The 139,039-nt window shown below is 40.2% G+C and overlaps 3 protein-coding genes across 12 annotated transcripts; all 3 read left to right on the forward strand.

Moving 5' to 3' along the window:
• Positions 1–15,213: 15,213 nt before the first annotated feature.
• Positions 15,214–37,975, forward strand: gng2 (guanine nucleotide binding protein (G protein), gamma 2). Of its 8 annotated transcripts, none has more exons than XM_051648813.1 (4): positions 15,214–15,379; positions 25,300–25,404; positions 31,952–32,064; positions 35,176–37,975. In XM_051648813.1, the coding sequence occupies exons 3-4, from the start codon at positions 31,978–31,980 to the stop codon at positions 35,302–35,304; spliced, it is 216 nt and encodes a 71-aa protein (XP_051504773.1). In that variant the 5' UTR covers positions 15,214–15,379; positions 25,300–25,404; positions 31,952–31,977; the 3' UTR covers positions 35,305–37,975. The 8 variants fall into 8 exon arrangements, with proteins under 8 accessions (XP_051504773.1, XP_051504777.1, XP_051504772.1 ...); XM_051648817.1 differs by having other exon boundaries at positions 25,300–25,378; XM_051648812.1 differs by lacking the exon at positions 15,214–15,379 and adding an exon at positions 15,494–15,628.
• Positions 37,976–44,796: 6,821 nt separating this feature from the next.
• LOC127412445 (gamma-aminobutyric acid receptor subunit alpha-2-like) lies at positions 44,797–63,077 on the forward strand. 3 transcript variants are annotated; one of them, XM_051648802.1, is made up of 10 exons: positions 44,797–45,082; positions 45,477–45,563; positions 46,141–46,256; positions 48,854–48,921; positions 52,761–52,981; positions 53,094–53,176; positions 57,473–57,616; positions 57,718–57,870; positions 58,908–59,110; positions 60,276–63,077. In XM_051648802.1, the coding sequence occupies exons 2-10, from the start codon at positions 45,493–45,495 to the stop codon at positions 60,570–60,572; spliced, it is 1,356 nt and encodes a 451-aa protein (XP_051504762.1). In that variant the 5' UTR covers positions 44,797–45,082; positions 45,477–45,492; the 3' UTR covers positions 60,573–63,077. The 3 variants fall into 3 exon arrangements, with proteins under 3 accessions (XP_051504762.1, XP_051504763.1, XP_051504764.1); XM_051648803.1 differs by having other exon boundaries at positions 45,077–45,082; positions 45,480–45,563; XM_051648804.1 differs by lacking the exons at positions 44,797–45,082; positions 45,477–45,563; positions 46,141–46,256 and adding an exon at positions 46,509–46,642.
• A 9,637-nt stretch (positions 63,078–72,714) lies between these two features.
• On the forward strand, positions 72,715–102,875 carry LOC127412444 (gamma-aminobutyric acid receptor subunit gamma-1-like). Its single transcript, XM_051648799.1, has 9 exons — positions 72,715–72,970; positions 75,796–75,960; positions 84,270–84,333; positions 84,490–84,710; positions 85,697–85,779; positions 86,207–86,344; positions 86,950–87,102; positions 98,862–99,061; positions 100,648–102,875. Exons 1-9 carry the CDS (start codon positions 72,900–72,902, stop codon positions 100,921–100,923), a joined length of 1,371 nt encoding a protein of 456 aa, XP_051504759.1. The 5' UTR covers positions 72,715–72,899; the 3' UTR covers positions 100,924–102,875.
• Positions 102,876–139,039: the final 36,164 nt, after the last annotated feature.

The raw sequence follows: 139,039 nt of genomic DNA on the forward strand, positions 1-139,039 counted from the left end.
TTTTATAATAATAGAATGTATATGTTTTTTGTATAACCAAGTTACATTACACTAGTGAATGGAGCTTTTTGCATTATCATGAACATTGTCTAGCATTCATTTAATGTATTATTGTAGTTCCCTATCTGTCACTCACTCGACGTTGTGTCGATGTAGTGACACTAGGGGTCACACTTGGGAGCCCCAATCACCTCTGCTTTTTTGAAAAAAGGCCAATGAGAATTGGAGAGTGGAATTTGCATGCCACTCACCCGGACACACGGGTATAAAAGGAGCTGGTATGCAACCACTCATTCAGATTTTCTCTTCGGAGCCGAGCGGTTATATTCATTGAGCTGAATTCATCCGCCGAGTTCATTCACCTCTCTCTGCTGGATCTTACGGCGCATTTCAGCAGCTTCTCCCCCTCTGCATCTGTGGTTTGCAGAGAACACCCTTGGGCACTTCAGCAGAACATTTAAAAGAGTATATTCTAAAAGAATATATTTTCTTTCTGAAAGAGCAGCACACACGGAATGTCTTTTTAAAGATACGTCTTTTTAAAGATGCCTTTCCGTTTGTGTGTTATTCCTGGTTGCGTTCGTTATCTCTCTGCTTCCGACGGCCACAATCGCTGTCTTACGTGTCTGGGCACTGCCCATGCAGAGACATCGTTCGTGGATGAGTCATGTCCTCATTGCGAGAACATGACCATGGCAACGTTGCGGTTGTGGCTCGTAAGAAAAGCAAGCCATTCCAGTGGCTCCACGCACCGGTCCTTCTACCTACAGGTTTGAGGCCGCATCGGTTAACACTGGGGGTGATTTGGGGACATCAATGGGACCACCTCCACTGAGCGCCACCACCTGGCGTGGGCGCCTGAGCCTTCCGTCCAGGGCCTGTAGGTTTACGTCGTCCCTGACGGCTAGAGCCTACGGTGCGGCTGGACAAGCCGCCTCCGCCCTGCACGCCATGGCTCTCCTGCAAGTACACCAAGCCAAGGTGCTAAAAGAAATGCACGAGGGTAGTTCTGACCCAGGATTGATGCAGGAACTGCGCTTGGCGACCGATCTCGCTCTCCGTGCGACGAATCTCGGGCAGGCGATGTCCATCCTTGTGGTCCAGGAGCGCCACCTTTGGCTCAACTTGGTCGAGATGGGAGAAGTGGACAAGGCATGGTTCCTTGACGCCCCCATTTCCCAGGTTGGCCTGTTTGGCGATGCTGTCGAGGACTTTGCCCAGTAGTTCTCAGTGGTGAAGAAGCAGACGGAGGTTTTACAACATATCCTGCCCCGGCGCGGCTTAAGACCACCCACTCTGTCTGCTCATCGCAAACAGCGTCCTCCTGCAGCAACAACACTGGCTCCGCCGCAGCCCGCCCCCTTGGCCCGGCTCCGGCGTGGAGCCCTCCGCAGGAAGCAGACGCCACCCGTCTTGTGGCTGGCCGCTAAGAACCTGAGGAAGGCTTCGAAGTGCCCCCGAGACAGGTGACCCAGGGGCGAGGAGATCCACTTCTCTGGGGCTGGTCGACAGACCGCTCCATCCCCTGGTGGAGGGCCAGGAGGAGAATCTTTTGTCGCCGCATGCCCTGGAGGCTGTGGCACCCAAAAGCCTGACAAAAGAATGGTTCCCTTGTCTCCTGGGTCACATATCCAGTGCGCACAGCCGTCGTCACGTCCACCATCCCATTTTGGCAGATTTGGCGCCCCAGCGGCGGACCCCCCACCCCTGTGCCCCCAGCTGTGGCACAAACACGCCCACACGGGATTGGTTCTAGTGGACTACGGGGACGAGATTCCTCCTCCCCCCTCCTTGACCAATCTTATGGTGGGCAGCAGGAGCCAGGTAAGTGCTTCGATGTCCCTGGACTCAGCACGGCCACGGGGCTCGAGTCCCCTCGACGTGACACCTCGAGCTCCGCCCCACTGCTCCGCCCCACCCGCCGGTACGTCCGACATGATCATTCCCTTGGTCCCCCTCACCCGGAGTTTGGGCGCGTGGCTCGCGCTTTCCAACCTGTCGCGATGGCTGACCCGGACCGTCCGACTCGGCTACACGATTCAGTTCGCCAGGTGCCCGCCCAGGTTCACCTTGGTGAAGGGGCGAGAATGGCGCTACCTTGCGTGCGGAGAACAACGGTTCCACTGAAACACTTTCATAGGCTCCTGGGGCATATGGCATCCTCAGCGGCGGCCACACCGCTCGGGTTGATGCATATAAGACCGCTTCAACACTGGCTTCGGACTCGAGTCCCGAGATGGGCATGGCGCTGCGGGACACATTGCGTGACCATCACGCCAGTCTGTCGCTGCCTCTTCAGCCCTTGAACCGACCTGGCATTTCTACGGGCAGGGGTTCCCCTAGAGCAGGTCTCCAGGCGCGTTGTGGTTACAACAGACGCCTCCAAGATGGGCTGGGGCGCCGTATACAATGGGCACACAGCCGCCGGCTCTTGGACTGGCCCGTGGCTGTGTTGGCACCTCAACTGCCTAGAGTTGTTGGCAGTACTGCTCGCCTTGTGGAGGTTTTGGCCGTTGATCCAGGGCAAGCACGTGTTGGTCTGGACGGACAACACAGCGACTGTAGCTTACATCAACTCCCATTGCATGTCACAACTCGCCCGCCATCTCCTCCTCTGGAGTCAGCAGCAACGAGCCACTCACATCCTGGGCGACCTCAACACCGCAGCGGACGTGCTGTCACATCAGGTTACCCTCAGGGGAGAGTGGAGACTCCACCCTCAGGTGGTCCAGCTGATTTGGAGTCGATTTGGTCAAGCACAGGTAGACTTGTTTGCTTCCTGGGAATCCTCACACTGCCCGATTTGGTATGCCCTGACCGAGGCACCTCTCGGTATAGATGCATTGGCACACAGCTGGCCCCCTGGATTACGCAAGTATGCATTTCCCCCAGTGAGCCTACTTGCACAGACCCTGTGCAAGGTCAGGCAGGATGGGGAGCAAGTCATCCTAGTAGCACCCTACTGGCCCACCCAGACATGGTTCTCAGATCTCAAGCTCCTCACGACAGCCCCCCCAACCCCCCTGGCGAATTTCCCTGAGGAAGGACCTTCTTTCTCAGGGACGGGGCACCATCTGGCACCCGCGACCAGACCTCTGGAATCTCCACGTCTGGCCCAAGGATGGGACACGGAGGACTTAAGTGGCCTACTGCCCACGATGGTAGACATGATCACTCAGGCTAGGGCTCCCTCTATGAGGCGCCTGTATGCCTTGAAGTGGTGTCTGTTTGCTAAGTGGTGTTAATCCCAACGCGAAGACCCGCAGAGATGCACAGTCAGATCGGTGCTTTCCTTCCTGCAGGAGAGGTTGAAGGGGCGGCTGTCCCCCTCCACCTTGAAGGTGTATGTAGCTGCTATTTTGGCTCATCACGATGCGGTAGATGGTAAGTACTTGGGGAAGCACAACTTGATCATCAGGTTCCTGAGAGGCACTAGGAGGTTGAACCCCTCTAGACCGAACCTCGTTCCCCCGTGGGACCTCTCTGTAGTCCTTCAGGGTCTACGGGGAGCTCCCTTTGAGCCCTTGGAATCAGCTGAGCTTAAGGCACTCTCTTTGAAGACTGCCCTCCTGACTGCGCTCACTTCCATCAAGAGGGTAGGGGACCTGCAAGCGTTCTCTGTCAGCGAATCGTGCCTGGAGTTCGGTCTGGGTTACTCTCACGTGATCCTGAGACCCCGACCGGGCTATGTGCCCAAGGTTCCCATGACCCCTTTTAGGGATCAGGTGGTGAACCTGCAAGTGCTGCCCCAGGAGGAGGCAGACCCAGCCTTCACATTGCTGTGTCCGGTGTGAGCTTTGCGCATCTATTTGGATTGTACGCAGAGCTTTAGAAGCTCCGAGCAGCTCTTTGTCTGCTTTGGTGGACAGCGGAAAGGAAGCGCTGTCTCCAAACAGAGGATCGCCCACTGGGTCATTGACGCCATCACAATGGCATATCAGGCTTAGGACGTGCCACCCCCTGCGGGGTTACGAGCCCACTCTACCAGGAGTGTGGCGGCCTCCTGGGACCCTAGCCAGTGGCACCTCTTTGGCAGACATCTGCAGAGCAACAGGCTGGGCAACACCCAACACCTTTGCGAGGTTCTATAATCTCCGGGTTGAGCCGGTCTCATCCCGAGTAGTGGCAGGCACGAGCAGGTAAGTTCCGGGACAACTGGCCGGGTGTACCGCTTGTGCATAGCGCCTTTCCCCTCCCTTGAAGGGAAGACGTGTGCTCTTGACTCCCAGTAGTTTTCACAGACTGTGTTCCCTGGATGACTTTCCTCCTGGCAGTTGAGTTTGCTGAGAAACTCGCTGCCGGCTCAGTAAGTGCGCTAATGAGGCCCTGTACTGAGGTAGGTGCTCCGCATTTGCTGGTTCCCCCGAAGGCAACCCCATGGGATATTTTCCGCAAAATCATTTCCCTGTCGGTAAACTGCATCTTCCTTGGGCAGGGGCCCCTCTGCCCGTGGTCGCCATGCTTTGTAGAAACTCCTCCCCTTTTGGGTAGGACCTACCATGGGACCTCTCCACATGACATACTTCCGACAAGGCTCGGTAAAGACCATGTGACATATTTCCACTCAAAATACTCCTCCCTTTCTCTGGGCGGGGTGTGGTCTCCGTGGAGTCTTCCCTTTGGGAGGGACACCCCCCAACGCAGACACTTATGGCTCCCAGTCAGTTAACAAATTCCACTCTTTTTGGGGAGAAAAGAGAGGGAAAAGAGGCCTCGGCTGGGCTAGCCTGTCCCTATAGTTGGGCAGTCGACTTGTTCCTGATGGACTGTTCGACGCTCATAAGAGCGCTGGGGGAGGTTACGTGATGGCCTGATGCGCTGGCTACGAGGCACACAGCAGTCTGCCCATCACACACCGCCAGTTCACACAACACAGTTCAGCTAGTTGTGGCGTTTTATATAGGGACCCCTAGTGTCACTACATTGACACAACTTTGAGTGAGTGACAGATAGGGAATGTCCTGGTTACTTTCGTAACCTCCGTTCCCTGATGGAGGGAACGAGACATTATGTCCCTCTTGCCACAATGCTGAACTACCCGCTGAAATGGCCGGGACCTGGTCTTGGCTCCTCAGCACAAAACCTGAATGAGTGGTTGCATACCAGCTCCTTTTATACCCATATGTCCGGGGGAGTAGCATGCAAATTCCACTCGCCAATTCTCATTGGCCTTTTTTCAAAAAAGCAGAGGTGTTTGGGGCTCCCAAGAGTGACCCCTAGTGTCACTACATCAACACAACGTCTCGTTCCCTCCATCAGGGAACGGAGGTTACGAAAGTAACCTTGCTGAATAATTACAGATTAACATTGACATTAACCTGACTTTTAGTATAAAAAAAGATCGTTGAAATTATTTGAAAGTTACGAAGCAAGGTAGCTTGCAATTCGTCAGCATTAGCAGGCAAAATCAAGTTAGCTAAAATTACACAGATCAATCCTTTTGGCACTATATTTCACATGCTTTGCAGTTATGAAAGCTTACCTGTCCAATAACAAGAACGCCAAATCTGATTTTTGATCCCCAAAACCGGTTTTATCCCCAAAGCCAATAGAAGGTCCCTCCAGGAATCAAATGCCCTGCTGATGTTCACTCTAGTTTTTGCTCGACCATGATCATGTTCCCGCTTAGCCAGACGGGATTCAGTAGATACATTTTTTAAATTATTTTTTTTGGCTTACTCTGAGTTTGTGTAGGAGTCGGTGTTGTGCTGGGAGCTGGACGTTTGCTGGATTCCATCTCTAAGATAACGTGACCTAGTGTTGCAGACTGTCTGTTGACGCTGTTGAATAGCGGAAGAGAAGCTACTGTCTGAGGCAAGGCTCTCGGGAGTATAAATGTCACATCCTTTGGATTTTCCCGGCAAAAGCGACCCACTTCCTTCACATGAAAATCAGTTTACAGGCTTTAATAGGCAACCTAGGAAGTCCAGGAAGGGCTCATGTTTTAAGTTGTGTTACAAGCCGTTCACACAGTGGCAAAAAAAGGTGAATATTACATTAAAAATATTACATATTGCACCTTTAATGTTTGACAGTTAAAACATTGCCTACCTTAAAAACAAGTGAAATTTGATCAGTGGTTAAACATGTTCAGACAGTTTCATCGTACCTGAATGAAAGGCTCCTTTCCAGAATAAAATGAAATATGCATAAAATCACAGTATTACAGTTCTTGTATAGTGACAGGACAGAATGTCTTGGAGAAGCTAGAGAAGAGAGGACACTGGCGGCCGTTTATTCAAGCTGCTGTGCTCATGATGCTGTGCCCTGCGGTCTTCCGTCATGCTGCACACAACGCGTTTTATTTTATAAACAGATTAGCGCTTATAACTTGCCAATTTCTTCTTCCCAAAAAACTTCCCAAAAATTCTGAAATATTATGTATTTTTTTGTACTTTGTAATTGTGGTGAAAAATAACTGTAGCAAAGTTGAATACTTCATTTTTAAACAACTCAAGTAAAAGTTTAATTAATAAATAAATTACATTTAATAAATTATTTATTTATACTTAAATAAAGTAGAAGAAGGGAGTCACGTGATGCCATGCGAGGAGTGGATGTGCAAATGACAAGCTCTGCGCACTTTGCTAGTTTTTAATAATTTTTATGTCATAAACCGGTGAGGTTCGATACATCCTGCTACATATCAGTTCTTTGAAGTCAACATGGCAAAGAATTCAAAATCCTCTGGCTCTGGAGATATTAAAAGACACTTACGTGCTCAAGCTGAAACCTCTGACAGGCCCGCAGGCCAGGGACTCGGTTTGGATGGTGCGGCTGGGGAAATTCAACGCCAAATTCTCTGAGTTGGTTACAAGAATCAGGGATGTCGAGAGATGGATCGATTATCTGGAGTCATCTGAGAGGGAATTAGCTGCTAATCCACTAGCGAACAAAGTAGTTTTGCAACGCGTTTTGGAAAAACTGGAGGATTTGGCGAATTGTTGGAATTCCTGAACATGAAGAAGGCAGATGAGTGGATTGTCTGTCTTCACATAGAATGTGAATGGGATGGGGCACCCCATAAAAAGAAGGAAGGTTATTTCTTTTCTTAAAGTAAGAAATATGATATTGTGTTTCTTCAAGAAACACATCTTTCCCCGCAGGAAGCTGAAAATTTGGTAAGATTTGGGGTGGGCATGTTTTCTTTAGTGCTGGCTCAAGTAAGAGCAGGGGAGTCATTACATTGATAAATAAACATCTACAATTCAAATGTCTCAAACAGATTAAAGATAAATTAGGAAGAGTCATTATTGTTTTAGCAGAAATTCAGGGGCAAATGTTGATTTTGGCTAATATTTATGCACCTAACGCTGATGATCAGGGCTGATGATTTTTTATAGATCTTGAAGGGATGTTGCAAGCCTATGGCACCCCTCACATTATAATATTGGGAGGAGACTTTAATCTATTGATGGACTTAGTTCTTGATCATAGTGAAGCAAAAGTGTGCAAGCCCCCTAGAGTAACATTGACGCTTCACAGGATGTGTAAAAATCTTGGTTTTACAGATATTTGGAGACTTTTGAACCCATCTGGTAGGGACTATAATTTTTTTTCATCAGTCCATAAGATTTATTCTAGAACAGATTTTTTTTATTTTTTTATATCTAAGTCCCTCATTTCATCTGTTGATTGCTCAATTGGAAACATCTTAGTCTCAGATCATGCCCTGGTGAGTTTAGAGGTGTTGCCACATACGGAGAAATATAAATCATTTAGTTGGCGCTTTAATGTATCCTTTTTGCAAAATCCTGATTTCCAACAAATGTTAAAGGCTGAAATCAATGTTTTTATGAAGACCAACTGGTCCTCAGTATCCTCTATGGGCATGACTTGGGAGGCACTTAAGGCAGTTCTTAGGGGTCGGATCATACAGTATGCCTCATTCATCAAAAAATCCAAAGCACGAGAACTTGTGGAGTTGGAAGGGAATATTAAAAGTGCCGATGCAGAGCTGAAGCGCCAAATGTCATCTGATGGCCTCAGAGAATTGACCCGATTGAAATACAGATATAATACTATTTTGTTGCAGAAGGTGGAGTTTTGGCTATTCAGGGCAAGACACTCATACTTTGAGTCAGGAGACAATGCAGGGAAGCATTTGGCTAGATATATAAAGCAGAGAGAGTCTTTTTCTACCATTCCCTCAGTGAAATCTGCTGGTGGTAAGGTATTTACCTCAGCAATTGATATTAATAATGCTTTTAAAGAATTCTATCTTTATCTCTATAGTTCCACATCTTCACCTACTGATGAGGATATTATACATTTTGTGGAACCATTAGAAATCCCTAAACTGATGGTGGAGCAAAAACATTCTCTTGATTCTGAGATAACCTTGGAGGAGCTTAGTGAGGTAATTAAGGCTTTGCCTACAGGCAAGGTGTAAGGGACTCGACATGGAGGTGAAGGTAGAATCCATATGCAAGAAGTTTATTATAATCAGCAAACAAATCCAAGACACTAGGCAGAGACATAATTGTTGAAGCAGGCAAAGTAGTCCTTACACAGGTAATCAGTCCAACCAGGCAAACAGAGCAAAACAGTAATCCAATAACGGTAATCCAGTGAAACAGGCACAATGGTCATAACAAGTAGGCAAATAAACAGGAAATGAAAATAACGCTTGGTAAGGCAGTGAAACTGGCAATACTTTGCAAAGTCACAATGGAAGAGCATGGGTATTTATATGGTTCAAACAGGAAGTAACCATAGAAGAAACGGTACAGTGTTAGTATTCGGGAGAGGGCTCCCTCTGGTGGTCGGCTGAAGGGATACCAGCCTCATTCGTTACACAAGGCTTCGGTGCCAGATGGCTTTGCTGCCGAGTTTTTTAGATCTTATGCTACAGAACTGGCTCCACTTTGGTTAGAAGTTTATACAGAATCATTAAAGAATGGAAAGCTTCCACCAACCATGACACAAGCCCAGATCAGTCTGATTCTTAAAAAAGACAAAGATCCAAGCGAAAGTCAAAGTCAAAAATTTGGCTAACCGATTAAGCAAAGTAATGACATCTCTTATACATACAGATTAGGTGGGGTTTATTAGGGGCCACAGCTCTTCTGACAACATTAGGTGTCTCATCAATATTATGTGGTCAGTAGCAAATGATCAGACTCTGGTCACTGCCATCTCACTTGATGCTAAAAAGGTGTTTTATATGGTAGAATGGGATTATCTTTTTAAGATTTTGGAAATATACGGGTTCGGGAATACATTTATTGGATGGATTAAGTTACTTTATAGACATTCGGTAGCAGTGGTACAAACAAATGGATTAATTTCAGATTATTTTAATCTGGATAGGGGCACCTGGAAGGATTGCCCTCTTTCCCCATTATTGTTCTGTCTTGCCCTGGAACCATTAGCAGCCGCGATAAGAAAGGAGGATGATTTTCCAGGGGTGGTGATGGGAGGTGTGGCGCATAAGCTTTTGCTTTACACAGATTATATTTTATTATTTGCCTCCGACCCCACTAGATCTATGCCTTGCCTCCACAGAACTATTAATTCCTTTTCTAAATTCTCAGGATACAGAGTCAATTGGTCTAAATCCAAAGCTTTGGCTCTGACAGCGTACTGCCCAGTAACGGCTTTCCAGCCAGGTGCCTTCCAGTGGCCCAAACAGGGCATTAAGTATTTGGGCATTTTATTCCCTGCAAATGTGTCTGATTTAGTCAGAGTTAATATTGATCCCTTAATAAAAAGGTTTTCAAACGATGTGGGCAGGTGGGCTTCATTACATTTATCTATGATTGGGAAGGTTAATGTTATTAAAATGAATTGTATTCCAAAAGTTAACTACCTGTTACAGTATCTCCCTGTAGATGTCAACCTCTCTTATTTCAAGCAATTTGATAGCATAGCGAAGTCCTTCATTTGGAATGGTAAGCGTCACAGATTACATTTCATTAAATTACATAGGGTGATTGACAAAGGTGGGCTAGGCCTACCCAAGATTTTGTTTTATTATTATGCGTTCTGTCTCAGACATTTGGCTCATTGGTCGCTTCCACCTGAGAGAGCCCCTCCCTGGTTTTGTATTGAACAGGAAGTTCTTGCCCCTGTTTCACCAATGCAAAGCCTTTCTATCAAACTAATCTAAATAAAATAAAAGTTAAGTTACACCCCGTTATCTCGCATTTGCACTCAGTATGGACAAAAGTGTCCAGAGTGTTTAATTCAAACATTTATTTAAATATTGCCTCGAGCATATGGCTGAACCCTAAATCTTTTATTAATAATCCCCTTTCTGCTGGTCAGACTGGATTGTCAGGGGGGTTACTACACTCGGTGACCTATATGAGAGTGGATTATTGAGATCTTTTGAAAATTTGGTTCAACATTTTGGGATTCCCAGATCTAAATTCTATAGGTATTTACAGCTGCGCCACCTGCTCTGCACTGTTTTTGGGAGTAGCACACACCCCCTTAAAGTGGCAGATACTCTAGGAGAGGTGATTAATGCTTTTGGAAAAGGTCATGAGGCATCAGTGTATTACTCCTTGCTAATTCAGAGTCTGGGGGATGGAGCTTTAACTTCTATCAAACTTAGTATTGGAGGAGGGAGTGTGGGCTAGGATTCTAAAAAACATCAAGTCTGCATCTAGAGATGCAAGGGTGCACCTTATGCAATTTAAGATTTTACATAGATTTTATTGGACCCCCTCTAAATTGTATAGGCTTGGTCTTAAAGACACACCCACCTACTGGTGATGCCAATCAGAAGATGAAGACACAACCCATGTTTTTTGGGGGTGTGGTAAGATCCAAGAATTTTGGTTGAAGGTGCAGAGTTTTGTGTGTGATGTGCTCAGCACTCAAATTTCATTCTGCCCCAGACTCTGTATTTTGGGAGATGGGGCGGTCATAAATTTGGAGGATAAGTACACAAAAAATTGGGTTTTGACCAGTGTGATGATTGGTAGGCAGGTTATTTTAAGGGGATGGAAGTCAGATGGAGTGCCCTCGTTCCCAGAGCGGTGTGCGGAGATGGGGAGGGTGGCTGCTTTCGAGGAGGGGTTGAGCAGGAGGATGGGAGTTGGGAATTTTTTTGATAGAAAATGGGGCAACTATTTAGTGTTTTTGGGGGACTCTCGAGGAGGGGCAGTGGAGAGAGTAGTTTAGTTTTAATTATACTTGATTATTGTATTTTATTTTTTTATATTTTTCTGACCACAGGGGTGTTCGTGGTGGGTCAGGGTGGGGTGGGTAATTGGGAGGGGGAGGGGATATAGTGGGGGTTTAATGTTAAATGTGATTGATTCATTATATATAGTTGTGTTTTTTTCTTTGTGTTAAAAATAATAAAAATGTTAATTGAAAAAAAAGTAGAACAATTATTTGATTATTTGTAATTCGTTACTTTCCACCTCTGATAATAGGTAAGCATAATGCATTATTACATGTTTGCAAATAACCTAGACCCTCATAGAAGTACATCACCAGTCACAATATAGGTGTAAAATGTATCACATAGAAACCATTTTTGATCTTTAACTGTAGTCTTTTGTGGCTGTTTCATTCCAAAGGAGAAATTACATCCTACCAACTAGCAATACATGTGCAACCTCTAATCCTTCTTACTTTTGGTAAGTCAGACTGAATGCAGAAAAGGGACTGGCAGCATGGTTCCACACTTCTTTTAGAACACATTCTGATGTGAATTCTGTTTCTGTGTTCCTCTTAATGGACATTTAAAGGGATAGTTCATCCAAAAATGAAAATCATGTTGTTCCAAACCTGTATGAATTTCTGTCTTCCGTGAAACACAAAACGAGATGTTACATAGAATGTAAGCATCAGCCACAATGTTCATTTTCATTGTATGGAAAAAATATGCAATGAAAACAAATGGTGACTGAGGCTCACATTTTGTCGAACTTCTTTTGTTCAACAGAAGAAAGGAATCCATACCTTAAACTACAGGAGGGAGAATAAATGATGACAGAATTTTCTAGGCAAGCACCAACACTAATACATTTTTTATTTTTTTTATCAAGAGAATGTCTGTATGAGCATTCAGGATGTCACATATGTGATCAGCATTATATTGATGGTTTTGTTTGCAGAAGCAGTGTTTGTGGGTTGCTTTCAAAAACTGATCTACATCTTTCACATACAATACACTCTCTCATGGTACAGCTAACTGTCCCACTGTGGGTAGAGTGCAATAATCAACATAAACATTTCAGGAGCAAGAAAATTCTGTTCCATTTCTTTAAACCCCTGCCTGTGCTGTCTTTTCTTCATCTGTCTGCCTATTCCTCCTTTATTCCTTGCAGCTACCCAACTGTACTGAAAACCATTCATCCACTGCCACTGTTGGCAAGGCAACAAAAGAGGGAAATCCATTTCACCAGGCTCTTCGTCACACTCCTTTTCCTCTCTCTCTGTCTCTCTCTCTCTCTCTCTCTCTCTCTCTCTCTCTCTCTCTCTCTCTCTCTCTATGTATATATATCTCCTCCACTCCCTACCATTTCTTCCTTTATCTCTCTTTACCATCTCGTTATTCTCTTTCTTCCTGTCTTAATTTTAATAACTGTCAAAGGATAGAAAGACAACAGAGGACACTGTTGATAAAAATAACACTATGCTATATTATAATGGTATCAAGCTATTACAATGCTATCTGTTGTAATAACTACAGAGTGATTTATTTGTGAAATGTTATAAAGGGTTAATTCACCTAAAAATGAAAATTTTGCTGTAATTTATTCACCATCATGTTGTTCCAAACCCATATGACTTTCTTTCTCCCGTGGAACACAAAAGGAGATAGCCTGAGTCACCATTCACTTTCATTGTATGGAAAAAAGACGCACTGAAAGTGAATGGTGACTAAAGTTGTCAGTCTTTAATATTCTGCCAAACATCTCCATTTGTGTTCCACCGAAGAAAGAAAGTCATATGGGTTTGGAATAACATGAGAGTGAATAAATGATGACAGTACTTTCATTTTTGGGTGAACTATCCCTTTAAGAGTTTAAGTCTGGAGTATGATATTAAACTGGATTTATGAAAGATTGAGGCTCATTTTAGTGAAGAATCCTAAAGCCAGACCATTGCACTGAACTGAACTGAATGCAAAGCCAAGAGTGTCAAGTTGTTTTTTAAATCTAAATTTCTATTTAGCCAATACAAAATTCTGAGCAAGTGATCATGTTGATAACAGCCTTTGTTAAGCATCAAAACAAATCATCTGTACGAATTATTGTTTAATGTCTTTGTGCAGGTTGCGTGTGAAGAGATCAGGGTGATAGTCCATTCACTGACAACCTCATGGTAATCCCGTGGGGCAGTGGAGCAGGCCAGCAGCAACTGGAGACCAGATGGCCTTAAATTAGAACTGAAATCGTACTCACACAAACACAAATATACATATTCATTCTCTCTGTCTCTAACTCATCACAAACTCCAAATAATTGTTTGTTATTATACTGATCAGTCTTTTGCGGTGATGTTGATGGATATGTGTATTAATGTAATTATGTTTTAGTGAGTGATCAGAATCATGGTATTATTCTGATAGCAGATATAATGAATCTCTGCTATCAGCTCACTGATAAATTAATTCCATTATATTCTTCCAAAGCTGGCCAAACAAATGCTCTATCTCTCCACTTCTAGTAGCATAATTCTTTCTTTTTTTTTTCCTAATTATACTCATCCATCTATCCATTCACTAGTTATTCATCCTTTTTTATTTTTATTTATTTTATTTATGTATTTATTTTTTTGCACAATGTATGGCTTAATTAGTCTGAGAACACTTGCTTCTATTTTATTATATTAATTATTATTATATACTATAATACAATTTATTATATTATATTATATTTATATGATATTATACAGTATTATATTATTGTAACATACAAAAAATAAAGTTCTTTATTTTTTCTAATAATGTTAAATTTATGTTCACATGTCTTTTTGTTATAAGGGGTTAAGGGGAGGGGTAGTGAACAAAAAAAAAAAAAAAAAGACAAATGGGAAGAGTATGCAGATTATTTGCCCTTGGGCTGGACTGATGTTTTTGATTTTATTTAAGAAACTGTTTTATTCCCACTAATTTAGTCTGTTATAATTGTGAGTATTGTGTGTTGTTGTTGATGAATAAACGTCATAACTGGCTACTTCGTCTTTTCATTTGGAATGGGAAATATTATATTATATTATATTATATATTAGAATTATAATTTATTATAAAATGCTTCTATTTTACATTCTTTCAATTCAATTTACATTTTTATTATTTTTATGACATTTTATATTATATTATATTATATTATCAGCATAACAATTTTAATAATGACATGAATTTCAGAATTTCTTAGTACTTGGTATGTCTCCCTTTTTCTTGAATGTTCCATAGAAAATCTTGTGCATGATGAAAGCAAAGAAATCTGACATTTTGTACCAAGTTAGTGCATTTGATTAGTGACTTAGAAATGCAGAATCCTACATATTTCTTAATCATTTTACTTCACTATCACTCTTTGTTTAATATTTTTCAAAATTCTAGAACGTCCTACTTAATTCCACTTTTAAATAATAGTTTAAAAGAAAACAATCACTGAATTTCAATGTATTCAATTACTTTTGGACCTCACTGCATATTTACACACACGCTGGCACAGGGGTCAAAGTGGCATTTTGTCTTTAACAAACACTAATTAAACAGTAGTGTTTGTAATAGATTCTTGTCCTTTACACGTATGCATGCATGTTGTGCAGAGTAATGCTGACACAGGGATCCTTATTTGACAAACTAAGCCATGCCATTCTCAAGGGACTCATGCATGAGACAGTGTAACAGTCTTTACTTTGACAAAATAGAACAGGAATATGATTTCTGCAACAGTTTCACACACATCTGTTATCCTACCTAACACCTTACCACCTTAACCTCCACAGTAACTGTGTATGTGTGTATTTGAGGTTGCCAGTTGGAATTCCTTTTTTAATCTTCTGTGGTTTTAATATTGCAAGTCCGAAGATTAAGCTTTTGATTACAGGAGCTCAGATCAAGCTGTGTGTGTATGTGTGTGTGTGTGTGTGTGTGTGTGTGTGTACAATGACTCTGAAAGGGAGGGTTTCTGTTTCTCTCTTTCTTTAGAGATACATGCTTTGGGGGAGGGGCAGTTGTGGATATTTATCAGTGTTCCTTGTCAGCTTTGAGCAAGAACCTCAGTGCAGATCTGACTGAGTTGCACAAGCACACAGAGAAACAAACTGAGTGGACAGCAGAAATTATATGCTTTGCACACATCACCAGCAGAGCACGTACAGTATAATCAAAGCCAAAGACTACAGGTGCCTGGGAGAAAGAGACACCTTGATAGAAATGGTCTGACTGTGGAGGCAGAAGGTAAATAAGCTTGCATTTGTCATTTTAAACAAAATCTGTGTAAGTGCTTGGGAGAGAGAGAGGAAGTGGGTTTCGGCTGGCTTCCTGAGCAATTCCACTTGTTGATGGGCGGAGCAAGAGGAAGGCTGTCAGCTGGGGTGGAGTAGCAGGCAATGTGTGTGGGTACCAGAGTCTCAGATCAAGGAGTGCATGTGTGCTACTATTTCATACTGCTCTTGTGCCATTGAAGATTTTACATTCACAGAGAAGGTAAGCAGCAAATCTTCCCATCAGCTATTTGGAGGACATAAAGACTAGAATGAGGAATGTGTGACAGGGCAATGCAGAAGATGTTTCAGGGGGGCCAACAAACCTGTTATAGCTATCCACATATAATAATCTTTATTTTTTTATAAAAACAGGACTTTACCTGTTATACCCTTAGTATATAGATGCATGTTTACGGTACTTGTTTTTACTTAAGTGTACATCTGCACTAGATTATTGTAAGACGTGTGCAGTGCTTTTCACAATGTGTTGATGTGTGTGTTTGTTCTGTCTGACTAGTCTTGCATGGATGCAAGCTTCTTCCAGCAGCATTGCATATGTGTCAGTGTAGATCAGCGTTCTGGGTTGGAATATGTTTGCTTGTGAATTACCAGAGGATGTGTTTGTTAACACATAGTGGAGAAAAGCAGGATGCATATTTTACACACTCGCAGAAAAATGCAGAAATGCCTTTTGTGGTCAGGTATACTTACGTCTGTGCCTGAGGAGGAGTGAGCATCTGTTTTGGGTAAATGCTGCCAGAGATGGGGGGATGAAAGTGGAGGAGAGCATGGGGGAGGGGACAGAGAAGATGCTGGAGAAAGAAAGAGAGAATATTTGAGAGGAATCCCCCAGGAGTCCCCAGTGTTTTCTGATGAATCTAATGCTCATTCTTGCATAAGATCCCATTCAATAGTACAGCGCCCTGATCTCTGTCAATGTCTGTCAAATTTGTATGTTCATGTAGACATGGATGTTATTATAAGCTCTTCGGACATATGTGTATGTGTAATTTCAAGAATAATAATAACTAAATATGGATAGTACAGTATTTTTGTTCTAAGGGAAAGAAAGGGGGTGGGTGGAGAGGCCCTTAAATAGAAGTGAACAATATAAGAGCAACCCCTGCATACATCATACAGTTCACTGTTCAGAGTGGGTGGATATGGTGCTGTCTGGAGTGTGTATGTGTGTGTTTTTGTGTGGCTGTGTTCATAAGTATAAACAACTGTGAGAGACAAAGGTCTTTGTTAAAAGCTGAACTAAATTTCTTCCATTTATTATTTTTCCACTCTTTCCTGAGGAACTTAGCCAGCTTCTTTCATCCTTTCACTCCATTTCAATGTGATTGAGTGTGTGGAGAGAGAGAGAGAGAGAGAGAGAGAGAGAGAGAGAGAGAGAGAGAGAGAGAGAGAGTATTCCCATGAAGGAGAAAATGACTTCATGCTCTGTTTGTAGACTCAGCCACTCTGACTAATACTCACACCAGGCATCTTTTCTCCTTCTTATTTCAGACTACAGCTAAAAGCGGTTTGATGTCATGTTTTTAACATGAATATGTATGTGCCTGAGTCCCAGAAGTTATCTAAATCTGACAAAATCTACTTTTGGGGACATCCATAAAGGTAGAAATAATTTAGAAAGAAAGTAAATAATGTTTTTTTTGTTTTTGTTTTTTAATTCTAAAAATACAAAAACTTTTCTTTGGGGGTTTGGTTAAGGATTAGTGTGTAGTTTGATTGAGAATGCAACACAAAATTCTAAGCACTGTATTAAAGGAATATTCCGGGTTCAATACAAGTTAAACTCAAATTGGCCCCATTCACTTCCATTGTTAGTGCCTCACTGCAACTTTTTTTTTTTTAAGAAAAAGAGGGATGAGTCGAAATACATTTTTGTAGTAAACAACATTATGCCACAAATGCTAATGATTTAGCTTAACTTGTATTGAACTCGGAATATTCCTTTAAATTCTTATGTCCCTCATTCTGTTTCAGGCTTTGCCTTAAAATTGAACAAATCAGGTTCACAGACCTTTATAAGGCCACTTATATATCTTGGATGATATTGGAAATGTTGAAGCTGTGATCAAAATGACATAACGAAAGAAAAGCTTTGTATGTATTTAAAAAAGGTATACTGAGAAGTGCAAGTGTATTTGTGAGTGTGTATCTAAATACACTGCAATATATACGTGAAAGTAGAAAATATATTCAGCCCTGGATGTTTGGAATATTGTTAACTCTCCAGGATCCTTGGGTGTTGCTCTTGGCTGAGTGGCAGAAAGTGTCATGGTTACTTGTGTAACCTCCGTTCCCTGATGGAGGGAATGAGACGTTGTGTCGATGTAGTGACACTAGGGGTCACACTTGGGAGCCCAAGAGACCTCTGGTCTTTGATAAAAGGCCAATGAAAATTGGCGACTGGCATTTGCATGCCACTCCCCCGGACATATGGGTATAAAAGGAGCTGGTATGCAACCACTCATTCAGATTTTATGCTGAGGAGCCGAGACAAGGTCCGGCCATTTCAGCGGGTAGTTCAGCGTTGTGGCAGGAGGGACACAACTTCTCGTTCCCTCCATCAGGGAACGGAGGTTACACAAGTAACCATGACATTCCCTATCTGTCACTCACTCGACGTTGTGTCGATGTAGTGACACTAGGGGTCCCTATACGAAATGCCACAACTGGCTGAACTGTGTTATGTGAACTGGCGGTGTGTGGTGGGCAGACCACTGTGTGCCTCATAGCCAGCACACCAGGTCGACACGTAACCTCCCCCAACATAGTTATGAGTGTCGAACGGCCCTTTGGGGACAAGTCAACTACCCAAAAGATGGAGACAGGCTAACCCAGTCGTGGCCTCTTTTCCCCTTCTTTTTTTCCACTCCCTAAAAAAGAAGTGGGATTATCCAACTGGGCCGCCAGGTCTAGTCGGGGGGTGTCCCTCCTAAGGGGAAGCCACCGTGGAGACCACACCTCTCCCAAAGGTGGGGGGGGGGTATTTAATTGGAAAAATACATCACATGGTCTTTCCGACCATGTGGAGAGTCTTCAAGGTAGATCCTACCCAACGGGGGAGGAGTTACTACAAACATGGAGACTGGGGCAGAGGGGCTCTGCCCAAGGAAGATGCAGTTTGTCAACAGGGAAACAAATTAGCAGAAGATATATATCGCATGGGGTTAGCCTTAGAGGGAACCGCCACATGCGGAGCACCTACCCCAGAACAGGACTATTAGTTAGCACATGTACTGGACTGGCAGCGAGTCTCTCCAAAAACTCGACTGCCACAGGGCTTGGAGGAAGTCAACCAGGTAACAAAGTTTGTGAACACTACTGGGAATTAATGGCGCACGTCTTCAGCTCAAAAGGAGGTGGAAGGCGCTATGTGCAAGCGATACACCCGGCTGGCTATCCCGGGCTTATCCGCTTGTATTGCATGCCACTACCTAGGACGAAACCGGTTCCACCCGGAGGTTGTAGAACCTTGCAAAGGTGTTGGGTGTTACCCAGCCTGCTGCTCTGCAAATGTCTGTTAGAGAGGCACCCCTGGCCAGGGCCCAGGAGGCCACTACACCCCTGGTAGAATGGGCTCACAGCCCTACCGGGGGCGGCATGTCCTGGGCATGATATGCCATAGTTATGGCGTCAATGAGCCAGTGGGCGATCCTCTGCTTAGAGACAGCGCTTCCTTTCCGCTGTGCACCAAAGCAGACAAAAAGATGCTCAGAGATCCTAAAGCTCTGCGTGCGATCCAAATAGATGAGTAAAGCACGCACCAGACACAGCAACGACAGGGCTGGGTCTGCCTTCTCCTGGGGCAGCGCTTGCAGGTTCACCACCTGGTCCCTAAAAGGGGTTGTGGGAACCTTGGGCACATAGCCCGGTCTCAGGATCACATGAGAATAGCCTGGACCGAATTCCAGGCACGTTTCACTGACAGAGAACGCTTGCAGGTCTCCTACCCTCTTGATGGAAGTGAGCGCAGTCAAGAGGGCAGTCTTCAAGGAGAGTGCCTTAAGCTCGGCTGACTGCAAAGACTCAAAGGGGGCTCTCTGTAGACCCTGAAGGACTACAGAGAGGTCCCATGAGGGAACGAGGCGCAGTCTGGGGGGTTTCAGCCTCCTGGCGCCTCTTAGGAACCTGATGATCAGGTCGTGCTTCCCTAAGGACTTACCGTCGACTGCATCATGGTGTGCTGCTATGACAGCAACGTACACCTTCAAGGTGGAAGGAGACAGCCTCCCTTCCAACCTCTCCTGCAGGAAGGAAAGCACTGATCCAACTGCGCACCTCTGGGGGAAGAACACCACTTAGTGAACAGACACCACTTAAAGGCATACAGGCGCCTCGTTCCTGCCACCGCAGGAAGGTAGGCGTCCCGTCCAGGGGCCAGACATGGAGATTACAGAGGTCTGGTCGCGGGTGCCAGATGGTGCCCCGTCCCTGAGAAAGAAGGAGGGTCTGTCACGAGGAGCGTGAGGTCCGAGAACCACGTCTGGGTGGGTCAGTAGGGTGCTACCAGGACGACCTGCTCCTCGTCCTCCCTGACCTTGCACAGGGTCTGTGCAAGTAGGCTCACTGGGGGAAACGCATATTTGCGCATGCCAGGGGGCCAGCTGTGTGCCAGAGCGTTTATGCCGAGAGGGGCCTCAGTCAGGGCGTACCAAAGTGGGCAGTGGGGAGGATTCTTGGGAGGTGAACAGATGCACCTGTGCCTGTCCAAATCGACTCCAAATCAGCTGGACCACCTGAGGGTGGAGTCTCCACTCTCCCCTGAGGGTAACATGTCGTGACAGTGCATCCGCTGTAGTGTTGAGGTTGCCCGGGATGTGAGTGGCTCGCAGTGACTTGAAGTGCTGCTGACTCCAGAGGACCCGTGGAGACTGTCACATCGGGGGTGGATTTGTGCCACAGCTGGGTGCTCAGGGGCAGGAGACCGCCGCTGAAGCGCCAAACCTGCCAAATAGAGTGGTGGATGGTGGTCGTGATGATGGCTGTGCACACTGGGTATGTGACCCAGGGAACATGGAAACCGCTCTTGCTGAACTCTTGAGTACTGCAGCCACTTTGGCATGCAGCGCAATTAAATACAAAGGTAGCAAAAAGATGGAGAGGTCTGCTTACCAGCTCCAGAGCAGCGGGTTTCGTCGTCTCTGGGTCACCCGTCTCAAGGGCGCTTTGAAGCCTTTCACGGGTTCTTGGCGGCCGCCAGACGGGTGGCGTCTGCTTCCTGTGGTGGGCTCCACGCCGGGGCCGGGCCGAAGGGGCGGGCTGCGGCGGAGCCGGTGCAGTCACCGCAGGGGGATACCCTTGGCGACGAGCAGATGGGGTGCGGGATCTTGATCCTTTTTCTTCTTTTGGCACATCAGCACGTTATTATTGGGATCCGGACACTGCAGCGGTTATGAATTAAATTTATTCTAGAGAAAGAACCAGACAGACATTCGCGCAGTCCCGCTGGGCATGGGTGATGCTTGGGCTGGGTTTCCTGAAGCTCTAAGTTGAACATTAGTAGCACTTAAATTGTACTTACTACAGCACGTTTTCCAAAAGCATTGTTTTCTAAGTAGCACAGGGACATTTAATAAATTATATTAATATATTTTGATCATTGGAAAGCCATTGTACACAGTTTCAGAGGATAAAAAAGTGTTGAATAAATCGCATTGAAATCAATAGGCAGTCTCTGCAGTCTGTGCATGCAATGTGATAGCAGTAAATTAGGTCTAAAGATAGATATAAATTTACATGACACATAATAATGTGTAACATTTTATTGGGCATCGTTGATAAGCATAATTGTAATGGCAACAGAAAGATATGTTCTTATTGAACAAATTTGCTTAGAAAACAGATTAAAAGAACAGGATTAAAATGACAGACATCAGTAGGCTGAACTACAGACACAAAGACACGTGCTTGAAGAAACACACTTTATTATATTTTGAAGAACAGACGACAGAAAAGCCGTCAATGTGCGTCTCTGATGTGCTGTTTGTTCAGAGGAGTGCAGCGGGATCGTGTCTCCTGGAACACACGTAAATTGGCAGGCTCACTTTATATTGGCCTAGCAAATGTGTATACAACCTAAACAAGTTCATCTTGAACCTAAAATGTATTTATATTTTAATTATCCTTATCATAATTATGTTTACATTTATAATTGTCTTTCGGATCTAAATTTGTATTTGACGGATACTTGCGTGATGGCAAAAGGAATGGTGCTTTTATTTTTTTGACCACTTCATTATTCTTAGCTTTTTAGTTTCGTTTGAAGTGTAATTTGAATTTAGAAATTTAGAAATATCTTTGTTTTAAGTTTTTCTTGATTCAAAACATACATTTAATTTTTAAAGCAAAACCAATAAAGCAAAGGGGGTTGACGATGTAATCGGATATGGCTACATGGCTATATTTTTTTTCGAAAAATATCATGAATATATTTCTTTCATTTCGCCCAGACCTACTGTGCACTTGTAGCCTGACTGCCATTATGCAGCATGCAATTTTTGACTGCCATGTAAACAGACTAGAACTATTTAAATCATCCATTGGAGGGAGGAAGAAGAGGAGGAGGAATAGGGAGAATGAATCACTCATTGCACACTCTCACCCTCCTTTGTTAACCATATTTTAATGATTAATTTTTGGCCTATTTAAGTTTTAAACTGCAGAGTCACATTACTCACATATAAAACGTAAGCAATAACATAAGCAAACATAATCTGTTCAATAAGAACATATCTTTCTATTGCCATTACAATTATGCTTATCAAAGAAGCCCAACAAAACGTTATACATTATTATGTGTCATGTAAATTTAGATCTATCTTTAGACCAAATTTACAGCTATCATGTGGCAAGCACAGACCGCGGAGACTGCCTATTGATTTCAATGCGATTTTTTCAGCACTTTTTTATCCTCTGAAATTGTGTACAATGGCTTTCCAATGATCAAAATATATTAATATAATTTATTAAATGTCCCTTTGTATCTGATAAACTGTGAAAGATGTGAGAACAATACGTGTAGTTGCGCTTAATGGGTTTAAGAGTGGTTCATAGCTCTAGTTAATTTACGAGTGTTTTTACATGCTACTTAGACAACGATGCTTTTAGGAAACATGCAGTAGTAAGTACAATTTAAGTGCTATTAATGTTCAACTTAGAGCTTCGGGAAACCCAGCCCAAGCATCACCCATGCCCAGCGGGACTGCGCGAACGTCTGTCTGGTTCTTTCTCCAGAATATATTGAATTCATAACCACTGCAGTGACCAGATCCCAATAATTACTTTGTGCTGATGTGCCAAAAGAAGAAAAAAAATCCTAACTAAAGTATGACTGAACTAAATCATCTACATCCATTTCTTGCATTGATGAAGCTGCTGGCTCAGCATTCTATCATTGTGATAATGACATGCCGTTTCTGGTCATTTTGGCTTCATTCTCTAAATATTCTGACTTTATTATCATTTTGACTTTATTCTTGAAATATTACTAATCTCGTAATGCTACGACTTTATTCTCGAAATTTTGACTTTATTCTCGAAATATTACGACTTTAATCTCGTAATGCTATGACTTTATTCTAATTTTTTTTTTTACTTTAATCTCGTAATTTTGACTTTATTCTCAAAATATTATGACTTTATTCTTGAAATCTTAGATTTTTTAATATTTTTTTACGTGGCACCAAAACGCCGTCATACTTTTGAATGGCTGTCAATGGAAAAACAATATTTTTTGCCATTATAGTGTGTAGTTCCAGCATGTACCAGCAGGGGCTAATGGGAATCACTTACCAGCCAATACTTGACCCTCTGGTTGTAACAAACCTCAGTACTCAAGGGGGCGATAGAGCTATCTTCAATTGACTTTGTCATTAAATTGGATGTGTTATCTATTCAGGTAAGTTGCTGTAAATTATTGACTTACTCATCAAGATTCTTTCAAACTGTTGCTCCGCCATGACTGTAGTTGACATAAAACCAAAAACTGATGGTAGAAGCAGACAGTTTATGCTAATGCCCACTAAAGTGCCCCTTGCTAAAAATGCAAAGTGCCTATATTGAGTTATGAATTGGGATCTGACATATTTAGGAACCTAACAACACATAAATTCAAGCTTGTTTAGCCAGTAGCATCAGCATTCATGTATTTGTGTATGTTTCGGGCAAGAGACTTATTTTGAAATGTAACAGCCGAACCATTAAGTATGCTTTCTCGTGCATTTACACTGCTGGAAACGCACTCCAAACCACTGAAACTACGTGTATGTTAGAGTATGTTTTGTTAGAAACAAAACAGAGCTTTTCTATACAGTGTTGCAGCAAGACGTTGACTCAGTTCCTACCAACTTGTGTTGTTAACAACCTAATGTTGTTGAAATGTTTTGGTTTTGGTGTGCACTGAGAAAGAAGAGATGCAGAGAGATTAAATGTCGCTGGAATGTTCTGTGTGGAAGTGATTCACAAAAGTGGAATTCACTGCTGCTACAGAGTTGCTCTAGCAGAGTAATTGGCCCATTTATCACACTGACAGAGATAGGCAGAGGAAGAGAAAGAGGGTGGGGCGGAAATACAGATAGACGGATAAATAGATAAATAAAGTTCTCTGTACTCTGTTCCAAACGTCTAGTGTAATGGACAAATTTGTATTAGAAATATCAAATAAAAATATGTTATTATAAGATAATATTGTTATGAAATGGGAAAAAGAAGTGGCAAATATTTGGTTTTTCATATAGTAATTTCGAGTGAAAACTTCATGTTTAATATACACTAGATATTTGAACTTAATGAATAACATTTGATCCTACGCTGTCCATATTGCACATATTACATGTTAAAGAAAAAGCTTGCACACAATTTCCATAGAAACAATCTTCCAGGATATTTATAGAGGCCAAAAAAGTGCAAAAAGTGCCAAAAGTGCTCAGTGCAAGAACAAAACGTTTTGTTCTTGCACTGAGCACTTTTGGCGCTTTTTTGGCCTCTTAATAAATATCCTGGAAGATTGTTTCTATGGAAATTGTGTGCAAGCCTTTTCTTTATAATTGATTTTTTGAGCTTATGCACCAAAGCAACGAGGATAAATAAACTTTTCAGTGTTTGGCACGGATGATTCAACTGTTTTTTGCCTACACATATTACATGTTAAAATAATTTCAATATCACTAACAATAACAATGTGTGAGCTGCTCCTGGGACTTATTACTTGCTTGTGTAATTACACTATAATGTAAATGTAGACAGTATATAACATAAACAAATGACTTATTAGGGTATTCAAATTCTGTTATTAATAGTTATTTTATGAATAGAGCTAATTAACCTGTTACACTGAGGTAATGATTAAAAAATGGGTTTGAAGTAAAAAAATATGATTTAATATGTTTAAATAAACCTGAATACTTTAGGTTACGCCAACAAAACTCACTTTAATGGTTTTATCAGTTAGACATACAGTTTTTTTTACAGTCAATGCTCTCAAAACAATTCACACAGTCAACTAAACAGACAATGCTTTTTTTTACTGTATGAACTATAGATTCTATTCCCTAACCCTAAAACTAACCCTCACAAAAACGTTCTGCATTTTTAAATTTTCAAAAAAAAACATCATTTAGTATTTTTGTTTTATGTGATTTGAATTATGGGGACACTAGAAATGTCCTCATTAAACACATTTATAGCATAATACTCTTGTAATTACCAGTTTGTAACCTAAAAAAGACCTCATAAACCACCCAAACGCACACACACACACACACACACACACACACACACACACACACACACACTCAAACTCTTTCAAAACGCCTAGAGCTGCAACTGGGATATAGAACATATGAACTCTAACTACATGGCTTCCTTTCCCAACAGAGCCTGAAGACATAGGGGAGGTGAACTCACTTTCTAAACAGACCAACGAAGCAAGCAGAGGACAAGAGTCAAACATACGGTGAGAACAAGAAAGAGAAATACTCGGTAGGTTAATGTAAAAGTAGTTTTTTTTTATCCACACAGAAAAACACACTCATACGTACACAGCAAGTAGGAATAGGGAGATGCACTACATGGCCAAAAGTATGCGGACACCCAAACACCACACCCATATGTGCTGGTTGAACCTTTAATATCAAAACCATAGGCATTAATATGGTGTCATCCCTCCCATTGCTGCTAAAGCAGCTTCCACTCCTCTGGGAAGGCATTTGACAAGATGTTAGATCATAGTTGTGGGGATTTACTCTCATTCAGACACAAGAGCATCAGGCAATGATGTCGGGCGAGGGGTCTGGCTTACAGTCTGTGTTCCAATTCATCCCAAAAGTGTTCAGTGGGGTTCAGGTCTGGGCTCTGTGCAGGAATATCAAATTCTGTTACACCTAACTCAGTTAAACATTTCTTTATGGACTTCGCTTTGTACATAGGAGCATTGTCATGCTGGAAGAGAAAAAGTAGTACTAAATTCTACTAGGAAGTTTGTCTAAGGAGATTGCATGGCTGAATGCTTGATTTTATGCATCTGTTAGTAATGGGTGTAACTGCAATAGCAAAACCTGTTAATTAGAATAAGGATATTGTAAGCCACTTTGTGCTGTTCCCTTTGTTTACTTGGCTCATCTGCACTGCTTAATAGTCTACTAGTGAGTGTACTACTTTAATCAGAAATACTCACTGCTTTTAGCATATCAGACACATGCGCTGATAAAGAGTTTGTTAGTGGGAGTGTGTGTGTGTGCGTGTGTTCAAACCACTGTTGGGTTTATAAGAATGTTCACACCATATTTCAAGTTTCACAGTACTGTTTTTTTTTAAAGTAAGGTCAATGACACCTATTTACACAGTTCTCCTTTGATAAAATGCATCTTTTGTTCCATTAAGAGGAACTCTTTCCACTCAGAGGAACTCTATTTTACACCTTGATTATTCTTGTTGTGTTACATCAAACTCCCCCTGCCATTTTCCTGCTGGCCTTCCTGCCCCTGTAGAAATGTGGCAGAGTTGGGTAAATGGCACACATATGGCCCTCTCTCTGGGGCTACAGATTAAATGAGAGCACCCCCTGTCGTTCTTCAAATATATACACACCCCTTTATAAACTCCTAACAGATCAGTCATCCAATGGATAAATCAATACAGATATTGATGGGCATTTTGTTAAGCTCAAGAGAGTGTTTGAAGTAACAAATGTTTAACCTTTATATTCTGTTTGGTGTCTGAGTGACACCAAGGACATTGCTTGAACAGATTGATGCTTCATGACTTTTCCTAATCTTATAAAAGCAGATAATAAACAAAATATCAACTTGATAACACGCTTGATACAGCCATCATTAAAAATGAAAAAGCTACATTACTTCTGTTTAGGGTCTCAGAGACCCAAGATATAAAACTTGAATATATGCAATTAATTTTCATGTTACCATCCTTTGACTAGTGCACAGCAGAACACTCCTATTTGAGAGTACACTCGGTACACAGAGTGCAATAGTTGGGTTACGGAAGTAAAAATACTTATATATTTGTATACTGTATCTGAATGATTTGGAATACACTGTTCTTATAATAAACAAATTTAAATCAATATTTTTTTTTTTATTGATTTATTTTGATTATGTCATTCACAATGCTTAATTGTAATACGTTCCCTAATTAGAAATGCAAAAAGTACATTAAAACAGGGGTTTTCAAATATGAAAATCACCTTGCGAAGAACCCCCTCCTAAAATATATAAATGTTGCTACATATTTTTGTGTAAAGTCTAGAGAAAAATTTAGAAAACTTTTAAGTGTGATATAAAGACAATTTAAATAATTAGCTTTTATATTATTATTGCACTAAAGCCAAAATAAATGATTACTATATTATTTGTAGGGGTGCATTGATATATCAGCCAATTACAGACCAAATTAAATAAAATGGCTTTAAGCATCAATATAAACAGCCATTCTCAACCATCAGTTTTTCATATTGCCATTTTCACAAACGAATTACAAACGTTTATGATCACAGCTTATGATCGTTCATGAAAACGGCGATATGAAAAAACAATGGTTTATTTATAATTAATTATGCAAATGTATTGCGTTGTATTTTTACATTTATAATAATTATTCCTGTTTGTAATTGAAAAAAATACCTACAAAAATAAATGAAATCTGAAAAAGTAAAGCATGTGGGATATAATAATTCATAATATGTATTTCTAATGTTCTATCATAATATGTCAAATGTGAGTTCTATTGTTTAGAACTGCAAAAACAGAAATGCAAAATAACATAACACACACATAAATCGTCATGTTATATATTTTTTGTATTTATCTTTCATTGTGGTTCTCTTAAAATTTTGCCCAGTCAGGTGGTAAACAGATAAATCCATATTAAATGGAAACTAGTTAAAGTTAGAACAATAAAATAGCTTTTGTACCTCTTTGTACATTTTTAAAGCATAATTCTTAAGCAAAACAGTGATCTGATGATAAAATAAGGTGAATAAGCGGCAAATTATCGGTATCAGTCCAAAATTTTTGTTAAAATCGGTTATCGTATCGGCCAAAATGTTCATAATGGTGCATTCCTAATTATCTGGAAAATAGTTAGTCTATTTAGTTGTTCTTTGTGTATCTTTTTTCTACACAATAATTGGTTCATGTTAATATGTTTTTTCTTCCCTTTTTTTTTTTTTTTTTTACATTTATGAACACTTGAATTTGAAAGAAAAATACAACTTTAATTTTGAAATTACTAACATTATTTTTACACATACCTCAATGGGCTCTCTGGGACTCAAACATAAAAACCATAAAGTCAATCTCAACAGAACATGATGGCATATTAAAAACAGTGTAGATTGGCTGACTGCATTGCTGTGATAAGTTCAGGCCCACCGAATGCACAAAAGACATCCAGAAAGCAGAAGCTCAATGGAATAAACCTGCTGTAAAACAGCTGTAAGTTCACCCTTGATAGGTTAGTTAGAGCATTGCACATTGTGCAATACAATGAATTTGGCTGGTGAGAGTGTTAACGTAAAGGGTTAACTGGCAATAGATGTATGTAGCACATCACGTTCTACATGTATTCTGTATGTCAGCACTCAGCAGGCTTAAAGTTACTGGCACTTTTCACTTTTCCTATCAGTGGCACTTTTCCTTTGCCTCCTGTCTCTTAATCCCCCCTGTCTCTGAACCCCTATATGGTAAAGATTGAAGCTCTCTAATGACAAACAGGGACTGCAATCTAAAATGGCTTTAAAACATAGACTCTATGCTGGATTTGTGTTGATGTTCCTTGTCTGGTTATAAATATCTCTTCAGGCCTGATTTACTGAGGTAGGCCATGTGCTGAAGCTGTCCCCTCTATGAACTCTTCAGATGTATGGGGTTCACAGTTTAAAGTTGCCTTTGGTTAGCTACATGCTTGATTTTAAGAGTGGAACATTTCAATGCTGTCAAATCACTCTGTATCTCAGTTGCCTAGCAACTGAGGTTCATTGCAAAGATGCCTGCTGCTCACTAGCTTTAATGAAACAGTCTTTAGAAGCTAAAATTGAAGAAGCCGTTCCTTTTCAGAAAACTGTCTTTACTAGTTCAGTAAAGTCTGGATTACAAATACATTTTACCCCAAATAATGGATTCTGTTTTCTATAGATATATAGAATAATGTGCAGAATAAACAGCTTTTTGACAGGTAGCAGAATTTTTTTACCCAATATTGAACATAAGAGTCTAATTTTATTTCAAAACCGTATGACTTCCTTCCATGAATTCCATTTTATTCCACATAAGGAGATAAGGCAGAAATACAGCCTCTGTCACCAATTTACTTTCATTGTACGAAAAGAAGAGGCAAGACTTAGTTGTAAGAGATGAATGCAAAATGTAGAACATATAGCGTAAATAATACAAATGTATATTGTTTAAATTTGAGGATATGGAGTTTCTGCTCTTTTTCAGTGTCCAAGGGGCCAGCAGACTGGGTTGGGCCCATTAACTAGAATGATTTACCAAGAATGAGGTCACTGTGAAAGCTGACAGTCTAGCGCCCCCTGCTTTTTACTCTCAGCAGTAGGCCTTTATATTTAACCTCGGTGCAGGGGGGCCGGTTAAGATTAAAAACTCCAATACACCACAGACCTTTGAGCTCACAGTCATGACAGGTGTGCCACAGTGTGCTATCAATACCCATATGGCAGAGCCTCATGAAAAATAAATAAGGACACATGAACACACACAAACCATTGTTTTTTCATTGATTTCTATTGCTTTTAGACTGAGCTAATGATATTTTCTATTCCTCTAACACTACTCTAAACATTTTTAGATGTTCAATAAGACATTATTTAGTATTGTTATCAAGCTTTTTTCCTTGTAGAGACTGTTGGCTTCAAGTTTTACTATGCTTGTTGGGACATTTAATTCCCTCAATATAGGTGAAACCTGACCCCTAAACACATACACTGATATATAATGTGCTTGTATTTTACAACAAAAATTGTCAGGTAGACAAGTCACTGTCATTTTCACTAAAGCTCACAGTTACCTAGAGACACTTTCTGCCACATATCCACTTCAGATAATAGCTATTTTAATTCTGTAGCTTAGAGACAGTTAGAAAGGATGTAAGGTGCAGTAAGCCCAGCATTGCTGATTGCCTGCATTTTTTTGTGTTATGGGTGCTGGTCTTCAGCATGGGATGCTAGTATGTTGGTGTCCTCATCAAGCTTGCTCAACAGCAGCGCTTCATTAGTCAGCCAGATTTATCAGAAACACCATGTTGGTCAACCAGTTAAGTTTAGCATCCCTGGTGAAATTTCAAATATATTTGCTTTTTCAGTAGTACATTGCAAATATATTAACAAAGAATTGTACCATCTTTAAATATATAAAAAGTATATTAACATCATGCTTTTATCTATTTTCACAATAAAACATTTAACACACTTTAAAATAATTGTAATGTAGTATATTTTCAAAAAAATATATTTTAGAAAAACATACTTAAAGTGAAATTTCTATGTAATTTTTAAAGTGTACTTATTTGAACTTTATTTTTAAATATATTTTAGGTCTATTTTAAACTGTATGCTCAAAATTATCATTGTAACAATGCACTGAAAGCATATTTTAAAAATGCATTATTTAATATCCTGAAGATGTAGTATATTTTAAGTTAAATTTGAGTGTAATATTTAGGTTTACTTATTCATGCTTGGAATTCACTTCATTATTTGGACATTTCTTTCAGAAAGTGTTAAAATGTATGACTAATGCGTTGAAAGCCCATTAGTATTTGGAATTAGCCAAAAGTATAACAGAGCATATCACAAAAATAATATATTCATGGTATATTGGAAGAGGTATTAGGGAGGCCAGCAGGGGGTGCTCACCCTGTGGTCTGTGTGGGTCCTAATGCCACTATACTGTAAAAAGGCACCATCTTTCGGATGAGATGTTAAACTGAGGTCCTGACTCTCTGTGGTCATTCAAAATCCCAGGGCACATCTCGTAAAGAGTAGGGGTGAACCCCGGTGTCCTGGCCAAATTCCCCCCAATGGCCCCTATCTATTATGGCCTCCTAATAATCCCCATCCCTGAATTGGCTACATCACTCTACTCTCTTCTCCACCAACAGCTGGTGTGTGGTGGGTGTTCTGGCACACTATGGCTGCCGTCGCATCATCCAGGTGGATGCTGCACACTGGTGGTGGTTGAGGAGATTCCCCCTATACTATGTAAAGCACTTTGAGTGCCTAGAAAAGCGCTATATAAATGTAAGGAATTATTATTATTATTATATTGCTAGTATGTTTGGAAGACACTCATAATAAATTTGTAATGTACTTATAACACAATTAAGGTACACTTAATTTTCACTAATCAAGCATGTAATTAGTCCCTACACAGGCATATACTTTAAGTGTACTAAGTATACTTGAAGTTGTTCCACTTTAGTACACAAAAGTACACTAAATACACTTTAAATTGTGCTTTACTACAATTAAATTACAACTAAAATATACTTAGTAAAAAATTTACTAAAATTATTTAGTTGTTCCAAAATAGCAAACTTCAAGTTAACTAATCATTAACACACTTGAAGTATACTGATCATTAGTCTGTCTGCAAGTACACTGAAGTATGCCAAAATTTAATATGCTTAGCAATTTTATTTTTCACCAGGGATGGCTGTGCTGGTTCACCAGCCAGACCAGAAAATTCATGGAAATTCATGTTGGACTAAGCTGGTATTGACAGCACGGCTGCCTGACAATAAATGCAACACAACAAGTGAAGCAACAATAAATATTCAAAACCATATCATTTATCTGTCACAGTGATGCCATAACACAATAACACAGCTCAAAGCAAGTTAGTGAAAATGAAAGTAAAAGCACACTGAACAGACAACTCCTTATAGAACAGCCAATATCCCTGGTATTATGTCATCTTTAAATATATGCCAAATTCAGACGCAGACCTTGCTGAATTTGTCTAAATCCATGTGTATCTCATGTGTATTCCAGTGCAACAGGCCTGAATCGGCAGCCTCATGGCCACCAACAACACTGCTAGCATTGCTCAGACTCGCAAACTGGTGGAGCAGCTCAAGATGGAGGCCAATATTGACAGGATAAAGGTGAGAAGATTAAACATATCATCAAACTAAACTGCATGTCATTAAATCAAATGTTTATTTTCTTTGAAGCTATCTATATGCTAGCAGTGGCGTATCCAGGACATTTTTACTGGGGTGGCCAAGATTGGGCACAGACCTAGTGTGGGGTGGCGATACCGGGAGAACCTTTATGAATGGCACATGATCAAAATGTGTAAATATCGCATTGCTTTGCTTCAACATCTACACATGTAGAATAAATTAGTTCTTAAACTCGTTAGCATTCACTGAATTGTTTGTATTCAATATCAGACTGTTGTTTTGACATTTGACAGTTTTCTATTCCTGTTCTGTTTCAACCAATTACCGTTTCTGGGAATCTCTGGTTATTTTAACATAACATCCATTTTTAAATCAGTAATTGTGTAGGAAAAGTCAGTTACACATATTTAAGAGCTATTCTCATTGTAGAGAATTAATCTGCGTATAACATCAGGTATACTGTATATTCATAAAAAGATACAAGTACAGGTGATAACTGATTGAGGCGCAATTCAATCAATCATTCAATCAATTATTCATTCATTTATTAGCTATAACTGCACTGTCCAGCAGAAATATTGTTAAATTGGGTACAAATCAGTGTGTGAAATTGGTTACGAGGGCTATAATAGGTGTCTGTCTGGAAACCCCAAAATTGCAGATTGAGCTCTGAATACAGTAAAAAACAAAACTCTATTTACAGTGTCTACTCAGGTTTATTTTCCACATGTTCTGATAGCTTCAGTTACTTTGAATATTACCAAATAAAATAGTTAGTCAAATCATTTGCGGCATTTAAGTGCAAATTGCCCTGCCTCTGTATATTTAAAATGTCAAATAAGGTATAAAAACTTTGAAGCTTTTATTGGTCTGACTGACCAATAATACACATAAAGAGCTCATAAATAACTCATATAAAGATTTAAAGTACAGTCACAGCACAAACCCTTCCCTTTCACACACAGGTTAGCCATATATATAACTTTAGCTATTGAACATATACATCTGTAAAACGCTTTACACACCTCAGTCATTAAATCAGAAAACATGGCATTTCATATTTCATGTCAATATAAAGATAACATGCTGAATGTGGTGTAGGGTCTAGCTTACTCTTTAACTTAGCTACTGTAACAATGAAAAAATGTTTTCACATTCACATGGAAATTCAGGATAAATTAAACGTTAGATTAGATGAACATACCTCTCAAATAACAGCTTTCTTTTTGACCACAAATCGACGTCGTCAACTCATTGGAAGTTGGAGGTAGACGCTAGCTCGTGTCAGCTTCGTGCTTCTGACTGACCATTATGCTCCAGACCTGGCGCCCACTGCCCGCGACCTGCGGCACCTGCCTGGCCACCCGCGGCCTGCCCCTGCCCTCACTGATCAAAGATCAGCTCACACAGCTTCAGTTCCACCACTACTATAATGGTCAGAAATATAAAACTGACCCTGGGTCAGTGTGGCTCTAAATCAACAAATGACCTGAGATGTCATCTTTGATTAACAGGTGTTTCTATTGGTTCTTCGTTCTTGTGTTGATGAACATGATGAACTACCAATCAGTTCTGGGGTGGCCACAGGGTGGCCAATGAGATTTCAAGGGTGGCCCAGGCCACCACAGGCCACCCCCTATAATCGCCACTGTATGCTAGTGTACGCCTAAGTGTTGACTAAATTAAAGGGATAGTTCACCAAAAAAAAAGAAAATTATCTTATCATTTGGCTTCCCAGATGACTTTCTTTCTTCTGCAGAATACAAATGGAGATTTTTAGAAGAATATTCAGCTGTGTAGGTCCGTACAATGCAAGTGAATTGTGACAAAAACTTTGAAGCTTTAAAAAGCACATAAAGGCAACAGAAAAGTAATCCATAACACTCCAGTGGTTAAATCCATGTCTTCTGAAGCGATCCAATCAGTTTTTGGTGAGAACAGACCAAAATGTAACTAAGTTTTCACTATAAATCTTGATATTGGTGATCATGATTTCAAGCTCAATTACACTTCAAGCGCTAGGAAGTGTAATCGTGCTTGAAATCATGATCGTGCCTAGAGACTGCAATGACAAGATGTATTGTGAAAAGGAGTTATATTTTCGTCTGTTCTCACCCAAAACCGATTGAATCACTTCTGAAGACATTGATTTAACCACTGGAGTCTTATGGATTACTTTTATGCTGCCTTTATGTGATTTTTGGAGCTTCAAGGTTTTGGCACATTTCACTTGCATTGTATGGACCTTGAGATATTATTCCAAAACTCTTCATTTGTGTTCTGCAGAAGAGAGAATGTCATACACATCTGAGATGGCATGAGGGTAAGTAAATGATGAGAGAATTTTCATCTTTCTGTAAACTATTCCTTTAACAGTAACACTTTACAGTAAGGTTCTGTTTGTTAACATAAGTAAATGCATTAGGTATCATGAACTAACAATGAAAATATTTTATTACAGCATTTATTAATCTTATTCAATGTTACTTTATGAAAATACAATTGTTCATTGTTAGTTCACTAATGTTAATGTATACAACTTTGAATTTAAAACATTAACCAAGATGAATATATTCTGAAAAACAAATGGCTCATTGTTTGTTCTTGTTAAATAATGTAGCTAACAAATATTAACAAATACAATCTTATTGTAAAGTGTTACCAAAGTAACCTTTAAGCAGATATACATGAACTAATTTAAAATGTACAATCTTTCTCTTCAGGAAAAACTGTTGAAAGATATTGATAAATCATCTTTCCCCATTCAGGGTTTCATCCAATCAACTGCTCTCTATAATGTGAATGTCCCTCTTCCTAATACCACCTGCAGCTGACTAGCACATAGCAAGACATGGTTCATTGCTGTGATGTAAAATTAAGACTATTGGCTATTTAAAAAAGTCCTAAAAGTGCCCTTCTATATGTCCTGCCTGAATAGAAATCTGTGTTCGTCAAGCAATTTCATGAGGTCTTTAAACAATTAATCTGACAAGTTGGTTTGGAGTAAAAATACAGTAAGAGTTGTGCGTAAGTGTGCATTTACACATGACTGTGTATGTAACTACATGTGCTTACATACACCAACCTCAGGTCTCCAAAGCAGCAGCAGATCTGACATCATACTGTGAAGCCCACGCTAAAGAGGACCCCCTGCTGTCCCCTGTGCCTGCATCTGAGAACCCCTTCAGGGAGAAGAAGTTTTTCTGTGCCATCCTGTAACCAACGCTGCCCAGTCATGGACTCACCTGCTCCCTCTGGGATACTCTTATGGACATAAAACATGTTGATCTTTTACAAGGGCTAGAGATGTGCAGTGGAGAACCCTTAAATTCTCCTGCCGTTCTAGGAGCCCTGATTAAGCCACTGACTCCACCCAGTGGCCTTGAGATCCAAAGCTAAACATGGTAGCGTGTTGAAATTGAGGAGGGAGTGCAGCAAAAAACAAGTGACTGTCATTATAGCAGATCAGCCAGGATGTGTTGTGAAAATATTAAAGTATTCAAAGGTTTCCGTGGTCTCATGAAGTGTTTTTTTTTTTTTTTTGTTATTGAATAGTAGTGGGCTGTGATTGTAAATCGGATCACTCCCATGGATTAGTACATAAATTGTGTTATTTTCTTTTTAATGATCTTTTTCTTTCAGAATGAATTGATATAGGCCTACCATTTTGGTAGATTTCTGTAGCCATGTGTGGGTACAGCAAAAACTGTTGTTGTATATTTTATTTTTTATTATTTAAATAATGATAGTTGAGTGAACATTTATAATGAATTAATTCACGCTTGGACAAATATTCTTAAAACAAAATAATGATTTAGATGCTGATAAAATTATTTGACTGTACAGCAAACAAATTTTCTTTGTTTTGTTTTTGGTTTTAAGCATAGTTTTTACTCTTTGTACAAAAATGTTAGCAAGTTCCACTGTTGTGCTATATGTTTTGAATATTTGTGGTGATATCAATAATAACTGCATGAAGCCTGACAAAGTGCTCTCTATTTTCTTTAAGACTGACAGATTACCACAAATCATATAACAAATAAAAACAACACTCTTCTACTGAGACCAAAAACTCCAACAACAGCTGTTATCCCCTAATCCCAATGTCTTCCATCAAATCACAGGTCACTCTCTGCATAGCTTGGTTACTGAACCATAGAATCAGTAGTCTTCTTTAACTCTTTCAGCAAGGTGCTGGGCATTACTTGCATGATCACAGTCAAAGACATGCCTTCTCTGGTGAGAAGCCTGCAAAATGAGGAGGGGCTCCATATGGGACGGGGCTACTCCATGTGTCGCTCCGCCCATAATTTACTCTCATTGACTAAGTCATCTTTCCTAGACATACATGATAGGAAATGTGGTCATAGTTTAAGATTTAATCCTACGTTTAAAGTGAGGAGCAAATCAGGATTTATAAAGGCAGAAACTGACGTGAAAATGTGATTACACATAAACTTAAAAGCATGCCGTGCAACTTTATAACTCCATACCATGAGTACCTGTTTTTTGTGCTCATACGTCAGTGGTCATATTTACAGTAGATTATGTATGCCTTATTTTCCGCTGTAATGGAATATGTATTGCCATTTCTGTGCGTGTCTGTTAGAAAATCATTTTTAGATAGACGGGATAACAGTGAGTTGGTATGAACAGTATGTATAGCACACATTTTAGGAGCGAGGAGGAGAAAGAATCGTTTACAACCCTTAAAAAGAAATGCATATGAATCAGTATATACAGATGGGAGAAATTACTGCAACAATCTCATACTTTGGAATGGAATAAAAATCAGCCTCTTCTCTGCTATTGCTGATGACATAAATGTAAATGTATGATTTGACTAAATTAAAATGCAGCGTAACTGAGCTGGCAGAAGAGAGTAACAGGAAATAAATGTGCATGTCTATACAGAAAATTATACAGTAGGCTTCACTTCATAGAGCATGTAAACCTCTTTTTGCAGTTAAGGTTTAACGAGAATACAGACCTTAGTTGAACAACAGCATGTGCGTTTTTATTAGTTGAAGAATTTTTTTTTTAATGACACAGCGTCTAAAAATGCAGCGCTCCCGTGAGAGATGCTAAAAACAGTGAAACGTGACGCAGTTTTCAAAAGACATCCATCTTGCGAATGTGTTCAAGGAATATGATTGAAAAACAGCGCGAGTGGACGAAAATACACGTTCAGTTTGAACAGCCCCTTGTTCACATGACACAGCACTAGCTGAAGTTTCTCAAAGTTAGTTTTGTTTCAGTTGATTATAAGTTTCCACTGTATTCAGCGCTGTTTGCTCTCTGTTTTCGTAAATATCCTGATACTGTTTTACTGAGTGAGAAACCGCTCCAGATGATTCAGTAAGAGAGCTCGGAACGAATTGTACTGAATCACGAATCGATTCAGACCATTTTGCAAGCCCGTTTGGCCAATTCACTGAAAAGAACCGACTCAAAAGAATTATTCATTCGCAATCTTGGCATTGTTATTTCTTCTAAACAGCCAACAGAAATACGGGACACATTTCATGATTTGTGAAATATTCTGAGAGTAAATATTTCTCAGTCGGAGCGCTCATGGTACACACAGTGCGTACGGCCGTACAGCTGCAGGCGCCACTGTCCTCAACAACAACACATCAACACCTGGTTCACCTTTAATCACTTCTGTAGCCCCGCCCAGTAGAGGTGAGCATTGAGATGGCAAGTAAAGAGAGCAGGTCAGTAAAGACCAGAGAGCCAATCATAACAGTGAGTGTTTACAGTCAAGTCTTAAAGGAGAAACAGCACCAAAACTGAGCGTTTCTGACAGAAGTTTGAATGAGGGTGGAAAATGATCATGTTTTACAAATTTAAAACTGTTTTTGTGCTAAAAACTTTACTATAAGTGAACCTTAAGGAACATTTTAAAATAATAAAAAAAGGAGGTCATGACCTCTTTAAAGCAAACTTGGTCAATGAATGAATCTTTTATTGATTATTAAAATGAATTACTGATGATGAGCTACTGAATACAAGTGGCAGAAACTGGGAAACATTACTCACTTTTTTTAGAACTGCAAATCGCACATTAAGCACATTCCTTATAAATGAATGAATGAATAAATGAATGAATGAATGGCAGTAGTTTTAATTGTATTCTATCTCACAACATTTGAGAATTATATTTATATTTAGGATCATTATATGTCAGGGGTATTCAATTAAAGTTCCAAGAGGTCCGATCTCTACATTTCCTTCCCAGCAAAGGTCTGGAAAATAATATGTAGCTTAGCCTACATGGTGTCAGTAGTTACAGTATATGGCTAGGAAAATATGTATCTTTTTTAAAATAGTTTTTATAAGTTGCCACGTTGTCGGCAGCAATGGTACTTCTTAAAAAACAAAAACAAAAAAAAACAAAAAAATAATATATATATATATATATATATATTGAGGACATCGGGGGCCCAGAGACAGCCAAATGTAGTGTGGCCTGAGAGATCTTTTCTACCAAAAGATTAAACTATTTCATCAAGACTTCATCAGTCGAGGGCACTTGAATATGAAGATGAAAATATAAAAAAAAATTAAAACACATGAGGGCTTTTGACAGATAAAAAACACTGTATGAGGGTTCAGGGATATCCCCTGAGAGAACATTTATAAAAATGTAAGTCTGAAAGGACAATTTTTATATTTTCCTTAAAGTGAGAATCTACTAACAACAAACAAACAATTTACATAACAACAGTGAAGCATTAAAATACTGTTTGCATAATAAGTATAAATAGGCTTTCCTTGCCATCCATGATGACATCTAATTTTCACAAAATTAGAACAAAAATCTGTTTGTTTATTATGAAAGACTCGTAACATGCTGATTAATAAAGCTAAATTTAGACGGGGGGAAAACGTTATAAAGGCGCCACATTAACGTTAATGTTAATGTTTTTGATGTTAAAATAACCAAACCTCCAGCTCGTACAGTAAATTAGGCTTTATGCGGCGCCTCGTGTCTATAGAGGGGAGAGAGGCAACGCGCGCGGAGCGGGAATAAAGCGCGTTCAGCTCTACGCGAAATATTTCTCTCTAACGTTGAACACGCGCGTATACACAATCACATGCGTATACAGGAATAGACATGCAGGTCAAGTGAATTAGACACTCTAAAATTGCCTTTAAGTGAGTGAGTGAGTGAGTGAGTGAGTATCTGTGTGTGTTAGTCCTGTGATGGACTGGCCACCTGTCCAGGGTGTTTCCCCGCTCTCGGCCCGTGACAGCTGGGATAGGCTCCAGCACTACCCGTGACCGTGCAAAGGATAAGCACCATAGAAAATGAATGGGTGGAATTGATGATGTTTTGTGTGGATAATGTTGCAATGCTCTTTCTTGCCAATAGAAGGAGCCCTGGTTCCATAACTGAGATATGGCAAAATCGCAAAGTTTAATTCGAAGCACCATATAGCCTATAGCTATATATGAATGAATATCCATTGAATACATCAGGGAATGGCAAATAACATTAAACATGCCATATTTGACCAGATTTCAATTAATGTATTTAATTTCGATTAAAAAATCTTTAAAGTAGCAATGTTGATTTCAGAAAAAATTGATGCGCTTCAAATTAAGGGATAGTTTGCTTAAAACAAAACAAAAAAAGAAAAGAAAATTCTGTTATCATTTACTCACCCTCAAGTTGTTTAAAATTATAATATTAAAATGCATCACTATTTATTAACTTGCATATAGTCAATCACACAGTCAAATACAATGACGTGGTGAATGACCCTCACAAGCAAGATGCCACAAGCTTATACCTCAGATTAAGAAAATAACAATCTCAATACGTCAGCATCCTGCAAATGTGTCTCACTGTGCGTGATGCATTGCCATGGAGACTGGTTTGACGACAGTCTGCTAATGCATGAATCACTGTAACACATGGAGTCTTAGATGACTTTCTCACTTCCATTCTACGCAAATAATAGGATCAAATGTGCAGATGATTGTCTCTCCATGTGTGACAAAATGACACTTATTGAAGTGTTCTTCATACTGTTTACACAGACACACAGGGATATTTGTTCTCTGGATTTTTCTAGAACCTCTGTATTACTTTTCAATAATCAGTAAATTAATATGAATCTTTAGATGTATATTTAATTACATAAAATTACATCAATCTTAACATCTATCATTTGTTTGGTAATCTAAATTCCATTCCACTGTAATAGCAGGCCAGTGGCAGTGTAGTGATTTAAGATCTAGATTGTTCACCCAAATAGTAGCATATATAAAGTCTGGAAGTGGTAATCCATATATGAAAGAGTAATTGAATAATTGACATTATCTCACTGTGCTCTTAAACATCCAACTTAACCCCAGACTGCCCCCGGGTAACCTACTTATTTAAAACAAGAAACTTTACCTATTTAATGAATGTCCTGTGACTTTGTGTAGTATATCTAAATCAAACTCCCCTTTAGAGCAACCTTAATTGATAAAAATAATTGATTAATTCTTTGATGTCTAATCTATTTCAGCAGAAGGACTTTTTCTTCAAGACACCTGATGGCGCTGGAAACTCACTTACAATATCTTAAGTTTAGCCTATGGAAATAAAGAGACAAAGAGAAATAAAGAAACCCCTTAAACTCTTGTGCATTTTTGGGCTGCTGCCTGCAATTTTTCCACACTCAAATTTACAAGCTCACAATTCACACATACTGTGGACTAATTGCTACATTGTTCTGATTTTTTCTAATTGTTTACAGTATTATGATGAACAGAAATAAAAATAAAAAGTGTTGTCCTAAATTTGTAAGCATGTAATTCTGGTTCTGTTCACTCTATAGCTCTTTAAAAAGTTTTGTTTTATTCCACTAGATGGCAGCAACTACTAGGATAAATAAATCACTTTCCTTCACAAAGTGCTGGTCTGAAATATAGGTGGTGCTCTAATGCATTTTAGCCCTCACAGGTATGCTTGTCCATGGACATTCAGTCTGATTTTCAGTTTATGCACCACCCTCATTATTTCATTGAATATCTTGGCCTCTGAGTGGCCTAAAAGCTCAATCTAGGTGTCATAACATATTTTTGCGATGATTTGTTTAGCATGCTTACATGTTGGACTGCATATTTTATTCTGGACATCTAAGATAAAACATTGGATTATTCACCCAAGGTAAAAACAGATATAGTTTTTAGCTATTTGGGGCTTACAGCAGCAGTGATTGGCGCATAAAGAGATGCTTGTATTTGATGTCTTACAGAACTCATATTTCACTTTGTGATACTTTTGAAAATCTTTCAAACTGTGAATAGGTTTGTCCTCCATTGCGGACAGCAAGCCAAACCAGTTTAACCATTTACCATTACCTCAAGATTATATGAACACTCAAACTCATGAAAGTGCTATTTGAAAGACTTTTATATTCACATTAATATTTCTACTAAATGACATCTAGTTGGCGCTTATTTGCGACACACATTTTCAGTCCTTATTTTGTTATTTGATATAACATAAATTAAAAATGTATGGTATTTATTTTGCGATATATAGTTTAAGGGGTTTTAAATAACCAAAAAAACCATAAATGTGCTACGCAATTTTGCCTTTTTAACTGTTGGTATGAATTTATTTGCATTTACATAATTGTTTGACATCTTGCACATATAGGCCTTTGTAAAAGCAACAAATGAATATGTTCAATCTCATCATAGAATTTAAATATATGGTATGTATACATGAAAATAAAATCATTGATTTTTGGTCTTGATAGATTAAAAGGTACTAGATTGATGTTTGTTACAATAGACTTTCTATTCTTTGGTGTAAGATTTCCTGTTGAACCACCACTGGATTTGCAAAAATTGTTCAGTGACCTAAACTCACTCCATTGGTTTAGCTAATATTACAGTGTCGGGCTGACCGGGCCACTTACCTGTACATTGCACCTGCAGTGCTCCTCTGGATTTCTGGCCATCAGTGTTATATAGTATGTCAGAAAATGTCAGCAAAAATAGGTTTGAAATGTTCCCTCCTGTAGGATTGAAATAAAACAGTTCAATATGAAAGCATAGTATTTGGGGTAAAAAGCCCCCATAAAATACATTGTTTTTCTTTAAGTGGGGTGAATAGATTTGTTATGAAAAATGTTCAAAGTGGGCTTACACTGACTGATCCAATCACTATGGAGATAAATTTGTTTGTAGAATAGTTGAGATGTTACGAAATGCCAAATGTGTTTGAAATTACTGAAAATGTTTAACCTTTAAGCTCGGATGGGAATCTCATTCTTAAAATCATGCCTGCATGCTATGCAAACCTTTAGTCACTGTTGTGTTTGCATGTGTAATTCGTTGATATGTACAATTATTCTGTTTTATTTGTATGGAGAGGCTTTGGACAAATGGAGATGTTTTTGGACACTTTTATAAATTATTTTTGTAATGCTATAACTTTTGATTGCTTTGTCGTATCAACACAAAATTTCAGATACAGTTGACATGATTGGGAACAAAACAAAAGCATCTTTTCTGAGCCACTTTATTTACACCCAGAGATATATAATGTCAAATATTTTTTTGTGATTTTTTCAGCAGTTTCTTAGGTGGAGAGTCTCAGAATGTATCATAGTCTATATAGTTAAAACATTTGAAAAATGTTCTTCAAAATGATACCAAACACTTGACCCTCCTTGTTTTTTTGTTTTGTTGTTTTTTTTAGTTATAAGCCTTTCATTTTGGTTATGCCACTGAAACAGGAAATCTTTAAAAACACCTTCAGAGTTTAAATGGTTAACCCTTTTCTGAAGTGGTTATTTTGAATAAGTGTTATCTTAATTTGTTATTCAAAAATTGCATCTTTCTGTCTCAAAAGTATTTACATACTGGGGGCCAAGTGAGGTAAAAGTCTCCCTCACCACCTTTTTAAAAGAATGAGTTTTAATCAAAACAACTTTCATTATTATTATTATTATTATTACTATTTTTTTTATTTATTATTATTATTATTATTTATTTTTTTTTACACAAATTATGATGCCTAGATCAAGAAATATATTTGTCCAGTCTTGATACACTTTGTGACCATAAAAAAGCAAATTTTGTTAAGGTGTGCCTTTAACCCCATTATAGCACCCTATACAAAGCATTTCAGTGTTTGCACTTCCAGCAAGTTTACTTATCTGCGTTCAATTATGTCTCAATGTCATGATCCTTGTTTGTTGATGTCAGGCCCATTTTACGTCAGGAATTCTACAGTTTGGAAAAACAGGGGAATGTATGCACCAGGCTTTCCATTGTGACTTTGGACTATTTAAAGAGCAATGAGTTTTGATTTGTGCAGTTCAAATACCTGACATGAGAAAATAAATAAAAACAGAGAAAATATATTGTTATTATCAATAAGGGTACCTTTATGTTTTCTGAGATAAGCATTTCACTCATATTTTGTCATAATAAATCCATAGGCTAAAAACGTTATGGTTATGTAGAGCCTACACCAGACCTGGGCAACTTACGGCCCCCTGGCTAGATCCGGCCCTCCACATGGTTTAATGTGGCCCGTGGCTCATTTATCATAAAAGCGTTTTTTTTTTTTTTAATTGGATATTTCAGTTATCTTGCATTGGGACCTAAGGTGCCTCCACAAGCATTTAACATGCTCAGGGTTGCCAGATAAGAGATGCAACACCCCCAATTTGAGATTTATACTTGCGCAAATTGGAAGTATTCCGCCTAATGTTATACTTATATTATTAATATAAACTTAGTGCAGTATAATCTCTAGTGCAATATTCTGCTCAAGGAAAAGTGTTATACAGACACTCTGTGTCCATTCTTCAGGATGGTTGTGATGTTTGGTGCTACTAAGTTTGCAGGTAAATCTTCTCAGTGATGAAATTAAATATAAAAGTAGATCTCGGCATCACTGACATGCGAGCAAAAGCAAGCGAAAGACGAATATGTATATGTATTTTTTATTTGTGCAATTTAGAAATGTTGCAGTCCCCTCGCACCTGTATGTTATTCTAACTCTTGCAGTAATCATTTATCATAGTCATGCAGCCTGTTTTATTCAGTTGTGTGCTGAATGGAAAGTCAAACCATTGACGAGACTCGCATCATGACCCTTTTAGCATGTAAACAGGTAATGTTTTGAGAATAAAATAAGTGGGCCTAAACATGCCCGCTTTGCGACAAACATTAAAAGTTATATTATTATTATTATTTATTATTATTATTATATTATTGAAACAAACCCCTGATATAGGGAGTGTTAAATTGAATAATAAATTAACAGGGAAGTAAAGATGGTAAAATAAGTAATTTATAATAAGCTCAGCCTTAATTCAGTTTTTTAATGCCTGATAGAATAGTATCTACCTTTGTTGAGCAATACAATACTTTAGGCAATTGCAGAATAGTCCCATTAGTCACACACTTCAGAAAATTGTGTACACAAATATTTCTGGCCTTAAAAGATACAAAAACAAAATCAATGCGGAACATTGTATCTCAAAAGGAATACAATGTGGCCCCCTATGCACTACTTAAAGCCCAATGTGACCCCTTTACCAAAATAGTTGGCCACCCCTGGCCTACACCATATGATGTTCGTGCGCTCTCCAGGGGGCACGAGTGTGAAGCTATGCTCGCTCTAGGACCCGGTGTCCCTTCTTGCGTCTTTTGGCTACTTGATGCTCTCCGGGTTCACGCTTATGTGCATTTCATACAAGCCGCTACAACCCTCAGATAAGCTGCACATGATACAGACGGATTGCGTGTCTTGTCGACCAGAACGCCTGTGAATCATGTCCCAGTAAATCATTACACTTATAAGTGAACTCTCACAGTGCCAGTCCATATGCATTTGCGCGCAACCTGGGAGTTTCCCTGAATAATACGGATGATACACCGCTGGAGGCGCGAGCTTCAGGGGCACAACTTTTCTTACTTCTTTGTATCAAAGTAGCTGCGCTTTGGACGACAATTTCAAACGACTAAGGTAAATATAGCTTTTTATTTTATGTTGGAAAGGACTGGTCGATTTCCTGAAGCAGTAAATATGGGCGGACGCTCCAACCATCCAAGGCTACTCGAAGAGTCCGTTCCAATTTCATACTTTATTCTCATACTTTATTTATTTAAGTTAAAACAACTAAGTACTATAAGTCTGGTTGTTATACCTGAAACATTTCCACACTTAAAAACTTTTGACACCAAACGGCTCTCGTAGTCTTGCGCATCTGACACTAGTGCGCGCGCTGGAGATCTGCGTGCGCGCTTTAATGTTCCTTGGATTTACAAACGCTGAACGCTCACTATCAGAAATAAAAGTCACTGTCTTGACTTATCCCCATATAGTTCTTGACTTATTCAGACTGAAATTACTTCTCTAGCAGGAAATACACAACAATGAATCAGCGATGGGGCCATTCGCATGGATTCCTAATCTACCTTTCTCTGCTGGCCCTTTGGCGTGGACGGTAAGCACAAATACACGAAAATATAGCAGTGTGCTGATTTGTTTTACGGTCACAAAATTACTAATGACTAAAAATAAATCTAGTTACATACACATGCATCAAATAATGCATAAAGACCTAGAGGGAAAGGGGTATGGTTTCTAAATTGACCATATGGAGGCAGGTTTCCTGAGATAAAAGTCTCAGGTGTTTTGGTTCTGCTAGCATCTCAGCCTGTCCATATTTGTGATTTTGCCAGATGGTCGTCCCTTCATAACTTCCTTGGACAAAGTGTGTAGAGCACTATGCGGATGAGTGCTTGAGAGCGTTCTCTCACATTCTCTGTAGTGGTCAACCAATATGTGTATTTCAATGGCAGAACAGAACAAAACTGAATTTGTTTATCATCCATTGACAAGGCTGTCTGTAAATTTTGGAACAGACACAAGGCACAGCTATTACTTCTTCCAAATACTGTATACCAGATATCGGCAGATTAACCGGCCTGGCTGATATGGTCTATAATCAATAATATGCATGTATGTATGGTGTAAACACAACTAACAGACCTTTTTGATACCAAATGTATCTTGTGTAGTTCTGAAGCAGAGGTGTCAGGTTCAGATGCCTTTAAAAACAACATCACCCTCTTCACACGGATTTTGGACAGACTACTTGATGGCTATGACAACAGGCTGAGACCTGGTCTCGGAGGTAAGGGCACGGAGTTGCAACTTGTATAAATATTAATGGGAGAAATTGGAACACTCAGTATGGCAGATGTAGAAAAGAAAGTCCTGAATTAACAACTTTTAGATACATACATCACCTGTCAGTCAGGTCGAGAACGTTCTTTGAGCATAATCTTGACCATTCTGTAGATTTCAGACTTTTTCCATTCAAGTAGATAGGAGCTTTACGTTTATGCCACTTGTATCCATAGAAAATAGCTTACTCGGGAGTGTTCCCATGATGAGGGCTGATTGGACTGACTTGCCATGAAAGAGACTTTGGTTGACCCCAGTTTTATATTCAGCTGTGTGATGATTGGGGAATGAGTGTCATTTCCGAGAGTCATTTTAGCAACCTAATTTCCTGAAGTAGGTATTACACTTATATACTCTTAACAATGTGCTAATGTGCAATGTTACGGTCATAGTGTAATTTCTGTTTAGGATTTTCATACATACTGTACAGTCTCATGTTTGCATGTATTTTCAATCTGACCTCATTTAATTATAATGAGTTGTTAATATGATCTGAGAAGTTAAAGTTATGCCTGAGACCACTAAATGAAGGCGAGGAAAACAATACCAGGAATCTGAGCCACACTTAACAATCAACAAATCCTGCCTGTATAGTCTGTCAGTGTTAATATATATTTATGTGCCATTGTGTGTACGCTCTGAGTCTGGTAACATGAAAGACAGAATGGATCATGCAAAATGTACCATTAGGCAAATAGGTTTTGGGAGTGTTTCCTTTTTTATCCTTACATTTACAGAGACACAAGAACACATTTATAGACCATGCCACAGGAGTCAGTGGACAGACGGTTGAGCTAAGAGCTTAGATGAAGTGTTGCCATGGTAGTACCGTTAATGGCAAGTTAAAGGAATAGTTCACCCAAAATGGAAAATTTGTCATCACTTGTACTCAACCATGTGTCATTCTAACCCTGTATTATTTTCTTTATTTTGTGACACATAAAAGGAAATCTTAGGCAGTTTCTGAGCTTCTGTTTTCCATACTAGGAATCTGAAATGTGATTTATACTACCAAGCTCCAAAAGGACGAAAATATCACTGTAAAAGTAATCCATACAATTTGTGTGCTATATTCCAAGTCTCCTGAAACTATATGATAGCTTTGTGTAAGGAGGAGTCTGAAATTGAAGACGTTGTTCACTGATAATCTTACACCAGAAGCTTAGATAGCCCTGGGCTCATTTTTCTCTAGCCCCGAATTCTTTCTCCCTCATCACTGTACTGTACATTTATATTTTTCCAGTGGTTGCTAAGTTGTTTTCCTCCCCTGCTTTAGTATGAGCAGAAAGTTGCCGGCGTGCGGACTCAGCGGCTGTGTTCGCTATAGCATACAACCATACTACTCTTACTGTTTCTGCAATTTATAGATATGGCCAAACTAGTAAGAGCAGTAAGCTAGTATGCTATTCCAAACAGCGAAAGTGAAACTGCTGTGTGCATCCATCGCTCTCGTGTATTTGATTGAGAGACGGAAATTTGGGGTGTATTGGAAAAATGAGGTGATCTGAAATGTATATCCTACATTTTTGAGTTAAAAAACACACACCACACAATTCGTCTGATGAGAAAAAGGATAAAGAAGCAGTAAAAACCTTTACAGGGTTTGGGCAGCTGCAGCCCATGCCCGAAGGGTCATCTGACCCAGACAGACTGTTTGTGCTTGGGCAGGTTAATGTATGTCTTCTGTTAAAGCAGCTGTTTTAACACACAATATTAGCTGTTAATATCAATATTTCTCTAAACATTTGGTCAGTTCCAAATGTTTAGATATATAACTCTTAAAACAAAAAATTATATACCTGTTTGTGCTGGAGGAATTGCAATTTTTCATGAGCCAGGACATTTTATTAAGACACGATTCTATGAACTTCGCAAACTTTGCCAAATCTGGCAATCTGTTTTTTTCTTATGAGCACATGCTTTGGCATATTTACAACCTGCTATCTTCTAAACTAAGCTAAAAACACCAGACAAATCAATAATAAGCTACTGTATAAAGCTGTTATTATAAAGTGTTTTATATTATATTGCTATTACATCAAAGGTGGCCTTATGTATCCACAGAGGTCTGGGCAAAGCCCCGAATATCCACTTACCCTAGAAATGCCCCTGTCTTCTACTCGGCCGTAGATCTAAAATCTCATTTGCGGTCATGATTTGTAAGCTTGACGAGTCACAATCGGTCACGTGGCACGTGTTGTTTGGTGTCAATGACATCAAACTTCGTGCGATGCATTCAAAAGTGCCATTTTTGAATTAGTCTTCAGAAGACTAAAAGGGCACAAGTCATGTGGACTACTTTAATGATACTTTTATGGTGCTGTTTTGCCCTTTTTGTAGCTTGGCAGCATGAATCACCACCCACTTTCATTACGCGGAAAAAGAGCAACTTGGACATGAAAGAAAATAATGTTGGGTCGGGATGACATTAGAGTAAGATGACAAAATGTTCAGTTTTGGGTGAACTGTTCCTCTAATATCAACTGAGTCACATTTCTGGTTGATTACATTGTAAATTTGGAGTTTCCATTTGCTGTGTGACAGACCGGGTGACAGAAGTGAGGACCGATATCTATGTGACCAGTTTTGGGCCAGTTTCAGATACAGACATGGTAAGACCTCTCACATCTCACAAAACATCTACTGAAATTTAATGAAAGATTTATCACATATTTATCATATTCAGATCCTCTTCTCTTTCTCTATTCATACCCCACCAACTCTCTCTCTCAGAGCTTGTTTTTCATCTGTTGTCTATTCATAGCATTTGGTACCTGGTGCTGGCTAAAAGCTTTTCGTGGTACTCTTCTGCTCCCAACTTCACACACTCTGCTCTTAAATATTTAGAATAAAGAAAATATGTCCAAATGGAAGAAAAAGGATTTTAAATTCATTATTTGTTTATTGAATTTTACTGCTCTGTGAGTGTTTTTAACCCCACTGAACACTCTCACAGATTCTGGAATAGGAATGTATGTGCTCTTGACTTGGTAAGAGGATGATAACCATAGTATATCTATTTTTTTCTTTTTCTTTTTTCTGTCATGTATTTTTTTCCCCCTCTGGCTGCTCATGGGATGGTTTACCTGAGTACTTTGCTTGAATCTTTGCCTCAGTTCTCCATTCATTACTATAGTACTTCTCTTCAATCCCCTGTTGGATAATGTGTTAGATTAGAGAGAATTGTACTGTATGTTACAGTATTACTACAGTTCGTTTTTGTAATTATTTAGAAAATAATGCACTTGTCTTCTTTGTAATTCCTCTGTGGATTTATGGAGTACGTATGGTATGTAAGACTTTCAGATTATGTAAAAGCTGTGTATCCTTCCAACAGTTTTATTTTTGCCTGGTCGATTATTGGCTCTTAGATGCCACAGTATATAGGGATGCATACAGTATGTAGGCTATATATAGAAATGATGGCCTATATTCATTAAAGATTTCATGCAGTGGCCAATAACCATTAGGATTGTTGATATAATAAAGTTTTACTATAATGCTGAAAAGGCTAAATAAATAAATAAAAATAAATAAATAAACAAATAAAAAGTAAAAAGCAAGCAAAGAAACAAAAGCCCTAAAACATACTAAATACATCCGAACATTGTAATGGACAGTATGATGAATGGATTGACATCTGGTATAGAAATACAGTAGTGTACTGTTTGAATTGGAAGAAAAGTGAATTTTTTATGAGCTATATATCAAACAATGGTGATAATTAAACAATTACTAATATTACTGTAATAAAGCTTAGGTACAGATGGGTCGAAAAGTCTGAGACTACATTGAAAATGTGGGATTTCTGCTTTTATTTAAACCTGTAAATAAAAATGTAAAACAAAGAAAAGCTATTGCATAAAATGTTGAAGAAATATTTAAGATTTATGGTAACACTTTACAATAAGGTTCCATTTGTTAACAAAAGTTAACAACATTAGTTAACATGAACTAACAATGAATAACACTTTTACAGCATTTATTAATCTTAGTTCATGTTAATTTCAACATATACTAATACATTTTTTAAATCAAATGTTTTAGTTAATGCACTATGAACTAACATGAACTAACAATGAACAATTATATTTTTATTAACTAACATTAACAAAGATTTATAAATGCGGTCAAATATATATAGTTAATTGTTTGTTCATGATACCTAGTGCATTAACTAATGTGGTCGAATGAAACCTTATTGTAAAGTATTACCAGAAATATTTTAAGATGCATGAAAACTAGATAAGCAAATTTGTGACACTGACCATGTTAACTCCTTTGTACAAAATGTCAGATTTCTTTGCTTCATTTAAAAGGCACTAGATGCTCTTTGGAATATTCTCAAATCATGCTGGAATAACATAAATCATCAGATTTTGCACAAACTTGAGGAGTCCATGCCAGTTCGAGTGCATGTTGACATTAAAGTAAATGGGGGACATAACAAATACTTATTCTGAAATTTGAATTTTCAAATTTTCACTTAAATTGTTGTGCTGATCATAATTTGTCATTAAAGTGTTTGTATTCAATTATAAAAGAATACAAAATAGAAGCATTTTCACTATGGTTTCAGAATGTTGGACCCCAGTGTAGCCTATATTGCACACCGCTAGTATTATATCTAGTGTTTGTGTCACATAAATCTTGTGTGGGCAACAGTCTGACAGAGCACTGCTTAAGTGTCTTTTTTATTGGCCTGATCAGTCTGTAGTATTCCAGCTCATCACTAGTGCTACACAGTTCCACACTCCTAGGAACATTACATTGACTTTAAATAGACATACACACTGAAGGAACACATAAACGTTATTTTTTTTATCAATCATACTGTGCCATGGATATGATATGACAATATGGAAAGTGACTAGTATTGTCTATTTGCTGGGGGGGGGGGGGGTTCTCTGGGACTCCTGCATTATGAAGGGTAATGTTGCAAGATTTTGGCAAGAATATCAAACATCCAGAACAAGCTTTCCCCAAAGTTTGCATCAGATGTAGGATGTAGATGTTATTACTGTGCTGGAATTAACTTAGTATGGAACCGTAATAGGTTTTTTGCTCCAATAGGATTGTGGCATTGTGAAAGCTTATCGAGAGAGGAAAAGAATGGGAAGGGAGTGATGCATTACAGATGTGTGCTGTGAGTGCTGGGAAGCCCTGGCACTTCAGTGACAGCATATACTGTCACAGAGTATTATCGTTTGTGTATGAGTGTGGGAGTATAAGTATAATCTCTTACGTGCATTATATTGAGTTTTCCTGTCTCTCTGCTGCCATGGAAACTGAATGCCCATCTTCACCTCAGGGGTCGGTCTGGGGCAGCATAGTGCACGAGGGATTCTGAGATATGCAGTGATGTGAAGTGGTTCTGACACTTTGCTACTTTCTAGTCCTATAGAAAGAAAGATTACCCAAACACACACAATTACCCAGAGACAAAAAGATATAGAATGAACTGAAAAATTATTTGCAGATGGAGCTTCTTTTGTCTTTTACATACTTTTTATATATATATTTTTTTTAGATATTTAGATATTGGTGCATTTTTTTTATTTAGTCTATTTAAACATGCGCTGGACGGACGTCTTTTACCGTTATGCCATGTCTGGCTGTTTTTTCAGCGTCTCGTGCCATGAGTGCTGTATTTTTAGAGTCCATGTCAAGTAAATGTTACAGTTTTTTATGTTAGTCAATATGAAAGTCGTTTTAGACTTATACTGACGCCTAACAGTGTGGATGCCATAGTCATGATTACTTTATTTTGTGGTTACTGAGATAAAGCAAGTAGTATTTCAGCAACAATTTCTCATGTAAGATGTTTTTGACATTAAAGGGATAGTTCACCCAAAAATGTATACATTCTCTCATCATTTACCCACCCTTATGCCATCCCAGATGTGTATGACTTTCTTTCTTCTGCTGTACACAAATTAAGATTTTTAGAAGAATATCTGAGCTCTGTAGGTCCTTACAATGCAAATGAATGGTGGCCAGAACTTTGAAGCCCCAAAAAGCACAAAAAGGCAGAGTAAAAGAAATCCATTAGACTCCAGTGGTTGATAAGAGAACTTTTATTTTTGGGTTAACTAACCCTTTATTAATTTTTTTTTTTAAAGTCTGTTCATGTGATCTTAAATGGCAACCCCCATGAGGCAGCCCAGCTCATTGTAAATTAAAGCAGTTTTTATTATGTAACTGATATAACTGGAGTCCACATCTCAAGTGTACATGATTTTAAGCCTATTTTAAGTACTATTCATTTCTTTAGAAGTTAAACTGTATATTAATGAGGTAAAAAAAGAAGTTCAGCTTTTAAAAACTCATCTTGAGACCCTTGTGTTCTGTTCCATTCTGCTGCGCTGCATCTAGCTGTTTTTGAGCATAAGAACACGCCAATGTGCACAGACCCTTAGCTTCAAAAGTCCCCATCCCTCTCTGTCCTCAGGAATACACAGTGGATGTGTTTTTCCGCCAACGCTGGACAGACGAGCGGCTGAAGTTTCATGGGCCGATGAATATTCTGCGTCTCAACAACCTGATGGCCAGTAAAATCTGGACGCCAGACACTTTTTTTCATAACGGCAAGAAATCTGTGGCTCATAACATGACCATGCCTAACAAACTGCTACGCATCATGGAGAATGGCACTCTACTATACACTATGAGGTGCACATACATTACTACATGTATGAATGTAAACCTTTCACATTTGCATAACAACACAGAATTGTGACTCTTTTTAATGTGTTTGTGTATGTGTGCGCATTTGTCACAACAGATTGACAGTGCAAGCTGAATGTCCAATGCATCTTGAGGACTTTCCAATGGATTTCCATTCCTGTCCACTTAAATTTGGCAGCTGTAAGTGAAAATGCAAAAAATATATTTTGTTATCATGGTGCACTGAGGGACAAGCTAGAGTGTTGTAATCACACAGGGTTCAAAATTAACCTTTTTTCCACACATGCCAATGGTGAGTGAATTGAGAAAATTTACCATCCATAAATATTTCTTACTATCCAGAAAACTGTATACAGCATCATTTTAATTACAAAAAATATATTGCTTATGAGATTATTGAACTGTTTTACCCCTTGCATATTAGTTGCAAACAGTGCAAGATGAGCCATCCTCTCGGTTAAACGACCGCTGTCTCAGAAATGTGGAAAAGACACCGTAGTTTTGTTCATTTTGGTGGCTTAATGTGAGGAGTATTATTAACATATTTTCGGCAACATGGACTTCTGGAGAAAGAAAAACATTTGGCATCCGAAGTGAATGTCCAGGGTTGGGGAGTAACGGAATACATGTAACTGGATTACATATTTAAAATACAAAATATAAGTAACGGCATTCCACTACAGTTACAATTTAAATAATTGGTAATTACAATACAGTTACATTCAAAAGTATTTTGATTACTGAAGTGATTACTTTGCATTTTATTGTCATTTGTTTCATTTAATATTTAGTCCTTTCAGATGGAAAACATTTAAACATATAAATGATGCGATCCAAAGTGCATTTGAACAGCGGTGAAACACTTTCATACGAGCAGACAGAGAAGTACGTTTGAAGTAAGTTTGGAGCAGAAGAAATAGAAATAAACCTTGTGTAAATTGTCAGCTTTATTGCTATTTCTAGCCATTTTACATGCACGATCATATTTTTTTATCAAGAAAATTCACGTTAGATCATAATTTCTTTTTTTCTAGTAAGACCCTTGATATTAGGGATAAAATTTTATTCTTAATGATAATTTTTGTATTGTTTTCCTGTAAACATATCTAAAAATCCTTTCAATTCAATTTGATTTATTTTGTTTTAGAAACAACACTGCATAAGATATTTAGGTTTTTCAGAGAATGTATTTTTAACATGTGTATTTTGTCTTACTGTACTGGCAGAGTTTTTATAGTCAAAACAAGTGAAAAAATCTACCAGTGCTGAAGAAGTAATCCAAAGTATTTATAATACGTTACTGACCTTGAGTAATCTAATGGAATACGTTACAAATTACATTTTACAGCATGTTTTCTGTAATCTGTAGTGGAATACATTTCAAAAGTAACCCTCACAACCCTGTGAATGTCTAACGGTAAATTTCCACTTAAGTGACAGATGTTTTCTTTGGTAGACGGTTCGATTTGAAATCCCTTATATATATATTCCTCATAAATTCCTTATTTACGGTCACATTCACCCTTGTATTTGAAAATCACAGAAAATCCGTCAGGTGAAATTCCTGATCGTACAGATTCCCACTGAGATTACTTTATTTTGCCAGCAGGATTTAGCCATGCAAGGGTAAATGTGCACTGAGCCTTTAAAGAATTTGTTCACCCCAAAATGAAACTTCTGTCATTATTTCCTCACAGTCATGTCGTTTCAAACCTATATGACTTTCTTTCTTCTCCAGAACACAAAAAGAATTTTAAAGTATGTCTAGATCTCAAATTTAATAACAAAGGCAGCTGGTAGTGACTCACTTGAACCTCCTGAGACCTGAGCGTGACTGCTGTGTGCATTTTACATTTCCCTTATTGAATTGTTACAAGAAGCACCTAATAAACATACAGACAATAATAATAATCAAAAAAATTCTAGATCAAATAGTTTTCCTAAAATAGATGTCCACATATATGGACAGTGGGACTAAGTTGTGACATTTTAAATAATACCAAGCTATAGAAAGTCAGATTTATTTGATCAAATTGTTTATTATGTTTCCAGGAGTATTGTTTATTCATGTTTTTAAGATGTAACAGACATCACAGCTGATTTTCTGTAAAACTGCTTTTGAACTAATGTATTGGGAAAAGAACAAATCAAATACTATACAAATAAAAATCATGTTCAAATAACATTTTGCATAAAACATTCAGAATCTATGTACTGATTATCATTGTCTCATGTCTGCCAAACCTGTTGAGTGGTCCAAACATCATCTGCAGCCTGAAACTGAACTTTTGATAGGAAGTATGTATTGAATGCACTTGGCTTCATAGGAAAGCTATGGGGATGCTCCCTTGCTCCCTATGTAGTGAATGACTTAACCTCCAGTGTGCTGTCTGTCTGCTCTGGTCTCAGAACAGTTCGAAATGCACCTTATTTTCATCCTAACTCCATATAAAGCCTCTGAAAGCAAAACTTTTCAGCTTTTGGATGAACCCATTGATTCTCAATGTAAAAATACACAGTAAATATATGATTTCTAAGGGAAAATAGCGCTAAAGTACATTGTGTTTTGCAGCATGGCGTTTCTCGATTAATTGCTCAGATTTAAAAAAATGGCATATCGGATGAAAATAGAGACACTAATCTTTTGACTCAAAAATGTTTAAATGTAAAAACTTAAACAAGTTTCTTACCAGATGTAGTTTTGTTGGTGTTTCTCCCAAAGACAAACTCTGCTGTGATCGGTGCCATGTTTTTTTGTCTCATGGCTCCGTACGTCGAAAGTTTAACCCTTTACTGACAGCACAGATTCTTCTGAACTGAGATCAGTCGGTATAAATTAAATTAAATTATGCATTGCGTATAGCGAAGCCAAAATACAATGTCCACGCATACACTATATTGCCAAAAGTATTCGCTCACCCATCCAAATAATTGAATTCAGGTGTTCCAATCACTTCCATGGCCACAGGTGTATAAAATGAAGCACCTAGGCATGCAGACTGCTTCTACAAACATTTGTGAAAGAATGGGCCACTCTCAGGAGCTCAGTGAATTCCAGCGTGGTACTGTGATAGGATGCCACCTGTGCAACAAGTCCAGTCATGAAATTTCCTCGCTACTAAATATTCCACAGTCAACTGTCAGTGGTATTATAACAAAGTGGAAGCGATTGGGAATGACAGCAACTCAGCCACGAAGTGGTAGGCCACGTAAAATGACAGAGCGGGGTCAGCGGATGCTGAGGCGCATAGTGAGCAGAGGTCGCCAACTTTCTGCAGAGTCAATCGCTACAGACCTCCAAAGTTCATGTGGCCTTCAGATTAGCTCAAGAACAGTGCGTAGAGAGCTTCATGGAATTGGTTTCCATTGCCAAGCAGCTGCATCCAAGCCATACATCACCAAGTGCAATGCAAAGCGTTGGATGCAGTGGTGTAAAGCACGCCGCCACTGGACTCTAGAGCAGTGGAGAAGCATTCTCTGGAGTGACGAATCACGCTTCTCCATCTGGCAATCTGATGGACGAGTCTGGGTTTGGCGGTTGCCAGGAGAACGGTACTTGTCTGACTGCATTGTGCCAACTGTGAAGTTTGGTGGAGGGGGGATTATGGTGTGGGGTTGTTTTTCAGGAGCTGGGCTTGGCCCCTTAGTTCCAGTGAAAGGAACTCTGAATGCTTCAGCATACCAAGGGATTTTGGACAATTCCATGCTCCCAACTTTGTGGGAACAGTTTGGGGATGGCCCCTTCCTGTTCCAACATGACTGCTCACCAGTGCACAAAGCAAGGTCCATAAAGACATGGATGAGCGAGTTTGGTGTGGAAGAACTTGACTGGCCTGCACAGAGTCCTGACCTCAACCCGATAGAGCACCTTTGGGATGGATTAGAGCGAAGACTGCGAGCCAGGCCTTCTCGTCCAACATCAGTGTCTGACATCACAAATGCGCTTCTGGAAGAATGGTCAAAAATTCCCATAAACACACTCCTAAATCTTGTGGAAAGCCTTCCCAGAAGAGTTGAAGCTGTTATAGCTGCAAAGGGTGGGCTGACATCATATTAAACCCTATGGATTAAGAATGGGATGTCACTTAAGTTCATATGTGTCTAAAAGCAGATGAGCGAATACTTTTGGCAATATAGTGTATGTACGTGGGGTTGCACGAGGTTGAAGCTTAAAAAAGAAGCATCCAAAAGTGTCATAAAAGTAGTCCACTCGACTCGTTTGTTATATTCCAAGTCTTCTGAAGGCATATAATCAATTTGTGTGATGAACAGAATGAAAATGTAATTCATAATTGATCAACTCCCATATACAGCGTGAAATCAATATGGCGACTACTTTGATAACATCAAACGTCATTGGTCCTTGCATGTCTTGTGACCACATGTCATGACGTCATGTCGCAAGAACGTCATTAACACGAACAAATATGTATCTGTTCTTCAGTTTTTAATTTAATTCGTTTCTTCTGTGTGTAGATGCTTACACTTTGAACGAGGTGACATATGTTTGGACACGTAATGCCACCTTATCAGTGGAAGTAGCTCCAGACGGATCTAGACTAAACCAGTATGACCTAATGGGTCAGACGGTTGGCAAGGAAACCATCAAGTCCAACACTGGTTAGTTGACAACATGTTTTGCAAGATATTCTCAAACAATCACGAAACAGGATCCATCTGGTCTCCTTCTGGTCTCTCTCTCCTTCTCTCCCGCTGTGTAGGTGAATATACAGTGATGACTGCCCATTTCCATCTGAAGAGGAAGATTGGATACTTTGTGATTCAGACATACCTGCCCTGCATCATGACAGTCATCCTGTCCCAGGTGTCTTTTTGGCTAAATCGAGAATCCGTCCCTGCACGCACAGTTTTTGGTGGGTGAGCATGTGTTTGTGTCTCCCATATCTCTCTTATGGAGAACATAATGTAATGTAATGTTTTTGTGTATCAGAAACATAATGTGGAAAGTTTTCTAATTCAGTGCATTGCTCAAATGGCACATATTTATTTGTTGGCTGTGTACGTATTTTCACGCAAAATGAATTTAGCATGCTGATTTTGTTGTTCTGATTGAATTATTGATGCAGTCATGGGAAGAGCTCATGTTTGGTTTGTCATTTTTTATTTTCTCTCCAGCAGTTTCAATTTCCTTCCAAGCTCAAGAGACGAACTGTAAAATAGCTGCAAGCACAGACAAACAGCAGAGCACTATTTTTTTGGCACATTTAAATTAAACACACAGACTCCTAGACTGTTGTTGCACAACATGTCCATGATTTTTTTTTTATCAACATCAAGATTTTTGGTTTACATTTTAATATGAATGTACAAGGCAATATATGTATTTTAGGTGCTGTGACTGGTTACCATTTTGCTTGGGTTTTCACCCTTTTAATCACCTTTATAAATGGTCATGCAGTGTGAAAATACTCCATATAGTCTCTAAATTAATTTGAGGTCATGAAAACTGCATATTAATTATAAAAAATAACTATGGTTTTAGCATCTATTTAATAGTTAGTGTAGAATCTGCTTTGTTGATATCTGGCCCGAATAAGACATGCTTCTGAAATCCAGTGGTTGAAAATGGGGACAAGAGGGTGACTCAGGGCATATGACTGACTGACTGACTGCTGAAATGAACTTAATTTCATTAGCCGAGGGCATTTGGGATCACACGTGTACATCTGTGCTGTCAACATGATGTCCTTGCAAATGTGAACTGAATTAATGTTAATTTATGTTCATTTTTTTTCTCTTGCCTTACACATGTCCTTTTGGTAATGGGTCTCTACAAATGAGGCAAACAGCATAAATGCTAGTAATTATTTGCAGCGAGGCACGCTGCAATTCTAATGCGGTAACTGTAAATACAGCAGTCTCTGAGCTTTGTTTTTTTATACTGCCCTAGGTGTGACTACAGTCCTAACGATGACCACTCTGAGCATCAGTGCTCGCAACTCTTTACCAAAAGTGGCCTATGCCACAGCCATGGACTGGTTCATTGCTGTGTGCTACGCATTTGTTTTCTCTGCTCTTATCGAGTTTGCCACAGTAAACTACTTCACCAAGCGTGGCTGGGCCTGGGATGGCAAGAGCATTGTCAATGATAAGGTAACAATGACTACACAGACTAGTCTTTGATTGTGGAGTTGGGCACATTTGGTGGCTTTGATCATTTTCATTGGGAAGATGTATGTTATTTAGATGAGTAAACTTAAGGGCTGTTCACACTAGACACGTTCATAATTAAAAAGAGCTAGATGGAATGCAACAGAATTGAACTGAACGCAGGGGTTTTGAGATGCGTTTTTAAAAGTAATAACTATTTACTTGACATGGCTTCTTAAAAATGCAAAACAATTGGCTCAAGAAGCTGAAAGAATAAATAAATAAATAGATACAATGAAACAGCCATATAACAGTCATATAGACATATAACCAGTATGGCCTCATTAGTATTCATAGAAATTTGTACATAGACTGAAATATACAATATCAATGTATTCACAGTATCAGCACAAGCGCTTTTATGTACAGTAATGTACAGCTTTAGAGATACTTATTATACTTATTTTTGTATGGCTGAATTTAATTATCATTGAAGATAAACAAGTATGAAATATACTGTCAGTGTTATGTTACAAAGTACAGGGTCGATTTTACAGTGTTAATATTAACCTGTTTCACTCATTTGATGCTGTGTGTGTGTGTGTGTACTGTCACAATTGTTCCCCAAAGGATTCATAAAACTTTTGTACATCTCAAGTTGTTCAAACATAAAAGTGTTTACATTTAGATGCTGTCAATATGTCGTCACTGTATACTTTGGTGTCTATGAAAACGCACGAAAGTGTACTTGACATATGATTATCTACAAATACTTGAGATGAGATCATGTTAATCTAACTCATTTACAAAGACAAACAATTGAAAAACTGTGCAAAACATAATAATGTGTCTTGTGAGAATGCCCTTGGGATGCTGCTGGCAGAAAACCTCTACAATTAGTTCAAACAGTTAATTTCCCCCAAGACCTCCAGGCTATTTTATGTGAACCAACTTGTAGACATAAAGTGTATCCAAACAAATTAATACACAGATGGATTCATAATAGATCAAAGTACCAGAAACTGGCACTTACATTATGTGTTTTGGTGCAGTCTTGTGTCTACATTTTTGTCATTTTTGTATCTTAATGACTCCCAACCTTTAGCTTGATATCATCGATTGAACAGTGTCATGTATCAATGTATTAACTAACTTTTTCTGACTACAGAATAAGGAGACATCTGTTCTGAAAAAGAATAATGCTTATGCAGTTGCTGTGGCAAACTATGCACCGCACATGGCTAAGGACTCAGCTCTGCCCACTGTCTCTAAGAGTGCCATACCAGAGGCCAGTAAACCTCAACCGATGGCTAAAGAGGCAAAGAAGACCTTCAACAGTGTCAGCAAAATTGACCGTATGTCGCGCATCATCTTTCCAGTTCTTTTTGGCAGTTTTAACTTGGTTTACTGGGCCACATATCTCAACAGAGAACCTGTTATTAAGAATATGGTCCCCTCCCAATGACCTACTAGCTATTGAAGATACAACACAATCATTCAGTATATGCAACAGCAGTAGGCCTATATATTTGTAACAAACACATGGTGTATCTCAAATACAACTTTTGTATAAATTCTTTACTCTTTATAGCCTCCTTTAATCTTTTCACTGCCAGGAAAATTTAAAGAGAGATAATCCAGGTGTTTTATCATAAATTAATGGTACAAAAATAACTTATTTTCACAAATTACTAAGTTGTTCTTGAATGTTGTTGAATGTTGAATGTTGTTATCTGTTATCAAGTCAGCTTGCTTACATGTGATATGTCAAGAAAGCTAATAGGTCTTTTGACATGTAATCGTGTAGCCAATCAACTTGCGTGTTCTCTGTTTGCATTACATTAAATATGCTCAGTTTGCAAGTGAGCTGGTTTCACTGCAGGTCGCTGCAAGAGTTTTCTCTGAAAATGGTATTTGCTCAGGTGGTTGCTGGGCCTTTTTTCCAACAGCTTGCACGGTAAGGTCTGCTTTTGACCATGACACATAGAAGCGTGTCTTTATCAAGCTGTAGCAAAATCAGGCACTGACACACATCACTATCTTAGGTCATTAGTTTAAAAATATCCACACATAGCTAGGCTATGTCACTAGTTAAATAAGCTCTGTGCTTTCCTGGTCCAGATACACATTAAGAATCAGGTCACTAGCCGTTTAAGCCATTTGGCCAAGCAGGCCCAGGCACACATAGAGTTTTAGTTCATTACTGTAATGCGATTCGGCCAAGCAGTCCAAGGCACACCTAACAAGCATGCACTCTGTGCACATGGCTCTTTGGAGTAGCAGCAGTACACAAGTCTTGGTGGAAGATCTGCTTGTCTGGGGGATTGTGTTTTGTATTTTGTGTTATGTGTTTGGGCAGCTTCCCTTCTTTGTTGGGGGATTGTATTTATGTCTAATTGTGCTTGATGCAGCATGTCTTGTGTTTTTCTAATTGTGCAGCAGCAGCATGTCCACATGCTTAACTCAGTATATCTGTGTATGTTCCAGCAGTAGCAAGTCTCCGTACTTGCCCTGCAGCAGCAGCAGTGCAGCAGATCTTGTCTGCCAAGACCAATATCCTATCAATATGTCTTAAGCCCTATTCGGACAGCAACAGAGTGTTTTTCTCCCACCTCCCACAAGAAAATTCCAGGCTGAATTACCTACTGTTTTTTGACAAACACCAAGGACGTGTGGTAATTTAATTACTGTCCGAATTCACATCTCCAAGTTTATAATCCAAAAGTCGTTTTGGAAATCCTTTTTAACCACTGCTAAGTGCCGTACAGTTGCGCTGTGTGCTAACAACTCTGGTGGTAATGTACAGTTGTGAACAATGGAAGACTGTGTAACAGAAATGTTTGAAGAAATTCACAATAATAAATTTACATTGCCGCTCCACCACAGTGAGTGGGAACTCTGACATGCCTTTCACCATGCCGCTTCCCATACTTTATGGTTGTGAATAGTTTTGTTGAATTGTTTCTGAAATTTTCAGCATTTCTTCACGTGTCCAGTGTTGCTTCCTCATCGCCATGTTGAACATGTGACTCAGACATGTGACTGACCGTGTGAGAAGCTAATATCCGGGTTAGTATGATGACAAAACTTGCTCATCCCCTGTGATTTAATTGTCATCCAAATGCATGAGTTTTTATCACGGGGAGCCATGCAAATGTACTTTTACAGACGTCAACCTGAGAAACAATTGCCGTCCAAATAGGGCTACACCCACATTAACAAGCTATATTTTCTGAGAGTTGTCATAACTGAAATTACTTCAGGCATGAAACTCTGAACTGCACAAGCTGATTGTTTCTTTGAACTTGTTATCTGTTAGCCTATCAGCTCGCTCACATGTGACATGTCAAGCCAATTGGCTTACAATGTTAAGCTGATAGGTCCTTTTACGTGTAATTGAGTAGCCAATCAATTTGCATTCTCTCTCTTTGCCAAACATTTAAATTTGCTCAGTTTGCATGTAAAAAGCAAAAGCAAAGCCAGTTTTATTGCAGCGCACTGCAAGAGTTTTCTCTGAAACCCTCTACCTCCCCAGCTCCATGTCTATTTCTGCTACATGGAGATTGTATTTATGTCTAATTGTGCAGCAGCATGTCATACATGCTTGATGCAGCATGTCTTGTTTTTTTTCTAATTGTGCAGTAGCAGCATCCTTATGCCACATATGCCACATGCTTAACTCAGTATGTTCGTGTATGTTCTGGCAGTAGCAATTCTTCATACTTACTCTACAGTAGCAGTGTAGCAGATCTAGTCCACCAAGACCAATATCCTATCAATATGCCATACACACATTAACGTGCTAAATCTTTCCTAATGTTGTCATAACTGAACCTTATTTTTGTATGTTGTTGTGCAATTTTTGAGTATATATCTGATTTTTGTATTTTATGTTTTGCATTTTCATACAGACCTCATATATATGGTTTGTACTTATAAATATACAGGTGCATCTCAATAAATTAGAATGTCGTGGAAAAGTTCATTTATTTCAGTAATTCAACTCAAATTGTGAAACTTGTGTATTAAATAAATTCAATGCACACAGACTGAAGTAGTTTAAGTCTTTGGTTCTTTTAATTGTGATGATTTTGGCTCACATTTAACAAAAACCCACCAATTCACTATCTCAAAAAATTAGAATACATCATAAGACCAATAAAAAAAACATTTTTAGTGAATTGTTGGCCTTCTGGAAAGTATGTTCATTTACTGTATATGTACTCAATACTTGGTAGGGGCTCCTTTTGCTTTAATTACTGCCTCAATTCGGCGTGGGATGGAGGTGATCAGTTTGTGGCACTGCTGAGGTGGTATGGAAGCCCAGGTTTCTTTGACAGTGGCCTTCAGCTCATCTGCATTTTTTGGTCTCTTGTTTCTCATTTTCCTCTTGACAATACCCCATAGATTGTCTATGGGGTTCAGGTCTGGTGAGTTTGCTGGCCAGTCAAGCACACCAACACCATGGTCATTTAACCAACTTTTGGTGCTTTTGGCAGTGTGGGCAGGTGCCAAATCCTGCTGGAAAATGAAATCAGCATCTTTAAAAAGCTGGTCAGCAGAAGGAAGCCTGAAGTGCTCCAGAATTTCTTGGTAAACGGGTGCAGTGACTTTGGTTTTCAAAAAACATAATGGACCAACACCAGCAGATGACATTGCACCCCAAATCATCACAGACTGTGGAAACTTAACACTGGACTTCAAGCAACTTGGGCTATGAGCTTCTCCACCCTTCCTCCAGACTCTAGGACCTTGGTTTCCAAATGAAATACAAAACTTGCTCTCATCTGAAAAGAGGACTTGGGAACACTGGGCAACAGTCCAGTTCTTCTTCTCCTTAGCCCAGGTAAGACGCCTCTGACGTTGTCTGTGGTTCAGGAGTGGCTTAACAAGAGGAATACGACAACTGTAGCCAAATTCCTTGACATGTCTGTGTGTGGTGGCTCTTGATGCCTTGACCCCAGCCTCAGTCCATTCCTTGTGAAGTTCACCCAAATTCTTGAATCGATTTTGCTTGACAATCCTCATAAGGCTGCGGTTCTCTCGGTTGGTTGTGCATCTTTTTCTTCAACACTTTTTCCTTCCACTCAACTTTCTGTTAACATGCTTGGATACAGCACTCTATGAACAGCCAGCTTCTTTGGCAATGAATGTTTGTGGCTTACCCTCCTTGTGAAGGGTGTCAATGATTGTCTTCTGGACAACTGTCAGATCAGCAGTCTTCCCCATGATTGTGTAGCCTAGTGAACCAAACTGAGAGACCATTTTGAAGGCTCAGGAAACCTTTGCAGGTGTTTTGAGTTGATTAGCTGATTGGCATGTCACCATATTCTAATTTTTTGAGATAGTGAATTGGTGGGTTTTTGTTAAATGTGTGCCAAAATCATCACAATTAAAAGAACCAAAGACTTAAACTACTTCAGTCTGTGTGCACTGAATTTATTTAATACACGAGTTTCACAATTTGAGTTGAATTACTGAAATAAATGAACTTTTCCATGACATTCTAATTTATTGAGATGCACCTGTATTTGTGTATTATATATTTATAGTACATCAACCACCAACTAAACAAAGCAAAGCTGAGTGTGTAAATGTCAATATTTTGTTATGAAGTAAGCTTACAGTAATGGTGTATCGGAGACTTCTACTTTACCTTTATCTAGTGTTAAAAATAAAACATATGTATACATTAAGTATTCAACATATATGCTTTGTTGTTTTGTCATAACTGCACTACAATATCTGTGAGACAGATCACTGCACCTTTATATTGACTGATGTAGCATTTTAAAGTCAATTAAATATGGCACTTTATTTTTTGCATTATATTTGTTTGTATATTAGCTTTTAATGGACATGAACATCACTGTAATCACCTGTGCATTTCAATTCTGAGATATTCTTATTATAAGCTGTAAGCAAAGCATCTTTAATAAAATTGCACACCCACATATTGTTTGAAGCTAAATGATTCAATAGTTTTGTTTGAAGCATCGAAATGCATTGTCCTGAACAAGATATTGTTATTATTCTTAGTGGATACTTTGATCAGTGAACACAGTCTCAAGTGAAATTTACACTGTATTAGGCCACTTCTGTTTCTCTGGTCTATATTGAGAGGGAATTGCTGCTAGAACTTTCAAAATATTTTGGGCACTTTTGCTTGTCTGTAGTTGAAATGAACATGGATATACTGAAATTATGGCGTTTGCACTGTTTATAGGTGTGAGAGTAATATGCTGGTCTTACATGTGATGTAAATGAAGCTTTTAAGGCCCATGCCATATTACTCATTGGCTGACGATACTCAAATTTGCTTTGTTGCAACAGTGACATAATGTTGTTTATATGGTATAATTCAGTATATTATGTAAATTACATCTTCATGATTAATGCAGAAAATGGTTGTAGCAGGCTTTGCAATATGACATATGCCTAATGATGCCGGACAAATTGATCTTAATGGAAACCAGAATTTCAGTTAATTTACTATATGTTCAATATATCATGTGACAAACCATTGCAGAGCTTTCATTACTAACATCAACAATCTTGAAAAGTGTAAATGCTTGAGTGAACCACTGTGGGCTCAGTCTCTAGCAGCTTTTCAATTTACCATACTGTCCTTAGTAGTCTGCCTGGGCAAAAAGGACAGCTCCCCTGTTGACTGAAACAAAGTCAACATGGCTCAGTTACTCTCCTTTCTTGTGGGCGATTGTGCAAATGTCCCCTTCTTTTTTCATATTGTGACTCAAAACTGTCAGTCTTTGTTTCTCTGTTTCTCAGCTTCTCTCTCTCTATCTCTCTCTCTCTCTCTCTCTACACACACACACACACACACATACACGCACACACAATTTTATTTTATAATGGGGGACTTTCCAATGACTTCTATTATTTTTATGATACTATGATATGAATAAATATTATGACGTTATCGCAAACCCACAACAGGGTGGTCAGGTACCTGATGCCTGAAGGGTATATTCTGCGATAATGACCGACTGACTGTACATTATCTTGCTTATTACATGGCTACCTGCCAAATAAATAAATGCATATGAAATATTGCTTTGCATTGAAATTATGTTATTATGTGAGAAGGATGAGACTGCAGAGTCTTCGGAAACACTGGATTCCATTTCAGGTTTGCTTTGGTGTTCAGATTAACCTGCTAGTGTAAAAATTACCTCCCCGGCTGCTTGTTATCTAACTGCTCCTTATTCTGAAAAATACTCCTGCATGATTGTATCTGAAAAGTCAATCATAACACAAAATACTGTCATTTGTTGACACCTACTGGTGTACAGCCACAGGGATGAATCACAAAACCCACCTATAGCTCTCTACACTGCTCACATTGCTTAGTTTTGAACGGCACGAACACAAGCCGAGTGATACAAACACAATATTGTAAACTACTGCAGTGTATACTTCTGTAGAGGTGAATGGGAGACCACATCAAATATTATTTTTGTGTTCCCATTTGCTCCAATTGCAAAAGAAAAACATTCACTATTAAGTTTCCATGATTTTCCACAAGAGGAAAAAAAATAGAGAGCAGTGGATTAATTATAATTTTCTTTATTTATCACGTTATACATGTGCACATGTACAGTGAAATTCTTCTTTTTCACATAACCCAGCTAGGCCAGGGTCAGCCATGATACAGTGCCCCTGGAGCAGATAGGGTCAAGGGCCTTGCTCAAGGGCCCAACAGTGGCAACTTGGCAGTGCTGGGGCTTGAACCCCTGACCTTCTGATCAGTAACCCAAAGCCTTAACCACTGAGCTACCCCAGATTACAGCTCTCAGAAGAGAGAATAATGCCAAATATACTGTAACTCCCTCAGCAGCTGAATTAGAATCCTTGTTGCAGCTGTGGTAACTCTTTCCAGAGTAATATAAATATGTTATAAATTTATACTAAATATTCAATAATTTTATATATATATATATATATATATATATATATATATATATATATATATATATATATATATATTGTGAAAAGGCCCAGCAGAGGTTGTACTTCCTTTACCAGCTGAGGAATCTCAACCTGCCACAGGTGCTGCTGATACAGTTTTACTCAACAGTCATTGAGTCTGTCCTCTACACTTCTATAACTGTCTGGTTTGGTTCAGCTATGAAATCGCATATCAGAAGACTACAAAAGATATTTTGGACTGCTGAGAGGATTATTGGTTGCCCCCTGCCCACCCTTCAAGAACTGTACTCTTCTAGATTAAAGAAAATGGCTGGAAAAAACTCTGGACCCCACTCACCCAGCCCACTACCTATTTGAATGGTTGCCTTCTGGCCGGCGCTACAGAGCACTGAGCACCAGAACCGTCAGGCACAAGAACAGTTTGTTCCCTCAGGCTAGCCATCTCATGAACAGTTAAAACTGCCCAGTGAGCAATAATTATGTGCAAAACTATCATTAAAGCATATATATAATTTGCTAGATATATGTTGCTAAATAAGGCAGAAACTATCATTACAGTCTGTGAAAAAGGTCCATGCGTCCCACTGCTGTATATACACCGATCAGCCACAACATTAAAACCACCTGCCTAATATCATGTAGGTCCCCCTCGTGCTGCCAAAACAGCTCTGACCCGTCGAAGCATGGACTCCACAAGACATCTGAAAGTGTCCTGTGGTATCTGGCCTGTAAGTCCTGTAAGTTGTGAGGTGGGGCCTCCATGGATCGGACATGTTGGACCAGCACATCCCATAGATGCTCAATCGGATTAAGATCTGGGAAATTTGGATACCAAATCAACACCTTGAACTCTTTGTCATGTACCTCAAACCATTCCTGAACAATTTTTGCAGTGTGGCATGGCGCATTATCCTGTTATAGGAGGCCACTGCCATCAGGGAATACCGTTGCCATGAAGGGGTGTACATGGTCTGCAACAATCTTTAGGTAGGTGGTACATGTCAAAGTAACATCCACATGAATGCCAGGACCCAAGATTTCCTAGCAGAACATTGCCTAGAGCATCACACTGCCTCAGCTGGCCTGCCTTCTTTCCATAGTGCATCCTGCTGCCATCTCTTCCCTGGGTGAACAATGCACACACACCCAGCTGTCCACATGATCTAAAAGAAAATGTGATTCATCAGACCAGGCCACCTTCCTCCATTGCTCCATGGTCCAGTTCTGACGTTCACGTGTCCATTGTAGGCACTTTTGGCAGTGGACAGGTGTCAGCATGGGCACTCTGATGGTCTGCGGCTACGCAGCCACATACGCAGCAAGCTGCGGTGCATTGTGTGTTCTGGCACCTTTTTATCATGGCCAGCATTAAGTTTTTCAGCAATTTGTACTACAGTAGCTCTTCTGTGGGATTGGACCAGACGGGCTAGCCTTCACTTCCCTATGCGCATCAGTGAGCCTTGGGCGCCCATGACCCTGGCACCAGTTCACTGGTTGTCCTTCCTTGGACCACTTTTGGTAGGTACTAACCAGTGCATATCAGGAACTCCCCACAAGACCTGCCGTTTTGGAGATGCTCTGACCCAGTCATCTAGCCATTACAATTTGTTGCTCAGATCCTTATACTTGCCCATTTTTCCGTCTTCCAACACATGAAATTCAAGAACTGACTGTTCACTTGCTGCCTAATATATCCCACCCCTTGACAGGTGCCATTGTAATGAGATAGTAAATGTTATTCACTTCACCTGTCAGTGGTTTTAATGTTGTGGCTGATCAGTGTAAGTACTCTTGGAGTGCCTCTCGTCCAATCAGATTTGGAGGACCAGAACTACAGTAGCTGTTATACATTATATTATTTCATTATATTCTATATCCCACATCCTTTAACTTAAACCTGGCAGAAAACTTTTTGCATTTTTATATTTTGATTAAGACATTATTTGATATGTTTATTACTGCTGGGCCCCACATTATAGGTGGTTTCAGGTTTTACTACCCTTGTGGGGACATTTGGTCCCCTCAGTGTCAGCAAAACCTGACCCACATGCACACACCAACACACAAGCAACATTCAGACACAAGAGCACTTAACTAAATGCAGTCTAAATGTTCAGACTCTGTGGGGGCTGAGGAATGGCACTGGCTCTTGTTGGCGAAGTGACGTGGCTCTATTCGATATCCATTGAAAAGTTCACTGTGTGCTGGGTACTGCTTTTTTATTTCCCACTCTTAAAAGCCTGCATCTCTGGTCAAATTCAGCTTCCACTACCTCTGCATTCTGTCTGAGAGCTTTTGTATGACATACTCTCCTTTGGCTAACCAGCAGAATTTGAGATTAGCAAAACTGAATGGGGGAAAGGAAGTCACTTTGCATTTATCTGAAATCTCCCTTTAATAACATAACAGCAGCACTCACAGCTCATCTCTTTTGGTTTTGGAAGCATTATCTGCCTGTATTAGATACTGCTATCATTGCCCACAGAATTTGCTGTCTTATTTCAGAGAGAAATACTGTACTCTTTTAACCTCCCCACCCTCCTCTGCACTTCTAGAAAGGCATATCTTTGGGTACAAACAAGCATCTGTCAGAACAGATGTGTTCACTTGTGCACACTGTCACACACACAACCACGTGCAAAGAGTTTTTTGACCACACACACTCACATCCACACACACAGACCTGACCAGAGGGGAGACTCAAATCTAAGCTGGATTTCATTTATTGGCCCCTCTTAAGGTGGAACTGATGCTGATCCCCTGTCAGGTGGCATTAACAAAGCGCTCTGCCTTGAGGGACATCTATGAGGATGTCATGAGGGTTTGTCAGATGTGAAAGATCATAGAGGCAAAGAATCCAACCAAGTGTGTGTTTTGTTGTGTCTGGGAACAGGCTGAAGCCATTTGAAGCCTCGAACCCAATGGCAAGTTTACAACAGATCCCTGAGCTAACAGTCTGTGGACAAAACCAAATAAAAGATCATTAAATATATACAAAGCAAAATAAATGATTGATTAATTTGCTTGAACAAATAAAGGGGACCAATATGGCATTCCCTGTTCCTCTGAAACCCAAGTATATGTGAATATCTCTCATATATGTGTGCAGAATTACAGCTACAAATTATAACTGTTTGTTCTATGTTAAAGTATTTCAGAATCAGAAAAAGTCTTAGAAGAATTGACATGTTTCATGTGACAATCAAACAAGGAGTAAGAACAAACAACTTGGTAAAAATTAATGCTCAACAACAGCAATTCAATAAGAAAATAGTACAGCAAGATACTTTGCTGTAGCACAAGTTATTATGACACCACAATTAAAGATACAGTTATATAATCTGTCAACAGCTTTATTATCTGTAATCATTTGTCTTGCAGCAACTATAAATGTGTTCCAAAAGCCCAAACACCACATCAGTCATGTGATGAATTAGCATCATTTTAATGTGGCTACCCTATGTTTTGTTAACATGCGGCCCCTCGGAATTCTTTCTTCTTAATAGCCACTATAAATTCAATAAAATGACTTGAACAATATTGGAAAAAAAAAATCTCTCCTTTACAATACTACGAGAGAGTAATACAGAAAAGGTTGCCAGTAGGAACAGTGGAGAAAATCATAGATTTCTGTTTTGCTTTTTCAGACATCTATCTGTGTCTGTGTTTATGCATACATGTTTATGTTTGAAGATTTTTTTTTCATCAGAAGGCAGATGAAAAAATAAATAAAAGGTTACTAGATGAAAGATGGGGTTGGGATTCCTCCACAGTGAAACCAGACAAGCATGAATAAGGATTTGGTTGAGTTGCCTGGCAACTGTAGGGATATGCACTAGGCTTTGATGCTTAATGTGTGTGACAAAACTTGACTGTTAGTCCTCTGTGTTTATGTTGGATGTGTATGCTTGTGTGTGTATAATATATAGTGTTTCAGGGTCTTTTTGTATGTTATTATGGCAAGTAAATATTGTTTATAATTATATTAAAAAATAATATACTGAAAACATTATAAACCAATAAGTTATATTTATATGTTATTTTATATTTCAATAGTTAGTAAACTATGGATTCTCATTAGATTATTGCATTTGTGTGTCTAGCTATATTTTGGGAACAATTTTGTACCCAGAAATGAGCTAAATCAAACAAAACCTCCCTTTGGAGACAATTTGGGATGTCCACATTTGGAAAAACTATCCATGCATAAATAAATGATAATGATTTTTAAAATTCTAGTAGTGCAAAACGTTTTCTGTTAGTTTTAGGGTGTGGATCAGGGTTAGTTTATGGTAATTATAGTAAGCTTTATATAAAAACAATACATGTCCCTCATTTAAATAGCCGAGCAAACATGTGTGTGTGTGTGTGTGTGTGTGTGTGTGTGTGTGTGTGTGTGTTTGTGTGTACAGGTTTTGCTATACTTGTGAGGACCAAGTATTGAGAATCAACCTGTTCTGTGAGGACATTTCTGGTTGTGAGGACCTTTTGGGTGGTCCTCACAAGGGAAATGGCATATTAAATGATGTTTTTTTGAAAATGTAAAGATGCAAAAAGGTTTCTGTGAGGGTAGGTTTAGGGTTAGGGTTAGGGGATATAATCTATAGTTTGTACAGTATAAAACTCATTATGTCTATGGAGTGTCCTCACAAGTATAGCAAAACCAACATATGTGTGTGTGTGTGTGTGTGTGTGTGTTTGTCCATCTGAGAACATCTTTCTGCATGTCTCAGGTTCACATCATTTTCTTTTAGAATATTAATGGCTGACATAATTATCAGATTTTATTCATTCCTTTCTTTTGTGTCAGAGCATCAGAGCACACCTGAATAAAAAGTAGGCTACTTCAGCATGAAGACAAGCACAAACATCACAGTGCATACAATTCACCCTAAATATTTTAAACATTTTGTAAATGAAAATAGCAATACATTTTGTGTGAATATACTGTAAATAAATGGAGTTAAAATACAAAAAAAACAAAACATAAATAAATAAATAAACATAAATCTAAGCTGGTTAACTCCATTGTAGCCTAACTACCAAACATTAAGCAAATTACTATAAAATGCGAAAAGAAAGAAATTAATGTGATGTTCTGAAAATCTTTTGAATAACATTTGTTATGGTTTTATGGTTCAGAGCACAAGTGAATATGGTGAAGAGAAGAGGAAATTGGCTACATGGCGCTCTCCATGGTGCTGAAAACCCTCCAGCGCTGAAGCTGAAAAAACAGCCAGTGAGCTTCTGTGTATCAGGATGACAATAACTTTTACAGATCAATAATCCATGACCTACTCTATGTGCCATGAAGGGTTTAAAAGGGTGTGACAATTGCTGTGTATTGTCTTTTAATCTAACGTGTATTTGTACACTGGGCCATATATTTGAAGTATGGTCACATTTTACACATCTGGAGGCAACGCCTCTGAAAATGTCGCATAATTTTCTGTCCCCTTCTTAATCCCCAACAACTGCAAAACTTCGAAAAGGACTTCGAAAAGGAGTAAATTCTCAGGGTGTAGAGCAGTCAGCTCTTTTCCTAGAGGCAGTTTCTAAGAACATCGAGTCCGTCTCACTCAGCAGAACGCTCGATGAACGCAGCAAAGCAGCGGTGTCGCAATCAGCGAAATCCCGCATTCACCATTCACATCCACTCCGCGCGGCGCCTATAGGCTCAACCTCTGCATTTGTCTAATACACCAGCTGACGGTTTCAAAACACCGTAAATCTTTTTCGTTTCATGTGGGATCGGTTGAACGCTACAAAGGTTTAATCGTCTTACTGAAGCTCTCTCATTCATTTCGAAAAACGTTTGGTTCGTGTCGACTGTGTTCGCACGATGGTTGTGCTGCATCGTCGCCGGAGAGAAGAGGCGATGTTTTGGCTATTGCCCAGTCTGCTCGGAGTCTGGTAAGTTTTCGCTTTAGAGAGAGAGAGAGAAAAAAAGATGTGCAATCGATATGTCTAAAATAGCCCACACGGTTGGACAGTCCATGTCGCGAAAGATCGGCGTGCTTCTGTGTTAACGCGAAGTGCAAAAGGTTTTCTGTTGTTTCACGTTTTTCTTTTATCATTCACCCAAGGATTTCCAGCAATAGCTGGGATGCTATTAATGCTATTATATGTGCATGATAAGTGTATTTATTTGTACACATTAATACACTGTAAGTGACAGTTTTGCTTCGAGCATTCGATAGTGTTTTGTCATCTTTTTAGCGCGGACGCGCAATGTCAGTCTCCAAACAACCTTGAGAATACTTTAGTCAGCATTAGCAACACTCTACCACTATCTGATTTTGCATCACCAGATTTTCTAATGAAATTGCATGTTACGATATGCATAAGTTGTAGCGCACGCTTTACTTGGCACGCGCTACTTTGGTTACCTTCAGTTGATTTTTGGCAGCGTTTTCAAGGCGCGCTCACACATAGTTGTTTATGGGTTTTCGGGAATGTGTAAACGCTTCATAGAATAAAGGCTTGCACTGTTTTATTCGTCCAATTCCCTTGTGCGAAAAAAAGGGATTGGCAACCATTTCCAAAAGTGTCTCCTCTTAAATTTCGGCCAACAGAACGATAAATTATATTTATGAGGCCTTATTTGTCTTTTAACTTTATATTTGTCATGATTTTAAGAAACTGTCACATAGCCGCACAGAGATAAAGGTCATTCAAAGGCTACTAATTGCGTCCATATACGAATACAGCATTTGAGGAAAAAAAATTGCCTGACATTTCCATTGACAGCCTGCTTTTAAACTGCAGCACTCTGCTTACAGGGATCAACATACCACCTCCACATTCACCCACCCATCTGGGTCTCCTCCACAGGGATGCTTCCCATTGATTTATTTGATTCTTTCATGATTTGCATATGTATGGGAATGCCTACCTTGTTTCGATTTTTTGTTTATAGATAAAACTTCCTCTCTACATCTCAAGCAATATATGTAATCAGTTGATTTATTTATAAATGATAGATTTATAAATTATACGTCACTACACTGACTGAACAACAGTAATAATGCTGTAGTTGGCAGTATCTACCATTTTATCTGTTTTCAATCAAAGACTACAGTAGGCTAATAGGCATTCAATTTTGAACCTTGTTTTTGCAGATTTATTTATTTATTTATTTTTAATCTTAATGGAATTCTTTAAATGGAATTCCTGCCTTTTGGCCACACTGTAAAATCGAATTAGTTGACCTTACTTTTTTGTATGCTTTTTTGTATACAGTTTGTATGCTTTTTTTTAATTTTATTTATTTATTTTTTTATTAAGTAAACATACTTATTTGGCTCGAGTAAATGTAACCTAATTTTTTTAAGTGACGTTAATTAGTTACATGGAAACTCACCTCATCTGTGATTAAAATATTATTGTTTTTATTTAATTATTTCAATTGAAATATAGCACATCTTATACAGTATAAGGGAAATTATATCTCGGTTAGCCACATGGCACATTGGATTCTCCTCAGTACTTCTTAGTGCACATAAATCTGCACTTTTGTAAAGCTGAGTAGAGAAGAATGACTTAAATTTAACAGGCTCCAAGTTCACCAGTGGTAACACTAATCACCCTAATGGTGACTTCACAAAAATAATAACTATCAACCAGCTTTAACAAAACAACAACAACAGTCATAAGAATTAAAACTATATACATTTTTAAATAAAAATTACTATTTTTCTACATAAGTTCCCTTGTTTTAAACAAACATACATAATTTATTCAAGCACAAGGGCTTATGTGTATTCCACACAGCTGCAATTTTGTACTTGATAAATTTAAGTTAGTTGTACTCAAAGCCAAAGTTTAAAGAACGTATATATTTAAATTATGATTCCAAAATGTGACATTTCAAGTACTGTTTAATTAAGACCACTTAAATGTTTTTATTTTGACAACTTTAGAGTTTAGAGAGTAAAAGTAATGTAATTTAAACTAGTAAGAATACTAAAAAATTAAGCTTAAGAGTAATCTATTTTTTCTTTACAATTTGAGATAACTATTAGTATTTACAGTGTTAGCTTTTATGATCTCCCAACCTTGTCCCAGATATCAAGCATATTCAAGTCGCTATGATGTGCAAAGTTAACAACCTTCATTTCTCTTTATAGAAAAAGTCTTAAGTCGTGACATCAGAGAAGAATTAGTTACAGACAATTTAGGTCCATTGGAATGGCTCATACGAGGCGAGAATCTGTATCCTCTCAGTTATGAATGATAACTAATATGTATGGTCCAACAGATAATGCTTTAGAACAGCTTTAACCAAATACTTCAAGAAGGAGAGGCAGCTGTGGGTGATCATTTAAATCCCTCACCTTCAACTGTTCCCTCCCTCTCCTGCCAGAACACATCTTCATTAATCACTGCGTTCTTTTATTAGAACCTCCTCTTTGTATCTCCAGTCGATCTCCAGTGCAGCAAGACCCTTCTGTCTTGCTGTCACAGAGGCCCCTTTACATTTACAGTTACTGATGACTTAATTTATCTTTTCTTTCTTTGAAACTCATCATAAAAATTTATCTTTCTCCCTCTGTCTGTCATACAGTGTTCAGCTCATTTAACCAGTCACTCTCACTTTATATTTTAAGATACTACTAGTGTAAACTGACTTCTCTGTGCACTCTTTAACTGTTCTCTCTCCTAATATTTCTCAGTTATTAAGCTCATTGCTTTCTAATACTTCTGTTTCTCTGTTTGTTTCTGTTTTTTTATGCCAGCATGGCATTTGGCCCTAGCAAGGCTGAGGAGGAAGATTATGAGGATGTTCCCATCAATAAAACTTGGGTTTTATCACCAAAGGTCTACGAGAGCGACGTCACCCTTATCCTAAATAAATTACTGCAGGGTTATGACAACAAACTGAGACCAGATATTGGAGGCAAGTCATCGGTCTATGCACCCTCAAGCACACAGATGCAGCCTGTAGGGGATATCAGGACTAGTTGGCACACTTTTTTATTCCAGTGAATATTTCTCAGGCTAAGCTTATTTTTGGAAGTCATTTATTCTATAGGCACATTCAATAAAGTCTTGGCTACAAAAAAGCTTTGAAAAAGTTCACAGTTGTTACCAAGAAAATAAAGATACAGCTCACTGAACACACATTGATCTTTTATGACAACATGCCCCAAAGGCAGGGTTGTGTGGTGTCATTTGACACAAAGGAACCTGCTATTAAACAGCCTATTTAAGGCTTTTCTGCAAAATGCAAACAGTAAAACAATTATGAAAACCAAAGCAATTCATGAAAGAGCAAACAGCACTGGGTAGTAATGGACAACATGTAATCTGGATTATGTAATAAGATTACAAAAAGATAGTACCTGTAATCAGATTACATAGCATTTATAAATGTGCATTATCAGATTAAAGTTACTTTAATGGATTACATGATTACATACACTGGCGGCCAAAAGTTTGGAATAATGTACAGATTTTGCTGTTTTGGAAGGAAATTGGTACTTTAATTCACCAAAGTGGCATTCAACTGATCACAAAGTATAGTCAGGACATTACTGATGTAAAAAAAAGTCATTTTTGATCAAATCTAGACAGGCCCCATTTCCAGCAGCCATCACTCCAACACCTTATCCTTGAGTAATCATGCTAAATTGCTAATTTGGTACTAGAAAATCACTTGCCATTATATCAAACACAGTTGAAAGCTATTTGGTTCATTAAATGAAGCTTAACATTGTCTTTGTGTTTGTTTTTGAGTTGCTACAGTATGCAATAGACTGGCATGTCTTAAAGTCAATATTAGGTCAAAAATGGCAAAAAAGAAACAGCTTTCTCTAGAAACTCGTCAGTCAATCAATGTTTTGAGGAATGAAGGCTATACAATGCTTGAAATTGCCAAAAAAAACTGAAGATTTCATACAAAGATGTACACTACAGTCTTCAAAGACAAAGAACAACTGGCTCTAACAAGGACAGAAAGAGATGTGGAAGGCCAGATGTACAACTAAACAAGAGGATAAGTACATCAGAGTCTCTAGTTTGAGAAATAGACACCTCACATGTCCTCAGCTGACAGCTTTGTTGAATTCTACCCGCTCAACACCAGTTTCATGTACAACAGTAAAGAGAAGACTCAGGGGTGCAGGCCTTGTGGGAAGAATCGCAAAGAAAAAGCCACTTTTGAAACAGAAAAACAAAAAGAAAAGGTTAGATTTGGCAAAGAAACAGACATTAGACAGCAGATAATTGGAAAAGAGTGTTGTGGATCTTAACCCCATTGAGATTTTGTGTGATCAGCTAGACTATAAGGTGCGTGAGAAGTGCCCGACAAGACAAACACATCTATGGCAAGTGCTACAGGTAGCGTGGGGTGAAATGTCACCTGAGTATCTGGACAAACTGGCAGCTAGAATGCCAAGGATCTGCAAAGCTGTCATTGCTGCACGTGGAGGATTTTTTGATGAGAACTCATTTTTTTCAAATTGAAATAGTTATTTTTCCCATTATTAATGTCCTGACTATACATTGTGATAAGTTGAATGCTACTTTGGTGAATAAAAGTACCGATTTCTTTCCATAAGAGCAAATTCTGAACATTATTCCAAACTTTTGGCCACCAGTGTATATATTTCATTAACTATCAGTCTTGATTTAAAAACCCCCACTTAAGATGGATTTATGGACTCAAATACCAAATGATAAGAAATTCAAAAGTAATCAGCTGTGTAATTTGTAATCAGTGCCAGATTACATTTCAGAAGGTATCTACCTAAAAATGTGTACAAAAATATCAAACCACTGTATTTTCCAACATATATTGTAATTAATAAATTGTATGAATTTATAACATTTGAAACATATGTGACAACTTGCCCCAATAAGAATGCGACAACCTGCCCTGACCTGATATTTATATATAAAAAAAGATACACTTGTCCTGAGAACATAGTTCTTTTGTTTAAAATACTTATCTGAGAGTAACTGCAAAACATTAATAATGGAATCATTATGAAGCCATGTAAAGATGAAGAAAAAACTATGAAAATAAAACAGTTCTGAATTATCCTGTAATCATAATTTTTATGTAACCATCAGCAGTATTATTTTTAAACAAAGAGGTGTTAAACAAACCTCTACACCAAAACTGTTCAGGTCACTTTATTCACAGTGCATCAGTGTTCTGGAAGCAATGCAGCTCAGCACAGTTCAGTTATTTAAGAGGATATATCTCAGTGGTGTTCAGGGACAATAGACCCAAATCACTATTGATCTGTGTAAGTATAAGACAAACTAAGTTAATCATTGTGCAGATCAAGTGATGAGGGATTGTAAGGTAGAATAACAGATTTGTGCTACCTATCATGTCTTTGGGACTGGATTCCTAGTGATATTTTGGAAACACAGCAGGGGCGAGAACAGAAGCAGCTTTGAGTAATTTGTTAGAATGTTATGCTGAATGTAACAGAATATCTACTTTTTTACATAAAGCATGCAGAATACTGCTGCACTGTGTATTATATACATTTAAATAAATAAATATGTTTTTGTACAGTTTTGATATTGAAACTGTGAATGTATACTTATGATTATTAGTGGTGCTTGTTAAGGCAAGCATAATTATTTAGGATTAAAGATTAAAGATTTTAACAAACCCTAATCCTAAGTATAACATTTCAGCGTGTAATGTGTCCCATATCGTTTGTGCTATAGACATGAATTATATACTCAAATCATGTGGCTTGTTGAGATGAGGTGTATTATTACTTTTCTAAACAAACAGACCTAAGATTTTCTCCTGGCAGACGATAAAATGGGTGAAAAAGCCTTGTAGAGTTCCATTAAAGGAGCCATAAAAAGGGACCAGGGTAGGGTTACACCAGTGTGGACTCATTTAAGTTGGGAAATAAAGTTCAAACCAAAGGTTAAAAGCAAGACTTAGTAGGTCATAAACTCTCTGTAAAGTAGTGCATAGTTGCATAATATGACATTTACCTTTATGGATTCATTAAGCCGACTTTCATTTTTTACACAGACGTCTTGAAAAATTGTGCATTTCCATTCCATTCTTATTATTGTTGATGTTCAGAAGTTTTTTGTCTCACGTAAATGTCAGAGGTAATAAATTACATTTCCATCAAAATACGATACATAAAAAACAAGTAATAAATAAACATAATAAACAGCAATATATAGTAGTACAATAAATGAATAATGTGTTAATACAATAAATAGTAATATTCAGGAACTGTATCTAAAATTAATAAAGGGCAATAAATGGGGGCCTGGGTAGCTCAGCAAGTAAAGATGCTGACTACCACACCTGGAGTTGCAAGTTCAAATCCAGGGCGTACCGAGTGACTCCAGTCAGGCTTCCTAATCAACCAAATTGGCCTGGTTGCTAGGGTGGGTAGAGTCACATTGGGTTAACCTCCTCATGATCGCTATAATGTGGTTCTTGCTCTCGGTGGGGTGCGTGGTGAGTTGTGCGTGGATGCCACATAGAATAGCATGAGCCTCCACACGCGCTAGGTCTCCACAGTAACATGCTCAACAAGCCAAGTGATAAGATGCACAGACTGATGGTCTCAGACATGGAGGCACCTGAGATTCATCCTCCACCACCCGGACTGAGGCCAGTCACCACACCACCACAAGGACTTAGAGCGCATTGGGAAATGGGCATTCCAAATTGGGGAGAAAAGGGGAGAAAATCCCAAAAAATAAAATAAAAATAAAGGCCAATAAATAAATAGTAATACAACAGACCAGAAAATTTGACATTTATTAAATGTAATATCTTATATATTTTATATGTGTTGAAACTTTGCATGCAGTGGCACCTGGTGACACAGATCGGTTTTTATTTTTTCCCCATTATGTTCTCTCTGGTAAATGTAAACGAATGTGAATGTCGACATCTCACAAATTTCTTTTTTTTTATCCCCTTTTCTCCCAATTTGGAATGCCCAATTCCCACTACTTAGTAGGTCCTCATGGTGGCGCAGTTACTCACCTCAATCTGGGTGGTGGAGGACAAGGCTCAGTTGCATCCACTTCTGAGACCGTCAATCCACGCATCTCATCACGTGGCTCGCTGTGCATGACGCCACGGAGAGTCACAGCACGTGGAGGCTCATGCTACTCTCTACGAGCCACATACAATTTTACCATGCACCCCATTGAGAGTGAGAACCCCTAATCGTGACCACGAGGTGGTTACACCATGTGACTCTACTCTCCCTAGCAACTGGGCCAATTTGGTTGCTTAGGAGACCTGGCTGGAGTCACTCAGCACACCCTGAATTCGAACTCATGACTCCTGGGGTGGTAGTCTGCGTCATTACTTGCTGAGCTACCCACGCCCCATCTCACAAATGTCTTAAATGTGATAAGTGCAGTCTCTGTACTGTGATGGGGCCTAAATCCTGACTGAAATTGTTCATATATACCATTTCTCTGTAGAAATGAACATAGTTGGGAGGACACTACCTTTTCTAGTATTTTTGACATAAATGGTAGATTTGAAATCAGTCTGTAATTAGCCAAATCTCCAAGATCAAGCTGTGGCTTCTTAATAAGCGGTATGATAACTGCCATTTGAAAGTTTCTTGGGACATGTCCTAAGGATAGCGAGGAGTTAATAATATTATTACAGGGAATACCTCTTTTAAGAGCTTAGTTGGTATTGGATCTAACATGCATGTTGTGGCTTTTTTTGGGGAATTTGGGGATGCCCAATTCCCAATGCGCTCTAAGTCCTTGTGGTGGCATAGTGACTCGCCTCAATCTGGGTGGCGGAGGATGAATCTTAGTTGCCTCCACATCTAAGACCATCAATCCGCGCATCTTATCACGTGGCTTGTTGAGCGCATTACCGCGGGGACGTAGCGCGTGTGGAGGCCCACGCTATTCTCTGCGGCATCCACGCACAATTCACCAATCACCCCACCGAGCGAGAACCACACATTATAGCGACCACGAGGAGGTTACCCCATGTGACTCTACCCTCCCTAGCAACCGTGCCAATTTGGTTGCTTAGGAGACCTGGCTGGAGTCACTCAGAACACCCTGGATTCGAACTCGCAATTCCAGGGGTGGTAGTCAGCGTCAATACTCGTTGAGCTACCCAGACCCCCACATGTTGTGGCTTTTGATTTTTGGATAAGTTTTGTTTGCTCTTCATGAATTATGACAGCGGAGGATTGAAGTTGCTCATAAGGAAAATTATGAGACACTGTTTTCTGAGGTGCTGTGACAGTTGATTGCATAATTCCAATTTTATTTCTGATTATTTCAATTTTATCAGTAAAGAAAAACATGAAGTCATTACTATTGTGCTGCGACAGAATATCTGGTTCAGTCGATGTTTAATTCCTAACCAATTTAGCCACAGTACTGAATAAACAGCTAGGATTGTTGTGGTTATTTTCTATGAGTTTGTTGAGTTTATTTTCTAGTGCCTGTCTGTAGCTACTGACACTATCCTTCCATGCACTGCAAAATACTGTACCTCTAATTTTGTATTCTTCCACTTTTTCTGAGCTGCTCTCTTGAGAGCATGAATGTGATCATTGTACCTTGGTGCTGGGCTTTTTTATAGAATTTTCTATAATCGAAGGGGGGCTAGAGAAGACTGTATTTATAATTTATTTTATATTTATATTTTCTGTTATTACATCAAGTTCTTCTAGACTTTTTGGCTTACTGAGTATGTGAGACAATTCTGGAAGATTATAAGTAAAGCTATCTTTAGTGGTAGAAAGAAAAGTTCTACCTGAATGATAGCGTGGTGTAGATTGAATGACATTAGCTGATCGCAGCAAACAAGAGATGAGGTAATTATCTGAGATGTCATCGCTCTGCTGTAGAATTTCTTTAGTATCAACATCAACTCCATATGACAGAATTAAATCTAGCATATGATTATGGTGATGAGCTGGTGCTGTTACATTTTGTTTGACTCCAAGAGAATTGCGAATATCGATAAATGCTAATTCCAATGTGTCATATTCATTATCTATGTGAATGTTGAAGTCACCAAAAATTAAAGCTCTATCTACATTAACTACTAGATCTGATTTAAAATTAGCAAATTCACTAAGGAAATCTGAGTATGGCCTGGGAGATCTATATACTGTAGCAAGTGCAGAAGATGACAGAAATTTTTTATTTATATCTTACAGTGTCACATTAAGCATTATTAGTTCAAAAGACTTCAACTTATATCCTGTCCTCTGAGTAACACCAAAAACATCACTGTAAATTGTAGCACCACCTCCACCCTTCAGGCGAGGCTCATGTTTATAACAATAACCTGAGGGAGTAGTTTCATTTAAACTAATATATTCATCCGGTTTAAGCCAAGTTTCAGTCAAACAGAGCGCATCCAAACTATGATCAGTAATAATTTAATTTACAATTAATGTTTTGGTAGAAAGAGATCTAATGTTTAGTAGCCCTACGTTTAGCTTCACATTTCTTTTTTTAAAGATTGACCTTTTTTCTAAATGATTTAATGAGGGGTTTGTGTTTGGTAGTTCTGGGAACAGACACAGTCTCTATATAATATCTAGGTTATACAGTTTCTATGTGCTGTAGTTTATGTGACCTGTGTTACGTTTCAAGGCAGCTAGCAGATGTTTGGATTAACCAGTTTGTTTGCTTCCTGACCTGGGCCCCAATTAGTCAAATACTATCACTATTAAGTCTATGAGCCAAATTACTAGAGAGGAGAGCAGCACCTTCCCTGGAGGGATGGAGTCCATCTTTAGCAGATCAGGTCTACTCCCAAAAATCTTCCAACTGTCTATAAATCCTATGCTATTCTCCGGACACCACTCAGATATCCAGCCGTTCAGTGACACTAATCTACTATAAACCTCACCACCACCAAGAGCAGGGATGGGGTCAGTGTATATTACAGTGTCTGATATCATTTTTGCAAGTTCACACACCTCTTTAATATTATCTTTAGTGATCTCCAACTGGCGAAGCCGGATATCGTTAGTGCCGACATGAATAACAATTATACAAAATCTATGTTTAGCATTAGCCAGCACTTGTAAATTTGATCTGATGTCAGACGCTCTAGCCCCGGAAATGCATTTAACGATGGTGGCTGGAGCCTCTATTTCCATGTTCCTTACAATAGAATCACCAATTATTAAGGCTCTTTCAACATGATTCTCAGTGGGTGCATCACTGAGTGGGGAGAATTGATTGGAAACCCTAACAGGAATGGGAGAGTGGTGTCGCTTTGCTGAGTGAGTATGCCACCGAGACGTCACTCAGACGCCCTGCTGCGGGGGCTCTACAGCCAGAACCAAAGTGTGTGTGTTGCTCGCTGTACTAACCACATCCGAAACAGTATCTACCGGCTTCTCTTTCTCACTGACCTCCACTAGCATTCGGATGCATGTCTCTAACTTATTAACCTTCTCCGTCAGCCTGACTAATTCCTTACATTTAACACCTGTAAATGCCTCACTGCTGACGGAAGAAGCTATAGTAAACACGTAGCATGCAATGCAGGAAGAAATAACATGAGCAGATGCCATAACTTACCACAATTGTTTGTTGTTGTTATGGTTGTTCTTGAGTGGCGAGGGTTTGAAATCGATGTTGTTCCTGATCAGTAGATGTTTGAGATTGATGCAATAATCCATGTAAAACACAGTGGAGAAAACAAATGCATGCAGTCGAGACACAAGATGTAAACAAGCGGGGAAAAAAGAGAAAAAACGGGTGCGGGCATTAAAATACATGGGGCTGAAACAGTAGAAAAGCGTAAAAACCCAAAGCACTCGGTAAATTGGCAAAGGATAAAATGATGATCATATAAGAATAAGCAATGCTAAGCAGGCTAGCAAGCTACAAACACTCGTGCAGCGTACCGGCAGCCCTAACGATTGAAGATAGTGATGCCAAACATGAACTCATTGATGTCATTCTGTCAGGCTTATACATGAGCTTACGTTTAACATAATGTTAATGGTCAAACGTTCAAATATTTAGTAGTGCGCAAACTGTAACTGTACCCATTTATACTATAACTAGTCCAAGTTGCACGTTATGCATGGCTGGTGCAACCGGGCTACTCAATGACAATCCAAGTCTCATAAAAATTTGGCAGTGGGCTCTTTTGATTTGGGACATTAAACATGCACCTAACAACCTCCTAAAAACACCCTAGCATCTGAAACTGAAATCTTGTATATTATATTCTAGTGAGACCCACTGTGATCGAGACGGCGGTGTATGTGAACAGCATTGGCCCAGTAGATCCCATCAATATGGTGAGCTGGAACATCAAATATTTTCTTATGTTCAGAGCTATTAATACAATATAACCACTGTCACAACTGACACACACATAATTGCACACTTATAAAAGCAACTGTAAGGCTGTTTGAATAGACCTGTAATTTTTTGGTGATTTGTATTATGTTTAGGAGTACACCATAGACATCTTCTTTGCTCAGACATGGTATGACAGCAGACTTAAATTCAACAGCTCCATGAAGGTCCTCATGCTCAACAGCAACATGGTTGGAAAAATCTGGATCCCTGACACATTTTTCCGCAACTCGCGTAAATCTGACGCCCACTGGATCACAACACCCAATCGGCTTCTACGCCTTTGGAGCAATGGAAGAGTCATGTACACTCTAAGGTGCGTCCATGGTTAACATTGAGAGGGAGCGTGAGTGAACGTTGTTTGTGCAGCTAAAATATGTATCCTTGTATTCCTGTCCCTGTCCCATTGTTGTTGTACAAAATTACACCCGCTGTGTGTTGCAGCACTTGTTTAAGCCATTACATCTGATTCACATTTATTTATGTCAGACACAATCAAAGTTCATCCCAAAATTTCAATTCTGTAATGTAAATGCATCATTTGTCATGTTCTTCCAATTTCATATGACTTCCTTTTTTCCATGGAACAAAAATGAGATATTTTGCAGAATGTCCAAGCTGCTCTTTTCCATACAATGAAAGTGAATCGGTAAATTACTGTAATCTAATTACCTTTACATTTTAAATTCTAGTAATCAGATTATAGTTATTGACTTTCAATTAAGTTAATTACTTTTATGTACATTACTTGGGTAACACTGTTTGTGTTTCTGTGACAGTTGAAGGGAGTGTGCCCCCAAATAAGTCATTGAAAGTGAGATACTTGTAGTTCTGAGTGTATGACTTGTGTGCGACAATGATCAAGGTTGATCTATAGACTTTATTTTGAATTCTGTTAGCAATTTTGTTTTCTGTTCTCACTAGGAATCCAAGTGTTTATTAAGCAACTTAAAAGTAAAGTGATTAGTAATGTGATTACATTTCAATAAAGTAATCAGTAAAGTAATATAGTTACAATTTCATAGCGGTAATTAGTAATTTTTAGTGGATTACTTTTTGAGTACTTTACCAAACACTTTTCCAGACAAGAAAGAAAGTCATACTGGTTTGGAACGACATCAGTGTGAGTAAATGATAACACAATTAAAATTTTTGGGTGAACTATCCCTTTAAATCAGACTTAGGGTTTCCACTTCAATATCATACTACAATTATCAAAGCCTGCACAAATACACTTCCTCTAAAATGTCACAGTCAACATTATTTTTGTTTTGCTATTGTCTATTATTCTGTTTTTGTTAGGTTGACTATTAATGCGGAATGCTACCTTAAGCTGCATAACTTTCCCATGGATGAACATTCGTGCCCTCTGGAGTTTTCAAGCTGTAGGTGTTAAATTCTTATGTCAATCTGTCACTCAGCCTCAGGCCTGCCCTGAGCGCTGCCGGGCAGCCAGTCCCCACGCATTGCCTCTATCAGCCAACCATGCATTGCCCATTTTGGCCAACCAAGCCTGAACATTGCAGAAGGTCTACACCAACTACCATCCTCCAACCTTGCAATGAGTGAGGAAAGAGTTCCATCCTTTTTCAGCCCTTTCTGCATCCCTCTGTGTCACCCCTTCATCTGTTATTAGCTTTATGCCTCAACTTCTCATGTGTCATCATTCCCTGTGGGCACTGTCAAGGGAGGGTGACTGTGTGAGCCTCAATGCCATTCTGTCATCATTGTAACCTTATGTAGTGTGGATACCAAAATGGAGGGTTATTTGTAATCTGGTGTGCCTTTGGATGTGCCTTTTTCCATTTATAGATGGGTATCCAAAGAATGAGATCCAATATAGATGGCAGACTCGTTCTGTTGAGGTTGCTGACCAGCGGTACTGGAGGCTTTACCAATTTGCCTTTGTTGGCCTACGAAATACTTCTGATGTGGCAAATACTCAGTCTGGTATAGAACGCAAACACACTCACAGAAGCATCATGTCCAGATTTTTGAGCCAAGTAATGCGACTTTTAATTGTGTCTTTGATTATTAAGTTGCACAGTTATTTATTGTAGGTAAGTTTTTGTCTAAATGCTACAGCAGAAATCATGCATTCACATGCCTAAATTTGGTCCAGATCCCTTTTTCTTGGTAAAGGCAAGTCACACTTTTTGCAGATCATTTGTTTTAAACTGGAAATTCTGTCATCATTTACTCACCCTATGTTGCTCGTACAACTTTTTCTCCAGAGTTATTATCTAAATGTAAATCTGCTCTTTTGCATTCAATTAAAAGGCATGCTGATCCAAGTTCAGTTTAAATTTTGCCTGATTTATTCAAAGTAATTATATAATAGGTTGGGATTTGAACACAGGTCCCCAAATTAAAACAATATCACTAGACTTACACATACAAAATGAGACACTTATTTGTTTAAAAAGTGTTAATGTGATATTTTATCTTGCCTAGGGCACCAAGAGAGCTAGAACTACCCTTGGTGTCCATAGTAAGTTGCATCACTACATACTGTATAAGAAGCACAGCTGAAGCCAAATGTTTTGTGTTACTAGGGGAGTATGTGGTTATGACCATTTTCTTTGACCTGAGCCGGAGAATGGGCTACTTTACCATCCAGACCTACATTCCCTGCAGTATGATTGTAGTTCTGTCCTGGGTCTCTTTCTGGATCAACAAGGATGCTGTGCCAGCCAGAACATCCCTAGGTATTTGACAAGCCTCAGAATCAATGGAAGTTAATAAAAACATGAATGGACCCTTTTCACATTTCTGGATATGGAACATATAATAGATAATAAAAGACCACAGTGATTGTTACTGCAGTGCTTTCTTGTTCACTATCTGTCACTCACTCTACGTTGTGTCGATGTAGTGACACTAGGGGTTACTCTTGGGAGCCAGAGACACATCTGGTCTTTGATAAAAGGCCAATGAAAATTGGCGAGTGGTATTTGCATGCCACTCCCCCGAACATACGTGTATAAAAGGTGCTGGCGTGCAACCACTCATTCAGATTTTCTCTTCGGAGCCGAATGGTCAATGTTTACTGAGCTGACTGTTCATTCACCTCTGCTGGATCTGACGGCGCATTTCAGCGGCTTCTCCCTCCTCTGCACTGGTGCACTGCAGAGAACGCCCCTGGGCGCTTCGGCAGAAAAAAGAGAGTACATTTTCCTAAAAGAGTATATTTCTCTAAAAGAGCAGCACACACGGAACGTCTTTTTAAAATTACATCTTTTTAAAAATGCCTTTCCGTTTGTGTGTTATTCCTGGTTGCGGTCGTTACCTCTCAACTTCAGATGGTCACGATCGCTGTCTTTCGTGTCTGGGTGTGACCCACGTGGAGACAGCATTCGTGGATGGTTCATGTACTCACTGCGAGAACATGACCATGACAACATTGTGGTCGTGGCTTGCTTTCGTAAGCGGCTCCCCGCCTCGGTCCTTCTACCTATGGGTATGAGGCCAGCGCGGCTAGCACTGGGGGCGATTTGGGGACCCTAATGGGACCACCTCCGCCGGGTATCCCCCCACGGATCTCCCATTCTCCAGCATGCTCGTCTGCCCCAATCGGGCTTCCGGATGAGTCCGCCAGCTCGTCTCACGGCGAGTCCGACCTCTTGTGCTGCTGGACAAGCCGCCTCTGCCCTGCATGCCATGGCTCTCCTGCAGGTCCACCAAGCCAAGTTGCTAAAAGAACTGCACCTTGGTCAACCTGGTCGAGATGGGTGAGGCCGACAAGGCACGGTTCCTTGCTGCCCCTATCTCTCAGGTTGGCCTATTCGGTGACACCGTCGAGGACTTTGCCCAGCAGTTCTCGGCAGTGAAGCAGCAGATGGAGGTTATCTGGCACATCCTGCCCCGGCACAGCTGTAGATCCCGCACCCTGCCTGCTCGTCGCCAAGGGCGTCCCCCTGCGGTGACTGCACTGGCTCTGCCGCAGCCCGCCCCTTCGGCCCGGCCCCGGCGTGGAGCCCACCGCAGGAAGCAGATGCCACCCGTCTCACGGCCGACTGCCAAGAACCCACGAAAGGCTTCAAAGCGCCCCTGAGACGGGCGACCCAGGGACGACGGAACCCACTACCTTGGAGCTGGTAAGAAGACCACTCCATTCCCCAGTGGAGGGCCAGGAGGAGAATCTTTTGTTGCCTTTTCATTTGATTTCGCCGCATGCCCAAATGGCTGCGTCACCCAACAGTTCAGAAAAAGAGCGGTTTCCTTGTTCCCTGGGTCACATACCCAGTGTGCACGGCCATCATCATGACCACCGTCCACCATTCCATTTGTGCAGGTTTGGCGCTCCAGTGGCGATCTCCCCGCCCCTGTGTGCCAAGCTGTGGCACAAATCTGCCCCCGATGTGACAGTCACCACGGGTCACGAGGACAGGCCTCTTCCTCCCTCGTCCCAGGCTGTTCCAGGGGTGGTCACAAGGAGCCAGGTAAGTGCTTCGATGTCCCTAGACTCGAGCTCCGCCCCGCCGCGAGGCCCCACCTCCCGGTACGTCCGACGAGATTGTCCCATTGGTCTCCCTCATGCGGAGCTTGGATGCGTGGCTTGCGCTTTCCAATCCATCACGAAGGCTGATCCAGACTGTCCAACTCGGCTACGCAATTCAGTTCGCCAGGCGTCCGCCCAGGTTCAGCGGTATCCACTTCACCTTGATGAAGGACGAAAATGCTGCTACCTTGCGCACGGAGATTGCCACCCTCCTACGGAAGGGTGCAATAGAACCTGTCCCTCCGGCCGAGATGAAGAAAGGGTTTTACAGCCCCTACTTCATCGTACCGAAAAAAGGCAGTGGGTTGCGGCCAATCTTGGACCTGCAAGTACTGAACTGGGCTTTACACAGACTCTCGTTCAAGATGCTGATGCAAAGACACATACTGGCCAGCATCAAGATTGGTTCGCGGCGGTAGACCTGAAGGACGCGTACATTCATGTCTCGATTCTACCTCGACACAGACCCTTCCTGCGGTTTGCATTCGAGGGTCGGGGGTATCAGTACAAGGTCCTCCCTTTCGGTCTGTCCTTGTCCCCTCGTGTCTTCATGAAAGTCGCAGAGGCAGTTCTTGTCCCGTTAAGGGAGGTGGGCATTCGCATTCTCAACTATCTCGACGATTGGCTAATCCTAGCTCACTCTCGGGACATGTTGTGTGCACACAGGGACTTGGTGCTCTCGCACCTCAGCCGATTAGGGCTTCGGGTCAACTGGGAAAAGAGCAAGCTCCTCCCGGTTCAGAGCATCTCTTTTCTCGGTTTGGAGTTGGACTCAGTCTCGTTGACAGTTCTCCTCACGAACGAGCATGCACAGTCAGTGCTGACCTGTTTGAAGGCATTCAGACAGAAAACAGCAGTTCTACTGAACCTCTTTCAGAGGCTCCTGGGGCATATGGCATCCTCAGCAGTGGCCACTCCGCTCGGGTTGATGCATATGAGACCGCTTCAGCACTGGCTTCAGACTCGAGTCCTGAGATGGGCATGGTGCTGCGGGACACATCGCATGGTCATCACGCCGGTCTGTCACCGCCTCTTCAGCCCTTGGATCGACCGCGTTTCTACGGGCAGGTGTTCCCCTAGAGCAGGTCTCCAGGCGTGTAGTGGTCATGACAGATGCCTCCAAGATGGGCTGGGGCACCATTTGCAATGGGCATGCAGCTGCCGCCTTGTGGACGGGCCCGCGGCTGTGTTGGCACATCAACTGCCTCGAGTTGCTGGCAATTCTGCTCGTTTCCCCCAATGAGCCTACTTGCACAGACTCTGTGCAAGGTCAGGGAGGACAAGGAGCAGGTCATCCTGGTAGCACCCTACTGGCCCACCCAGACGTGGTTCTCGGACCTCACGCTCCTTGTGACAGCCCCCCCCCAGCAAATTCCCCTGAGGAAGGACCTTCTTTCTCAGGGACGGGGCACCATCTGGCACCCACGACAGACCTCTGGAATCTCCATGTCTGGCCCCTGGATGGGACGTGGAAGACCTAAGCGGTCTACCACCCACGGTGGTAGACACGATCACTCAGGCTAGGGCCCCCTCTACGAGGCACCTGAATGCCTTTAAGTGGTGTCTGTTCGCTATGTGGTGTTCTTCCCGACGGGAAGACCCCCAGAGATGCGCAGTCGAATCGGTGCTTTCCTCCTTGCAGGAGAGGTTGGAAGGGCGGCTGTCCCCTTCCACCTTGAAGGTGTACGTAGCCGCTATAGCAGCACACCACAACACCGTGGACGGTAAGTCCTTAGGGAAGCACGACCTGATCATCAGGTTCTTGAGATGCGCCAGGAGGCTGAACCCCTCCAGACCGTGCCTCGTTCCCGCATGGGACCTCTCTGTAGTTCTTCAGGGTCTACAGAGAGCCCCCTTTGAGCCTTTGCAGTCAGCTGAGCTTAAGGCATTCTCCTTGAAGACTGCCCTCCTGACTGCCGCTCGCTCACTTCCATCAAGAGGGTAGGAGACTTGCAAGCATTCTCTGTCAGCAAAACGTGCCTGGAATTCGGTCTGGGCTACTCTCACATGATCTTGAGACCCTGACCGGGCTATGTGCCCAAGGTTCCCACAACCCCTTTTAGGGACCAGGTGGTGAACCTGCGAGCGCTGCCCCAGGAGGAGGCAGACCCAGCCCTGTCGTTGCTGTGTCCAGTGCGCGCTTTACGCATCTATTTGGATCACATGCAGAGCTTTAGGATCTCTGAGCAGCTCTTTGTCTGCTTTGGTGCACAGCGGAAAGGAAGCGCTGTCTCCAAGCAGAGGATCACCCACTGGCTCATTGACACCATAGCTATGGCATATCACGCCCAGGACGTGCCGCCCCTGGTAGGGCTACAAGCCCATTCTACCAGGGGTGTAGCGGCCTCCTGGGCCCTGGCCAGGGGTGCCTCTCTAACAGACATTTGCAGAGCAGCGGGCTGGGCAACACCCAACACCTTTACGAGGTTCTACAACCTCCGGGTGGAACCAGTTTCGTCCCGTGTAGTGGCGCGCAATACAAGCAGAGAAGTCCAGGTTAGCCGGCCAGGTGTATCGCTTGCACATAGTGCCTTTCACCTCCCCTGAGCTGAAGACATGCGCCATTAACTCCCAGTAGTGTTCACAAATTATGTTCACTGGTTGACTTCCTCCGAGTCCTGTGGCAGTCAAGTTTTCGGAGAGACTCGCTGCCGGCCCAGTACACATGCTAACTAAAAGCCCTGTTCTGGGGTAGGTGCTCCGCATGTGGCGGTACCCTGTAGGTAACCCCATGCGATGTATATCTTCTGCTAATTCATTTCCCTGTTGGCAAACTGCATCTTCCTTGGGCAGAGGCCCCTCTGCCACAGTCTCCATGTTTGTAGTAACTCCTCCCCTGTTGGGTAGGCCCTTCCATGAGACTTCTCCACATGATATACTTCCGACATAGCTCGGCAAGACTATGTGATGTATTCCCACTTAAATATCCCCCCTCTCTCTGGGCAAGGTGTGGTCTCTGTGGTGTCCTCCCCTTGGGAGGGACACCCCCCAACTAGACCTGGTCGGCCCAGTCAGATATTCCCCCTTTTTTTTAGGGAGTGAAAAAAAAGAAGGGGAAAAGAAGCCACGACTGGGCTAGACTGTCTCTATCTTTTGGGTAGTCGACTTGCCCCAAAGGGCAGTTCGACACTCATAACTATGTTGGGGGAGGTTACGTGTCGGCCTGGTGCACTGGCTATGAGGCACACAGTTGTCTGCCCGTCACACACTGCCAGTTCACGTAACACAGTTCAGCCAGTTGCGGCGTTTTGTATAGGGACCCCTAGTGTCACTACATCGACACAACGTCGAGTGAGTGACAGATAGGGAATGTCATGGTTACTTGCGTAACCTCCGTTCCCTGATGGAGGGAACAAGACGTTGTGTCCCTCCTGCCACAACGCTGAACTACCCGCTGAAATGGCCGGACCTCGTCTCGGCTCCTCAGCATAAAACCTGAATGAGTGGTTGCATGCCAGCTCCTTTCACCAATTTTCATTGGCCTTTTATCAAAGACCAGAGGTGTCTCGGGCTCCCAAGAGTGACCCCTAGTGTCACTACATCGACACAACGTCTCGTTCCCTACATCAGGGAGGTTACGCAAGTAACCATGACGTTCTCCAACAGCAATAAAATAAACAAATTATATTACTTTCCAAAAGAGGAAAAAATAGAGATATGGATTACAGTAGTCAGAGAATGAGAGTAGGATGCCCCATTTACTGTCACTCATTCATAAGTTGTATCTGAAACCCCATTGCAACCTTTTTGACTAGTTTGGTTGATTTTCTTTATTAGCCCTTTAAGCCCTGAAGGTGTTTTTAAAGATGTCCTGTTTCAGTGGCATGCCCAAAATTAAAGGCTTATAACTCTACAAAAAAAACCCCAAAGAGGGTCAATTGATTGGTATCCTTTTTTTAAAAAAAATAAAAAATCCTGATGTTTTAATTATATACATTCAAAAGTTTTGAAACACTTATTCTTTATTATAATTATTATTCTTCACATTTTAGAATAATAGTAAAGTCATCAAAACTATGGAATAACATAAATAGATCTATGGGAATTATGTTGTGACTAAACAAAATCCAAAATAAATCAAAACTGTGTTATATTTTAGCATCTTAAAAGTAGTCACCCTTTGCCTAGAATTTGCAGATATGTACTCTTGACATTTTCTCAACCAGCTTCTTGAGGTATCACCCTGGGATGCTTTTAAACAGTATTGAAGGAGTTCCCATCAATGTTGGGCACTTATTGGCTGCTTTTCTTTATTATTTGGTCTAAGTCATCAATTTCAAAAACTTTTCTTTTTTTTTTAAATTCAATTTTAATTTTATAATGAAATAAATTAATATGGTGGCACAATTATATTTTTGTCTACAAAACTAATTTCAAACATTTAAGCATACGCCTTCAGATCAAAAGATTTTTAAGATCATGAGAAACAGTTCAGTCAAGTGTTTCAAAACTTTTGACCGGTAGTGTAGATTATGATAAATTATGAGACTTTCAGCCTAAGAAACAGCTGAAAAATCAAAAATAAATAAATAAATATATAAATAAATAAAATTGCAGCAAAAACGTTTTTTTTCTTATTTTTCTGATTTGACATTATATATCTCATGGAGTAAATAAGGTAGCTCTGAAAAACTTTTGTTTTGTTCCCAATAAATAAATCAAAATCAAATCACTTTTATTGTCACACAACCATATACACAAGTGCAATAGTGTGTGAAATTCTTGGGTGCAGTTCCGAGCAACATAGTAGTCGTGACAGTGATGAGACATATACCAATTTACAATAAACATCAGATTTACACAACTATATACACATAACTATATATACGAATATACACATAATTACACATAACACAATATACAAATAATAACATACAATGTATAGTATACAATAAACACAATATAGAATACACATTATACAATAAAAATAGTATATATAGTGTATATAAAATATTCAGTAGGTTGCATTGTACTGTATTGACATTCAGGCTGTCGGATGATAGTAAGTTGCCAGTGTGTTGTTAAGAAAGAATATAATTTATGACAGTCCGGTGTGGGATATAAGAGTAATATCAAATCAAATCAAATCACTTTAATTGTCACAGAACCATATACACAAGTGCAATGGTGTGTGAAATTCTTGGGTGCAGTTCCGATCAACATAGCAGTCGTGACAGTGATGAGACATATACCAATTTACAATAACATCAAATTACCACAACACAATTTAAACATCTGTTTTACACATAATTACACTCAACAATATACAAATAATAACATACACTGTACAGTATACAATACGCTGTTTTTTTTTATTTATTTTTTTATTTTTTTACTATATAGATACACATTATTCAATAAAAATTAAAAATAAAAATATATATAAAAAAAAGTAAGTATATATATAGATATATATAGAATGTACAGTATTGTACTGTATTGACATTCAGGCTGTCGGTTGATAGTCAGTTGTTAAGAGAGAACATAATATAATAATAATAATATAATTTATAATAGTCTGGTGTGAGATATAAGAGTAAGGGTAATAAAGTGCAGTGCTGATGTATTTTGATCGTGGGAGATCAAGAGCTCAGAAGTCTGATTGCTTGGGGGAAGAAGCTATCATGGAGTCGGCTGGTGCGGGTCCTGATGCTGCGATACCACCTACCTGATGGTAGCAGTGAGAACAGCCCATGGCTCGGGTGGCTGGAGTCTCTGATGATCCTCCAAGCTTTTTTCACACACCGCCTTGTATATATTTCCTGGAGGGAGGGAAGCTCACCTCCGATGATGTGTCTGGCAGTTCGCACCACCCTTTGCAGTGCTTTGCGGTTGTGGGCGGTGCTATTGCCGTACCAGGCGGAGATACAGCCAGTCAGGATGCTCTCCACAGTGCAGGTGTAGAACCGTGTGAGGATGTGGCGGTTCATTCCAAACTTCCTCAGCCGTCTCAGGAAGAAGAGGCACTGATGAGCCTTCTTCACAACGACTTTAGTGTGGACGGACCATGTGAGTTCCTCAGTGATGTGGACACCCAGGAACTTGAAGCTGCTGACTCTCTCCACTGGTGCTCCACTGATGGTGATGGGACTGTGTTCTCTGTCTTTTCTTCTGAAGTCCACCACAAGCTCCTTTGTCTTACTGACGTTGAGGGAGAGGTTGTGCTCCTGACACCAGTGTGTCAGAGTGTGCACCTCCTCTCTGTAGGCTGTTTCATCATTGTCAGTGATCAGACCTACCACCGTCGTGTCATCAGCAAACTTAATGATGGCATTGGAGCTATGTGTTGCCACACAGTCATGTGTGTACAAGGAATACAGTAGTGGGCTGAGAACACAGCACTGTGGGGCTCCAGTGTTGAGGGTTAGTGATGAGGAGATGTTGCTGCCTATTCTAACCACCTGGCGTCTGCTTGACAGGAAGTCCAGGATCCAGCTGCACAGCGAGCTGTTTAAGCCCAGAGCCCGGAGTTTCTTATCTAGCTTGGAGGGCACTATGGTGTTGAATGCTGAGCTGTAGTCTACAAACAGCATTCTCACATAAGTGTTCTTTTTTTCCAGGTGGGAGAGAGCAGTGTGTATTGTAGATGCAATGGCATCATCAGTGGAGTGGTTGTTGCGGTAAGCAAACTGCAGCGGGTCAAGATTGAGTGGCAATACAGAGCAGATGTAATCTCTGATTAGTCTCTCAAAACATTTGCTGATGATGGGGGTCAGAGCAACAGGACGCCAGTCATTTAAACAAGTTATTTTTGATTGTTTTGGTACAGGCACAATGGTGGATGTTTTAAAGCATGTGGGGACTACAGACAAAGAGGGAAAGGTTGAAAATGTCCGTAAAAACACCAGCCAGCTGGTTTGCGCACGCTTTGATGATGCGGCCCGGAATGCCGTCTGGGCCAGCGGCTTTGCGGATATTCACCCGTCAGAAGGATCGGGTTACATCCGCTACAGAGATGGAGAGTGAACTAACCTCTGTAGCTTCAGCCGCGAGAGCTCTCTCCGCGGTGTTATTTTCCTCGAAACGAGCATAAAAAGTATTTAGCTCATCTGGGAGAGAGTCAGCGGTGTTCATGGCGGAGTTTTTATTCCCTTTAAAGTCCGTGATGATGTTAATTCCCTGCCACATGCTTCTAGAGTTGGTGGTGTTAAACTGTCCTTCAATCTTGCGCCTGTACTGGCGTTTTGCTGTTTTGATAGTTTTTCGGAGGGCATAACTGGCTTGTTTATGCTCCTCCGCGTTCCTGGAATTAAAAGCGGAGGTCCGCACATTAAGTGCCACGCGAACATCGCTATTGATCCATGGCTTCTGATTCGGATAGATTTGTACAGTTCTGGTCGGAATCACTTCCTCTACGCATGTTCTGATGAAACACATTACGCTATCAGCGTAAAGCTCGATGTCGTCATCAGAGGCGGACCGGAACATCTCCCAGTCCGTGTGATCAAAACAGTCTTGTAGCATAGAGTCTGATTGGTCCGACCAGCACTGGATCGTTCTGAGGGTGGGTGCTTCCTGTTTCAATTTCTGACTGTAAGCGGGCAGAAGCAGAATGGAAGAGTGGTCCGATTTGCCAAATGGTGGGCGGGGGAGGGATTTGTAGCCATCCCGGAACGGAGCCTTCTTCACAATGGCCTCAGTGTGGACTGACCATGTGAGTTCCTCAGTGATGTGGACACCCAGGAACTTGAAGCTGCTGACTCTATCCACCGGTGCTCCATTGATGGTGATGGGGCTGTGTTCCCTTTCTCTTCTCCTGAAGTCCACCACAAGCTCCTTTGTCTTACTGATGTTGAGGGAGAGTTTGTGCTCCTGACACCAGTGTGTCAGAGTGTGCACCTCCTCTCTGTAGGTTGTTTCATCACTGTCAGTGATCAGACCTACCACCGTCATATCATCAGCAAACTTAATGATGGCATTGGAGCTGTGTCTTGCCACACAGTCATGTGTGTACAGGGAATACAGGAGTGGGCTGAGAACACAGCCCTGCGGGACTCCAGTGTTGAGGGTGTGTGATGAGGAGATGTTGTTGCCCATTCTAACCACCTGTCGTCTGCTTGACAGGAAGTCCAGGATCCAGCTGCACAGTGAGCTGTTTAAGCCAAGAGCCCGGAGTTTCTCATGAAGCTTGGAGGGCACTATGGTGTTGAATGCTGAGCTGTAGTCTACAAACAACATTCTCACATAAGTGTTCCAGGTGGGAGAGAGCAGTGTGTATTGTAGATGCAATGGCATCATCAGTGGAGCGGTTGTTGCGGTAAGCAAACTGCAATGGGTCCAGTGATGGAGGCAGCACAGAAGCAGATGTAATCTCTGATTAGTCTCTCAAAACATTTGCTGATGATGGGGGTCAGAGCAACAGGACGCCAATCATTTAAGCAAGTGATTTTCGATTGCTTTGGAACAGGCACAATGGTGGATGTTTTAAAGCATGTGGAGACTACAGACAAAGAGAGGGAAAGGTTGAAAATGTCCGTAAAAACACCAGCCAGTTGGTTTGCTCACTGTCTGATGACGTGGCCCGGAATGCCGTCTGGACCCGCGGCTTTGCGGATATTCACCCGTTGGAAGGATCTGGTTACATCCGCTACAGAGACAGAGAGTGAACTAATCTCTGTAGCTTTGGCCGTGAGAGCTCTCTCCGCAAGGGCGGTGTTATTTCCCTCGAAACGAGCATAAAAAGTATTTAGCTCATCTGGGAGAGAGGCAGCGGTGTTGACAGAGGAGTTTTTATTCCCTTTATAAATATTTGTGTTGATATGACAAAGCAATCAAAAGTTTTAGCATTACAAATATAATTGATCCTAATGCCAAAAAACATCTCCAAGTGTCCAAAAGCCAAACAAGTAAAACATAGTAATTGTAAATAAGAACTAATTACACATGCAAATACGACAACAAAAGCTATGCTATCTCTCCAAAGCATGAGTAATGAGATCTCATTCAGTTCCAGTCTGTGTCATTTGAGCCATCATTGAGTCTGTGTCATGTACTTGGCACCATCTACTGGTGGCCATACGTAATTAGAGTTAACGATCCTCTCTGCCCATATTTGGATGACTTCCACCACTGGTTGCAGCAATCTAAATCCTAATATAATTTGTTTAGCATTCCATGATGCTGGACAACATACTACATAATTTCCGATGAAGTCATCTATTTGAGGAAACCTTACGTGTTTTTATCCAGATAACACATAATGTGCTGTGTGCACTTTGTGGTTCGTGTGGATTATCTAATGATCTATGCATTGCATCCAATTACGTTGTATGTAGACTCATAATTGTATGTGATATTTTATGTTTGTTTATTTTTCGTTATTTTTAAGTTATAAGCGAAAACACGGCTTATAAGCAATATCTGCTTACAAGTAACATGTATGTGAAAGACCTATTACTCACTATATTTTTGTCTATGAATAAAACAAATAGGCTAGTTGTATTCTGCTCTTTGAGAGCTTTCCAACGACACATGACACATGACACATATTTGATCAGTTTTATGTTTTTACCAATTACAATAATATGTACTGTGCAAAATTATTAATAAATGATCAAAACGGAACACTTCTGATTTGTCTGCAAATTTCAAAGCACTTGTTCAGTTTTGGTAATAATGCCTACATGCATTGTATAGTACAGCTTCTAAGCTTTAAAACGATACCTATTTTGTGTTGGTCAAAACTAGTTATTAATATTTTTATAATTATTTTTTTCTCGGCGGGCCCACCAGCGGTGATAATATAACACACAGTACAGTGATATAAAAATACATTAAATATGTACTGTACATTAAGAGAGAGAAAAGTTTTCTTGAATTACCCTGCAAATTAAAGCAGGAATATGTCATTGACCTCTGTGACAAGGGTCCATTGTACTTTACGAGAATAAATCACACAAGTGCGTATGATAAAAGAAAATAAATTTTTCAGGGATGTTAAAATACTGTGCATTTTGATTGATTTAGGTATTACAACTGTGCTCACAATGACAACCCTAAGCACCATATCTAGAAAGTCCCTGCCAAAGGTGTCTTATGTGACAGCCATGGATCTGTTTGTGTCTGTCTGCTTCATCTTCACCTTTGCTGCTCTAATGGAGTATGGGACTCTGCACTACTTCACAAGCAATCGCCAGAACAAGAAGACCAAATCAAGCCATACACAGGTGAATGAACTTTATTCAAAAACTTTTTTTTAATTTTTTTTTAGTAATGACACATGTCCCTGTTACATGACATATATCACAAAATTAGGTGTCCTGAAATATCATACCTGTCTCTGACAGCCCTCAAGGCTTTGAGGCACTTTTGTCAGATGTTAGTTCATGCGAGAATGCTATTTTGTCAGCGTTGCTTTCGACAACATGAGATGGCCTCCTGCTGCAGTGCATGTCTAAAATACTAGCAATGTCTGTGTTTTTGAATGAATCTTTTAAGTGAATGAATCGTTTCCATTGTTTCAGTCGTGAATTACTCACTCATCACACATAGACCCTCAACTTTTGCCATCTAACGGCGTATATATCATTAGAAATCTGAATGAATCAGTGAATGAGTCTAAAAGTCTCTTTTTGGTGAACGGATTCAAAAGACTCTATTCACTGTATCTCTAATTACAGTGGTATCTTTGAAAGAGCGGTGTTTTGAAAAGATGAGGTGCGTATAATTTAGTGGCTAAGTCTGGCAGAAGATCAAGAACGGCTAAGAGGTTGTTCACAGTGAATATATTTTTGTGTCCTTCTGCTCTTTTTCAATAGTTTATGTGGTGTTTATTTTTAATTTTTTTTAACTCAACAACATATCCAGTTTGAACGGCCCCTAACACTGCTTACTTCACCTTTTACACATTTTACACACTTTCACACATTTTTGAATGGAACGCAACAGATAATTAAAGGGATAGTTCACCTAAAAATGAACATTTTGCCATCTCAGATGTGTATGACTTTCTTTCTTCTGCAGAACACAAAGATGTTCAGCTCTGTTGGTCCATACAGTGCAAGTGAATGGTGATCAGGCCTTTGAAGCTGCAAAAAGGAGATATAGTCAGTATAAAAGCAATCCATAAAACTCCAGTGGTTTAATCAGTGTCTTCTAAAGTGACAAAGGATTTATATTTTGGTCTGTTTTTGCCCAAAACCGATTTGATCACTTCAGAATACATGGATTAAACCATTGGAGTCTTCTCGATTACTTTTATGCTGTCTTTATGTGCTTTTTGGAGCTTCAAAATTTTGGTCACCATTCATTTGCATTGAATGGAGCAACAGAGCTGGGATATTCTTTTAAAAATCTTTGTGTTCAGCAGAATAAAGAAAGCCATACACATCTGGGATGACAGGATGGTGAGTAAATTATGAGAGAATTTTCCTTTTTGGGTGAACTATCCCTTTAAGCACCTACAGTAACTGATAAATGACATGTACACTTAATTAGCTTACTAACTTGTCTAAATACCTATTCAAATCTAAGGTTAACAGAGGTCACATTGCACTCTTGTTTGTAGTTAAATTGAGTGTGTTGTGCAGTAGCTATTACATTTGCTGTTTTCAGGGCAGCAGCTAATTGGGTGAAAGGTAGTAACAATTCTAGGGCCTACAGGTCTAGGGGGCCCACAAAAATGTTTAAACTGTATTTTTTTAATATGAAAGTGGTCCAAAACAATATACAGTCAGGGGACCCAGAATTCTTTGGTACGGCCCCTTCTGCTTTTGTAAGTAAGGGGAAGTAACTTGGCTATTCCTATGTTTAGAAACCCAGCATGATGAACATCAGACCAGGGACCTCCCTGCTGCAGATGAACAACATTGCTCCCTATCATGAAGATGACGATTATGCATATGAATGTTTGGACGGGAAAGACTGCGCCAGTTTCTTCTGCTGCTTTGATGATTGTCGCACAGGAGCCTGGCGTGAGAACAGAATGCATGTCCATGTCTCCAAAATCGACTCTTACTCTCGAATATTCTTCCCAACTGCATTTGGCCTCTTTAACCTTGTCTACTGGATTGGGTATCTGTATCTTTAAAGATGTTGGATGAGCGGGAGAGGGACTTAATTCTAGTAATATTTGCAAATTCATTTGTAAATTCTCCACTCGCTGTAGCATAAGTCACTGAGAAAAGGGGATGTGTGAGACTTAAAAGTTGGATGTATTAATGCTTAATGTGTCTTTCATTGTACCTGGGATCTGATTTCTTCAGCATGATCTCATGAAAATTATGTGACCATGGCAAAATTTTTGCAAAATGAAATGGTGGTGTTGATTACATGTATTGCGGAAGTTTGAGGCGAAATGTCCACTGTATGGCGCTAAAAGTAAGTTAAATACTCTCCCAAACAGATCAAGTTTTAAATCAACAAACTTGTTTTCAGTTCCAGCACATTTTGTTAGGGTTAGGGGCATGATGACACAATTTGACCCTTTGCTTCACTTGCGCATTGGAATAATTTGGGAGTGCAAAGCCTACCCCAGCACCCCCCTAGATCTAGTATTAATTTATTGTAGCTATGACAGAACAACAGGGTATTATCTCCATGGCTGAAGCTAAATAATATTAATATCAGTGAAAAATAAATATGATAGCAGCTTCTGATACTAATTTGCCAAGGTAATAAAAACACACTAATATCGCTGTCAGAAAACTAATATTTACGTATGTTAATCTTTTAGAATGTTTTTATTTCTATAATGACTGCATTTGTATGTGAAATACCTGTATTCAGCTCAGTACTAAACAAACCAAAGCATAGATGTTTGAAGGTCAAATGAATAGAATTTGATATTTTGCTCAAGAATTATCCAGAAGCCATTTTACTATTACTACATTTGCCTATAATGCTACTGTGAAATGTTCTTGACTTGAACTAAGTGGTCTCTGCAATAGCTGACACAGAGAAATACCAATGTGCCCATCATTGAAGGGTTCCAAATGAGCATGTGTAAATTTTTATATATTAACAAATAGGAATTCAGTAGCCTTTACAATTCACAATTGTTCAGTGTCATAAATTAGAGTAGCTCACAGGCTCAAACTCATCTCCCATCTGTATTCAAGACAGCATTTTATCTCTCTTTGTGAATAGTTAAATGTCTGTGAGCTTTGCGTAAGTGTAATGCATGACTCACCTGAGCTAATCAATCCATATTTGGGAACCAGTCTGATGGACTTTCTTCAGCAGGAAACCGCAGTAGCTGTGCGTGCAAGCGAAACTGAGATAACGTGCTATGTCTTGACCCTACTCTCAAAACATCTGTGTACAAATTGTACAAGTCTTTTTCACAATGTCCTGTTGTACTTTCAGCTGTTGCTTGTTTGTTTTATTTAAATGCTTCCACATGGTATGTCTTCTGGATGTACTATTATATATCGTCTCCATTTTTGAACATCTGTTATGTAGTAGAGCTGTTTCTAAGTCTGTGTTGTGCCCTGTAGCTAAATATCAGAATATTTTTTATGTCTTTCTTCATGACAGCATCACATCAGCATCACTGAACTCATGCAACAAAAGCAAAAGCCAGACAAATAGCAGGAATAAATACATATATAGACAAAGAAAATCTATTTATATTTTTTGGTATAAATAGATTGTTATAACAAGAATATATATTAAACACAATCTGTTTCAGGCTGTTCTTGCCATATGATACAAATGTTGTGACCATCAGTTATCTGTGGTGAGCGTGTGCAAGTGTGTCTCTATGTAAGTATGTATTCAAAGCAGATTCCTACTCAACTATACATCTCTGTCTTCTTTGCCCTCCAATTGTTCTGGGTGTTGTTGCCATGTCCTCTGTTAGTGCATCATGCTCTTAATGTGTTCATACATTTTTGTAGCTCTGAACACTCTGAGTAATAAAACAGTGCCTGAAAAACATTAATAAAATTCTACACTCTCTCAAACTCTGTTACGTAATGATATTATATCGTATTGAAATCCTAAAGCACAAGGAATAAAGGATGTATGTAGTTTTCTTCAGATGCCTGCCCTTGTAATATTGCTTGTTTAATACCACACTTACTTTTATAATTATTGCCACAAGTGAATGAGCAAAAATTATTATTTTTTCATAAGCATAAATTAATTTTCAGTAATTTATGCATCTTAATTGTTATCTCACTGTAACAGGGTTCTTACGATGGTAAAGGAGGAGGCGGGAACCGGCAGAACAGTCAACATAACTTTAATGACATAAAGAAACTGAAACATAACATAAAACATACAGACGTGCACACACAGCGGATGCGTGTGTCTCTCTCTCTCTCTCAAACTGGTGCCTCCATCTCGTCTTTATCCTCCTCCTGGGCATGCGTCCTCGCGGCTGGGACACACCCTCCTCCTTGTCACACTCCTCCACTGCCCAATTCAGACCGGGGAAACCTCTGGCATGACCTACTCCCCTTCCCTCCCTTCCTGGAGGGGAGGTGTTGCCCTTCTGGCCGTCCTTCTGCCGGCAGGTCTTCCCCGCCTCTCTGAAGCCCAGGGAGAGACGAGGGGAGGGAGAGGGGAAAGAGCAAGAGGGAGGGACAGAGGAGGAGAGAAAGAGAGGAGAGAGAGAGAAAACTCGCTCGCCACTCCCCGGACATGCTGTCGCCTGGTCCTCAGCCACTCCTCCGCCCTCTGGCGGACGACAGCCGCTCCTCCCCTGGCGGATGGCAGCGAGTCCTCGACACCTGGCGGACGGTCATGGCTCCTCCACTTCCTGGTGGATGGCAGCGGTTCCTCCGACACTCAGCAGCCTGCAGCGACTCCTCCATCCCCTGGCGGACAGCCACTTCCTGGTGGACGGTAGCGGCGAGGACGCCACGATAGCGCATCCCTTGTCCTTCCCAGGTTTCGGCACCAGTGTAACAGGGTTCTTACGATGGGCAAGGATGAGGCGGGAACCGGCAGAACAAACATTACTTTAATGAGAAATTGAAACATAACATAAAAGACACAGACATGCGCACACACACAGTGGCAGCGTGCGTCTCTCTCTCTCGAACTGGTGCCTCCGGCTCATCTTTATCCCCCTCCCGGCTGATAAGGACAATTCAGGGTCTGGCGTGTGTCCTCACGGTCCAGCCACGCCCCTCCTCCTCATCACACTCACACATGAGTGGGGAATATAGAATGAGTTATTCTAATCCCACTTAATTTAAATACTTAAAATATGTCACATGTAATTATTTTTATAAATCAGTAACTGGTTTACATTGTTCACACGCTCAGTCCTTTACAGGACGATTATTTGTGAAACTCGGATTTCATTTGCACACTGGTTTTGAGGGTGAAGCATTAACCCTACAAATGGAAAGTACAACAAATATTTGACTTTATTAGCTACCTATTACATTTTATTTTATAATCCATTCAACTGGCAACATACAGTATTTAAATTACATACCAGCATCATGTAAGGCTCATATTAGTTCATGTTTAAACCTAGAAATCAGGAAACTTTCAAATAGTTACTTCCAGGCAATGTTGGGTATGTTACTAAAAAAAAAAAAGTACTTCCCTACAAATTAATAATTACTTCTCTAAAATTGTAATCAGATTACTGACTTCTCTAATGAAGTTATCAGTTATCACATTAATAAGTTACTTTTTAAAACTACTTTAGAAAAGCTGTTGTTTTTCCACTCAACAAATTCAAAATAATGTCTGTATTTCCTCCTTGTTCACTGACTTATTAGGGGGAACACACCCTTCAGTTGTCACAGAAACACAAACAGATGTATACATGAACCTAATTCATATTTTAAATGTATATTCTACATATATATATATATATATATATATATATATATATATATATATATATATATATATATAAATTGTAACCCAAATAGTGTACTTTAGCTTAATCAAAGTCAGGAGAGTAGTTTTAGTACAAGAATTTGAAATTAAATCCATTACACTACTTTTTTTGTACTAAAAGTAATTTGAGTAAAGCAGTTAATTACTTTATAATTAGATTACACCCAACACTGCCTTCAGGAAATAAATACAATTATAAAAAGTACTGGAAATTTCTATAGTGGATATAAACGTTTCCAGCTATGCTCCACTCTAAAATATTACACTGGCTAGAAATTGCTCTTGATGTTTTATTTAAAAAAAAAATAATAATAAAAAAAAAATAATAAATAAATAAATAAATAAATAATAATTGACAACTGGAAAAGTCATGCAAATTTATTTGTCAAAAAGGCTAGGAATCCTGCACAATATGTCTGTTATTCAAATCTTTTTAACATTAGGATCCGTATACCCTGAAACATTTTAACATCTTTCTTACCATGTGTGTACTGGGCACTTTATGTAATTCGAAATGACTGAAATGCAACAGAAATAGAAGTGCTTTAATTGTGAGGGGATGCCCTCAACTATCTTCCTCTTAAGTTCACTCTTCCTACTCACTTTTAAGTTTACTCCCCTCTTGACAGTTTAAACACAATCTATATCCTATATTTCCCTTCTTAGGTAGCCATTACATGCCTTTGTGATTATCCATCTGCTGAATGAGGACTGCTGATTAATTGTATAGGTGGAATAGAATAAAAGCCTGTCGCCATGTCCCAGTGAGGATAGAAAGTGGGCTGAAGGTGGAGAAATAAAAGACAACTTTCTTGTGAGTTTGGGACAAACACACACACACACACACACACACACACACACACACACACACACACACACACACACAAGTTGGTGTGGCTATCCTTATGAGAACTCTCCATAGACATAATGATTTTTATACTGTACAAACTATAGATTCTATCCCCTAACCCCAAACCTAACACTCACAAAAAAAAATTCTGCATTTTTACATTTAAAAAAAAATATATATGAATAAAAAAACATCATTTAGAATGTTTTTTAAGCGATTTGAATTATGGGGGCACTAGCAATGTCCTCATAAACCACATTTCTAGCATAAAACCCTTGTAATTACCAGTTTGTAACCTAAAAAAATTTCCTCGTAAACCACCCAAACCCATCCACACACACACACACACACACACACACACACACAGTTTGATAAGTGTGATAAGTACAACCCATATCCTTTTTACTGTGAGACAGCATTGGTTTTGGACTGCTCCTCTCTACTCTGTGAGTAACTGTTCTGTATCCTCTCTACTTAGTGAACATAGAGTTGGGACTGAATGATGTGTTGATGACTTTTACTGTGAATTATGTCCTGGTAACCTGTCAATAATACAGCTTGCATTAAAGAGATACATGCACTGAGTGAAATTCTGTCACCAATGACTTTCTTTCATCTGAGGAACACAAACAGAAATTAAGAGAAAAAGTGCTGGTTGCTCTTTTCCATGCAATTACAATGAATGGGGAGATTTCAAGCTTTAAAAAGGGTGTAAAAGCATCATTAAAATGGTACAACTTACACACTTCATTCCAAATCATATGATTGCTTTGTGGGAAGAACACCCTGGAAATTTAAATCACTATTCACTGAAGATCTTGACATCTGCCCTAGCTCTTCTTGGCACATTCATGAGAGTTCATAAAAGAAGTAGCAATTTTTATTTCATTAAACTGATCCATGAACAAACCATACATTTCAATGTTTAATGTTTCAGTGTTCCAGTGCTACCATTGGAACTTGGCAGTGCGATACTGCAGATTTTGTTGACTTATGTATGACATAGTGCTTGTTATGTTTCTCATTTGTAAGTTGCTTTAAAAGTGTCTGCTAAATGACGAAATGTAAATGTCAACTAATCTGTTGATCTGGTTTACAAAATAATTCCTGATATGAAAACGGTTCTCGAATTCACTGCACTCAATCAATGATCATAATTTATTGATGATCACTGTGCTTTTGGGTCATACGGGTTTGGAATGACATGAGCAGGGACGTGGCCACAAGGGTGGCATGGGGTGTGCAGTGCACTGCCACCCTAAAAACTAGTTTTGCTACCTATCTGCCACCTAAGCATAAGTATCCAAATTTATTACATATAAATGTAAGCATATTATAGTTGTGTAACATCTGTACCTGCAAACCCCACACCACCAGAGATCATCCTCACATGAATTATGGAACTGTGGCTCATGTTTGACATCACTTCCTGTTTGTCCCTTTATATAGAGCACATGGTGCTTGAGTTAGTTTGCGATGTATTGTAAGTGTATTTCTACTATACTGAGCTCCTTCTTATCCTTGTTATGGTTCACGGTTTTCTTGTCTTTTGCCATGGATTTCGACTTTGTATTTTTGCATTCTGTATTGGATTTTGTCTGCTTAAGCCTGTCTGTCTTTTTGGATTTTAACCCAAACTCTCTACTCTGACTTCTCTCTTTGGATGGTGTATTGGACTGTTTGTTTTCATTAAAACTTTGCACATGGATCCTCAATTTGAGAATCGAATACTTCACCTTCACTGGATCCAGCAGAGATAGCACAACTCAGATCTACTGTTACCTATCAAACAGAGATGCTCAATGAATATCGACAATGGCTGGAGGCACTTCGTACCCAAAGTAAATATCTGGTACAGTTATTACATGCACTTCCAAACTTAACCAACGCTCCTCCTCCGTTGAGTGCTCCTTGTGTACCCTCGTCTCTCCCAGATAAGTATGACAGCAATCCTGACCACTGTAAAAGATTTCTGTGCCAATGTTCTGTGTACATTTCCCAACAACCAGATCATTTTCAGAATGATTAAGCCAAAGTTGCATTTATGTCACTTCTTTCTGGAAAGGCCTTAGATTGGATGGCGGCTGTGTGGGAGAGCGATATGGGGATACGCAGGGACTACCCTCGCTTTATACAACTATTTTGGGAGGTCTTTGAAAATCTCGCATGAGGAAGAGACATAGGTGTACAATTGTTGCATCTACGGCAAGGTAAGCGCTCAGCCTCTGACTTTGCACTTAAATTTTACACGCTAGCTGCTCAAAGTGGTTGGAATGAAGTAGCTCTAAAGACTGTTTATAGAGAAGGATTAAATTCTGAGCTTCAACAGAACTTGCCTACAAAGATAATTCTACTAGCCTGACACAATTCAGCACCCTATCCATTCAGATCTGGTCATACCAGCTACTATTAACCATAACTCTTAATTTCTCCACCAGAGTGCTAGTAGATTCAGGAGTGGTCACCAGTTCAATTGACTCCAAATTGGCAGATCAGTTACAATTACCAAGAACTAAGTGCAACCCACCAATACACGTCACTGCTATCGACAACAACCCCATTAGTAAGGGTGTCATTACACATCAAACTGTTCAACTCAGGCTTCAGATCGGGGTACTCCACTCAGAGGAGATAACATGTCTTATTATATCCACTCCCAAGACTCCTCTAGTACTTGGCTACCCCTGGTTAGAACTGCATAACCCCCACATCTCTTGGAAAGGAGGAGATCTGTCAATGGTCCACGTTCTGTTTTCAGTACTGTCTCTTGTCAGTCCACTTTTATGATTGTAGAACCACGCTCAGAGAGTGCCAGTAATGTCAAGGAAGTTAAAATTCCAGTACAGTATAATGATTTTATGGAAGTGTTCAGTAAGGCCAAAGCAGCACAACTACCTCCCCACCGTTCATGGGATTGTGCAATTGATTTACTTCTAGGTACTACACCTCCTAACTGTCCGCCTGGTAAGACCTATGTACCAGAGCCCTTGAGAAACTGTGTAATCCACTGGGTGCATACTTCTCTGAACTCGGGACATCCAGGTATTCACAGAACTATTCACATAATTAGGAATAGATTTTGGTGGTCCACTTTGAACCGTGATGTCAAAATATGTTAAATCGCTGTTCAGTATGTGCACAATCCCGTACACCTTGGCAACATCCAGCTGGGTTACTAGAACCGCTACCCATTCCCTGAAGGCTGTGGTCACATATGTATAGATTTCATTACTGACCTTCCCCCTTCAAATGGATTTACCACAGTCCTGATGATTATGGATAGATTTTCCAAGGCCTGCAAACTACTGTCCATGAAAGGTTAATTTACGGCCATGGAAACTGCTGAAGCATTGTTCGATCAGGTGTTCAGGCATTACGGTCTGCCTGAGGCAATTTTATCAGATAGAGGGACACAATTTACGTCACGGGTGTGGAAGGCTTTTTGTCACCTGCAATCTAATGGTCAAGTAGAGAGACTTAATCGAGATCGGACAATTCCTCAGATCCTATTTCAGTCAAGAACAGGATCAAGGGAGCCGTTTTCTTCCCTGGGCCGAACATGCACAGAATTCCCTTACTAACTCATCTTCTGGTCTAACCCCTTTTCAGTGCATTCAACCTCCATTATTTCCTTAGTCTGGGGAACCATCAGATGTCCCTGCAGTGGATGATTGGTCTCGGAGAAGCGAACAGATCTGGGATGCTGCTCATGTGTGTCTCCAATGGGTCGTTCGCAGACAAAAGCTACAAGCAGATTGTCGTCGACATCCAGGCCCCAACTACCAACCTGGACAGATGGTTTGGCTCTCGTCACGTGACCTACGATTGCAGCTGCCTTGCAAGAAACACTCACCCAGGTATGTAGAACCCTTTCGCATCTTGCAACAAATCAATCCTGTCATGTATCGCCTTGAGCTGCCTGCTACTTACCAGGTATCTCCTACTTTCCATGTCTCGCTGCTGAAACCGGCTTTACCCTCTATATCTGCTGAGACACCACCACTGCCACCACTGGAAGTAGACGGAGCATGAGCATACCTTGTCCATTAGATTATTGTCTCTAGAAGACAAGGTAGAAGGACGTTCTACCTAATAGACTGGGAGAGGTATGGACCAGAGGAACATTCCTGGGTTTCAGCAGAGGATATCTTAGACGCATCATTAATCACAGATTTTCATAGGGATCATCCTAATCACCCTGCTCCTCGACCCAGTGGAAGACCAAGTAGAAGAGTGCCAGGAGGCACTCATAGAGAGGGGGATTCTGTAACATCTGTACCTGCAAACCCCACTCCACACCACCAGAGGTCATCCTCACCTGAATTTTAGAACAGTGTCTCATGTTTGACATCACTTCCTGTTTGTCCCTTTATACAGAGCACATGGTGCTTGAATTAGTTTGCGAAGTATTGTAATTGTATTACTACTATACTGAGCTCTTTCTACTGTATTCCTTGTTATGGTTTACGGTTTTCTTGTCTTTTGCCATGGATTTCGACTTTGCATTTTTGCCTGCTGTATTGGATTTTGTCTGCTTAAGCCGGTCTGTCTTTTTGGATTTTGACCCAAGCTCTCTACTCTGACTTCTCCCTTTGGATGGTGTATTGGATTGTTTGTTTTCATTAAAATTTTGTACATGGATCCTCAATTTGGTTCTCAGTCTGATTTGTTACAAGCTGATATTGTGTAGGGGTTTATTCATGTTGAACTGCCTAAACTCTCACTGAATGCACAAATGACTACAGACCCATAGTGTGATTGATTACAGCAGCGGCCAATCACAGCATCGATCAATTGCGTACCTACTATTGCAGCGTGTACAGTGTTTGGATTCTCGTGGGTTGATGAACTTATTTCCTCAAAAACAATGACCACATGGACAAATACATGAAAAAAAAAAGACGTAAAGGATGAATTTCTCAGTTGTTTCCAAATATTCACTGAATGATTATTAGATACATCGCTGTCAGTTATGGGTTGAGACGGGTGAGACGTGTCCACTTTTTGAAATGGCTTTTGTCAGGTATGTGTATAATCCAGAAGAAAACTCTCCAGTTCTTGAGTTTCTATTTAATTTGTGTGTGTTTTGACTGGCGATCCGGCACTGGTATGTACAACCCCAAGACAGAACGAAAAATGCTAATAAAAATAAAATTATATTCACACTTTGCTAAATTGAAAACACTGCAACTACACATACGATGTTTTACCATGTGAATTTCTTTTTTTATGTACAGAAATTTCAAATCAGATGATTGCAACATGCTCCAAAAAAAGTTGAGATGGGGAATTTAAGACTAATAACAATCTGAGTTAAAATAGCAAGGCAATGTGAAAAGGGAGATGTTAAACATGTGAGGCAATCGTGTCATAATATATAAGGAGCCTCCAAAAACAGCCTAGTCCTTCAAGAGCAAGGATCATTCAAGACTTGTCAATTTGCCAACAGATGCTTCAGCAAATAATCCAGCACTTTGAGAACAATGTTCCCCAAAGACAAATTGGAAGGATTTTTGCCATTTCACCCTCTACAGTGCACAATATAGTTAAAAGATTCAAGGAATCTGGTCAAATCTCGGTGCGTAAAAGGCAAGACGAAAACCACTTCTGAATGCGCGTGCTCTCCGATCCCTCAGACGTCACTGTCTTAAAAAACGTCATTCATCTCTAATGGATATCATGAACATGGGCTTGGGATTACTTTAGTAAACCTTTGTTAGTCAACACCATTCGCCGCTGCATCCACAGATGCAAATTAAGACTTTACTATGCAAAGCAGAAGCCCTACATCAACACTGTCCAGAAGCGCTGCTGACTTCTCTGGGCTCTGTGTCATCTTAGAAAGTAGAACAGTGGAACCATGTTTTTGATCCGATGAGTCCACATTTCAAATAGTTTTTGAAAAACACAGCCGTCTTGTTCTCCAGGCCAAAGAAGAAAAGGACCATCCAAGCTGTTATAAGCATCAGGTCCAAAAGACAGTGTCTGTATGGGCCAGGGGTGTGTCAGTGTAGCGGTGCTATTTCTCCAAGCGGTTATACTCCAAGTGCAAGTGTGTCCTAATTTCTGGGTGCCATGGCTGGGAGAGAGCATGGATACCATCAAAAAAGAATGACCAGTTCGCATGGGATGGCGTCGACACAGTCATCCTCCCCCTTCAAATCCCGTGGTGGGGTCTTGTTCGTCTGGATAAGGGGAAGTGTTTTAAAATTCATTATTTGTTGTAAGAATGAGTGTGTATGGTAATTTGGTAATTTGGTGTGTTTTAAATTATTGAATTTGTAATATCTATCTGAACGAGTTTAACTAGACACTGACCTTTTCACTGTGTGTAGTGGGTTATTTGTGATCACATATTCTCTCCAGGGCATTAGTTAAGATGATCGTAAAAGCTTCAGTTGCAACGTTATCGGGAAACCCAGCCATTGATATTTTTCTGCTCTCTCTGATTTTATCTATTCATCCATTTATATATTTTATGCATTATTATTATTATTAGCCTATTGTTTTTATTATGAATAACATAAATAATTATTATTAAACAGATTAAGACATTGTGAGTAATGTGACCACGCAGTTTAATACTTAAATATGCCATAATAAATAATTAAAATATGGTTAACAGAGGATATTAGAGTGAGAGTGTGCAATGAGAGATTCCTTCTCTCTCGCTTCATCCTCCTCCTCTTCTTTCTTCCTCCAATGGCTGGTTCAAATCGGCTGGCATGTAGTATTTTACAAGCAATAACAAATTGCATGCTGCATAATGGCAGTAAGGCTACAAGTACACAGTACACTGAACTCTTACCAGATGATTTATTCATATTTAGACAGGTCTACGAGTAGTTCAATACTGATGTCCATCATTTTATATCCTGTTCTGTGTGCATTTGTTCATTTTCCAGACAAAAAACTTTAGGCTATGTGAGAGCCCCATATGATTCACATCGCGTACATTCACGTTACCTGGTTACGATGCTTTTGGGAAATGAGGCTCATTGCGCAGTGCTCTCACATCTGCAATTAAAACCTTGCAAAATTTGAACACATTCACGTGTGAGCGATAATCTTTGTAGCATATTGACAGCGTTGCACAAAATACTGCGTCTGTCTACTCTGCCACCGCAAAATCTCGGATACGTCTTCTGGGTGGAGGTAATGTTCCCTCTGCGCTGTATCACGCAGCCATGCTCAAAAGACGAAATCCATAATTTAATGAGCTGTAGAGGAGCACGGGGCACAAACTAACGCGGGGCTAGTTTTAACACACGTGGTTTAAACGTTTACACACGCTGGTAATTCATTTGCTTACTTGTTGCCAATTGCCATATCAACAATAAAATAAAAACTTTGGAAGATATCACCAAAAGTTCATTTTAAAATAGCAAAAGTAAAAATTCACATGAAAACAAATTTTCATCTCTGTTTTTACTGTTTATTTAAAATGAGGCAAACTTGGTATCATTTTAATCTCCAATCTTTTAGCTAGCATATTGCATAGTCTTTTAATTCTCAGATAGCCAGCAGAAGTGACCAGCCAGGTTTAAATCCCAGTTGCGCCGAAGGGGCACGTTGTAACACTGCGTTACAATGTGCCCCAGTTACAAAAAATGCAATTCCATGCAGTCAGATATGTAATTTACATAATTCCCCTTAATGCGAATGTGTGTGTGTGTGTGTGTGCGGGAGTGTGTTTGTGTGTTTTGTCATCAATCCATGCATTATTTCGGTCAATGCTGTGGCTTCGTTGTGCATTTATTGTCAAGTGTCAAAATTATTGCTATATTATATATGACAAAGTTAATAAATAGCTTTTATTGACATGACAATTTATTTTATCTTCTAGGCTTTTAAATTAGGTCAGATATATGGGATCAAAATCCCGTCAAAATTATTGCGGTCACGGATCCAAAAATAATAAGCGTGAATCAAAAAATAATAAGTGCAGTTAAAAAAAATAAAAAATAAGCGCAAAAATAAATAGAAATCGCAGATCAAAATAATAAGCACAGATCAAAATAATTAGCGCAGATCAAAAAATAACAAGCATGAATCAAAAATATATAAAACACATTTAAAATATGCTGCAAAAAACAACAACAGAAAAATTAAAGCAAAGTCATCAGAATTGCAAACAAAATCATGTTTTCCTTGGTTATATTACTGTTTTTTGTGCTGTCAGACAATTTTGCTTATATTTTCTTTTTTTTTTTTTTTTTTTTTTTTTTTGTACGCTTATGCTGTATTTTTCTTTGCTTTTGTTTCCAAGTTCTGCGCTTGGTTTTCCAAAACTTGTGAGCAGAGTTTAATGTAAATCAGGGGGCGTTTTGCGTCCCTGTTGGTCCACTAGTTCTTGATCGACAGCTCGTCTAGCCAATCATTCGAAGAGGTGACATCACTCCAATGCAACTCAGAGGGCTGCTGCTCAATATTATATTATTTGTGGTTGATAGATACACTGCTTGTGTCGATTTTGAGTATTTTCTTTAGGCATTATTTAAGACTTCCTTGTTTGTAGGTTATTGACTGCATATCTTAAAAAAACAAAACAAGGCTGGTTTGGTGTGGATGTTTGATGCATGTTTTTACTAGCTGTACCAATGTAGTCACAAGTTCAGAACCCAACTTGATCCACTTTTCCATGAAATAAAATCCAGATCCTGACACCAAGGCCTATTACAATACTGATGAGTATAGAAATGCTTACATATAATTTGACTTTTTTATTATTATTATATCAAAAATCTAAAAGGTGTGCATTATTGCTGACACTTACATGCACACTTTGAAGTTGGTTGTATGACTGTAAGTCATTTGCTTCAAATGTTATTGAAGTTGTATACTCTATGTTATGGAAATATTTGTAAATGTTTTGGATATGTATGATCCAATGTTGCCTGTATCTTTAGAGACGGTCCCTAAATTGATGACTATTTGTGAATAAAGAACATCCAACGACTAACTTTATTGCATTATTTATTGACGTGGGATGCTTGGTCACTTGTTTCTGATTTCACTGCAGTATCATGGAAAAAGAAACTACATGTAGCCGTGCCAGCGACGCCAACGTTGGATCAGTACATAACGGCACATTCAGTAACATAGAAAAGCAGATCAAGTTGGGTTCTGAACTCGTGACTATGTTGGTACAGCTTGTAAAAACATGCATCAAACATCCACACCAACACAGCCTTGTTTTTTTGTTTTTTTAGACATGTAGCCAATAACCTACAAACAAGGAAGTCTTAAATAATGCCTAAACTAAAACTCTGCTAACTAAATTCAGCTGACTCAATGCATGTGTTAACGGACTATGATAATGGCCTACTCGGCAACACATTGTTTCCTAGAGCTGGCAGAAAATACTCAAAACAGACACAAGCAGCGTATCTATCAACCACAAATAATATAATATTGAGCAGCAGCTGTCGGAGTTGCACTGGAGTGACGTCACCTCCCCTCTTCGAATGACTGGCTAGAGGAGGAGCTGTCGATCAAGAACTAGTGGACCAATAGGGATGCAAAACGCCCCCTTTTTTACATGAAACTCTACTCACAAGTTTTGGAAAATCAAGTGCAGAAAAATACAGCGTAAGCGTACGAAAAAATGAAAATATGAGCAAAATTGTCTGAGAGCACAAAAAACATTATTTTGTTTGCAATTCTGATGATTTTGCTTTAATTTTTCTGTTGTTGTTTTTTGCAGCATATTTTAAATATGTTTTATATATTTTTAATTCATGCTTGTTATTTTTTGATCTGCGCTAATTATTTTGATCTGTGGTTATTATTTATTTTTGCGCGTATTATTTTTTTATCTGCTCTTATTTTTTTATTTATTTTTTTATTCACACTTATTATTTTGATTCACACTTGTTATTTTTGGATCTGTGACCGCAATACTTTTGAAGGGATTTTGATCCCATACTGATACAGTTGTTAGAGGGGAATTTTAAGCTGTTATATGGTCTTGTTACAATGTGCCCCTCACCTGTAACATTTCACTTTCTTTTTTTCGAGGTAGATTGTGAAACAAGTATATGCTGTATTCATGAAACAAGACCACATATGTGTAATAGACACATGTGAAATTAATGTGAAAAAAGAAAAATACATCAAACCCCAAGTACATTTACACAAACTTAAGAAAACCAAAAAGTGTTAGTTTGTGCCCCGCTCTCCCCTACGCAAAAACGAGAGCAGGAGAAATTGAGAGGCAATCAAATAAAATGCTAAATATTATTCTGTTTGCCCGACAAATCATGTATGTGATTCTCAAGCTTGACTTGAAGAGAACTAGCTTAAAGATGTGGAACTTTGACACAGTAACGCTGAATTCAACATGTTTCTTGAAGAAACACCATGCCAGGTGTCTAGACTATTCAATGGAATGCGTTTCCCAAAAGCATCATGGTCGTAATTTCCATGTTACCAACATAGTTTAAACGAATGTTCGCAAACAGCATCAGAGTTGTGTGGTTGAATCTACAGCTCTTTACCTGTGGTAGTTAGTTTGCTTTGTGGACATCATTTGACTTCGCTGACTCTTCTATATATTTTATTCCATATATATGTTTCATTCTGTGAAGACTTTAATCATGTTTACATGTAGGCTATTTAAAAAAAAAAAAAAAAGTCTGTGTCCATGTTAACACACAAGTGGCAGTTTTGGCTGCATCCCAATTTTCAATAAAAATGGCTTAAAGAGTGACTTCCAAATGGCTGTTATTTTGGTGCCCCACATTTTTCAACCCTACACTGCTGTCTGTCACAGTGGATGGTAAAGTCTTAGAAGGGAGTAGGGGATAGGAATGGTCTCTTCTGAACAGAACGTGCGTATTTGAAGAGTGCGCATGTGCCTTTGTGCTCAAGTGCATCTGGAGAACCCTGAAGTCTGATGTAGAGATAAGCACATCTATTGTAGCGCAATGCATCTGTCTCATTACACGGTGCATGCGGATCTCGTGTCTTCAGCAACTTTCTCACATTAAACGTTTTTCTGGGCTAGGCCTACATGTAAACAAGCTATTATTATAAAATTTTTCCCTGAAATAATTATCGTGCGTACCATTTGTCTCGGAAGTCGGAGTTCCGAGTTATTTTCCGAGTTCCGAGACTGGAACTGACAAATGGAAGGCCCCCCCGATGTCAGAATTCCTACTCGGAAAGTCGGACGAACTCAGAGGACCCAGAGTTTAGAAAGCAAGATGGCTGCGAAGAGCATCGACTGTAGTATGCTGTGGGTTTAAAGTTGTTTTTTTTTAGCACTTTTGTCTTTTTTTTGTCCAATTTAGTAAGTCGTATACACAATACCGTATTACCGTTGCCAATAGGCATGTTGCTACGATCCTGTTATGCATGAATAACTGCGTAATGTGTTGCTTATAAACTGGTACAGCTAAAATTGGCTAGGTCGCTGCTGCTAACAACAACAATGGTCACTGCTGCTACAAGAACAATGGTCAATGTTGCTACAACAACACTGCCTAACGTTACAAACCGTAAAACCGTTTACACATAAACCCCGTTCGGCAAATTTATAATGCAAATATACGTCTGTACTTCCATAGGGCATTGCCCTTTGTTTACACCGCTGGTTCAATTAAAACGTGGTTAACATGTTTTGATACAGTCAAATATGTGGAAACATTTACATACCTTCTCCACTTTCTGTCATCTTCCTCGAGGTCTCTTAGGTGAAGGGCATACTTATTTTGTAGCTTTCTGTACTCCAAAAGAGCTAGTGCAACAATTACTTTCCTGGAGGCGTCCATCTTTTTTTCCGACTTGTCGTGTTGTGTGTAATGGAACACATCCAACTTGGAAACGGCCTCCCGTCATCACCCGAGCCTCAAGGGACCAGGTCAGAGTTAAAGGACGGAGGATAACACATTCTACCTGTGTCCTCATGCGATTCTAGTAAGAGGTTTTACGTCTGGGCAGAGATAGAATATTATAGTGTGTTATTCTTGTGTTTCAAGGTTTTTGCTTGTACAGTTTACGGACCGCCATGTCTGCTCATTATTAATACTCAGGGTATTAATTATCATGATTTTGTTTTGCTGTATTGTGGTCCAACCAAATTGAATTGTTGTGCAATTTCGCCATCGCGGATGAGACAGCAACTGAGTTCATCCATTAAAGAGTCAAATAACGCGGGACTGTTTACGAGCCGTCCACCGCGTCTCTGAGCGATGGACTAAACAGCTGCTTTCTCTCCCACGATCGCAAAATCAGCTTTAGGGCTGTCACTTCTCTCTCTCTCTCGTACTAATTACACACACGCACACACGCACACACGCAGGCACGCGACCCCTCACAAACATTCTGGCACACATTTTGGCTCGTAGATAGCTTAAATGCTAAAGCCCAGCTTTGTCCCTAAGCTATCATACAAGTGGATATACGCAGTAACTGGTAGACACCATCTCCGCCCACATTCGCGGTCATATTCCCTGGCCGGAAGTCTCGCATGACATACTCTCCACGAGAGTCACGTCCGCTATTTTGTGCGCGTCCCTCCTTACACACACACACACACACACACACACACACACACACTGTCACACACACACCTTATGTGTTATAGAATTATTTTTATTTCCATATCTAATCATATCACTGTTTAGTTTGTAGTTGTATGTCGGAAGTTTATTGACTGCATTGTATTAATTATTAATTGATATTACTGCATAAATGAATTTGAATGATCAATAAGCTAGTGTTAATTTTAATTAATGTTTCATCGATGTTAACAATTAACGATTATCTTTGATAATTGTAGATTTAAAGGATTTTAAAAAGCTAACATTGATTCTCATCAATGTTCTATTGATTTTAATAATTAATAATTATCTTTGATAATTATTAATTATTGCTAATAACCAAACTTGCTCCTAAACGTAGCACACTACATTTACTGGAGCCCCATATGAGGTTTTAATGATTTAGATTCAATTAATTAATTTAAATATTAATTAATAACTACAGAAATAATTATTAATTATTTCTGATAGTAACACTGATCTAAACAACCAGTAAAGCCCTACACATCGTACTTTGGTGGTTAAGCAGAGAGTTACGTAGTTCGGGAAACGCACCCATATTAGTAGTTGAAAGATAATGTCATTAATATAATAACATTGTTATGAATATAAATGTTACTAAAATATGTATTAAAATGGTTGTATTTATTCTTGTAGTGTTTACTACAAAGTAGGAAATAGGAAAATGCATATTCTTTGGTGTGTTAGAGTTTCAGAAATGGCTAGAATTGATCTGAACATGAATATTATTAGTAGTACAAGTATGTCATTATTATTTCAAAACGTGGTATAGATATGGGATTGATTATTTTGCACTCTCTATGTTTTAGTTTTTGTTCTTGTAAAACACTAAACAATTAAGTCAGTAATGTTGGAAGGTGAATTTAATTTGGTCAATGCTAAGGGTTAGTCTCAGCCTCAGACGGCATGAAATCTGCAAGAGATGTCAGAAAATCCATTCTATTGGCTGGCAGCTCTTATGAGGTGCACAAGCTTTTATCACTTTATGAGATAACAAAGTGTTGTTTAGAAGTAAACCAGACTACAACAATGAGCATCTCTGTGGAAGAGCTAGTCAAAAACTACTTGACTTTTGATTAGATTTGCCATAGCTTGCAAATAAATAAATAAAGCAGTTTAGAGTACTGCTTTAAACAGATTGTTAAAGTGATTAACTGAACAAGCTCCCAGTTTGTTGTATGTCATGCCACACCAAATAATAAAAAGCAAAAAAATCAACCATTTTTGGGGCCTCCAAAAGAAATTCTGCCTAGGGCCTCTCAGTGTCTAGAACCAGCCCTGAATCACGGTTACTGTGTAGGCAGACATAGGCACAATGAAGTATGGTGACCACAGTTTATTAAATGTAAGATGCAATTATTCCATTATGATTTGCTGGAACATGTATTTTTTAATCTAAAATTGGAGAAAACTGAACCTTGTTTTATTTATTTTTTTATTCATTTGTTTATTTATTTATTGATTGCGTTTCCTGAACTACATCAATATCTGCGTATTAAAGTCCGGTGCTGAAGTAAATAATAATGTAAAAAAGAACTTCTACACAGTCGAGGATTTTTAAAAATCAGAAATGTATTGACAGACATAAAAAAACGTAATAAATATTCAAATAATCTTATCTAGGCTAACATATTACTAGCAGAGACACTTGCCTATCTTCATTTCTAAAAGTCAAAGCTCATTTTCAGCTTTTCTAATGTTAGATAAAAAAAAAATACATGTTCCTGGGATAGGCTCCAGCAGCCTACCTTCGTGACCTTAAATATAGGATAAGGAATAAATTAATGCTTTTTTTTTTTTTAGAACAATAAAAATATAGACTGAATTTCCAGATAATAAGTTGCAACTTAAACTTTTATGACCATCTTAAATAACGCCGCTAGTTATTTTACATTGTTACATCCCTGGATGTATTTATTTACATCTGTGTTTGTGGTGTATGAATTGTCACTATTTGGGTATGTCCTATCCGTCAGTTTTTCCTTTTGTCTCTCCCACTTTCCTCTGAGCAGGTACTAATTACTGCCACCCCGGCCCGGTTCTTGCCAGCTATGGAAGGGTGGGCTGGCAGATATCCTGGGTGGGCAATTGTGGGGATAAATTGAGAAAACATTTTTTTAAATACAGATCACGATTCTCCCATTATTCTGAATAGACAACTAAACAAAACATGTCACTTACTAGAGTTTCTGATAAAATGTTAATTGCTGCAGTCTATTTAAAAATATTTCATTAATTTGAATAATTCTTTTTAATCGGTTTGAATGAATGATTCAATGACTATCTCAAAGACTTCACTGGTTTCGTTACTGGATAAATCAATTTTTTTTTGAACAAATCCCTTGAATGAATATTTCAATGACAAATAAAGTCACTTGTTTAACAGTTACTGGTGTGTAACAATGTAATTGATACAATCGTTATTTGAATTGTCAAGTTACTTCCAAAAGGAGATTTACTCTAATCTGATCACTACTGTAGACATCAGTGTTTATATCCGAACTATAAACTTTTATCCCTGTACTTCTGTGATAATTTGAATTATTGTAACACAGAAATAATGATACTGTGTGGTTGAAAAGACTATTTGTGAAACTGTTTCACATGAAACTGGATCAGCGGCAGCACCAACGCAGATTTGAGTGTTCACTGTGATCGTAATCATACTTATAGATAGATAGATAGATTTTTTATATTTTTTAAATATTTTTTTTAAGATTTTTTTAAAGATTTTTTATATAAATATTTTTTTTTATTATTATTTTTTTTTCATAGATTTTAGTTTTTTTGGTGCTACGTTGATGGCTATTTCATGGAAAAAACTAAATGCAGTGACAAACAATAAACTACCAACTATTACTACAACTAACTTCTAAGTGTATGTGTTTTGTTTAATGATTGGATTATATTACATTTTATTGAGTTTATAGAAAACAAATGGAAAAATTGTTTTGAGGAGATACTACAATGATACAATATCATCTACGCATCTACAACATCAGTCTCCTGTTATTTCTAGCAAAAGTTCTAACAAATTCATCCATACCTTAGGTACTAGTGATGGACTTCTCATGGGCCAATATCACTAATTCTTTCTTTGGTGTAACATACAGCGACAAAAAGGTGTCAGAACCCATGACAGAGTTGAAAAGGAACTCTCACATGATGCTGAGGACACCCCAATAACAAGGGCAGTTACATATAATTTATGTAGCTCTGCAAATGCATTTTTGTAGCTTTGCAAGTGTTTGCACAAAGTTGATAGGTCTGTTTCACCAGGAAATTGTTTCGTCAGCATAGGTTTGGCAACAAGAATTTCATTTGCCAGACTTACACTTTCTGCAGTGCCAGCAAGCAAATGTAGAGGGCTCAATAATGTGGCATCTGGAAATGCACTAGACATTGGCACAAGGCAAGATACGGCTTTCATCAAGTCAGCATTTTTTGTGGAAAATCTATTTTCCATTTCAACAATGGCCCTGTCGAGAATGGAAAGCAAGGATCTCTTCAGACACTGACTGGGGAGTATTATAGAATTATCACAGTCAGTGTGGCCCACTGTGGAATACACAACACTGTCATCTAGCTGTGTATTCAGTGTTCATCTTCTCTTGGAAGGGTGTAAATCACCACATGTCTGAAACTCATCTCTGCTAATTGGAACTCCAAGGATGCACTGACAGCCTCACCAGCTTTACACATGTCCACTGTCTGAGACTGGAGAATAGCATTAGCTGGTTTCAGGACACCAAGTACCCAGACTAGAAAGTTACCAGTTTCAAAAAAATTGTGCCTTTTGATTTGGATTAAAAGTCCTGCTGCCTCAGTGCTCAGATCAGTGGTGGCAAAATCATCCTCTGAAATGTTTGAGAGGATGCTGAGAGGAATGTCTTCATTCTCAATAATGAACCTTGTCACATCATAATGGCTTGTCCATCAAATTTCCAATAATCATTTAAGACAAGGACCATCATATTTCTCAGCCACATAGTGGTGATGGAAAAAGTTGTATAGGGAACTGACAAAGTCAAAAAACTTTTTCCCACATGGATCACATTGGATGGCATGCACAACTGCTAAATGTAGCTGGTGGTTATAACAATGAAGGTAAGGTATATACCAATCAAGCTTGTTTTGCAGCAGGGCTTGTACACCGCCTCGTACCCCACTCATCACTGAGGCACCATCATAGCACTGACTCACTATGTTGTCAGCACTGTAGCCAGCAGCTGAGAGGTGGCTCAATATTTGAGTGGAAATGTATTCAGCGTCTAGTTGATGAAAGTCAAGCAACCCAATCAAATGCTCCTCTGGCAAGGAACTGCACACAAACCTAATCATTACAGACAAGTTTTCCACATTAAACTTGTCTCGTTTCCCATCACTTTTAAGGCAAAACCCTGCTGAGTCAGCATCTGTGTATCTGCACTTAATATCAGAAAGCACCATATCAGCCAGTGTTTCAATGATTTTGTTCTGAATGTCCTTAGAAGTATACTTTGCATGTTTTGGTATACCCTTTACTATATCGGCCAGAAATGGATCCTTTTCTAAAGTGTATTCAAACAAGTTAAGGAAGCGGCCTGTAGATGTATCATTGTTTGACGTTTCCGTGGTTCCACGCAGCCCTTGCTCGTTTACACAGAGAAATTTAACCACACCTCCAATGCTTTTCACATAATATCTGTTTTTTTCCAACTGCGTTTTTCCCACTAGCATGCAGTCTATAGTTTCGCCAGATGCCTCCCGACATTTTAATTCAGACCAGGCTGCCATAGACTGTACGTGACAGAGGCTGGATGCATGTTTCTGCATACCCGTCACGTTCCAGTGCTGCTTTCCAATTGGTATAACCACGCGAGGTAAAAACGACATATCTCTCGTTAGCAACACCGAACTTACAACATGGGAAACAGAAGTATTCGTCCCGCAAAACGCCGTATTCAAGCCATGGACGCGAATAGTATCATCCAGCATTAAATGACCGTGATATGGACCCAAATGCACGTTTGGGGTAGCTATATAATATTGGCTGGGACGGTGCATTTAAATTTAGGTCCAGTATTTCGCTGCCACCGGCATCGTGATTTTGGGGGGCTGAGGTGGAAGGAGATGGATTTATTTCTGAAGCGGGAGCTGGGGAAGATAGAGTTTGTGAAACAACAGTGGCCACATCATGGTCACTGCTGCCGGAGCCACTAACAGACTTCCTTATACGCACCAAAAATCTATGCATTGTACACAAATACTTCTGCTTATTAATGTTATCGCTCATGTCGTGTCTGTCAGAATCTGTTTCTCTGCTACTGAAGGCGAGTCGTGAGTGTGGAGTGCAGTTGCTTTCAGCCAATAAAAACATAGAAAAATACTGCAATTTTCTGGTGTTATTTTTTGATTGGTTGGAGCAGTCTACAGCCCTCCCTCAAACTTCTCAACACACAGCCCTCCTCAGATTGCTTTTAACCAATGCACAAAATCATAAAAAATAAAAGATTAATGCTGTCTTTGCCTAAATTCTGATTGGGTGGGCAAGACAGACCCCTGCCCATGCCTAGATCCGGCCCTGTTGCCACCTGTTTCCCGTTACCATCGCGGTGTCCTACCTGTTGTGATTGGCCGCTAAGAGGACTGTGGCTCACATAAAAAGGAAGGCAGAAGAAGAGGGAGGCGCACATTGGCAGCATCGGTTGTGAGCTGCATAGAGAGGTTGCATTACGAGCGACCGCCAGCAAGAATAGAGTTGAGCGTTTATTGTTCACAGGAGAGTTTCGTCTCTCCTGCCCCAAATTGTGTCTTTTTCAGCTGTGCTGGTGTTAGTCTGTTGTTGACGAACTATATTCTTAATTATCTCATTTATCTTTTATAATTTAGTTAACTTTTGTTAGATTTATTTATATTGGGAAATTTAGTGGGGAGGCGGGTGTAGACTTTCTGATGTTTGAGATGTTTTCTCCCATTTATTCATAGAGAAGGAGACAAGGAAGTGTGTTTTTCTTTTGTTTCTTTTTAGGCAAGTTATCATTTTCCCTCTCAAGAGAACATTCTTTGTTTGTTTTGTTTTTTTGGCTTATATCCCCTCCTGAAGTTTATGATATTCCCATTATTGTTATACAAAATAAACAACTCAATATTTGAACTGACCGTTGTTTATTTGTGTGTATTGTGCTGGGGCCGGAGACTAGAAATTAATTTCTTATTCCATTTATCGAATTATTTAAATTTATTTTTACCTTGTTACTCTCTCCCCAGCCCCTAGACATGGTAAAATTGAAACAACAAAGAGTAACACCTGTTTCTCAAAACAGCACTTAGATTGCTCGTTATAAAGTAGAACTTGAATGCTTCATTACAGGAGCTGTCTGGTCCAATGCTGAAACCTTGGCCAACATGTTCAGAAGTTTGTCTTCTCAACATGAAAATAATGCAGAAATACTGACAAGCTTGGAAATTATAAGTAACCTTGTTGAGATGGCAAAAGTTAATGATGACCACAGTATTTAATTAAATAAATAATGATGACTTTGGTAAAATTGGGTTTCAGATTGATGCTCACCTTTATAGAGATTAATGATAGAAACGCATGTGTGTAAAGTTTTTGAATCCGTGTATGTAAAACCTGGTGTAGTACTTCTTGTCAGTTAGTGCAAATTATTCCTTCATTTACCTGTGCATTTATTTTCTGGATTTTGGATAAGTAAATAGGTAACGTTCTAAAATAATTGAATTAAATTTTATTACTAAATATTAAGCCTAATATTTGTATATATTAACAGGCCTACCAACTCCATTAATAAAAATGCCACTAATTTGTTTAGGCTAATAAATTCATTATAATGTAACATGGGGCTAAATAGAAAAGAAATGTAGTGCTCAAAAATTGTTACATTTGTGAAAGGCAATTGTTAAAGTTACAAAAAATGTCACTTAATTGTGTTTCAATTCTTGCACTTTCCCTTGGCACACCCAAAGCCTTGTTTTTGGCTTTCCAATGACCAAATATATCATTACAAGTTATTAAATGTTTCTTATTCTCTGATAAACTGTGAAAAATGTGAGAAAGATACATTTAAGTTGCACTTATGACTTTAGAGCGGTTCAAAGCCCTTGTTAATTTACAAAGTTTTATGTTACTATAGCAATACTTTTTGGGAAACATGCTGTAGAGATTAACTAGGCTACTACTTTAGTGATACTAATGTTTTATAGTGCATCGGGAAACCCAGCCATGGATACATAAATGAAATGAGACAACAACAACAACAAAAAAACCTCCAATTTAGGGACTGGTCACCCTACTACATTACAATGCCTACCAACAATCAGTGCTTCAAACATCTGAGTTACGTAAGAACCTGGACAATGTATCGGCAATCTTTTTTTTTTTTTTTTTTTTTTAAATGATTACATTTTAATGAAAGATTATAAAAACAAAAATATTTATTGTACACAGGAAAGTAAATAGGGTCCATTTTGATTTCATGTTGTTTAAAGGAATAATCCGGGTTCAATACAAGTTAAGCTCATATCAAGTCAGCAGTTTTGGCAAAATCATTTTTTAATTGTCTCTTGTTTAATAAAAAGAGCAAAAATCATGGTTCCACTGAGGCACCCACAATGGAAGCGAATGGGGCCAGTCCACAAATGCCAAAATACACAATGCTTCAAAAGCACAGCCACAAAAAGCAAAATCCTCAAATGTCTACACAATTTTAATGTGACAAAATGTCATGGTTACTTGCGTAACCTCCGTTCCCTGATGGAGGGAACGAGACGTTGTGTCGATGTAGTGACACTAGGGGTCACTCTTGGGAGCCCGAGTCACCTCTGGTCTTTGATAAAAGGCCAATGAAAATTGGCGAGTGGTATTTGCATGCCACTCCCCCAGACATACGGGTATAAAAGGAGCTGGCGTGCAACCACTCATTCAGGTTTTATGCTGAGGAGCCAAGAAAAGGTCCGGCCATTTCAACGGGTAGTTCAGCGTTGTGGCAGGAGGGACACAACGTCTCGTTCCCTCCATCATGGAACGGAGGTTACGCAAGTAACCATGATGTTCCCTATCTGTCACTCACTCGACGTTGTGTCGATGTAGTGACACTAGGAGTCCCTATACAAAATGCCGCAACTAGCTGAACTGTGTTACGTGAACTGGCAGTGTGTGACGGGCAGACAACTGTGTGCCTCGTAACCTCCCCCAACATAGTTATGAGTGTCGAACGGCACTTTGGGGAGAAGTCGACTACCCAAAAGGTAGAGACAGGCTAGCCCAGTCGTGGCCTCTTTTCCCCTTCTTTTTTTTCCACTCCCTAAAAAAAGGGGGAATATCCGACTGGGCCGACCAGGTCTAGTCGGGTGGTGTCCCTCCCAAGGGGAGGACACCGTGGAGACCACACCTCGCCCAGGGGGGGGGATATTTAAGTGGAAAATACGTCACATGGTCTTGCCGACCATGTGAAGAAGTCTCATGGTAGATCCTACCCAATGGGGGAGGAGTTACTATAAACATGGAGATTGTGGCAGACGGGCTCTGCCCAAGGAAGATGCAGTTTGCTAACAGGGAAACGAATTAGCAGAAGATATACATCGCATGGGGTTACCTTACAGGGAACCGCCACATGCAGAGCACCTACCCCAGAACAGGGCTCTTAGTTAGCACGTGTACTGGGCCGGCAGCGAGTCTCTCCGAAGACTCGACTGTCACAGGGCTCAGAGGAAGTCAACCAGAGAACATAGTTTGTGAACACTACTGGGAATTAATGGCGCATGTCTTCGGCTCAGAGGAGGTGAAAGGCACTATGTGCAAGCGATACACCTGGCCAGCTATCCCGAGCTTATCCGCTTGTGTTGCGTGCCACTACCCGGGACGAAACTGGTTCCACCTGGAGGTTGTAGAACCTCGCAAAGCTGTTGGGTGTTGCCCAGCCCGCTGCTCTGCAAATGTCTGTTATAGAGGCACCCCTGGCCAGGGCCCAGGAGGCTGCAACATCCCTGGAAGAATGGGCTCGTAGCCCTACCGGGGGCGGCACGTCCTGGGCGTGATATGCCATAGCTATGGCGTCAATGAGCCTGTGGGCGATCCTCTGCTTGGAGACAGCGCTTCCTTTCTGCTGTGCACCAAAGCAGACAAAGAGCTGCTCAGAGATCCTAAAGCTCTGCGTGCAATCCAAATAGATGCGTAATGCGTGCACCGGACACAGCAACGACAGGGCTGGGTCTGCCTCCTCCTGGGGCAGCGCTCGCAGGTTCACCACCTGATCCCTAAAAGGCTCGTGGGAACCTTGGGCACATAGCCCGGTCGGGGTCTCAAGATCACGTGAGAGTACCCAGACCGAACTCCAGGCTCGTTTCGCTGACAGAGAATGCTTGCAGGTCTCCTACCCTCTTGATGGAAGTGAGCGCAGTCAGGAGGGCAGTCTTCAAGGAGAGTGCCTTAAGCTCAGCTGACTGCAAAAGGCTCAAAGGGGGCTCTCTGTAGACCCTGAAGAACTACAGAGAAGTACCATGTGGGAACGAGGCGCGGTCTGGAGGGGTTCAGCCTCCTGGTGCCTCTCAGGAAGCTGATGATTAGGTCGTGCTTCCCTAAGGACTTACCGTCCACTGTGTCATGGTGTGCTGCTCTAGCAGCAACATACACCTTCAAGGTGGAAGGGGACAGCCGCCCTTCCAACCTCTCCTGCAGGAAGGAAAGCACCGATCCGACTGTGCATCTCTGGGGTCTTCCCATCGGGAAGAACACCACTTAGCGAACAGACACCACTTAAAGGCATACAGGCGCCTCGTAGAGGGGGCCCTAGCCTAAGTGATCGTGTTTAACACCGCGGGTGGTAGACCACTTAGGTCTTCCGCATCCTGTCCAGGGGCCAGACATGGAGATTCCCAAGGTGGTGCCCCATCCCTGAGAAAGAAGGTTCTTCCTCAGGGGAATTCGCCGGGGGGGCTGTCGCGAGGAGCGTGAGGTCCGAGAACCATGTCTGGGTGGGCCAGTAGGGTGCTACCAGGATGATCCGCTCCTCGTCCTCCCTGACCTTGCACAGAGTCTGTGCAAGTAGGCTCACTGGGGGAAATGCATATTTGCGCAGGCCAGGAGGCCAGCTGTGTGCCAGCGCATCTATGCCGAGAGGTGCCTCGGTCAGGGTGTACCAGAGCGGGCAGTGTTATAGTTGAGAATGCGAATGACCACCTCCCTTAATGGGGCAAGGGCTGCCTCTGCGAACTTTGTGAAGATGTGAGGGACAGGCCGAAAGGGAGGACCTTGTACTGATACACCTGTCCCTCGAATGCAAACCAGAGGAAGGGTCTGTGTTGAGCTAGAATTGAGAAGTGAAAGTATGCGTCCTTCAGGTCTACCGCTGTGAACCAATCTTGATGCCGGACGCTCGCCAGAATGCGTTTTTGCGTCAGCATCTTGAACAGGAATCTGTGTAAAGCCCGGTTCAGTACTCGCAGGTACAAGATTGGCCACAACCCACCGCCTTTTTCGGTACGATTTTTCAGTACTTCATCGTACCAATCTTGGACCTGCGAGTACTGAACCGGGCTTTATACAGACTGTAAAACAGGGGCTGTAAAATCCCTTCTAATACCCTTCTTCATCTCGGCCGGAGGGACAGGTTCTATCGCACCCTTCCGTAGGAGGTTGGCGATCTCCGCGCGCAAGGTAGCAGCGTTTTCGTCCTTCACCAAGATGAAGTGGATAGCGCTGAACCTGGGCGGACGCCTGGCAAACTGAATCGCGTAGCCGAGTCAGATGGTCCGGACCAGCTATCATGACGGATTGGAAAGCGCAAGCCGCGCATCCAAGTTCTGTGTGAGGGGGACCAAAGGGACAATCTCGTCAGACGTACCGGCAGGTGGGGCCTCGCGGCGGGGCGGAGCTCGAGGTGCCACACTATGTCGTGGCCGTGCTGAGTCTAGGGACATCAAAGCACTTACCTGGCTTGTGACCATCCCCGGAACAGCCTGGGACGGGGGAGGAAGAGGCCTGTCCTCGCAACCCGTGGAGACTGTCACATCGGGGGTGGATGTGTGCCACAGCTGGGCGTGCAGGGGCGGGGAGACCGCCACTGGAGCGCCAATCCTGCAAGGGTAAAAAGGTGGACGGTGGTCGTGATGATGACTCTTTATACTAAAATATACTTTTTTCTGCCGAAGCACCCAGGGACATTCTCTGCAGTGCACCAGTGCAGAGGAGGGAGAAGCCACTGAAATGCGCCATCAGATCCAGCAGAGGTGAATGAACAGACATCGACCGTTCGGCTCCCAAGAGAAAATTTGAATGAGTGGTTGCACACCAGCTCCTTTTATACCCATATGTCTGGGGGAGTGGCATGCAAATACCACTCGCCAATTTTCATTGGCCTTTTATCAAAGACCAGAGGGGTCTCGGGCTCCCAAGAGTGACCCCTAGTGTCACTACATCGACACAATGTCGAGTGAGTGACAGATAGGGAACCACCAACCAACCCCATCTTTGTAAAGGTATAATAAAACTACGTTGTCATCGCAACAAACCCTATAATCTTGGAAGTGGATATAACTTTAGATAAATAAGGCTAGTGAGCAATTCCACCACACCAAAACCATGGCAACACACAAAATGTTTACATCTTGAAGCTACACTTCCGAAACAATGCACATTCCAGCATCCATAGACTGGCCTCATTCACCTCCACTGCAAGTGGATTACGGCAACTGCTTTCTTTTTATATATATATATATATTTTTTTATTGATTCATAGACTTATCACAAAGATAAAACCACAACATATATATATATAATGAATCACATTTAACATTAAACCCCCACTATTACCCCTCCCCAAGTTTTCAAAAGATCTCAACACTCCACTCTCATATAGGTCACCGAGTGTAGTAACCCCCCTCACAATCCACTCTGATCCGCAGAAAGGGGACTTATTAACACATAATTTTGGGTTTAGCCATATGCTTGAGGCAACATTTAAATAAATGTCTGAATTAAACACTATGGACACTTTTGTACATACTGAGTGCAAATGCGAGATAACGGGGTGTAACTTAACTTCTCTGATTAGTTTGATAGAAAGGATTTGCAATGGCAAAATAGGACCATGAACTTCCTGTTCAATACAAAACCAGGGAGGAGCTCTCTCAGGTGGAAGTGACCAATGAGCCAAATTTCTGAGACCGAACGCATAATAATAAAAGAAAATCTTGGGTAGGCCTAGCCCACCTTCGTCAATCAGCCTATGCAGTTTACCGAAATGTAATCTTGGACGTTTACCATTCCAAATGAAGGACTTCGCTATGCCATCAAATTGCTTGAAATAAGAGAGGAGGACATCTACAGGGAGAGATACAGGTAGTTACATTTTGGAATACAGTTCAGATCAAAATAGAATTCTTTAAAAGCATCATTAATATCAGTGGCTGAGGTAATAATTTCACCACCAGTAGATTTCACTGAAGGAATGGTAGAGAAAAACCCTTTCTGCTTTATATATCTAGCCAAAAGCTTCCCTGCTTTGACCCCCGAATCAAAGTATGACTGTCTTTCTCTGAATAGCCAAAACTCCACCTATATCTGTATTTCAATCGGATCAATTCTCTGAGGCCATCAGACAACATTCAGTGCTTCAGCTCTGCCTCAGCATTTTTAAAATTCCCTTCCAATTAGACAAGTTCTCATGCTTTGGATTTTTTGATGAATGAGGCTGTGGCAGCGGGGGCATGGTCAAGCATCTCTCCGGAGAGAGAGAAAGCGGTAAGGGCACTTACACCTGAGCTAAATTATGTCTAACACCTGTCTTTAATTTCAGTGAGCACGGGGAGAGAGCCTGGGCACCACAGACCCGATCAAGAAGCAAAGAAGTTTTCGTAGTATAAATGATGAGAGTTTATTTTTGTGAAGTGGTGTGAGACTATAGATTAATTTAGTGAATAAAGTAAAGACTCTGAGACTGCAATTGTACTGCAGAGAGAAAATAAACCCTTACCTGAACCAGGAAAGCTGCTTCTCACCTCCTCTTTACACTGGTGCCGAAACCCGGGAATTGAAGTTTGGGTTGAAGATGGATGGAAGTCGTCCCGTAGAGTCCTCCCAGTTGGCGGAGATCCTCCAAGCCCTTGCTGGCCTACATCAGAGCCACCAGCAGACTCTGCTTGAGCTCCGTCAAGATCAAGATCGCCGGTTTGTCGAGCTCCTGCACGCTCAAGCCGAGGACCGGCAGGCGATCCGGAGCCTCCTCAGCCAGGAGGCGTCCTCAGCCACGACCCCAGATACTGCCGCGCCGTTACCCCCGCCCGCATTACAGAAAATGGGGGCGGCGGACGACCCCGAAGCCTTCCTGGATTTGTTTGAGGGGGGGCACCCGCCGACACAAGTGCAGGCGTAGCGCCTGGGCCGGCCTGCTGGAGGTGCGGAGACCCGAGCCACTTCCGAGATCAGTGCCCTCTGATGGAGCTGGGGATGGTGGTGCGGGTCTCTGATCTCCCACAGGCTGCCCCCGACCAGGCCGGAGTGTACCGGATACCGGTAAATGTCAAGGGGGGTACTCACCAAGCGTTGGTGGACACCGGATGTAATCAAACCACTATCCACCAATGCCTGGTTCAACCCGAGGCATTGGTCACAACTAAAATGGTGAAGGTGAAATGTGTACATGGGGATATTCACAAGTATCCGGTGGTGACCCTGACGATTAAATTCCGGGGGAAAAAGCATAGAGTGGAGGCCGCGGTTCGTTCCTGCCTCACCCATCCGCTGATTTTGGGGACTGATTGGCCTGATTTCAGAGTTTTATTAAAGGGAATTTGTGCGGATGGGTCCTGTACGAAGTTAGGGAGATGTGTGGTGTGCAATGCTCTGGCAGGGAGGCGGAGCCGGGGCCGTCCTCGACAGCTCCACGTCATAATGATGAGAGAGGGGGAGAGGCTGCAACCCTTCCCCTTCTCAGGGAATTCCCTGAGGGGGACTTTCCTTTGGAGTAGTCACGAGACGAAACCCTCAAACACGCCTTCGACCAAGTGAGAGTCATCGATAGTCAACGACTCCAGCCGGACATCGCCCTTTCATACCCCTATTTTGCAATTATAAATGAGTGGTTGTATAAAGTGACACAGGACACTCAAACTAAAGAGGATACAACCCAACTTTTGATTCCAAGGAGCCGTCGGGAAATGGTATTCCAGACGGCTCATTATAATCTCATGGCGGATCATCTAGGAGAAAGGAAAACATTGAACCGTCTAATAGCCCGTTTCTATTGGCCGGGCATTGGCGGCGATGTCCGCAGGTGGTGTGCGGCATGCCGCGAATGCCAACTGGTTAACCCACCGGCCACCCCAAAAGCGCCATTGCGCCCTCTCCCTTTGATCGAGGTCCCCTTTGAGAGAATTGGAATGGACCTCGTCGGGCCATTAGAATGTTCAGCACGTGGACATCACTTTGTATTGGTCCTAGTGGACTATGCAACGCGATATCCGGAAGCAGTGCCTCTTCGCAACATCTCAGTAGGCAGTGTTGCAGAGGCACTCTTCAAAATAATCTCACAGGTGGGGATTCCGAAAGAAATCCTCACCGATCAGGGCACAACATTTATGTCACGGACACTACGCGAACTGTACAAGTTGTTAAATATTAAATCGATTCGCACCAGCGTATACCATCCTCAAACGGATGGCCTGGTAGAACGATTTAATAAAACCCTCAAAAACATGATTCGTAAGTTCGTGCACGACGATGCTAGAAATTGGGATAAATGGGTCGACCCCCTGTTATTTGCAGTACGAGAGGTCCCGCAAGCCTCCACTGGCTTCTCCCCATTCGAGCTGCTGTATGTGCGACGCCCACGTGGCGTGCTTGATGTATTGCGAGAGGCCTGGGAGGAGGGACCTTCAAACAGCAAAAATGAAATTCAATACGTTCTTGATCTTAGAGCAAAACTCCACACTTTGGGACAGCTAACACAGGAGAATTTGCTCCAAGCCCAAGAACGACAGCGCCGACTGTATGACAGGGGAACTCAGCTAAGGGAACTTGCACTGGGAGATAAAGTGTTTGTATTGCTTCCCACATCGAGCTCTAAATTACTCGCCAAGTGGCAAGGACCCTTTGAGGTCACACGACGAGTGGGAGATCTCGATTATGAGGTTAAACAAACCGATAGAGGGGACGCACGTCAAATATACCACCTCAATCTCCTGAAATTGTGGAGGGAGGCGGTTCCCGTGACGTTGGCTATGGTAGTTCCCGAGAAGGCGGAGCTCGGACCGGAGGTGAGTTCAAAGCATAAACAGTTCACCCCGGTCACTTGCGGAGACCACCTCTCACCGAGTCAACTCGCGGAGGTTGCTAGGTTGCAACAGGAGTTTGCGGACGTGTTCTCCCCTCTACCGGGACGTACAAACCTCATCCATCACCACATCGAGACAGAGCCGGGGGTTGTGGTACATAGCCGCCCCTATCGATTACCCGAACACAAGAAAAAAATTGTTCAGGAAGAATTGGATGCAATGCTCGATATGGGGATAATAGAAGAATCCCACAGTGATTGGTCCAGCCCAGTTGTTCTAGTGCCTAAGAGCGACGGGTCTGTGCGATTCTGTGTGGATTATAGAAAAGTCAACGCGGTGTCTAAATTTGATGCATATCCAATGCCTCGCGTTGATGAGTTGCTCGATCGGTTGGGCACTGCTCGATTTTACTCGACATTGGATTTGACGAAGGGTTATTGGCAGATCCCCTTGACACCAATTTCCCGTGAGAAAACCGCCTTCTCCACACTGTTTGGATTACACCAATTTGTGACACTTCCGTTTGGTTTGTTTGGGGCCCCGGCTACGTTTCAGCATCTCATGGACCGAATCCTCAGACCACATTCAGCCTACACCGCTGCCTATTTAGATGACATCATCATTTATAGCAATGATTGGCAGCGGCACATGCAACATCTGAGGGCGGTTCTGAGATCGCTGCGCCGAGCGGGACTCACAGCGAACCCAAAGAAGTGCGTGATTGGACGGTTGGAGGTACGGTATCTGGGGTTCCACTTGGGCCACGGGCAGGTGCATCCCCAAATTGATAAGACAGCGGCGATTGCGACCTGCCCGAGACCCAAGACCAAAAAGGGGGTGAGACAGTTCCTGGGGCTGGCTGGCTATTATAGGAGGTTCCTGCCTAATTATTTGGACGTCACCAGCCCGCTGACTGATCTCACTGAAAAGGGAGCTCCAGATCCGGTCCAGTGGACGGAGCAGTGTCAGCGGGCGTTCACGCAAGTTAAAGCTGCACTTTGCGGGGGGGTCGCTTTTACATTCACCTGACTTCTCTCTCCCTTTTGTTTTACGGACAGATGCTTCAGACAGGGGGCTGGGGGCCGTACTCTCGCAGGTGGTGGAGGGGGAGGAGCGCCTGGTGTTGTACATTAGCCGTAAGCTCTCGTTGAGGGAAACTAAGTACAGCACCGTAGAAAAGGAGTGTCTCGCCATCAAGTGGGAGGACCTTACTCTCCAATACTACCTGTTGGGGCGGGCCTTCACCCTCTGTTCCGATCATGCCCCACTCCAGTGGCTCCACCGCATGAAAGATACCAATGCCCGGATCACCCGTTGGTACCTGGCTCTTCAGCCGTTTAAGTTCAAGGTGGTCCACAGACCGGGGGCACAGATGGCTGTCGCCGACTTCCTTTCCAGGAATGGGGGAGTGGTAGGCAGGCCGGATGCCGCCCCGGCCTGAGTCGGGCGGTGGGGATATGTGGCAGCGGGGGTGTGGTCAAGCATCTCTCCGGAGAGAGAGAAAGCGGTAAGGGCGCTTACACCTGAGCTAAATTATGTCTAACACCTGTCTCTAATTTCAATGAGCATGGGGAGAGTGGCATAAATAGAGCCACACCGCAAGTAGAAGAGAGAGAGCCTGGGCACCACAGACCCGATCAAGAAGCAAAGAAGTTTTTGTAGTATAAATGATGAGAGTTTATTTTTGTGAAGTGGTGTGAGACTATAGATTAACTTAGTGAATAAAGTAAAGACTCTGAGACTGCAATTGTACTGCAGAGAGAAAATAAACCCTTACCTGAACCAGGAAAGCTGCTTCTCGCCTCCTCTTTACAGAGGCATACTGTATGATCCGACCCCTAAGAACCACTTTAAGTGCCTCCCAAGCCACACCCACAGAGGATACTGAGGACCAGTTGGTCTCCATATAAACAGTGATTTCAGCCTTTAACATTTGTTAGAAATCAGGATTTTGCAAAAGGGATACATTAAAGCGGCAACTATATGATTTCTTTTTCTCCATATGTGGCAACACCTCTAAACACACCAGGGCGTGATCTGAGACTAAGATGTTTCCAATTGAGCAATCAACAACAGATGAAGTTAGGGACTTAGATTAAAAAAATAAAAAAAAAATAAAAAAATCTATTCTAGAATAAATCTTATGGTCTTATGAAAAGAATGTACAGTCCCTACCAGATGGGTTGAAAAGTCTCCAAATATCTGTAAGACCAAGATTTTTACACATCCTGTGAAGCGTCAATTTTGCTCTAGGGGGCTTACACACTTTTGCTTCACTATGATCAAGGACTGAATCCATCAATAGATTAAAGTCTCCTCCCAATATTATATCATGAGGGGTGCCAATGGCTTGCAACAACCCTTCAAGATCTACAAAAAAGCCCTGATCATCAGTGTTAGGTGCGTAAATATTAGCCAAAATCAACCTTTGCCACTGAATTTCTGCTAAAACAATAATGACTCTTCCTAATTTATCTGTACTCTGTTTGAGACATTTGAATTGTAGATGTTTACTTATCAATGTAATGACTCCCCTGCTCTTACTTGAGCCAGCACTAAAGAAAACATGCCCACCCCATATCCTCCCAAATTTTTCAGCTTCCTGCGGGGAAAGATGTGTTTCTTGAAGAAACACTATATCATATTTCTTTTGTTTAAGAAAATAAATAACCTTCTTTTTATGGGGTGCCCCGACCCATTCACATTCCACGTGGAGAGACAATCCACTCATATTAACATTTGACATTTTGACATATTAGAAAAAATAGATTGTGTGTCAAAAATAAAATTATAAAGACCACATTCCAACATTAGTGCAACAGTCAAACCCTGAATGTCCCCCCAAACCAAACAAACAGAAAAAAGAAAAACCGTGCGCATTAATCCCACACATAACAGCACCAACCAGCGTCCATCCCTCTAAACTCAAACAGTCCATGTACGCCTACGAGAGCCCCTGCGACAACTTTGCTGTCAGATTGCTCAAGTTCGGTGTTTCTATACAAATTTTGTGAGACAGAATTACATAACAGAATAAAATCTATAAAACAAACTCCAGCCAATAGGCAGAATAAACACAAAGAACATGTAGATTCATCCGCATAACTGTCCCAAAGGTGATCCTCCCCAAAACAAACTCCAGCCTCTAGCGGAACCAGCACACACACACACACACATACACACACACACACACACACCCACACACAAAAAGCAGTTAAGTTTCCTTGGACAGTCAAACAAATGTTCAATGAGCCGGCTGTTTCATGAATGCAGCAGATGACCTAATCATTCCAATGTCCTACAAAAAATACTCCACAAAACAAATTCAGATTCAGATGCAGATTCATCCATAAACTGTCCTGAAGGAGTGTTATTCCACAAAAAAAACTTCAGCCACTAGGCAGAACCAGCACAAAAAGAAACAAAAAAGACACCAAGTTCCCTCGGACGGTCAAGTGAATGTTCAGTGAGTCAGGTCCACTCGGCTGCAAAGCGAGCGCCACACTATGACTTGCTCATTCCATTGACTTTATGAAGGACGATGCTTGTTGGGGACAAGTAAATACTTTGCAGCCATCCTTAGCATCTATTTTCAACCTGGCCGGGAACTTCAGTGCAAAAGAGACCCTCCATCGATGTAAAAGTTTCTTGAAGGAGTGTTATTCCACAAAACAAATTCCAGCCACTATGGCGGAACCACCACAAAAAGAAACAAAAAGGTGCCCAGCTTCCTCGGACGGTCAAGTGAATGTTCAGTGAGTCAGGCTCACTTGGCTGCAACGTGAGAATCACACCATGACTTACTCATTCCACTGACTTTATGAAGTACATCGCTTGCTGTGGGCATGTAAATATTTTGTGACCATACTTAGTATCTATTCTCAGTTTGTCCGGGAACATCAGTGCAAAAGTGACCTTCCATTGTTGTAAGAGTTTCTTGCATTCCTTGAATCGATCACGTTTCTCTCATCAAATTCGCAAAGTCTGGGAACAAGAAAATGCTGTTGTTCTTCCAAGAAATCCTTCCTTTATTCCTCACCTTGTGTACAACGAGATCTTTAACGGATGATCTCAGAAATTTGGCCAGATCCCTCTGCGGATTTCCGAGTCGGAACTCTGTGAGCTCGCTCGATTTCCAGCTAATGGCCTGTTATGTCTTCCCAAGTAGCAGACTCGGGAAGAGCTCGTCTAGGAATTTCACCATATCTCGGCCTTCTTCATGCCCACCCACATGTGCAAATCATATATCTATTTCCTACTCATGAACAATTTTGAAAAACAAACTATCAAAACATACATGGCTGTTCTCTCTACCTGTAGCTTTGGTCTTCAGCAGTCAATACCCGATCGCATTGCACTACCTACTGGTGAGAACGAATAGCATCAGATGAGATTGTGCATTGATAATCTGCTGCTTTTCCTGCAGTTCCCAGAAGTGGAAGTTTTAATTTCAAACCGAATTTGAACCACTGAATTTGATGAAGAAAATTTTGTTAAGCAAAATAAAATGGGCTGAATTTTACCTGTCGAAAGATCTAGACTGTGTTTTCAAACTAACTGAATATTTTGGAAATGAACTTTAGAAGGTGAATATTTATTACTGAATTTTTAATAATGAAATTAGTTGTGGAATGTTTCCAAATGAAATATTCAATGCTTAAAAATACAACTTTGTTAAAATTCAGCCTCCCAAAATGCAAGCACTGTAAATACAAAGGATTTAAATGCAAGCCCTGTAAATTAAATGCAAGCGCTGATAATACAATGCATTTATTTTTTCGATTAGAGCAATTCAACATGCTTTTATGCTTCAAAGACTTTAGATATGAATATACTTCCATACATGATGACGTAACCCCATGAACCCAAAAACCATTGCAAAAATTACGATTTAAACAACTTAACATTTCAAATAATAAACTAGTTTTCATAGAAAATGTAATGTTAGTGCTTTAAAAAAATTATAAGCTTCAAATTTCTGCCTTTTAAACCTTCCAAAAATTGGCTCCATTCACTTCCATTGTAAGTGCCTTGAAATGCTGTCGATTGAGCGTAACTTCTTTGAAACCCAGATTATGAACTTTAACTATTTTATTGCTTGAGCATTGGTGCCTCTCATCATATTGCACCCACTCAAGTCTGTGCATTACAGTGATTTTACTACAGATAAGAGGTTTTAGGCACAGCGCTTATCAACATAGCGGCTTATTGCTTTATTAAACCACCTCCATTTTTTTCTTTCTCCCTTAATTTTTCCTTCTGTCTCACTTTTCTACAAGGAGTATGTTAATAAATGGATCTCAGATGAACGACTAGAGGAGAGTCCATCTATCTGGATTTGATTTATATTTAAAGGCTCATCCTCATGCAATATTCAAACGCGACCATTGTGACCCTCACATAAACAGACACATCTCACACACACACACTACTTATGCCATGAATTAGTTCTGGGTGATCAGAGCTGAGACTGTAAATAATTAAAGATCAGTATTGAGTCAGAGTGAAGAGGTGCCGTGAATGAACCGTGAGAGATTTATGGACCAGCCAGAGATTTTCTGACCCAAAAAACCTAAGGGCTTTGACATAAACCATATGTGCAGACTAAAAACCAGCCTCAGAGAACAGCCATGAATCTTAATCACTCT

This window comes from Myxocyprinus asiaticus, chromosome 21, assembly GCF_019703515.2.
Source record: "Myxocyprinus asiaticus isolate MX2 ecotype Aquarium Trade chromosome 21, UBuf_Myxa_2, whole genome shotgun sequence".
Lineage (NCBI taxonomy): Eukaryota > Metazoa > Chordata > Actinopteri > Cypriniformes > Catostomidae > Myxocyprinus > Myxocyprinus asiaticus.

What these genes read in the sequence shown, in the direction of transcription:
- LOC127412444 (XM_051648799.1), top strand. Translation starts at nt 72,900, where the DNA reads ATGGTTGTGCTGCATCGTCGCCGGAGAGAAGAGGCGATGTTTTGGCTA. An exon ending in AGAGTCATGTACACTCTAAG is followed by an intron (nt 84,711 to 85,696) that starts GTGCGTCCATGG and finishes TGTTTTTGTTAG; the next exon opens with GTTGACTATTAATGCGGAAT. An exon ending in GCCAGCCAGAACATCCCTAG is followed by an intron (nt 87,103 to 98,861) that starts GTATTTGACAAG and finishes TGATTGATTTAG; the next exon opens with GTATTACAACTGTGCTCACA.
- LOC127412445 (XM_051648802.1), top strand. Translation starts at nt 45,493, where the DNA reads ATGAATCAGCGATGGGGCCATTCGCATGGATTCCTAATCTACCTTTCT. An exon ending in TCCACTTAAATTTGGCAGCT is followed by an intron (nt 53,177 to 57,472) that starts GTAAGTGAAAAT and finishes TTCTGTGTGTAG; the next exon opens with ATGCTTACACTTTGAACGAG. An exon ending in AGAGCATTGTCAATGATAAG is followed by an intron (nt 59,111 to 60,275) that starts GTAACAATGACT and finishes TTCTGACTACAG; the next exon opens with AATAAGGAGACATCTGTTCT.
- gng2 (XM_051648813.1), top strand. Translation starts at nt 31,978, where the DNA reads ATGGCCACCAACAACACTGCTAGCATTGCTCAGACTCGCAAACTGGTG. An exon ending in CCAATATTGACAGGATAAAG is followed by an intron (nt 32,065 to 35,175) that starts GTGAGAAGATTA and finishes CACCAACCTCAG; the next exon opens with GTCTCCAAAGCAGCAGCAGA.